General features: G+C 42.7%; 2 protein-coding genes across 3 annotated transcripts; one reads left to right on the forward strand and one right to left on the reverse strand.

The window, feature by feature from the left end:
• The first annotated feature begins 3685 nt into the window (after positions 1 to 3685).
• On the forward strand, positions 3686 to 64130 carry LOC112247258 (proteasome subunit beta type-7-like). The gene is made up of 9 exons (XM_042311708.1): positions 3686 to 3740; positions 6020 to 6024; positions 6229 to 6326; positions 6598 to 6738; positions 12164 to 12279; positions 20580 to 20596; positions 25188 to 25339; positions 63642 to 63729; positions 64073 to 64130. The coding sequence occupies exons 1-8, from the start codon at positions 3686 to 3688 to the stop codon at positions 63682 to 63684; spliced, it is 627 nt and encodes a 208-aa protein (XP_042167642.1). The 3' UTR covers positions 63685 to 63729; positions 64073 to 64130.
• A 50794-nt stretch (positions 64131 to 114924) lies between these two features.
• LOC112247253 (LIM/homeobox protein Lhx2-like) lies at positions 114925 to 127400 on the reverse strand. Of its 2 annotated transcripts, XM_042311736.1 has the most exons (6): positions 126840 to 127400; positions 126361 to 126523; positions 124971 to 125173; positions 124058 to 124443; positions 119244 to 119446; positions 114925 to 116954 (listed from the first exon to the last, which is right to left on the reverse strand). In XM_042311736.1, the coding sequence occupies exons 2-6, from the start codon at positions 126478 to 126480 to the stop codon at positions 116658 to 116660; spliced, it is 1209 nt and encodes a 402-aa protein (XP_042167670.1). In that variant the 5' UTR covers positions 126481 to 126523; positions 126840 to 127400; the 3' UTR covers positions 114925 to 116657. The 2 variants fall into 2 exon arrangements, with proteins under 2 accessions (XP_042167670.1, XP_024271731.1); XM_024415963.2 differs by lacking the exon at positions 126840 to 127400 and having other exon boundaries at positions 124058 to 124440; positions 126361 to 126543.
• Positions 127401 to 144179: the final 16779 nt, after the last annotated feature.

Genomic DNA, 144179 nt, shown 5'->3' on the forward strand with positions numbered 1-144179 from the left:
GATGATGGTAAAAGAGTATTTCAATGAATGTTGTGAAATGTACCAGATCATGTTCCCACACTCACAGATATCATCCAGGTATCGTCTATAAAACATGGGACGCAATGGGCATTTATCCAAGGCTGTCAACTCCCAGTCTGCCATATAAATATTATCATAGGTTGGGGCAAACTTTTTACCCATCGCCGTCCCAGTAGTGTTTATTATTGAATGGGAAATCATTGGTTCTTAATCCAAGTTCTAGAAGCTGTAGGAGGTGTGAGTCTGGTCTATCTGGATCTGGATATCTCCGGAGTGCAGATTTCACTGCTGCTAAACCTGACAAAATATCTATGTTGGTGTAGAGAGAATCTATATCTATCGTAAATAGGTGTGCATTTGCTAGGACTGGAATGTCGTGAAGCGTGTCTATGAAGTGGTATGTGTCCTTCAGTTAGCTGAGGTGCCTTTGTGAGGTGGGATAGAGGAAGTAGTCAAAGTATTAGGCTGCTGACGAGGACACACTCCCACAGTCTGACACAATAGGTCTTCCCTTCGAGACCTCAAACCGGACTGTCCAGGTATCTGGTGCTTGATGGATCTTACTTAGGGATAGCCCCCTTTTTTCAATTTCCGCCTAAAATGACAAATGTACCAAATTTAACTGCTTCTAGCTCAGGCCCCGAAGCAAGGATATGCATATTCCTGGTACCATTTGAAAGGAAACACTTTGAAGTTTGTGGAAATGTGAATTGAATGTAGGAGAATATAACACAATAGATCTGGTAGAAGAAAATACAAAGAAAACACCTACCATGTTTTTTCTACCACCATCTTTGAAATGCAAGAGAAAGGTCCCAGTTCTAGCCATCACTCTGGTTTCCCACGGGGCGCCGATCCCTAAGAAGCTTTTAGGGAGGAGATAGACAAGTTTGTCTGGGAACGTTTGGTCCATCTAGATATTCCCTTTGTCTATGTGTAATGTATTTCTTTCCATAGAGGTCTGATATTATCTGTCAAATTTTTATTTGTGTCTGGATCTGTGTAGAGGCAGGGATAGTAGTAGTATAGTATAGTGCTGTGTGTTAGAGAGTTGGCGGTGGGCTTCAAGGAGGTACTGTTGGTTGTCCATAATAATTTTCTTTGAGCCTTTGTCTGCTGGTTTTATGGTTATATGTTTGTGTCTCCTTAATTTAGCTATGGCTTGTCTTTCTTCTACTGTGATATTCTGTTGTGAAGTTATGGTGGCGGTATGGAATTCTCTGATGATGTGTGTGTTGGTTTAAATTAGTTTCCTAATGGATGCTGATATTGTCTGTGATTTTGGAGCTGTGAATGGTAGGGTTTGGTAGTCAGATGTATCGTCAAAGTGATCCAAAAGTTTCAGAGCTCTATGATACCTGTAGATGTCCCTCTGGAGGTCCCCATAGTCAGACTGCAGTGGGGATAAAAGTGAGTCCCCTCTCCAGCAGTCGAGTCTCAGCGAGTGATAGGTGAAATGTGGATGAAAGGTTAAGGATGTGTGTGTCTTGGTGGAGGGGCTGTGATGTATGCATACCCTCCCCCACTATTTTAGCTGTTCCATTCAATGTTTAAGTATTTTTGCCGCCGTATCTGATGTCCAATGTGTGTTGTCTTCCTCTGTGTGGAAATCTGAATGGTGGATTTCTAATAGGGGGTTGTAGTGTGTGGTGATGTGTGAATTCATATATTTCAACATGGTTTGTTGTTTTTCTGACAGTATTTTTTCTTGGTCAATTTTTTGGGGAAGCCTGGCTTCCCTTGGCATCCATGAATGAATACACGCCACTGCCGTAAAATTGCTGTCTCAGACGGGGCTTTACCCAAACCCCTGCCCTGTGCAAGGTCCATGAGAGGGGTTTGGGGGCAGCCCATGAGCCCGACAGGGACTCGGTATCCTTCTCCACGCAATCCGTAACTTACATTCACAAGATAATAAGCATAGGCCTATGAGGTTACTTCATTGGAAGTGTGCATAAAACACCATGCCATTACGCACACAATTGTAAGTTAACCTTTCGTTTTGACAAATAGGCTGCTGGCCTAGCTGTTACTCTCTAAGGCAGGATTTACCAAACTCGGTCCTGCCACTTTATTTATCAGTCCTGCCACTTTATTCTCTAAATATTCATTTGGGGAGAGGTCGAAAAGCATTAAACATGTATGGCAATTTAGCCAGCTAGCTTGCTGTTGTAGCTAATTTGTCCTCAAATATAAACAATGTTATTTGACCTGTTTCTAGTATCTCTCCTCCTTCAGGTTTCTTCTTCTTCTTTGGATTTTATATGGCAGTTGTCAACCAACTTTAAGGTGCATTACCACTACCGTCTGGACTGGAGTGTGGACCTCAGTTCATCTTTCAATCACCCACGTGGGTATATGCTCCTAAAAAACAATGAGGAGATAGGAGGGGTGGAACTTGCAGCGCGTCAAGCGTCACGTGACGCAAGCGGTGTGGTTAGCATGTTAGCCTACATTGGACGTGCCCTCGTGGAAATCTAATTAACATAATAAAAAATACCCATCATAGTCCGTCTGTTTAAACTAGAGATATCGTTTTTTTTGTTGATGCATGGGCTGAGTCTCAATCCACCACAGCATCCACCGATATCGCCCTTCCGCATCTGTGGTGAAAGGTGCCAGAGCTAGAGGTGTTTGTCAGACCATGAGATATCCCGAAAATCGGTCTTCTCACAAAATCCTATGTAGCTTCCGAACAGTTTGGCCTTCAAACTATTATGACCACTCTTTTGCTCTTGGACGCCCACAAGCCTCAGGAGACTCCTCTGAAGGTCCTGGTACCAGTTAAAAATAAAAGTGGATAAATACATGTAAAAAATGTAAAATACATGATTCCTGTTCTTTCTTGTATCTCTCAGATATAGGACAGACACTTCAGAACACACTTCCTTTAGATGTTTCTATTGTTCCATGTATTACTGTTACTCAATGTCTTTCTATTGGCTTATAGCAGTAATGTCAAATTCAATGTTTCATCTAATAATTGTTTTTAGATTATTTTTGATACCTTAAGGGGTCTTAAAATTCTAAATCAAATAGCTAAATAATCGTTGGTATGACCACTTTAAAAGAATTCCATATGTTAGTTTAGAAACACACACCCCCTCCCAGCATAGACAGGGTTTAGGGTTAAAGTACTGTCATGCCCCCCAAAATATCCATGTACCACACCCATAGCCATTAATGTATTTTTTTCCTCTTCACTTGGCCCTAATACTCTTCCATATATTGCGTTATTTATTGTGTTGGGAAGAAAAAAGTGCAATCGTTGCTCTTGAAAATGAAAGACTAGGGACTCAATTCAATCCAACCCGCATTGCCGTATTTAAGCTTTTTTTCCAATAGTCAAATTAACTCAAAGATTGGTCTTGGGTATTCACATTACTATGTTCCTGTATAAAAACCAACAACTAGCTACTACCAGGGCGACCTTCCCATAGGAAAATTCGGTGGTTGTATTCGCTAAAAGTTTTCTGACCATCATCATACAAAAACTCCTCGCTTTTGATGAGCGAAAAAAACGAAAAGCGCCACCTGCTGGAGAAGACAGGTTTTGGGCGCAGTTATGTTCTTCATACCTCAGCCAGTCATCCGTCTCGCTTCGCCTCTTCCTCTCTGGCTTTAGAGGCGCGCTTCCCGGAAGCTGGAATTCAGTACAGGAAAAATGTCTACTTTGTCAGTGTGCCAGACGCAGCCTGGAGGTTTCCGTTTCGAAAATTGTAAGCGGTAAAGACTCATCGAGAATTAATAAAAAAATATATTAAAAAACGCGGCGCATGTCCACGTGTTTGGTGACTTTTAAATATTGAAATAATTTAGAAATGTATTCTGAGTTATTTGATGGTGCCGGTCCATCCTCTTCACGTCCTGCTTGGTTGACTCAGACATTTCAAAAAAATGCTTTTCTAAACTAGAATGATGAATGAATGGAACAAACGGATTTCGTAGGCTGCGACAATTTACGTTTTGATAAACTGTGTTCAAACTCACGTAAATAACTGAACGTTATCCACCGTTTGACAATTAGTATAGCTAGTATTAGCCGGCTTGCGGAAAACAATGTCTTATGTTAGCTAGTTTAGTTAGCCAGCGAACGTTCATTTAACGGACTACCAATTGTTTAGTCACTGCAGTGTTGAATTTCCTAATGAAAATGCATATCGAGTTGCCACATTTTTGGTATCACCTAATTTCCCGTTGACTCGCCTTGTTGCGCTCAACGCGCAGCCGTAGCCTGAATACCCGACGTTCAATTTCATTGAATTCTACATCGAGCAAAACATTTGCGTTTGGATCAGGACATTTTTCACTCACTACCTCAGAATCTTGAAAAACATTTTATTTGAACTTTACCGGTTTTGAGTGTGGTTGGTCCTTTTTCAGGTAGGAATATGAGACAATCTAATTTATCCACAGGGAAGTATATTTGCATTAACTTTTCAAAGCGCTGGTAGTGCATTCACGTAAAACATGCACACAATATAAAAAGAAATGCAGAAGACTTATGCATACTTGCCGAGCTCGGCGACGTGTTTACATGGTTCTACACGTGATAGAAAGATAAATGCACCACCAGGCTTTGAAAAGTTGATTTAATTCTACTTTCCTGTGGATCTATTGTCTCGCATTACTACCTGCAAAACCACATGGACAACGGATAAAGTAAGCTAACATATAATTGTATTCAACGTTCTGGCTTGTAGAGTTTGTTAGAGGAAATGTAGTAACAAACGTATAGCATTAATCTGACTGTTAACCAGAGGTATCACAGTCTGATTGTCAGGCAACCCACACCAATAATGCAGCAGATTATCAAACTAGCTACAGTCTGCCCAGGTAAATTGATAGCTATTTAAGATTGTTGTGTGCAATGGGTGAGGAATATTTTGCATTACATTGGATATTGAATTACCACACCATTTTGTCCACATTCGTGTTCAGTGACTTTACTTGGCTCATTGCGCTCTAGCGACTCCTTGTGGTGGACTTGGGCACCTGCAGGCTGACTTCAGTTGTCAGTTGGATGTCTGTTTCCTCTGACACATTGGTGTGGCTGGCTTCTGGGTTAAGATGGCAGGTGTTAAGAAGCGTGATTTGGCAGGTCAAGCTTCTGAGGATGCATGACTCGACCTTAGCCTCTCCCGAGCCGTTGGGAGTTGCAGTGATGAGACAAGATCGCAATTGAATATCACAAAATTGGGGAGAAAAGGGGGCTAAAAAAAGTTGGGAGTAGTTCAGAAAACCAGTCAGTATCTGGTGTGACCATGGTTTGTCTCATGCAGCTCTTCATCTCCTTTGCATAGGGTTGATCAGGCTGTTGATTGTGGCCTGTGAAATGTTGTAACACTCCTTTTTAATTGCTGTGTGAAATTGTTGGATATTGGTGGGAACTGGAACATGCTTTCGTACATAACCTCACTGCCACCATGGAGAACTCGGACAATGTTGACTTAAGCAAGCCGAAGTTGTGAGGCCGGCTCGGACGTACTGACAAATTCTCTAAAACAACGGAGGTGGCTTATGGTATAAAAATGAACATCAATTCTCTGGTAACAGCTCTGGTGGACATTCTTGCAGGCAGCATGCCATTTGCAGGCTCCCTCAAAACTTGAGACATCTGTGGCATTGTGTTGTGACAAAACTGCATATTTTAGTGGCCTTTTATTGTCCCCCAGCACAAGGTTCACCTGTGTAGTGATCATGCTGTTTAATCAGTTTCTTGATATGCCACACCTGTCAGGTGGATGGATTGTCTTGGCAAAGGAGAAATGCTCACTAACAGGGATATAAACACATTTGTGCCCAACATTTTATAGAAATAAGCTTTTTGTGAGTATGGAATATTTCTGGGATCTTTTATTTCAGTACATGAAACATGGGACCAACACTTTACATGTTGCCTATATATTTTTGCTCAGTATATTTCACCTCTACCAAAGTGATAAGGATCACACTCCAAAAATGTACTGATAAGACATACTGTGTTTTCCTGAAATAGCCCAAGTTCAGACTGAGCGCTCTATAATTCCACCATTCCATTATCCTGTATCTGGTTAAATGGGATGTCATGTATGACATTTTTTTTAAATTTCAGAGCTATCAAACATTAAGCAAGAAATGCATGCAATGTGGCTACTCTTTTCCAAAAATGTTTTCCAAAAATAGCTATTTATACTATTTGATTGAACTTTGTTTTTATCCCTGAAGGATGGGCTAGTTCTTGGTGCTGACACCAGGGCCACAGAAGGCATGATTGTGGCAGATAAGAACTGCTCCAAGATCCACTACATCTCCCCCAACATCTAGTAAGTGTCCCCCTTTGTTTTTTTCTTCTGTTTTTAGATTATTTGTGTGAATGACTTGATAGTATTGTGGTGTACCACTGTGTAACAGGTATGATGATGGTTGATGTGTGAATGCCATTGTATCGCTGTGCTTCACAGAATACGTGCTGGTGTCTTAGTCTTTAGACAATAACAGACGCGTCCCATGATATCAAATCAACATTTAGTTTCATAAATGCATGTGAACTCCGTAACCCTAGGCTCCACTGTGTCGTGTGTTGTGTCCATCCTGTTGCTGTGGAGCGGGCACAGCGGCAGACACTGCGATGACCACCCAGATCATCTCTTCCAACCTGGAGCTGCACTCCCTGTCCACGGGCCGTTTGCCTCGCGTGGCCACTGCCAACCACATGCTCAAGCAGATGCTGTTCAGGTACACCATCTGCCAACCGCATGCTCAAGCAGATGCTGTTCAGGTACACCATCTGCCAACCGCATGCTCAAGCAGATGCTGTTCAGGTACACCATCTGCCAACCCCATGCTCAAGCAGATGCTGTTCAGGTACACCATCTGCCAACCGCATGCTCAAGCAGATGCTGTTCAGGTACACCATCTGCCAACCGCATGCTCAAGCAGATGCTGTTCAGGTACACCATCTGCCAACCGCATGCTCAAGCAGATGCTGTTCAGGTACACCATCTGCCAACCGCATGCTCAAGCAGATGCTGTTCAGGTACACCATCTGCCAACCCCATGCTCAAGCAGATGCTGTTCAGGTACACCACCCATCCAGTGTGAGAGTGCAATATTTGCTCATGATTATTTTCAGAATTCTTCAAGTTCTGTCAAGATGTTGGAATCTTGGCAGGACAGTAATTGTCAAGTTTTGCCATAGATTTTTGAAGCAGATTTAAGTCAAAACTGTAACTTTGCCACTCAGGAACATTCACTGACATCTTGGTAAGTATAGTGTAGATTATTTGGCCTTGTGTTGTAAGTTATTGTCCTGCTGAAAGGTTAATTCCTCTCCCATCTCTTAGTATTTAGGCCAAAAAGTCTGTTGCTTTGCTGTGAATATTTTTATTCTGTATATGAGTTTTCTTTTCACTCTGTCATTTAGGTCCTTATTGTTGATTCACTACAATGTTGTTGATCCATTCTCTGTTTTCTACCATCACGTACATTAAACCCTGTAGCTGTTTTAAATCACCAATTGCCTCATGGTAACATCTCTGAGCAGTTTCATTCCTGTCCTACAGCTCAGTTCAGAAGGATGACAATGTCTTTGATGTGTCTGGGTAGTTTAATTTATAATCCACAGCATAGTTATTAACTTGACCGTGCTTAAGGTGATATATTCAATTTCTGATTTGTTATTGTTGCCCATCTACTAACCACTGCTCTTCTTTGAGGCTATATCACAACTGGCCATGATTGGGAGTCCCATAGGGCGCCGCACAATTGGCCCAGCGTTGTCTGGGTTTGGCCGGTGTAGGTTGTCATTGTAAATAAGAATTTGTTCTTCGCTGACTTGCCTAGTTAAATAAAGGTTCAATTTAAGTTGAATCTGTGCTTGAAATTCAATACTTGACTGATGGACCTTACATATGTATGTATTGGGGGTCAAAGGAAGGGTTAGTCATTCAAAAATCATGTCAACCCCTTATTATATGTATGTCAATGTAACTTATTATGGGGTTTGTTACTCTTGAACTCATTTAGGCTTGCCTAAACAAAGGGGCTGAATACTTGTGCAACGATTATATTTTAGTTAATTTAAAAAAAACACAAGTTGAACAAATCATCCTAAAATCATGGGCATTAATGTGGAATTGCCCCCTCCTGCTGCTTAACAGCCTCTACTCTTCTGGGAAGGCTTTCCAATAGATGTTGGAATATTTTCTGCAGGGACTTGCTGAAGTGTGATTCATCACTCCAGAGAACACATTTCCACTGCTCCAGAGTCCAATGGCGGCAAGCTTTACACCAGTCCAACCGACGCTTGGCATTGTACGTGGTGATCTTAGGCTTGTGTGTGGCTGCACAGCCATGGAAACCGATTTCATGAAGCTCCCGACTAACAGTTCTTGTGCTGACGTTGCTTCCAGAGGCAGTTTGGAACTTAGTAGTGAGTGTTGCAACCGAGGGCAGGCATTTTTTTCTTTACGCGCTACAGCACTCAGCGGTCCCATTTGTGGGCCTACCACTTTGTGTGGTAGGCCCACTTGTGTGGCCTACCACTTTGTGACTAAGCCATTGTTGCTCCGAGATGTTTCCACTTCACAATAACAGCACAGTTGACCAGGGCAGAAATTTGACGAACTGACTTGTTGGAAAGATGGCATTCTATGACGGTGTCACGTTGAAAGTCACTGAGTTCTTCAGTAAGGCCATTTCACTGCAAATGTTACCCTATGGAGATTGCATGGCGATGTGCTCGATTTGATACACCTGTCAGAAACGGGTGTGGCTGAAATAGCCGAATCCACTGATTTGAAGCGGTGTTCACATAGTTTTGTGAATGTACTGTATATTCTTCCACTTTGACATTAGAGTATTTTTGAAAAAATTAGGGCTGAGCCCATTTAGTCGACTGATCGATTGTTTGGTTGATAGGCTGTTGGTCGAGCAAGATTTCTTTAGTCGAGCAGTCGCAATTATCATTTTCATTGTGTACAGGACACCTGTCTGATTGACTCCTGTCTCAGTGGACTAATCCATTGCGGAAGCCACAGGGATGGCACAGTCCATCACTCTAAGACATGATACTGAAATAATGGTGCATCACTAATCAATCTAATATTTTATAACAAATGTACTTTCTCCCGCGTTGAATGAGATCGTTGTCCTCGTTTCTGGAACATAATCTTCAGTGCGCTGTAGAATTGGTGTCTTTCCCTATGTTGCTATGTGAATAATTGCAAAAATAACCAGCATATTGGGATTGAGAACAATGTGGGTTGCCTTAAGCCCTATTCGAACACGATTTGTTTTACTGGGGGTGATCGATTATTGTAATTATCTGCTCAAGCACAAAACACCACATCTGTAATTTCATTCCCGTCCGAATCAGCCATGGCAGTAATTTGTACATGGCAGGAGAGTAACAGTTCCAGCCAGAGTAACCTACTGTTTGGTGAACTCCAAGGTCCTCTGATAATACTCGTCCCATGTGAATCGACATCCCTGTGTTTTCAGAGAAATGTCTGAGTTTGGCAGGTGTTGCTCACGGTTTGAGCAAGAGAACAATAATTGATTTGATAAATTGAACCAAGTGCTACACAGCTTATATATGAAGGGCCTACGTGTATTAACTTACACAGTGAATGCTTTTGTTCATATGTTTTGTGTGTATGAATTGAATATTGCCAAATGCACCAGTAAAAAATATTTTGGCTATTTAATGTAACCCTTGATGTTAATAGATTGCAAAGCAACATACAAGCATTCACTTTTGCATCCATAGCCTTAAAACGCATCTAAAGTGCAAGTGCACTGTTTAGCTCACATCTGAAGGGCTGGGGGGCATTTACGACGTATACTGCAGATTGCTAAATTATCCTAATGATTATGATCACACTTCTTCAATTCAAATATTATGGCGACACTATATCAAAGATGGAATGGGTTAGAAACTTGGGAACCTTGAGTGGGTCGAAAGAACAGGATGACTCTCGGTCGACATACGTTTTATTTTTTTATAGGAGACAGCCCTAGAAGAAATCTGAGGGGGTCTGAATTATTTTGCAATGCACTTTATGTATCAAAGGAATGGGAACCTGAAATCAACTGTACCTGTAACAGTAATACCGGGTGTCTATCAATTGAAAAGTAGTAGGGCCCTATGGAATCATGGAATCCAGACATTAAAATAGAATTCAACAATATAAAAAAAATGTGTAGGGAATCAACTAAATGTTTTTAACTTATTAGTTTGCCTAGTTGATTTGCCCTAGTTAATTGTAAGAAATGAACAAAATGCATCAGTGATTCAATTTTCCTGCAACTTTCTGAAACGACACAGGAATGACCCTGTTTGTGTGTGCGCGTATGTCAACAGCAGTGGTCACCAACTGGGCGATCAACTGGTTGATCTCCTAGTCAATCGCCAAACATTTCTGTAAAAACCCAAGGATAAAGCCTTGCGTTCCTATACATTTTTTATTCATCTTGCGCTGTTGGTGGTTGGTGCACCGGATTCAGCTGCACTGCGTTCCAGGTAGGCAAAGTGTTGCCATTTTTAACCATTTCATGTGTCTTTAGGTACAAACTTTGCCTTACGGATGGGCCCTGAGAGGAAATCAAGTGCACTATATGCCTACCGCTGGCAAAATGGATGGCACAGATGACCGTGTCTGCAGCAACGTAGCAGACATAAAAGGCTAAAGCAAAGCTGATACTATGAGATGTCAAAACGTTTAAAACCATGACTAGAGTGATAGTCAATGAATAAAGCAAAGAGCTGCTGTTTTTGAGTGTGTTCATGCTTAATTTCTTACTCGGCACTGTCAACACTTTTTATTCAACACTTTTATAAGCCATAAAATGCGTCTTCTTCCTACTTCCACTCGTGCTACAACCAGCATTGCAGCTGTAACGAATGAGTAGAAAAGTGTATCTATATGAGCGGTAGATCTCTGCTTGCATTTTAACTCTGTGATCTTGCCTAAGAAAAGGTTGGTGACCACTGGTCTACACTGTTGTAGGCATTGGCAAAGATGCTATTGATAACCAACTTCTGGTAGAGATGTAAAAGCTTTCCCCAAAACCTTCTCAATTAAATGTTAACTACAAAGTAGCCTATAGCTACCTGGCAGAATATGATTGTTTCCAAAGTCTGCAATCACATGAGTGCTACAGAAACAATACTAACAAAACAACGGTCTCTGGCTGGTGGCACTTAAATTTAAAGGTAACTACACCAAAAATATATATTTCTTATTTTTGCCAGACCTCAAAAGTGCTCTTCTGATGTGGTTTAAGCCTTGTTGTGGACTTAGAACGTCCAATTTGGGTGTTTTTCTTTTAAAAGTGTGATTTTTGGGAGCGGAAACCTGGAAAAACAAAAGTGAATTTGGGAAGTAGTCAACAGTGCCCAAGCTGCAATAGAATAAAAGGAGTAGTTAATTGACTTTGCATCCAGGGGCCTCATTTCAGCTAAATCAAGGGTATGGCAAAAAAAAATAACACAATTGAAGCTCATTTATTGCATTTCTACACAATTTAATGCTATTTGGGAAAAAAAATAAAACCAGCTAATCATCCTGTTGCTGTAGCTTCATTGACCCCAGTCAACAGGGGACTTAACATTCTACAAACAGGTTATACAAGAATTAGCTCCCTGCTATGCACTAGCTCAGCGCCGGAAATCAAACTCTAGTTTAGTTTCATGCCAGGTCAAACAGCAGTTACACAGCCAAAGCCATTTACGACAGCCATCTTCTGCAATATGTTGATTCAATGTCCTGCTGTTCCCTGCAGCTGCGTCGATGCACACTCCACAGAGAGGAAGAGGCGAAGCAAGTGCTTTCACTCTCACCAAAAATCTGTCCAAAATAAGCCCAATGCTTTTCTATGGGCTTATTTTGAACCTAAGCTTGTCGTCTGCCTTTGGGACAACCACTCCTGTTGTAAAGGCGGAGATATGAGCATCTTGTTGTTAATATATATAGGTCTCTGCTCTCCATAAAACCAGCCAGCCATACAAACCGCCTTCCCTCCTGCTCCTAAGTATCTAAACTGCAGTTTCCTTTTATTCAGGATTGGAAATATTTTAGTAGCCTATTTTAAATTGTTTTTGTTGTGCTAGGGTAAAGCGACTGCCATACCTAATTGACACCCCTGTTTGCGTCCTCAGATACCAAGGCCACATCGGTGCTGCCCTGGTTCTGGGTGGAATGGACTGCAATGGTCCCCACCTCTACAGCATCTACCCCCACGGCTCCACCGACAAGCTGCCCTACGTCACCATGGGTGAGTCTGCGAGCTAATACTTACTGTTACCGCTCTTGCTCTCATTTCGTTCCAACTATTTTTCTTGTAATCTGTTGCTCTCCATGTCCTACCCTCTTTCTCTCTCCTTTTCCCCACATCACTTTGTATCCCTCTTCTCGCACTCTACATCTGCACTCTTGCTCTCTCTCGGATTATCACTTTGTTTGGAGGTGCTTCAGACCTCAGATATCTGGACTATCTGCATTGAACTCTTTTGACAGTGTTTGCCACATACGCTGCTGCATATTATCTATCTATCCTGTTGCCTTGTCACCTTACCCCTAATCTCGGTTACCCAGAAGTAAAATTATTGCGTAGTATGTCACTTCGCGTGTAACTTCTGGGGGGATGTGTTGTGAAATTGTGATTTCCGTTGTGTGAAGGAAGAAGCGAAGTCTCCTCCCTTGCAAAAGGAAACACTCTGCCAATTCCCTTCTTTCTGCTATTTCACCCTTGTTTATGATATGTGTGGACACGCGCCAACTAGTAAACATGTGATTGAGGATGTTTTCAACACAGCTATTTCAAATCTTGGCAGTGTCCATTCAATCCCTGTTGTTTATGCCACTGCAACAGTTCTTAAATATTTTGACTGGCAAAGGGGACGTTTTAGCATGCTTGCCAACTGGCTATGGCAAAAGTTGAATATATTAAGTGATGAATGGAAAAAATTGTTCAAACCTCCATGTTCAGCAAGCTGTCGATAAGACTGCCAGTGGACGAAGTGCACACTGTTATTCACCGGTAAATCTAAATTAAATGAACTCCTTCCTGGCTAGACATTGGCATTACAGCGAGCTGACTATCATTCACTTTACTATCAACTGGCCAGCTCTATTAGGCAGCTTTGAGATACGAGGGAAAGCAAATATGTTTGCTAGCTATCCATCTAATTTGTGGAGTTGAGAAAATACCATTAAGATTAACTTGTTCGCTAGATTGAATCTGCTGGGGGAAAGCTAGCTAACGTTAATTCCCACCATCCGTCTTGAGTTGAGTTCACCTTAACTAGCTAAGTGGACTGTAGCTGGGTTTATAGAAAATAACTAGCTATATTTTAAAGACTTGTTACTGACTATTAAACTTTCTCAAACTACTTCGTTCCCCTGTCTTGTTGAATTGGCAATCTATCTAAATGCCCTCCTGATTTTACTGCAGATAGGCTGTGTTTTTAATATAATTTGGCTGGTTTAGGCTTGTGCACATTTACCTGAGTGTTTCATTACTTAGCTAAATTACTGACTGGCTAGGCTAATTCTTATTCATCTGGCAATTCAGGTGGAGAGGGAGAAAGCAGAGTGCCGCAGACAGACCAGGGGCCGTATTCACAAAGCATCTCAGAGTAGCAGTACTGATTGTGGATCAGTTTTGCCTTTTACGATCACAATGAATATGATTACATTGCCAAGGGGAAGCTGGTCCAAGATTGCTATTCCTATACTTAAGACACTTTGAATATGGTCCTGGAATAAAGCTGTTGCCTAATACCTTGCACAGCTGTCGTTTCACAACAGGATCCTGGAGGTATTATTCAATGCCTATGAACTGAATATAAGTGAATTTTGATTTATCGATGACACTAACAAATAGGTAGCATGTACTGTTGATGAAAAATTCAAACATGGCTTTGGTGATGAGAGGTACATGATGCATTTGTCATCTCCCTATCAGGCCACTGCATGCAGTGACGTGGGCCTCGATGGTGGAATCTTCAAGTTGCCTTACTAAATACTGCTGCCTTCGGTGCTACCAGAAGCAAGGGCCTTACCTGGGAGCACAGCAACAGTCTCTCTCACAGCCATTCTGTCAACATGTATTGTATGTAACTACTCAAATTCTTAGAAAGTACTATGGGAAAAAGCACCGACTTAGAGTACAGACCCCTTCCATTTTTCCACATTTTGTTACGTTACAGCCTAGTTCTAAAATGGATAAACGAATATATAATTCATCAATCTACACAAAATACCCCATAATGACTTTACAAAAAACTAAAGGCCTGTTTATGCTAATGCATAAACAAAACGGAAATGTTATTTACATAAGTATTCAGACCCTTTGCTATGAGACTTGAAATTGAGCTCGGGTGCATCCTGTTTTGTTGATCATCCTTGATGTTTCTACAACTTGATTTTGAGTCCACCTGTGTTTTAATGAAATTTGTTGGACATGATTTGGGAATACACACAGCTGTCTATATAAGGTCCCACAGTTGACAGTGCATGTCAGAGCAAAAACCAAGCCATGAGGTCGATGGAATTGTCCGACCATCTGCAGCACTCCACCAATCAGTCCTTTATGGTTTAGTGGCTAGACGGAAGCCCCTCAGTAAAAGGGACATGACAGCCCGACTAAGATTCTCTGGTCTGGTGAAACCAAAGTTGAATTCTTTAGCCTGAATGCCAAGTGTCACGTATGGAGGAATCCTTGCACCATCATCCTTGATGATAACCTGCTCCAGAGCGCTCAGGCTGGGGTGTCTGTTCACCTTCCAACAGGACAACGACCCTAAGCACACAGCCAAGACAATGCAGGAGTGGCTTCGGGAGAAGTCTCTGAATTTCCTTGAGTGGCCCAGCCAGAGCCCAGACTTGAACCAGATCAAACATCTCGAAAGACCTGAAAATAGCTGTGCAGCAACGCTCCCCATCCAACCTGACCGAGCTTGAGAGGATCTGCAGAGAAGAATGGGAGCAACTCCCCAAATACACGTGTGCCAAGCTTGTAGCGTCATACCCAAGACTTGAGGCTGTAATCTTTGCCAAAGGTGCTTCAACAAAGTACTGAGTAAAGGGTCTGAATGCTTATGTAAATTTTAATATTTCTGTTTTTTATTTTGTATAAATATGCTAACATTTCTAAAGCTGTTTTTGCTTTCTTATGAGGTATTGTGTAGTAGATTGAGGAAAAACAGCTTCTTAATACATTTTAGAATAAGGCTGTAACAAAATGTGAAAGTCGGGGGGTCTGAACTTTATGAATGCACTGAACAGAAATATAAACCCAACATGCAACTATTTCAAAGATTTGACTGAGTTAGAGTTCATAAGTAAATCAGTTAATTGAAAGGCGCTAATGGATTTCACATGACTGGGAATGACATACCTGGTGACCAATTTTGCCTCATGCAGTGCAACATCTCCTTCACATAGAGTAGATCAGGCTGTTGATTGTGGCCGGGGAATGTTGTTCCACTCCTAAATGGCTCTGTGAAGTTGCTGGGAACTGGAACACTGCCGTACATGTCGATCTAGAGCATCCCAAACGTGCTCAACTGGTGACACGTCTGGTTAGTATGCAGGCCATTGAAGAGCTTGGACATTTTCAGCTTCCAGGAATTGTGTACAGATCCTTGTGACATGGGGCCGTGCATTATCATACTGAAACATGAGGTGATGGTGGCGGATGAATGACACGACAATGGGACTTAGGATCTTCTCACTGTATCTCTGTGCATTCAATTTCCATTAATAAAATGCAATTGTGTTGGTTGTCAGTATCTTACGCTTGCCCATGGAGCACTCTATTCATAACGATGACATCAGCAAACTGCTCCCCCACACAATTGCTACACAGAAACCACAGTTGTCTACTCCATTGTCAACACCTCAATCATATCATTAGGGCAATATAAGTATCTTTAATAATACAATTTATGCATCATGACATTATTAGCTTTTTGGGCCAGAATGAGTCTCTACTACCTATTGTTCCTGCAGTAAGGATTCAAACTCTTCATCAATAGTTTATAATTTATTTTCAGATAATTGCTGAAAAAGCAGCAGCCTACCAAAATGAAAATTAGGGAGCCAAAGGAACGACTCTCTCGCCATTTCGGTTCCGTTTATCTAAAAGATCCGCTATTCATTCGCAAACCACTCATCACTTGACTACAATGGCGAACAAGTCACTTTAGCTGCCACTGGCAAGTCTCGACATGGGTTTCGACTCCTAGGAAAATACAAACAAGATTTGGTAGGATTTATGAATAACAAAGGGATATAGGAGATGGAATTCAGTCAATCGACACCTTTTTAGAAACTAGTCAACACAAGCTGTTCGGTCGTTAATCAAAGAACAGTAAATAGCCTATGCGTGCCAACTCTGTGGCTGACTGTAGGCCTATGAAAATAAATGAATGTGCCACAAAATAATACGTAGATTTCAACTCATCGTTACCACATACAGTTGAAGTCGGAAGTTTACAGACACATTTAAACTCAGTTTTTTGCAATTCCTGATTTTAATCTGAGTAAAAATTCCCTATTTTAGGTCAGTTAGGATCACCACTTTATTTTAAGAATGTGAAATGTCAGAATAATAGAGTGGTTTATTTCAGCTTTAATTTCTTTCATCACATTCCCAGTGGGTCAGAAGTTTACATACACTCAATTAGTATTTGGTAGCATTGCCTTTACATTGTTTAACTTGGGTCAAATGTTTCAGGTAGCCTTCCACAAGCTTCCCACAATAAGTTGGGTGAATTTTGGCCCATTCCTCCTGACAGAGCTGGTGTATCTGAGTCAGGTTTGTAGGCTTCCTTGCTCGTACACGCTTTTTCAGTTCTGACCACAAATGTTCTATATGATTGAGGTCTGGGCTTTGAGATGGCCACTCCAATACCTTGACATTGTTGTCCTTAAGCCATTTTGCCACAACCTTGGAAGTATGCTTGGGCTCATTGTCCTTTTGGAAGACCCATTTGCGAGCAAGCTTTAACTTCCTGACTGATGTCTTGAGATGTTGCTTCAATATATCCACACAATTTTCCATTCCTCATGATGCAATCTATTTTGTGAAGTGCACCGGTCTCTCCTGCAGCAAAGCACCCCCACAGCATGATGCTGCCACCCCCGTGCTTCACGGTTGGGATGGTGTTCTTCGGCTTGCAAGCATTCCCCTTTTTCCTCCAAACATAACGATGGGCATTATGGCCAAACAGTTCTATTTTTGTTTTATTAGACCAGAGGACATTTCTCCAAAAAGTATGATCTTTGTCCACATGTGCAGTTGCAAACCGTAGTCTGGCTTTTTTATGGTGGTTTTGGAGCAGTGCCTTCTTCCTTGCTGAGTGGCCTTTCAGGTTATGTTGATATAGGACTCGTTTGACTGTGGATATGGATACTTTTGTACCTGTTTCCTCCAGCATCTTCACAGGGTCCTTTGTTGCTGTTCTGGGATTGATTTGCACTTTTAGCACCAAAGTACATTCATCTCTAGGAGACAGAATGCGTCTCCTGCCTGAGTGGTTTGTACTTTCGTACTATTGTTTGTACAGATGAACGTGGTACCTTCAGGCATTTGGAAATTGCTCCCAAGGATGAAGCAGACTTGTTGAGGTCTACAATTTTTTTTCTGAGGTCTTGGCTGATTTGGCTGATTTTCCCATGATGTTAAGCAAAGAGGCACTAAGTTTGAAGGTAGGCCTTGAAAGACATCCACAGGTACACCTCCAATTGACACAAATTATGTTAATTAGCCTATCAAAAGCTTCTAAATCAATGACATTTTCTGGAATATTCCAAGCTATTTAAAGGCACAGTCAACATGGTGTATGTAAACTTCTGACCCACTGTAATCACAATTGACATCATGCTCAAAGTAGTTGTCCTAATCAACTTGTCAAAACTATACTTTGTTAAATTCTTTCGGATCATTGGCACGCTAGCGTCTCGGCTCGACATTTTCCGGTGCAATTGCAGAGCGCGAAATTCAAATGACATAAATAGTAATATTAAACATTCATGAAAATATCGTACATCATTTAAAAGCTTTACTACTTGTTAATCCAGCCACGTTGTCACATTTCAAAAAGGCTTTACGGCGAAAGCACACCATGCGATTATCTGAGGACAGCGCCCCGCACACAATAGCATTACATACATTTTCCAACCAAGCAGAGGTGTCACGAAAGTCAGAAATAGTGATAAAATAAATCACTTACCTTTGAAGATCTGGTTGCAATCACAAGGGTCCCAACTATATAACAAATGGTCCTTTTTGTTTGATAAAGTCCTTCATATCCCGAAAAATTCTGTTTCATTGGTGCGCTAGACTCAGTAATCCACCGGTTTCCCTCGTTCAAAATGCATACAAATCCCGTAAGTTACCAATAAACTTCTTCCAAACATATCAAACAACTTTCCTAATCAATCCTCAGGTACCCTAATATATGTAAATAAACGATCAAATTTAAGACTGAGCATACCGGAGACCATTACCAGAGGTAAATAACGACGTACACGTACTCACCGGTACGCGCAACAAACACTTCAGCCAAAATGGGAGCCACTTACTAAAACTACAAATTCTAGCTCATTTTTCAAAAAACAAGCCTGAAACTCTTTCTAAAGACTGTTGACATCTAGTGGAAACCCTAGGAACTGCAATCTGGGAGGTCTTCCTTTTATACTCCCATTGACAGCCATAGTTATGAAGGGTGAGCTGAAGATAAAAAATTCTGGATGGATTTTCCTCTCGTTTTCGCCATATCAGTTCTGTTATACTCACAGACATTAGAAACTTTAGCGTTTTCTTTCCAATACTACCAATTATATGCATAACCTAGCGTCTGGGCCTGAGTAACAGGCATTTTACTTTGGGTGCCTCATTCATCCAAACTTCTGAATACTGTCCCCTAGCCCGAAGAAGTTAAGATGAAATTTGTGGAGTGGTTGAAAAACAAGTTTCAATGACTCCATTGGGTCAGCAATGACTGAGCGGCATAGGAAAGATGCAATAGATGGTATTTAATAGAGTGTATACATATGGGATATGTAAACATTAATAAAGTGACGAGTGAAATCATTGGCCACTCTAACAAATGGATCAAGACTGTATGTAGGCAGCAGCCTCTGTGTTTAGTGATGGCTATTTAACAGTCTGATGGCCTTAGCTATTTCAGTCTCTTGGTCCCAGCTTTGATGCACCTGCACTGACCTCGCCTTCTGGATGGTAGCGGGGTGAACAGGCAGTGGCTTGGGTGGTTGTCATTGATGATCTTGTGACATCGGGTGCTGTAGGTGTTTTTGTTGACGTTGGGTGAGGTTGTTTTTCTGACTCCACACACCAACTGCCCTCACCTCCTGAAGGCTGTTGTTGGTAATCAAGGCTTCTACTGTTGTGTGGTCTGTAAACTTGATGATTGAGGCGTGCATGGCCACGCAGTCATGGGTGAACTGGGAGTACAGAAGAGGGGGCTGAGCATGCACCCTTTTGGGGCCCCAGTGTTGAGGATCAGCGAAGTGGATATGTTGTTTCCTACCTTCACCACCTGGGGGTGGCCAGTCGGGAAGGCCAGGACCCAATCGCACAGGGTGGGGTTGAGACCCAGGGCCTCAAGCTTAAAGATGAGCTTGGAGGATAGTATGGTTTTGAATGCTGAGCTGTAGTCAAAGAACAGCATTCTAACATAGGGATTCCACTTGTCCAGATGAAATTGGGCAGTGTGGTGGCGATTGCATCGTCTGTGGATCTATTGGGGCAGGTATGCAAATTGAAGTGGGTCTAGGGTGACTGGTAAGGTGGGGGTGATATGATCCTTGAATAGTTTCTCAAAGCACTTAATGACAGAAGTGAGTGCTTCAGGGTGATTAGTCATTTAGTTCAGTTACCTTTGCCTTCTTGGCTACAGGAACAATGATGGTCATCTTGAAGCATTTGGGGACAGCAGACTGGGATAGGGAGATGACGCGGCTCTGAGGATGCAGCTATGGATGCCGTCTTGGCCGGCAGCCTTGCGAGCGTTGACACATTTTAAATGCCTTACTCACATCAGCCAATGAGAAGGAAAGCCCGCAGTCCTTGGTAGCGGGCCGCGTCGGTGGTACTGTATCTTCAAAGCGGGCAAAGGTGTTTAGTTTGTCAGGATGCAAGATGTCGGTTTCCGTGACGTGGCTGATTTTCTTTTTGTAGTCTGTGCTTGTCTGCCACATGCGTCTCGTGTCTGAGCAGTTGAATTGCAACTCCGCTTTGTCCCTATACTGACATTTTGCATGTTAGATTGCCTTGCGGTGGGAATAACTACAGTTTGTATTGAGCCATCTTTCCATGGTTAAATGCATTGGTTCGCCCTTTCAGTTTTGCACGAATGCCGCCATCTATCCACGGTTTCTGGTTCGGGGAGGTTTTAATAGTCCTTATAAACTCACTCACCGAATCAGCCTTTAAATTTATATTACTCTGAGGCTACCTGAAACATGTCCCAGTCTGCGTGATCAAAACAATCTTGAAGTGTGGATTCCTATTGGTGTGACAACCAACGAAAATTCTCTTTGGAGATAATGTGGTCGGCAAGGTAAGGAATTCTACGTCAGGTGAACAGAAGGATTTGATTTCCTGTATGTTACAATTACATCATGAGTCAATCATGAAACATACACCCTTCTTTATCCCCGAGAGATGTTTATTCCTGTCGGCGCAACGTACGAACAATCCGTGGCTGTACCAACTCCAATAGCATGTCCCCAGAGAGACTTATAGGACACATCACTGCACTCTATACTCTTCTGTAAACTGGGCATTTCTGTATACCAGTCGCAAGACCCACTGGTTGACTTCTTCGATGCAGGGGGCGCTCTTTTAATTTTTGGATGAAAAACGTTCCCGTTTTAAACAAGATATTTTGTCACGAAAAGATGCTCGACTATGCATATAATTGACAGCTTTGGAAAGAAAACACTCTGACGTTTCCAAAACTGCAAAGATATTGTCATTGGAAGATTGACCATAAGAGACTACATCTACCAGGTGGTCGCTTGGTGTCCTCCATCGCTATTATTGAGTAATCTCCAGCTGCAGTATTTTTCCGTTTGCTTCTGATGAGAAGCCAACTGCCACCACTGATAGATTATCGAATAGATATGTGAGAAACACCTTGAGGATTGATTCTAAACAACGTTTGCCATGTTTCTGTCGATATTATGGAGCTAATTTGGAAAAAAGTTTGGCGTTGTAAGTGACTGCATTTTCCGGTCTTTTTCTTAGCCCAACGTGATGAACAAAACGGAGCTATTTCGTCTACACAAATTTGCTATCTAACTAAGAGTCTCATCATTGAAAACATTCGAAGTTCTTCAAAGGTAAATTATTTTATTTGAATGCTTTTCTTGTTTTTGTGAAAATGTTGCCTGCTGAATGCTAGGCTTAATGCTATGTTAGGCTATCAATACTCTTACACAAATGCTTGTGTAGCTTTGGTTGAAAAGCGTATTTTGAAAATCTGAGATGACAGTGTTGTTAACAAAAGGCGAAGCTTGTGTTTCAATATATTTATTTCATTTCATTTGCGATTTTCATGAATAGGAAACGAGCTTGAGGCTATGATTACGCTCCCGGATACGGGATTGCTCGTTGCTAGAGGTTAATGCTTATTTTAAAAACGGTCTTAGGCCTCACTCCCCCATCTGAGGTATTTACTACAGCCCTCATCCTCCACATACAACACCCGCTCTGCCATTCACATTCTGTTAAAGGTCCCCAAAGCACACATCCCTGGGTCGCACGTCTTTTCAGTTCGCTGGAGCTAGCGACTGGAACGAGCTGCTACAAACACTCAAACTGGACAGTTTTATCTCAATCTCTAAATTCAAAGACTGGACACTCTTACATCACGCAAAGCAGCCACAACAGTCAGTATTATCTCTACCTTCTTGCCCTTTGTGCTGTTGTCTGTGCCCATTAATGTTTGTACCATGTTGTGCTGCTGTCATGTTGGGTTGCTACCATGTCATTAGGGCTGGGCGATATGGCCAAAATATTATATCACGGTATTTTTGAAAAGAATTGGACGGTATTTTGTTTATGAATAATCAAAGTTCTACATTTGCCTTATGAGTAGTGAGTGACCATAGGGTGGCAACACATTCTAAGTGATTTCAATTAGTATTTCTGCTTTCTGCTTGTTTTCTACTGTTCAATTCAACTTCAACCAAAACAAATTCCAGCACTTTTTGATATTTTCTGCATTTCCTGCACTCAGTTGCAGTGGTGGAAAAAGTACCAAATTGTCATACTTAAGTAAAGGTAAAGATAAGTTAATAAAAATTACTCAAGTGAAAGTCACCCAGTAAAATACTACTTGAGTAAAAGTCCAAAAGTATTTGGTTTTAAATATACTTAAGTATCGAAAGTAAATGTAATTGATGAAATATACTTAAGTATCAAAAGTAAAAGTATAAATCATTTCAAATTCCATGTTAAGCAAACCAGATGGCACCATTTTATTTTTAACGGATAGAGGCGCACGCTCCAGCACTCAGACATAATTTACAAACAAATAATTTGTGTTTAGTGAGTCCTCCAGATCAGAGGCAGTGGATGACTAGGGATGTTCTCTTGACAAGTGTGTGAATTGGACCATTTTCCAATCCTGCTAAGCATTCAAAATGTAATGAGTACTTTTAAGTACCAAGGAAAATGGTACAATTCATGTAAAAAGTACAGTATTTTCTTTAGGAATGTAGTGAAGTAAAAGTTGTCAAATAGTAAAGGACAGATACCAAAAAAAATAACTTAAGTAGTACATGGAATTATTTTTTACCTTACACCACTGCTCCATTGAATTCCCACACTGCCATGTGTCAGAATGACTATTCTAATTCTATAGTTAGCTAGAATATAATAGTGGGAACTTTGAATACAGTGTTTGAGATGACGACAAATGAAAATGCCAGGAAGGAATAATTGTGACATGGTAGGAAATAAAGTGTTTCCTAAGGGAAGTCTTGTCTTCATTGCATGTTTTCTCTAAGCTACTTCATGTAGCTAACATTCTTGCTTTGCAAATTCCTTTTTGATTTAGAAGAGACTGTTGCACAAACAACATGCTGATTTTGGTCTACACTCTCACTGGTATTAATTATCAGCCTGTAATAGCTAGCTATGTTTGCTCTTACTCAGTATAATATTAAGTATCATATTAAGAAGCAACGTGAAAACAGCATTGTTGTCATCAACATTGTTACATGTGCTGCATTGACCATGCAGACTGAACTCAAGTGTCTAGTGGTTGAGGAACATCAAATTTATTTTATTTCACCTTTATTTAACCAGGTTGAGAACAAGTTCTCATTTACAATTGCGACCTGGCCAAGATAAAGCAAAGCACTTTGACACATACAACAACACAGAGTTACACATACAGTCAATAATACAGTAGAAAAATAAGTCTGAGCAAATGAGGTGAGATAAGGGAGGTAAAGGCAAAAAGAGGCCATGGAGGCAAAGTAAATACAATATAGCAAGTAAAACACTAGAATGGTATATTTGCAGTGGAAGAAAGTGCAAAGTAGAGAGAAATAATGGGGTGCAAAGGAGCAAAATAAATAAATACAGTAGGGGGGAGAGGTAGTTGTTTGGGCTAAATTATAGATGGGCTATGTACAGGTGCAGTAATCTGTGAGCTTAAAGCTAGTGAGGGAGATAAGCGTTTCCAGTTTCAGAGATTTTTGTAGTTCGTTCCAGTCATTGGCAGCAGAGAACTGGAAGGAGAGGCAGTATTGGAGGCTATTTTGTAAATGACATCGCCAAAGTCAAGGATCGGTAGGATGGTCAGTTTTACAAGGATATGTTTGGCAGCATGAGTGAAGGATGCTTTGTTGCGAAATAGGAAGCCAATTCTAGATTTAACTTTGGATTGGAGATGTTTGATGTGAGTCTGGAAGGAGAGTTTATAGTCTAACCAGACACCTAAGTATTTGTAGTTGTCCACATATACTAAGTCAGAACCGTCGCGAGTGGTGATGCTGGATGGGCTGCCAGCTATCAATTGAAGGGCATGCATTTAGTTTTACTTGTATTTAATTGCAGTTGGAGGCCACAGAGGGAGAGTTGTATGGCATTGAAGCTTGCCTGGAGGGTTGTTAACAGTGTCCAAAGAAGGGCCAGAAGTATACAGAAGTATATGAGCAGATCTGGGACATCATGTCTCGCTCCATCCACCAACGCCACGTTGCACCACAGACTGTCCAGGAGTTGGCGGATGCTTTAGTCCAGGTCTGGGAGGAGATCCCTCAGGAGACCATTCGCCACCTCATCAGGAGCATGCCCAGGCGTTGTAGGGAAGTCACACAGGCACGTGGAGGCCACACACACACTACTGAGCTTAATTTTGACTTGTTTTAAGGACATTACATCAAAGTTGGATCAGCCTGTAGTGTGGTTTTCCACTTTAATTTTGAGTGTGACTCCAAATCCAGACCTCCATGGGTTGATAAATTTGATTTCCATTGATACTTTTGTGTGATTTTGTTGTCAGCACATTATGTAAAGAAAACTATTTAATAAGAATATTTCATTCATTCAGATCTAGGATGTGTTATTTTAGTGTTCCCTTTTATTTTTTTGAGCAGTGAATAATTTTAATTGATTGTGATGCAGCATTTATTGGGGCTATATGAATCCTACCTACTTTTGAAGCACATTAAAGAGCTATGAGATGGCAATGGCATCCACCTTGGAGAGTCTGTGGAAGAGCTCACCTGGGAGCACTGCTCCTCAGCTAGCCATTGTGTTAAATGCATCCGTCAAGTTATGCTTTTTATCACAGGGCCTTGAGAGGAATTTTGGAAATCAGTATGTATCTCCAGGAAGGCTCTACTGCTGTTACCAGAGGGAGCCCTTGCTTTTCCCATGCCATTTGTAGATTGGTGGGACTCACCCCTTGCTACTTACTGCTCAACTTGTTGCTTTCTTCCCATAAGAAGCAGCAGCTCTAGCCCATTTTATCCACGCACAACGATGTGACAGACTTGTGCAAAAGGTTTATATTAAGGGCTCCTCTATCCTCTCAATCTGAAGCAGTATACGCATTGGATGAATTCACTCGATACACAATGAGATTGGTGATCATGGTTACAGTAATGATGGTGTTGATGTTCTCTCCTTAGGAGGAAGATGCCAAGCGGCTGGTTCGGGATGCCATCGCGGCCGGCATCTTCAACGACCTGGGCTCGGGCAGCAACATTGACCTGTGTGTCATCACCAACGGCAGGGTGGACTACCTGAGGCCCCACGACATGGCCAACAAGAAAGGGGTCAGGTAAAGCCAACTACCCACCCAAATGTCCTCATAATGTCCCATAACGTAACATGTTCCCATAATATTCCACATCTGTGGTCCCCACAGACTGTCCCATTGCTTGTCTCCCTGATGTTCCCTTGGTAGTCCCCAACATGTGGCTGCGATGGTCCACACTTTTCAGAGTCAATCATCTGTAGAACACAATTATGTACTGAAGAATTACCTCTAATAAAAGCACAATCGCAAGTGGCACAAACTACTGCATGTTTTGAGTTCAGTCACTTCTAAACCACTGCACGTTTTGAGAGTGCGGCCACTTCCAAACCACTGCACGTTTTGAGAGTGCGGTCACTTCCAAACCACTGCACGTTTTGAGAGTGCGGTCACTTCCAAACCTTTATTTACCCATGACGGAGAATATTTTTTCCCCATAGCAGTGCATCTTTTGAATAATCTAGTCTAGTTTCTGAATGAGTTGTAATAATTTTGTGGTCTTTAATCTGTTAAGAATGCATGACCTTTTGACATGTTGAATGACTCAACACTTTGGCCTGTTTTTGTTTGAAGACGTGGGAATGAGCCTGAAGCCTTGCCCCACCAGTGAGTAATAAAGACTCGGTGTGAGCCACTTGCCATCCATTTTCTAAATGGTTTGATAAGCACTATTCTTACTGTTCTTATCTTGCTTTTCCTACATGTAAATCATTTCACAGTATATTATCTTTAACAAAATCAAACCCTTCAATGAATGAAGTCATAAGTAGATAGTCAACTGCATTTTCATTGTCTATAAACGCAATTATGGCATTAGGGCTGTGACTGTCATATACTTTTGGATGAATGTTATTGGTCAGCTAATGTAAATTTACTGTTAATCCGTCTGCATATTTCAGGACATGGCATATGAGGGTGCATTGAGATACCCGATGGGTTGGATGATATTTTTCTTGTCAATCATCTTGAAAAAATGCATGCTTAAACTGGAAATCAACTAATCCTCTGTCGTTAGTGCAATGGAAAGGTAAAATGCTTTAAGTGTTAAGAGTGCGTGGGCGACAAACCAAAATGGTGCAGTTTGAGGGCATGTGGCAGAGAGTGATGCGGGTGCTGGATATGAGGGTGTGAGCAGGTGGGGTGATGTTTGTGTTCATCTGTATGTATAAAAAAATGACTGGTCGCTGTAATAACCGTTTGACAAGCAAAAAAAAAAAAGATACGCATTTTCTCCTCTGACCTCATGTGCTGCTGCTGAAGGGAGGGGGGTGTTGCCTAGGCAGCCATTTGCTACCACACTTTGCTTGTTTCAGCAAGGAGCAACAACGTTTAATCATGTTATAGAGTCCATGTTAGAGCAGAAACGGACTCAGCTGTTTGTGTCACATTTTTTAAAACCGGTTTCGATGGTTATTTCATTTTCATGATGGGTCTTTATCCATAACCGTCAGTTATAGGGTAATTGTGCCAGCTCTATATGACATTGCATCAAGCAACAACAAACAATAAGAAACATCCATCACCCAATCAGTTACCTGCAAATAACCATAATTGAAAAATGTAATCAAAAGTTTTACAAAGCTCAGGTCATGAGCCTTAACTTTCTATATTGTATATACACAACATGAGCAAAAGTATGTGGAAACCTGTTTGTCGAACATCTCATTCCAAAATCACAGGCAATAATATGGAGTTGGTCCCCCCCTTTACAATAACAGCCTCAGCTTTTCTGGGAAGGCTTTCCACTAGAAGTTGGAACATTGCTGCAGGGACTTGCTTCCATTCAGCTGCAAGAACATTAGTGAAGTTGGCAACTGATGTTGCCAACATCCTCATTCTCCAAGGTGGCATAGCAGTTCAGACGTCTTTTGTCCTCGTCTTGTCGTGTCCTGTATATATATATATATTTACAACTTTTTTCACATACATTTTATTTTTATTTTCCATCAACTCATCTTCAAAACACTCTCCTGCAACCCGCCTCACCAATTTATATTTATAAAAAAGTATTATTTACCTCAAATCTGTAATCCTCCAAGAAGCTAGCCAGAAACTCCAAGAAGCTAGCCTGAAACTAGCCAGAAGCTAATCCAGAAGCTAGTTAGCTTCTTTACTGGCAAATCGTTAGTATTCAGCTAACCACGGTTTGTGGTCATCAGCTATCCTTTAGCTCGAAAATCTATCGCCAGTTCTGTACGGCGCGGCTCGGAACGGAACATACCGGACCAATTTTTCTCTCCATGTCCCTGGATTTCGACTGCTCTCTGGACATTCATACCCGGATCTCACAGCTAGCTAGCTGCTATCCGTGTGACTATCGGCCATCGTCGATTCCGGAGCAAACATCAATTATTCCGGAGCTAGCCAGCTCTGTCAATCACTCCAGAGTTCCATCAATCACTCCTGGGCTGCAGTCACCTATCCGGACCCGTTTTACTGCCTACGCGGAGCCCCACCGGGCCTTCACAACTGGACTGCCGACGTTATCTACCCGAAGGAGATCCGGCTGGCTCCTCCGTCGCGACGTTACCTGAACGCCCATCTGCGGACTGCTAACCTTTAGTTGTCTTACCGGCTGCTATCTGAATAGACAATCGGACAATTTATTTATTTTTATTATTATTATTATGTTTTCTTCTTGGGCCTCTATAACTATATCTATTGTTTTTATTTTTGTTGTTGTGTGATTTAGATTAATCCCCTCTACCACACGGAACCCCACTAATCTACTGACGGAACGCAAGAGGTGGCTAACAACAGACCTCCATCCTATGCTAGCTTGCTACCGATGGCCTGGCTAGCTGTCTAAATCGCCGTGACCCCCAACCAACCTCTCCACTCACTGGACCCTTTTGATCACTCAACTAAGCATGCCTATCCTTAATGTCAATATGTCTTGTCCATTGCTGTTCTGGTTAGTGTTTATTGGCTTATTTCACTGTAGAGCCTCTAGTCCTGCTCACTATACCTTATCCAACCTATTAGTTCCACCACCCACACATGCAATGACATCTCCTGGTTTCAATGATGTTTCTAGAGACAATATCTCTCTCTTCATCACTCAATACCTAGGTTTACCTCCACTGTATTCACATACTACCATACCTTTTGTCTGTACATTATACCTTGATGCTATTTTACCGCCCCCAGAAACCTCCTTTTACTCTATGTTCCAGACGTTCTAGACGACCAATTCTCATAGCTTTTAGCCGTACCCTTATTCTACTCCTCCTATGTTCCTCTGGCGATGTAGAGGTGAATCCAGGCCCTGCAGTGCCTAGCTCCACTCCTATTCCCCAGGCGCTCTCTTTTGACGACTTCTGTAACCGTAATAGCCTTGGTTTCATGCATGTTAACATTAGAAGCCTCCTCCCTAAGTTTGTTCTATTCACTGCTTTAGCACACTCTGCCAACCCGGATGTTCTAGCTGTGTCTGAATCCTGGCTTAGGAAGACCACCAAAAATTCAGAAATTTTAATTCCAAACTACAACATTTTCAGACAAGATAGAACTGCCAAAGGGGCGGTGTTGCAATCTACTGCAAAGATAGCCTGCAGAGTTCTGTCCTACTATCCAGGTCTGTACCCAAACAATTTGAACTTCTACTTTTAAAAATCCACCTCTAAAAACAAGTCTCTCACCGTTGCCGCCTGCTACAGACCACCCTCTGCCCCCAGCCGTGCTCTGGACACCATATGTGAACTGATTGCCCCCCATCTATCTTCAGAGTTCGTGCTGCTAGGCGACCTAAACTGGAACATGCTTAACACCCCAGCCATCCTACAATCTAAACTTGATGCCCTCAATCTCACACAAATTATCAATGAACCTACCAGGTACCTCCCCAAAGCCTTAAACACAGGCACCCTCATAGATATCATCCTAACCAACTTGCCCTCTAAATACACCTCTGCTGTCTTCAACCAAGATCTCAGCGATCACTGCCTCATTGCCTGCATCTGTAATGGGTCAGCGGTCAAAAGACCTCCACTCATCACTGTAAAACGCTCCCTGAAACACTTCTGCGAGCAGGCCTTTCTAATGGACCTGGCCGGGGTATCCTGGAAGGATATTGATCTCATCCCGTCAGTAGGATGCCTGGATATTTTTTTTAAAAATGCCTTCCTAACCATCTTAAATAAACATGCCCCATTCAAGAAATTTAGAACCAGGAACAGATATAGCCCTTGGTTCTCCCCAGACCTGACTGCCCTTAACCAACACAAAAACATCCTATGGCGTTCTGCATTAGCATCGAACAGCCCCCGTGATATGCAGCTGTTCAGGGAAGCTAGAAACCATTATACACAGGCAGTTAGAAAAGCCAAGGCTAGCTTTTTCAAGCAGAAATTTGCTTCCTGCAACACTAACTCAAAAAGTTCTGGGACACTGTAAAGTCCATGGAGAATAAGAACACCTCCTCCCAGCTGCCCACTGCACTGAAGATAGGAAACACTGTCACCACTGATAAATCCACCATAATTGAGAATTTCAATAAGCATTTTTCTACGGCTGGCCATGCTTTCCACCTGGCTACTCCTACCCCGGTCAACAGCACTGCACCCCCAACAGCAACTCGCCCAAGCCTTCCCCATTTCTCCTTCTCCCAAATCCATTCAGCTGATGTTCTGAAAGAGCTGCAAAATCTGGACCCCTACAAATCAGCCGGGCTAGACAATCTGGACCCTTTCTTTCTAAAATTATCTGCCGAAATTGTTGCCACCCCTATTACTAGCCTGTTCAACCTCTCTTTCGTGTCGTCTGAGATTCCCAAAGATTGGAAAGCAGCTGCGGTCATCCCCCTCTTCAAAGGGGGACACTCTTGACCCAAACTGCTACAGACCTATCTATCCTACCGTGCCTTTCTAAGGTCTTCGAAAGCCAAGTCAACAAACAGATTACCGACCATTTCGAATCTCACCATACCTTCTCTGCTATGCAATCTGGTTTCAGAGCTGGTCATGGGTGCACCTCAGCCACACTCAAGGTCCTAAACGATATCTTAACCGCCATCGATAAGAAACATTACTGTGCAGCCGTATTCATTGATCTGGCCAAGACTTTCGACTCAATCACCACATCCTCATCGGCAGACTCGACAGCCTTGGTTTCTCAAGTTCAGTGTGTCAAATCGGAGGGTCTGCTGTCCGGACCTCTGGCAGTCTCTATGGGGGTGCCACAGGGTTCAATTCTTGGACCGACTCTCTTCTCTCTATACATCAATGAGGTCGCTCTTGCTGCTGGTGAGTCTCTGATCCACCTCTACGCAGACGACACCATTCTGTATACTTCCGGCCCTTCTTTGGACACTGTGTTAACAACCCTCCAGGCAAGCTTCAATGCCATACAACTCTCCTTCCGTGGCCTCCAATTGCTCTTAAATACAAGTAAAACTAAATGCATGCTCTTCAACCGATCGCTACCTGCACCTAACCGCCTGTCCAACATCACTACTCTGGACGGCTCTGACTTAGAATACGTGGACAACTACAAATACTTAGGTGTCTGGTTAGACTGTAAACTCTCCTTCCAGACCCATATCAAACATCTCCAATCCAAAGTTAAATCTAGAATTGGCTTCCTATTTCGCAACAAAGCATCCTTCACTCATGCTGCCAAACATACCCTTGTAAAACTGACCATCCTACCAATCCTCGACTTTGGTGATGTCATTTACAAAATAGCCTCCAATACCCTACTCAACAAATTGGATGCAGTCTATCACAGTGCAATCCGTTTTGTCACCAAAGCCCCATATACTACCCACCATTGCGACCTGTACGCTCTCGTTGGCTGGCCCTCGCTTCATACTCGTCGCCAAACCCACTGGCTCCATGTCATCTACAAGACCCTGCTAGGTAAAGTCCCCCTTATCTCAGCTCGCTGGTCCCCATAGCATCTCCCACCTGTAGCACACGCTCCAGCAGGTATATCTCTCTAGTCACCCCCAAAACCAATTCTTTCTTTGGCTGCCTCTCCTTCCAGTTCTCTGCTGCCAATGACTGGAACGAACTACAAAAATCTCTGAAACTGGAAACACTTATCTCCCTCACTAGCTTTAAGCACCAACTGTCAGAGCAGCTCACAGATTACTGCACCTGGACATAGCCCACCTATAATTTAGCCCAAACAACTACCTTTTCCCAACTGTATTTAATTTTTATTTATTTATTTATTTTGCTCCTTTGCACCCCATTATTTTTATTTCTACTTTGCACATTCTTCCATTGCAAAACTACCATTCCAGTGTTTTACTTGCTATATTGTATTTACTTTGCCACCATGGCCTTTTTTGCCTTTACCTCCCTTCTCACCTCATTTGCTCACATTGTATATAGACTTGTTTATACTGTATTATTGACTGTATGTTTGTTTTACTCCATGTGTAACTCTGTGTCGTTGTATCTGTCGAACTGCTTTGCTTTATCTTGGCCAGGTCGCAGTTGTAAATGAGAACTTGTTCTCAACTAGCCTACCTGGTTAAATAAAGGTGAAATAAAAAAAATAATAAAATGTTGGACGATTGGGCCTGGCTCGCAGTCGGCGTTCCAATTCATCCCAAAGGTGTTCGATGGGGTTAAGGTTAGGGCTCTGTTCAGGCCAGTCAAGTTCTTCCCAACTGATCTTGATAAACCATTTCTGTATGGACCTCACTTTGTGCAAGGGGGCATTGTCATGCTGCAACAGGAAAGGGCCTTCCCCAAACTGTTGCCACAAAGTTGGAAGCACAGAATCGTCTTAAATGTCATTGTATGCTGTAGTGTTAAGATTTATCTTTACTAAGGGGCCTAGCCTGAACCATGAAAAACAGCCCCAGACCATTATTCCTTATCCACCAAACTTTACAGTTGGCACTCTGCTTTTAGGCAGGTAGTGTTCTCCTGTCATCAATGGTGGCACACTTCACCACTCCAGCCGACGCTTGGCATTGTGCTCTAGCAGGGGAGAAATTTGATGAACTGACTTGTTGGAAAGGTGGCATCCTATGACAGTGCTACATTGAAAGTCACTGAGCTCTTCAGTAAGGCCATTCTAGATTTATTTTACGTTATTTTATCCAATCAAACTTACTATACAAATAGACTCAGCAATATGACACATTTATTTATCCGTTATTTTACCAGGTAAGTTGACTGAGAACACATTCTCGTTTGCAGCAACGACCTGGGGAATAGTTACAGGGGACAGGGGGATGAATGAGCCAACTGTAACCTGGGGATTATTAGGTGACCGTGATGGCCAGATTGGGAATTTAGCCAGGACACCGGGGTTAACACTCCTACTCTTACGATAAGTGCCATGGGATCTTTAATGACCGCAGAGAGTCAGGACACCCGTTTAATGTCCCATCCGAAAGACCGCACCCTACACAGGGCAGAGTCCTCAATCACTGACCTAGGGCATTGGGATATTTTTAGTCCAGAGGAAAGAGTGCCTCCTACTGGCCCTCCAACACCACTTCCAGCAGCATCTGGTCTCCCATCCAGGGACTGACCAGGACCAACCCTGCTTAACTCCAGAAGCAAGCCAGCAGTGGTATGCTGCTGGCAAATAACAACTTATTTTGTCAGACGTAAGAAGTGCCTAGAGCGTGAGTGCCTACAAGAACGTTTCAGTCTGTCTGTACCGTGTGTTGTCAGTTTCCGCAGAAAGAGGACCTCCCTAATGCCAATCAGAGGCGATGAAGAAGAAAAAAACTGTCATTAAAACCCCATTTCCTGAGCTCTGATTTGAGTGGTGACACAAGCTGTTGGATTCCTGGCCTTTAAAAACCAAGATAAGGATAGAGAGGTGCTGCACTAGAAGTGGGAGGTTAAAAGAAAACAGAACAAGATCGGGAGAGACTGACAGTCAGACAGACAAGGGCTGCACTCAGAACCCGATGGGGATAGCGGGAACAGGACAAAAAAGAGAGCGATGGAGAGACAGACAGAAATGGTATACCAGAGAGAATGAGAGAAAAAAAGAGCAAGATAAAGATGGTGGTGAAGGGCAAAAAGTGCTATGTGTAGAAGGCTAGTCGGTAGAGTGATGATGTACAAGTCTTCATCTGGCCTCATTTAAAGTGCTGTCAGCCTTTCTCCTCTTCTATCGTACAGTGCCAGTGGTGTAATACTGTAACTAGTCAGTCTCTGACACTGCTCTCTTAGTCTGCCCATCTTTTTTCAAACATTGGCAGTTTGAGGCCTTTTGTTCTCTGTGCAAACTGGTCACACTTAAGTTTAGTTTTAACTTTAAAGACCTAATGATGAGCTTGTGCTATCGGAGTTATCAGAAACTCAGGACAAAAATAAAAAAAAACTGCTGTAAGATCACCCCGATGAGTCATCATAACTTGGAGCTAACAGTGTCCAAAAATGGACTTTTAAGAGGTAAATAGAAGTGGGAGATCTCAGGTAGCATGTTGTACTCTAAGTTGGATAATTTTGATTAACACATGAACGCAGGAAAATGAAGCCATAGACATCCACATCAATGACCCCTAATGGAGTTCAAATCACCTACTTTAATATTGTCTGAATTGCATGTGAAAATCCATTTAGGCCTAGATTCAACCAGATCGGGTGTTAACCTGTGTTGGCCGGCATCCGCATAGCTGTGAGGCTGTTATGAGGGCAAAGGGGTGCAACTCAATATTAGGAAGGTGTTCCTAATGTTTGGTACACTCTGTATTTAAATCATTATTCATTTCATCATTACTTCTTTTCTCTAAATCTCTTGTTTCTTTCATCTCTTTCTAAATCTCCCCAGTTGCCTGGTAATGGTGAGAGGGGCAGAGTGGACCTGCCTAGTATAGATGGTTCTATTTTTAATAGCGAGGAATCTGATAATTATTGTCAATAATCAGTTTTTCTGCACACTTGAATGAACTCACAACATTGACATTGGCACTGTCCTCAACAACAAAACACAAAAATAGATGAATCTCAAAGCAAGCACAGTCAGGCAGAAAGAAGAGCTTTGGAGTACGGGCACTAAACACTTCTGTTTAACCAAAACAGTGGTCTCTTTTCAGTGTGTGTGTTTTGATTTATTGTATACTAGATGGTTCACAGACACACAGTAAACCTACCTTCATGGAGAAGACATCCCAGGGACCAAATGTCTGACTTAAAGTTGTAGCCACCCTCGTCTCAAGAGAGAGGATCCACATGTAGTACGGAGATCCCCACTAATACAAAAATGGTCTGGTTTTAGACAACTGGTATTTTTGCAAAAATACATCTTAATTTGAATATGACAAGTGCATGGGTTGAGCAATCATTAATACGTAGCTTTACTGATGACTACAGCTACACTGTGCAATTCACATTGATTTACCAATGGAGATCGGGATAGAGAAGTAACAATACGAAGTAGAGCACAAAAGGAACAATCATTACATACCTCAAATTATTTTGCCAGTTTGATTGAATAGGGCTCCTAAACCAGCAGCTAATGTAAAGGGAATCCACTACCAATATGTGAACACCTCAGAGCGGCAATACACTGATGCTCGATTTTGATTGGGTCAAATTAAATCCACAAAACCATAAGGCATCATACACTAACTGGCTCAACACTCATCCCAACTCCAGCCCACCCCCTAAAAGTCATCCCATCTATCCATCTCTACCTTAAGGGGAAAAGCAGACTCAGACACTGAATAGATTTGCAAATGCATAGGTCAGCGACCTTAATTAATGCCACTGTGAGCGGTTGCCAAGGAGACGAGAAAGGGCTAGTTTAAAAATGTGCTGCTCTCTGAGGCTATGCCCAAAGTTATTGATGGAGGTTGTCTTGTGTGTGTTACTTTGTGTGTACATGCAGGTCTGCATGGGTTTGTTTCTCAATGTTTGTTTGTTTTTCTATGTGAGGCAGCATGTGTGCGAGAGAACATTTTAGAATGAGTGTATGACCGTTTGAGCATGATTGTGTTTTTCTCTCTTTGTGTTTGTACGTGTGGTACCTAGGGGGTGTGTGCACGTGAATCTTCCTGTGCGTCTGTTCCCGTGTTTATATATTCCTGTGTCTTCGTTCCTGCCTGTGTGAGCTCCTGAATATGCGTGTTTGTGTTCCTGCGTGTGTACGTGTGTTACCTAAGGAGTGTGTGGCGGTGGTCTTGGAGCTGAAGAAGCGTCCCAGTCCCAGGTCTCCCAGCTTTACCTCTCCTGTAGCAGGGATGTGACCGTTGGCTGGCTTGATGTCTGTCAGAGAGAGAACAGACAGTCAGTTATTATTGGATTGTTTCTGTATCCATATGAGTCCCATTGAGAGAGAATTCACTTTTAAGGGAGCCCTGGCTGTTAACAATACTGGGATTATTATATAGAATATACATCTAATCTCTTTGCATTGATATGGTAGATTTACGTTCATTTTATGATGATAAAATACATTTTCATCTTCTAGGTGAGTGTTTCTCAACCTAAGGACCCTGCGTTGGCACTTGTCCCCGGTATAGTCGGCTATGGCAAAACTATTCCCTCGATTGTGTGAGTGGATGTGTGGGCCACTATGGTTTCAACGATCTGATCGGCCGGTGATTGTGTTGTTGACTGCCTCTGACCCAGCATCACCTCTTCCTGTGAGAGATAAACCTGTGGCAAGGCTGGAGCTGATGTCATGGCAAAAATGTTACCCCTACTCCAATCTGTTTCCTGTATCTACTCTGACCTGAATCACTCCCAGAGAATGAACTCACCTACATAGGAAACACATTTCCTCAACAAGCTCTCTGTCTGATGTCAGAATTATATGTTCATCCATGTTTCTCAAACACCACATTTCGAAGTGTTTAAGGTTTAAGTTTAGCATAAAAAAAAGAGAACTCATGTAAAGTATATTGTGTCTGTAAAATGTACAGTATATAGTATGTATAAGATGGAAGTGTTGTTTTCCATTAGTTTACTCCAATTAGGGGAGGGGTGTGTTAAGGGTTTATTTTTTTTAAATAAAAAAATACAAAATGTAAAGTGCTCTAGGATGCCTAGAGGCCTGATGGGAGTCGTCTGAAGTCGGTACACACGATTTGCTAACTTCTGTCTGTAGCGTCTGAACCGTTTGGGCTTCACGTTAATATGACCCCTCTGTGGAAAGATGAGACTCTCACGTACATGTCGGTTGTTTTGCTCTAGAACGCACACAGGCCTGATGGGAGTCGTCTGAAGGTCCCCCGGTATCAGTTGAAAAAATTAATCGAAGTATACAGTATATTTATTTTTATTTCACCTTTATTTAACCAGGTAGGCAAGTTGAGAACAAGTTCTCATTTACAATTGCGACCTGGCCAAGATAAAGCAAAGCAGTTCGACAGATACAACGACACAGAGTTACACATGGAGTAAAACAAACATACAGTCAATAATACAGTATAAACAAGTCTATATACGATGTGAGCAAATGAGGTGAGATAAGGGAGGTAAAGGCAAAAAAGGCCATGGTGGCAAAGTAAATACAATATAGCAAGTAAAACACTGGAATGGTAGATTTGCAGTGGAGAATGTGCAAAGTAGAAATAAAAATAATGGGGTGCAAAGGAGCAAAATAAATGAATACAGTAAGGAAAGAGGTAGTTGTTTGGGCTAAATTATAGGTGGGCTATGTACAGGTGCAGTAATCTGTGAGCTGCTCTGACAGTTGGTGCTTAAAGCTAGTGAGGGAGATAAGTGTTTCCAGTTTCAGAGATTTTTGTAGTTCGTTCCAGTCATTGGCAGCAGAGAACTGGAAGGAGAGGCGGCCAAAGAAATAATTTGTTTTGGGGGTGACCAGAGAGATATACCTGCTGGAGCGCGTGCTACAGGTGGGTGATGCTATGGTGACTGGCAAGCTGAGATAAGGGGGACTTTACCTAGCAGGGTCTTGTAGATGACATGGTGCCAGTGCGTTTGGCGACGAGTATGAAACGAGGGCCAGCCAACGAGAGCGTACAGGTCACAATGCTTGGTAGTATATGGGGCTTTGGTGACAAACGGATGGCACTGTGATAGACTGCATCCAATTTGCTGAGAAGGGTTTTGGAGGCCACTTTGTAAATGACATCGCCGAAGTCGAGGATCGGTAGGATGGTCAGTTTTACGAGGGTATGTTTGGCAGCATGAGTGAAGGTGAAGGATGCTTTGTTGTGAAATAGGAAGCCAATTCTAGATTTAACTTTGGATTGGAGATGTTTGATGTGAGTCTGGAAGGAGAGTTTACAGTCTAACCAGACACCTAGGTATTTGTAGTTGTCCACATATTCTAAGTCAGAACCGTCCAGAGTAGTGATGTTGGACGGGTGGGCAGGTGCAGGCAGCGATCGGTTGAAGAGCATGTATGTTGTTTTACTTGTATTTAAGAGCAATTGGAGGCCACGGAAGGAGAGTTGTATGGCATTGAAGCTCGTCTGGAGGGTTAACACAGTGTCCAAAGAAGGGCCAGAAGTATACAGAATGGTGCCGTCTGCGTAGAGGTGGATCAGAGACTCACCAGCAGCAAGAGCGACATCGTTTAAGGAAACAGAAGAGTCGGTCCAAAAATTGAACCTTGTGGCACCCCCGTAAAGACTGCCAGAGGCCCGGACAACAGGCCCTCCGATTTGACACAAACTGTATCAGAGAAGTAGTTGGTGAACCAGGCGAGGCAATCATTTGAGAAACCAAGGCTATCGAGTCTGCCGATGAGGATGTGATGATTGACAGAGTCGAAAGCCTTTGCCAGGTGAATGAATATGGCTGCACAGTATTGTCTCTTATCGATGGCGGTTAAGATATCGTTTAGGACCTTGAGCGTGGCTGAGGTGCACTCATGACCAGCTCTGACACCAGATTGCATAGAGGAGAAGGTATGACTTGGCGTTCGAAGACCTTAGAAAGGCAGGGTAGGATAAATATAGGTCTGTAGCAGTTTGGGTCAAGAGTGTCCTCCCCTTTGAAGAGGGGGATGACTGCAGCTGCTTTCCAATCTTTTGGAATCTTAGAGAGGTTGAACAGGCTAGTAATAGGGGTTGCAACAATTTCGGCAGATCATTTTAGAAAGAAATGGCTCCAGATTTTGTCTAGCCCATCTGATTTGTAGGGGTCCAGATTTTGCAGCTCTTTCAGAACATCAGCTGATTGGATTTGGGAGAAGGAGAAATGGGGAAGGCTTGGACGAGTTGCTGTGGGAGGTGCAGTGCTGTTGACCGGGGTAGGGGTAGCAAGGTGGAAAGCATGGCCACAGCCATAGAAAAATGCTTATTGAAATTCTCAATTATAGTGGATTTATCGGTGGTGACAGTGTTTCCTATCCTCAGCGCAGTGGGCAGCTGGGAGGAGGTGCTCTTATTCTCCATGGACCTTAGAGTCTCAGAACTTTTTTGAGTTTGTGTTGCAGGAAGCAAATTTCTGCTTGAAAAAGCTAGCCTTTGCTTTTCTAACTGCTTGTGTATATTGGTTTCTAGCTTCCCTGAAAAGTTGCATATCACAGGGCTGTTCGATGCTAATGCAGAACGCCATAGGATGTTTTTGTGTTGATTAAGGGCAGTCAAGTCTGGAGAGAACCAAGGGCTATATCTGTTCCTGGTTCTAAATTTCTTGAATGGGGCATGCGTATTTAAGATGGTGAGGAAGGCATTTAAAAAAAAATAATAATAATAACCAGGCATCCTCTACTGACGGGATGAGATCAATATCCTTCCAGGATACCCCGGCCAGGTTGATTAGAAAGGCCTGCTCGCTGAAGTGTTTCAGGGAGCGTTTGACCGCTGTCCCATTACGGATGCAGGCAATGAGGCAGTGATCGCTGAGATCTTGGTTGAAAACAGCAGAGGTGTATTTAGAGGGCAGGTTGGTTAGGATGATATCTATGATAGTGCCCGTGTTTACGGCTTTGGGGTTTTACCTTGTAGGTTCATTGATAATTTGTGTAAGATTGAGGGCATCAAGTTTAGATTGTAGGATAGCTGGGGTGTTAAGCATGTTCCAGTTTAGGTCGCCTAGCAGCACGAGCTCTGAAGATAGATGGGGGGGGGGCAATCAGTTCACATATGGTGTCCAGAGCACAGCTGGCGACAGAGGGTGGTCTATAGCAGGCGGCAACGGTGAGAGACTTATTTTTAGAGGTTGATTTTTAAGAGTGGAAGTTCAAATTGTTTGGGTACAGACCTGGATAGTAGGACAGAACTTTGCAGGCTATCTTTGCAGTAGATTGCAACACCGCCCCCTTTGGCCGTTCTATCTTGTCTGAAAATATTGTAGTAAGTGATGGAGATTTCAGAATTTTTGGTGGTCTTCCTTAGCCAGGATTCAAACACAGGCAGAATTTAACTGCAATCGTGACTAGGTCGTTCGGCGGAAATAAAATTAGAGGCTTTGTCGCCGGCAATGCATTTAATATACTGAAGTTGGCAAAGATAGGCGGGGTTTGCTAAAATTGGTGGAAAAACATTGGTAGTGCAAGAGATAAAAAAGAGGAAGAATTAGTGAATGTGTGGTAGTGCTTGTTTACCACAGTGCATGACTCTGCGGGAGTGCATGTGCTCCAGGGTGCTGCACAGTTGGACAAAATATTTCCATATTGTCCTCTCCGGGATGAGCCGCATCTTTTTCTTAAAGTACTGCAGGAGAGGGAGAGAGAGGAAGGGGAAGTTAGAAAACAATAGATAGAAACAGCTGCGAGGAACACCTGTATTCCCCTTACACACCCTCTCTCAAAACCCCCTGATTCAATGTCAGACAGCCCCCAAAATAGTGTGGAATATCTGAAGAATTATTAATCTGTGCATTACCATTTAGCCCCTTCCCTACCTCTGAGTGCGTAATGAGAAGCCATTTGGCATAGGAAGCCTAACGAGAGTTGACACCACCCACGCACAGAGCCAAGCACCTAATTAACACTAATCTGGCTAATTAAACTGCCAAAACCTTGTTTAATGACCCAAAACAACAAATGTTTATTTTCTTCCCGCTTTTTACTGCCACCAAACTTCTGTTTTTTTTTTTTTTTATTGAGCGCATATTTTAATAATAGCTATGAAATTTGCAGCCAGCAAGAGATGTTTTTGACTGATCTGCATATTGGTTGAGCTGAGAGCTTGGAATTAGGAATCTCTTTCTACATCATAATGATGCCTTGATAAAAGACAAGGAGAAAGTCAAACTGAAGATGGGGAACCGTTTGGATGTGAACTTTTTGGGAACTTTGCAGAGAGAGAAAGGTGCCCCGAAAGACATTTGCACGTTATGAGTACAGTTCTCTACAGCGTGTGAACTGGAGAGACTGAGTGCCTTCAAGGATAAAGTTGAGTCAATTAAGAGAGAAAATTAGGAGAGAAAAAAAATGTCAGGAACAGGGAGAAAGAAGAGACTTTACAGTGGTGGAAGAAAAGAACAAAATAGAAAAGGAGGAAAAGTAGAGCTTGAGAGGTAGAGAAGGGTTGGCCAATAATCCATGAGAAAAGCTGAGGATTGGGGTGATGGATGAGGAGAAAATAACAATGATTCGTGATTTGTGGCAATGAGAGGAGCAGGACAGACAAGGACATGAGTTGAGAGGAGAAGAGAGGACAAAGAGCGGACAACGTGCAAAGATTAGGAACAAATGAGAAGAAAATGCAGAGAGAGGCAAGAGGAGAGGAAAGCGAGATAAGAAGAGGTAGAGAAAAACAGATGCGGAGGGACAAAGAAGGAGAAGAGAATAGATGAGGAAAGTCGAGAAGAAAGGAAGGTGGACCGATGAGAGAGATTGTGTGGAGGGTGTGTGTGTGATGGGGTGTGACAGTGTCAGGCCGTAGGAGCCTTAGGTAGGCCAAGGAGAGGTCTTGTCTGTCAGACGTGTCAGAGCCTTGGGCTCTCCTTTCCTCATCCCTCTCTCTCACACACACATCCCACCAAAACAAAGGGCATCTCTCCAAACACACGCACACAATCTCTCTTTCACTCGCTCTCTCTAACCTCGGCGCTCACCTTGATCATCTGGGAGAGGTCACCAGAGTCTGCCAGCTCCAGTACGATGTTGAGCTTGTTGTCCTCAATGTTCAGATATTTAATCACGTTGGGAAAGTTCAACTGCTGTGAGATGCCAGGAGAAAGAAAAAGCGTCAGTCCAGGTTCTATGTTCTAGGGCTGGATTCAATCCGTATAGCGGATTGCGTTAAAATGTGAAGTTAATTTCCGATTGAGCTGAGAACATTGCCTTTCAATTTAAATGGAGCTACAACGTGATCTTACTTTTGTGATAATATTTAAATCCAGCCCCTAGTCTGGTCTCTGTTGGTTGACATTTAAACAGAAAAACTCTGTCATAGAATTTGAATAACAGTTTGTTTTTGGAAATATAGCTAGGTTCAAGAAGGTCTGGGGTGGGAGTTTTCTATCTGGTGTGTTGTAATTTTGAAGATTGAACAGATTGAAACAGGGAGAGACTGAGAAAGAAAAACACTTTTCCCCGTTGCAAAGTGTTTTAAAACGTTTTCTATTGGATGGCCCAATGTACATGATCTGGTCTTGTTGACTATACTTCCCCGGAAAAACCAAAGGACAAATATAGTTAATGTATACCACAACAAGTGCAGTACTCTAGCCAGCCATAATACACTCCATTGAAGAGGAGAGTATTATGGCTACATAATAGCATGCCTGTTCAAATAAAATAAAATTGTATTTGTCACATGCGCTGAATACAACAGGTGTAGACCTTATTGTGAAATGCTTACTGACAAGCCCTTAACCAACAAGAGTTAAGAAAATATTTACTAAATAAACTACAGTAAAAAATTATAAAAAGTAACACAATAAAATAACAAGGCTATATACTGGGGGCACCGGTATCGAGTCAATGTGTGGGGGTACAGGTTAGTCGAGGTAATTTGAACATGTAGGTATGGGTAAAGTGACTATGCACAGATAGACAGCCCATAGCAGCAGTGAAAAAAACAATGGGGGGGGAGTGTCAATGTAAATAGTCTGGGTGGCCATTTTGATTAATTGTTCAGCAGTCTTATGGCTTGGGGGTAGATTAAGGATCCTTTTGGTCCTAGACCTGGCGCTCTGGTACCGTTTGCTGTGCGGTAGCAGAGAGCGCAGTCTATGACTGGGTGACTGCATTCTTTGACCAATTTTGGGCATTCCTCTGACACCTTCTAATATATAGGTCCTGGATGTCAGGAAGCTTGGCCCCAGTGATGTACTGGGCCGTAAGCATTACCCTCTGTAGCACCTTACGGTCAGATGCCGAGCAGGTGATGCAACTAGTCAGGATGCTCGATGGTGCAGCTGTACAACATTTTGAGGATCTGGGGACACATGCCAAATCTTTTCAGTCTCCCGAGAGGGAAAAGGTGTTGCCATGCCCTCTTCACGATGGTCTTGGTGTGTTTGGACCATGATAGTTTGTTTGTGATGCTCCACTACATGGGGGCCTGTTCGGCCCATCTTTTCCTGTAGTCCACGATCAGCTCACATTGAGGGAGAGGTCGTTGTACTTGCACCACACGCCAAGTCTCTGACCTCCCTATAGGCTGTCTCATCATTGTCGGTGATCAGGCCTACCACTGTTGTGTCGTCAGCAAACTTAATGATTGTGTTGGAGTCGTGTTTGGCCACGCAGTCGTGGGTGAACAGGGAGTACAGGAGGGGACTAAGCACGCATCCCTGAGGGGCCCCGGTGTTGAGGATCAGTGTGGCAGATGTGTTTTTGCCTACCCGCACCACCTGGGGGAGGCCCGTCAGGAAGTCCAGGATCCAGTTGCAGAGGAAGGTGTTTAGTCACAGTCCTTAGCTTAGTGATGAGCTTCGTGGGCACTATGGTGTTGAACACTGAGCTGTAGTCAATGAACAGAATTCTCACATAGGTGATCCTTTTGTCCAGGTGTGAAAGGGCAGTGTGGAGCATGATTGAGATTGAGTCGTCTGTGGATCTGTTAGGGCGCGAATTGGAGTGGGTCTAGGGTGTCCGGGAGGATGCTGTTGATGTGAGCCATGAACAGGCTTTCAAAGCACTTTATGGCTACAGATGTGAGTGCCACGGGGCTGTAATCATTTAGGCAGGTTACCTTCGCTTCCTTTGGCACAAGGACTATGGTGGTCTGCTTGAAACATATAATAATAATAATACTTCCGGCGCCGACAGAGATGGCCGCCTCGCTTCGCGTTCCTAGGAAACTATGCAGTTTTGTTTTTTTACGTGTTATTTCTTACATTGGTACCCCAGGTCATCTTAGGTTTCATTACATACAGTCGAGAAGAACTCGAATATACTGAATATAAGAGCAGCGTCAACTCACCATCAGTACGACCAAGAATATGACTTTCCCGAAGCAGATCCTGCGTTCTGCCTTTCACCCAGGACAACGGAATGGATCCTAGCCGGCGACCCAAAACAACGACTTCGTAAAAGAGGGAAACGAAGCGGTCTTCTGGTCAGACTCCGGAGACGTGCACATTGCGCACCACTCCCTAGCATACTTCTCGCCAATGTCCAGTCTCTTGACAACAAGGTTGATGAAATCCGAGCAAGGGTAGCATTCCAGAGGGACATCAGAGACTAACATTCTTTGCTTCACGGAAACATGGCTCACTCGAGAGACGCTATCGGAGTCGGTGCAGCCAGCTGGTTTCTCCACGCATCGCGCCAACAGAAACAAACATCTTTCTGGTAAGAAGAGGGGCGGGGGCGTATACAGTGCCTTGCGACAGTATTCGGCCCCCTTGAACTTTGCGACATTTCAGGCTTCAAACATAAAGATATAAAACTGTATTTTTTTGTGAAGAATCAACAACAACAGTGCGACACAATCATGAAGTGGAACGACATTTATTGGATATTTCAAACTTTAACAAATCAAAAACTGAAAAATTGGGCGTGCAAAATTATTCAGCCCCTTTACTTTCAGTGCAGCAAACTCTCTCCAGAAGTTCAGTGAGGATTTCTGAATGACTCAATGTTGACCTAAATGACTAATGATGATAAATACAATCCACCTGTGTGTAATCAAGTCTCCGTATAATGCACCTGCACTGTGATAGTCTCAGAGGTCCGTTAAAAGCGCAGAGAGCATCATGAAGAACAAGGAAAACACCAGGCAGGTCCGAGATACTGTTGTGAAGAAGTTTAAAGCCGGATTTGGATACAAAAAGATTTCCCAAGCTTTAAACATCCCAAGGAGCACTGTGCAAGCGATAATATTGAAATGGAAGGAGTATCAGACCACTGCAAATCTACCAAGACCTGGCCGTCCCTCTAAACCTTCAGCTCATACAAGGAGAAGACTGATCAGATGCAGCCAAGAGGCCCATGATCACTCTGGATGAACTGCAGAGATCTACAGCTGAGGTGGGAGACTCTGTCCATAGGACAACAATCAGTCGTATATTGCACAAATCTGGCCTTTATGGAAGAGTGGCTAGAAGAAAGCCATTTCTTAAAGATATCCATAAAAAGTGTCGTTTAAAGTTTGCCACAAGCCACCTGGGAGACACACCAAACATGTGGAAGAAGGTGCTCTGGTCAGATGAAACCAAAATGGAACTTTTTGGCAACAATGCAAAATGTTATGTTTGGCGTAAAAGCAACACAGCTCATCACCCTGAACACACCATCCCCACTGTCAAACATGGTGGTGGCAGCATCATGGTTTGGGCCTGCTTTTCTTCAGCAGGGACAGGGAAGATGGTTAAAATTGATGGGAAGATGGATGGAGCCAAATACAGGACCATTCTGGAAGAAAACCTGATGGAGTCTGCAAAAGACCTGAGACTGGGACGAAAGGTGGCGCTACAAAGTATTAACTTAAGGGGGCTGAAAAATTTTGCACGCCCAATTTATCAGTTTTTGATTTGTTAAAAAAGTTTGAAATATCCAATAAATGTTGTTCCACTTCATGATTGTGTCCCACTTGTTGTTGATTCTTCACAAAAAAATACAGTTTTATATCTTTATGTTTGAAGCCTGAAATGTGGCAAAAGGTCGCAAAGTTCAAGGGGGCCGAATAATTTCGCAAGGCACTGTACTTTATGGTTAACGAGACGTGGTGTGGTCACAACATACAGGAACTCAAGTCCTTCTGTTCACCTGATTTTAGAATTCCTCACAATCAAATGTCGACCGCGGAGATATAGTTTTGGTAGTTTTGGTAGACTATTGTCTACCAAGGGAATTCTCTTAGATTATAATCACAGCCGTATATATTCCCACCCAAGCAGACACATCGATGGCTCTGAACAAACTTTATTTGACTCTTTGCAAACTGGAATCCACATATCCTGAGGCTGCATTCATTGTAGCTGGGGATTTTAACAAGGCTAATCTAAAAACAAGACTCCCTAAATTGAATCAGCATATTGATTGCGCAACCAGGGCTGGTAAAACCTTGGATCATTGCTATTCTAACTTCCGCGACGTGTATAAGGCCCTCCCCTGCCCTCCTTTCGGAAAAGCTGACAACGATTCCATTTTGTTGCTCCCTGCCTACAGACAGAAGCTAAAACAAGAAGCTTCCGCGCTGAGGTCTGTTCAACGCTGGTCCGACCAATCTGATTCCATGCTCCAAGACTGCTTCCATCACGTGGACTGGGATATGTTTCGTATTGCGTCAAACAACAACATTGACGAATACGCTGATTCGGTGAGCGGGTTCATTAGAACGTGTGTTGAAGATGACGTTCCCATAGCAACGATTAAAACATTCCCAAACCAGAAACCGTGGATTGATGGCAGCATTCGTGTGAAATTGAAAGCGCGAACCACTGCTTTTAATCAGGGCAAGGTGACCAGAAACATGACCGAATACAAACAGTGTAGCTATTCCCTCCACAAGACAATCAAACAAGCTAAGCGTCAGTATAGAGACAAAGTAGAATCGCAATTCAACGGCTCAGACACAAGGTATGTGGCAGGGTCTACAGTCAATCACAGATTACAAAAACAAAACCAGCCCAGTCACGGACCAGGATGTCTTGCTCCCAGGCAGACTAACTTTTTTGCCCGCTTTGGGGACAATACAGTGCCACTGATACGGCCCACAACCAAAACATGCGGACTCTCCTTCACTGCAGCCGAGGTGAGTAAAACATTTAAACGTGTTAACCCTCGCAAAGCTGCAGGCCCAGACGGCATCCCCAGCCGCGCCCTCAGAGCATGCGCAGACCAGCTGGCTGGTGTGTTTATGGACATATTCAATCAATCCTTGTCCCAGTCTGCTGTTCCCACATGCTTCAAGAGGGCCACCATTGTTCCTGTTCCCAAGAAAGCTAAGGTAACTGAGCTAAACGACTACCGCCCCGTAGCACTCACTTCCGTCATCATGAAGTGCTTTGAGAGACTAGTCAAGGCCCATATCACCTCCACCCTACCTGACACCCTAGACCCACTCCAATTTGCTTACCGCCCAAATAGGTCCACAGACGATGCAATCTCAACCACACTGCACACTGCCCTAACCCATCTGGACAAGAGGAATACCTATGTGAGAATGCTGTTCATCGACTACAGCTCGGCATTCAACACCATAGTACCCTCCAAGCTCGTCATCAAGCTCGAGACCCTGGGTCCCGACCCCGCTCTGTGCAACTGGGTACTGGACTTCCTGACGGGCCACCCCCAGGTGGTGAGGGTAGGTAACAACATCTCCACCCGCTGATCCTCAACACTGGGGCCCCACAAGGGTGCGTTTTGAGCCCTCTCCTGTACTCCCTGTTCACCCACGACTGCGTGGCCACGCACGCCTCCATCTCAATCATCAAGTTTGCGGATGACACAACAGTGGTAGGCTTAATTACCAACAGCGACGAGACGGCCTACAGGGAGGAGGTGAGGGCCCTCGGAGTGTGATGTCAGGAAAATAACCTCACACTCAACGTCAACAAAACTAAGGAGATGATTGTGGACTTCAGGAAACAGCAGAGGGAACACCCCCCTATCCACATCGATGGGACAGTAGTGGAGAGGGTAGTAAGTTAAGTTCCTCGGTGTACACATCACAGACAAACTGAATTGGTCCACCCACACAGACAAACTGAATTGGTCCACCCACACAGACAGCATCGTGAAGGCGCAACAGCGCCTCTTCAACCTCAGGAGGCTGAAGAAATTCGGCTTGTCACCAAAAGCACTCACAAACTTCTACAGATGCACAATCGAGAGCATCCTGTCGGGCTGTATCACCGCCTGGTACGGCAACTGCTCCGCCCACAACCGCAAGGCTCTCCAGAGGGTAGTGAGGTCTGCACAACGCATCACCGGGGGCAAACTACCTGCCCTGCAGGACACCTACACCACCCGATGTCACAGGGAGGCCATAAAGATCATCAAGGACAACAACCACCCGAGTCACTGCCTGTTCACCCCGCTATCATCCAGAAGGCTCTGATCTCCACGTTGTCTCCCTTTGTTACGGGCTTTGAGCCGGTTCGTGACAGCTGGCTTTCCCTTTGTAGTCCATAATAGTTTCCAAGCATTGACACAGCAGACGAGCGTCAGAGCCGGTGTAGTCGAATTAAATCTTAATCCTGTATTGACGCTTTGCCTGTTTGATGGTTCGTCTGAGGATTTCTTATAAGCGTCCGGATTAGTGTCCTGCTCCTTGTAAGCGGCAGCTCTGGCCTTTAGCTCGATGCGGATGTTGCCTGTAATCCATAGCTTCTGGTTGGGATATGTACGATGACTGAGGTGGTATACTCCTTAATGCCATTGGATGAATCCCTGTACATATTCCAGTCTGTGCAAGCAAAACAGTCCTGTAGCTTAGCATCCGCGTCATCTGACCACTTCTGTATTCAGCGAGTCGCTGGTACTTCCTACTTTCGCTTTTGCTTTTAAGCAGGAATCAAGAGGATAGAATGATGTTTAGATTTGCCAAATGGAGGGCAAAGGAGAGCTTTGTATTTGTCTTTCTTTAAAGCATTGTTTAATGTCTCAAAGTGATGGTTGAATTCCCATAAACACGGACGCTTCAATTAGCCCCTCAACGAGAGAGCCTAACCACTGCGCACAAATGTTAATTCAACATCTATTCCACATTGGTTCAACGTAATGAAATGACTGTGCCCAGATCCAATTTTGTTTTCAGACAAAACAGTGACTAATAGGAATAGGCTAGGTGTCATTGTAAATAAGAATTTTTTCTAAACTGACTTGCCTTGTTAAATGAAGGTTAAATGCCATTTGGCATTTTCACACAATTCTACTTGTAAAACGGCAGTGTATCCAAGATGGCGTAGCAGTCAAGACGTCTTTGTCTTGTCTCGTCCCATGTATATTTCTTTTTAATATTTTTCTTCGAATTCTTTTTAATATTTTTCCTAAACCTCAACTTCAAAATACTATCCTGCAACCCACCTCACCCAATGTGGTGTGGATCTGTTTTTTTCCCCAAAGTATTTCTATTTACCTCTGAACTGGAATACCTCAATTGAAGCTAGCTAGCAAACTAGCTATCAGTCAGTTAACCACTGCTAGCATTCATCAGCTAACCTTTAGCTCGGAAAGCTCTCGCCAGTTCTTACAACAAACCAGAGCATACCGGACCTATTTTTCTCTCCATATCCCCGAATTCCTACCACAAACTCTGAACCTTTTCATCTGGTTCATCGCAGCTAGCTAACCGCAACCCGGGTTGACTACTCCTGGCTAACGTTTTCGTCCCGGAGCTAGCACCAACTAGCCTGGAGCTTGCCCAACTAGGAGCTTGCCTGACTAGGGCTCCTGGGCTACTCCAGAAGCCCACTCCTCGGCTACAATCTCCGGACCCCTTCTACTGCCAGTACGGGGCACGGAACCCCGCCGATCCTTCACGAGTGGAATACCGACATAATCTGCCCGGGGATCCCAACAGGCCCCTCAGGTGCGATGTCCCCTGAAGGCCCATTCTGCAAACCCCGGCCTGCTAGCTATCTAGAGCATATTGGACTGTTAGCTGATCCATCGGCCAGTTTCTTGGACCACTATACCCATTTTGCCAATTGGACTTGGACCCCTCTGCTACTTGGAACCCTACTACTTCCACGACTGGTCTATCGACGTCACCGCACGAGAAGGCAAAAACAGACTTTCCCCCATCGCAACGTCCCTCTAAGGCCCTTATGCTAGCCCTGGCCTGCTAACTGCTAGCTTGCTAGCCCCGGCCTGCTAACTGTCTGAATCGTCGTATCCTGCTCAATATGCCTTAACCAACCATGTTGTTCCACCTCCCACATATGCGATGACATCACCTGGTTTAAACGTCTCTAGAGACTATATATCTCTCTCACCATTACTCAATGCCTAGGTTTACCTCCAATGTACTCTCTTCCTACCATACCTTTGTCTGTACATTGTGCTCTTGAATCTATGCTATCGTGCCCAGAAACCTGCTCCCTTTACTCTCTGTTCCGAACGTGCTAGACGACCAGTTCTTATAGCCTTTAGCCGTACCCTTATCCTACTTCTCCTCTGTTCCTCTGGTAATGTAGAGGTTAATCCAGGACCAGCAGTGCCTAGCTCCACTCCTATTCCCCAGGTGCTCTCATTTGATGACTTCTGTAACCGTGAAAGCCTTGGTTTCATGCATTTTAACATTAGAAGCCTCCTCCCTAAGTTTGTTTTATTCACTGCTTTAGCACATTCTCCCAACCCGGATGTCTTAGCAGTGTCTGAATCCTGGCTTAAGAAAACCACCAAAATCCCTGATATGTCCATCCCTAACTATAACATTTTCCGCCAAGATAGAACTGCCAAAGGGTGCATTGTGGAAATCTACTGCAGAGATAGCCTACAGAGTTCTGTATCAAAACAATTCGAGCTTCTACTTCTAAAAATGTATCTCTTCTGAGCTCGTGCTGCTAGGTAACCTAAACTGGGACATCCTTAACACCCCGGCCATCCTACAATCTAAGCTTGATGCCCTCAATCTCACACAAATTATCTATGAACCTACAAGGTAAAACCCCAAATCCGTATACATGGGCACCCTCATAGATATCCTCCTAACTAACTCGTCCTCCAAATACATCTCTGCTGTTTTCAACCAAGATCTCAGCGATCACTGCCTCATTGCCTGCATCCGTAATGGGTCAAACGACCAACCCTGATCACTGTCAAACGCTCCCTAAAACACATCAGCGAACAGGCCTTTCTAATAGACCTGGCCGGGGTATCCTGGAATGACATTGACCTCATCCCGTCAGTAGAGGATGTCTGGTTGTTCTTTCAAAGTGCTTTCCTCACCAACTTAAATAAGCATGTTCCATACAAAAAATGTAGAACCAGGAATAGATATAGCCCTTGGTTCACTCCTGACCTGTCTGCCCTTGACCAGCATAAAAACATCCTGTGGCGTTCTGCATTAGCATCGAATAGCCCCCGTGATATGCAACTTTTCAGGGAAGTTAGGAACCAATATACACAGGCAGTTAGGAAAGCTAAGGCTATCTTTTTCAAACAGAAATTTGCATCCTGTAGTACAAACTCAAAGTTCTGGGACACTAATGTCCATGGAGAATAAGAGCACCTCCTCCCATCTGTCCACTGCACTGAGGCTAGGAAACTCTGTCACTACTGTTAAATTCACAATAATTGAGAATTTCAATAAGCATTTTTCTACAGCTGGCCATGCTTTCCACCTGGCTACCCCTACCCCGGTTAACAGCCCTGTGCTCCCCACTGTCAGGGGCGTTTGAAGAACAGGACCAAGGTGCAGCGTGGTGAGCGTACATTTCTATTTATTTAAGATAAATGTCGCCAACAAAACTTGAAAATGACCACATCGCTAAGGTCAGGGCGTGACAGTACCCCCCCCAAAGGTGCGGACTCCGGCCGCAAAACCTGAACCTATAGGGGAGGGTCCGGGTGGGCATCTATCCGCGGTGGCGGCTCTGGCGCGTGACGTAGACCCTGCTCCACCTCTGGCTCCACCCCCCTTTGGTGGTGCCTCTGGTGTGGGCACCCTCGCTGCGGGCCCCGGGCCGGGCACCCTCGCTGCGGGCCGGAGGCCGGGCACCCTCGCTGCGGGCCGGAGGCCGTCGCTGGTGGCCCCGGGCCAGAGGCAGGGGGTGAATACTTTCGCAAAGCACTGTACACTCTCATCACTTATTCTGTGGCAGTCCCTCCCCCCACAACTTGGGATGACACACATACACACACACACACAGCACAGTTGACGCTAAACAGTCCCTCCACCCACAACTTGCGATGACACACACACACACACACACACACTTCTCAGCCATTGTGAGACACGGCAAATACACTTGGAGTGTCATAAGAGGCTCTCTTTGATCCCATACAATGACAAAAGAGTAACACACACATGATCAGACAGATGGAAAAACTATATTCCACTTACATATAAGAGTGTATACAGTATATGCCACAGTGTAAGTGTGTGTGTGTCAATGAGTATGTGTTTATACGATAATGTGCGAAATACAAACTAGACTAGAAGTAGTTAGTGAACTAAGCGAGGTAGTCATTAGAGAAACCAAGTCTGTTAAGTCTGCCAATAAGAATACGGTGATTGACAGAGTCGAAAGCCTTGGCCAGGTCGATGAAGACAGCTGCACAGTACTGTCTCTTATCGATGGCGGTTAGGATATCTTTTAGGACCTTGAGAGTGGCTGAGGTGCACCCGTGACCAGCTCGGAAACCAGATTGCATAGCGGAGAAGGTACGGTGGGATTCGAAATGGTCGGTGATCTGTTTTGTTTACTTGGCTTTCGAAGACTTTAGAAAGGCAGGGCAAGATGGATATAAGTCTGTAACAGTTTGGGTCTAGAGTGAGTCCCCCTTTGAGGAGGGGGATGATCGCGGGCGCATTCCAATCTTTAGGAATCTCAGACGATACAAAAGAGGTTGAACAGACTAGTAATAGGGGTTGCAACAATGGTGGCGGATAATTCTAGGAATAGAGGGACCAGATTGTCTCAGCCCAACTGATTTGTAGGGATCCAGATTTTGCAGCTCTATCAGAACATCAGCTGTCTGGATTTTTTTATTTTATTTTTTATTTCACCTTTATTTAACCAGGTAGGCAAGTTGAGAACAAGTTCTCATTTACAATTGCGACCTGGCCAAGATAAAGCAAAGCAGTTCGACACATACAACGACACAGAGTTACACATGGAGTAAAACAAACATACAGTCAATAATACAGTAGAAACAAGTCTATATACGATGTAAGCAAATGAGGTGAGATAAGGGAGGTAAAGGCAAAAGGCCATGGTGACAAAATTAATACAATTTTGCAAGTAAAACACTGGAATGGTAGATTTGCAGTGGAAGAATGTGCAAAGTAGAAATTGATTTGATTTATTTAATGGGGTGCAAAGGAGCATAATAAATAAATAAATAAAATAAATATAGTAGGGAAAGCGGTAGTTGTTTGGGTTAAATTATAGGTGGGCTATGTACAGGTGCAGTAATGTGTGAGCTGCTCTGAGTATGAAGCGAGGGCCAGGCAACGAGAGCGTACAGGGTAGTATATGGGGCTTTGGTGACAAAACGGATGGCACTGTGATAGACTGCATCCAATTTGTTGAGTAGGGTATTGGAGGCTATTTTGTAAATGACATCGCCGAAGTCGAGGATTGGTAGGATGGTCAGTTTTACAAGGGTATGTTTGGCAGCATGAGTAAAGGATGCTTTGTTGTGAAATAGGAAGCCAATTCTAGATTCAACTTTGGATTGGAGATGTTTGATGTGGGTCTGGAAGGAGAGTTTACAGTCTAACCAGACACCTAAGTATTTGTAGTTTGTATTTGTAGTCCACGTATTCTAAGTCAGAACCGTCCAGAGTAGTGATGTTGGACAGGCGAGCAGGTGCAGGCAGCGATCGGTTGAAGAGCATGCATTTAGTTTTACTTGTATTTAAGAGCAATTGCAGGCCATGGAAGGAAAGTTGTATGGAGGGTTGTTAACACAGTGTCCAAAGAAGGGCCAGAAGTATACATAATGGTGTCATCTGCGAGGAGGTGGATCAGAGAATCACCATCAGCAAGAGCGACATCATTGATGTATACAGAGAAAAGAGTTGGCCCGAGATTTGAACCCTGTGGCACCCTCATATAGAGACTGCCAGAGGTCCGGACAACAGGCCTTCTGATTTGACCTACTGAACACTATCTGAGAAGTAGTTGGTGAACCAGGCGAGGCAGTTAGTTGAGAAACCAAGGCTATTGAGTCTGCCGATAAGAATGTGGTGATTGACAAAGTCGAAAGCCTTGGCCAGGTTGATGAAGACGGCTGCACGGTACTGTCTTTTATCGTGGCGGTTATGATATCATTTGAGGACTCTGTCAGTGAGCAAAGATTTGATTCGATAAAAAGAAATGTCCCCTTTTCAGGACCCTGTCTTTCAAAGATAATTCGTAAAAATCGAAATAACTTCACAGATCTTCATTGTAAAGGGTTGAAACCCTGTTTGTTCAATGAACCATAAACAATTAATGAACATGCGGAACGGTCGATAAGACACTAACAGTGTACAGACGGTAGGCAATTAAGGTCACAATTATGAAAACTTATGACACTAAAGAGGCCTTTCTACTGACTCTGAAAAACACCAAAAAGAAAGATGCCCAGGGTCACTTCTCATTTGCGTGAACGTAGCCTTAGGCTGAGAGAGGCTGGACTGAGGGTTTGTTGTCCTGTTGTAAGGCAGGTCCTCACCAGACATCACCGGCAACAGCGTTGCCTACGTGCACAAACCCACCGTCGCTGGACCAGACAGGACTGGCAAAAAGTGCTCTTCACTGACGAGTCACCGTTTTGTCTCACCAGGGGTGATGGTCGGATTTGCGTTTGTCGTCGAAGGAAGGAGCATTACACCGAGGCCTGTACTCTGAAGCTGGACCGATTTGGAGGTGGAGGGTCCGTCATGGACTGGGGAGTGGGGTAACATCTCACAGCAAGAACTGGCAAATCTGGTGCAGTCCATGAGGAGGAGGAGATGCACTGCAGTACTTAATGCATCTGGTGGCCACACCTGATACTGACTGTTACTTTTGATTTTGATTTCACATCAGTTACACTCACCCCCCTTTTGACCTCCTTTTCCGCAGCAACCAGTGATCCGGGTCAACAGCATCAATGTAACAGTTGAATTTTCGTCCGTCCCCTCGCTCAAACCAGGGACCCTCTGCACACATCAACAACTGTCACCCTCGAAGCATTGTTACTCATCGCGCCAAAAAAATCCACGGCCCTTACAGAGCAAGGGGAACAACCTCTTCAGGTCTCAGAGCAAGTGACGTCACCGATTGAAATGCTATTGGGTATTAGCGCGCACCACTGCTAACTAGCTAGCCATTTCACATCGGTTACACAAGGATATACCATGTAATTTCAAATATTAATAAAACAGTTATATGGCAGTTATGGGTGTGCCCCACAAAAAAGGCAGTACAGGCCTACAATACAGTCAGAGGCTCCATGTGTAGCAAGTGAGGTGGGAGATTTCTAATCGATGCAAAATGGAATTATAATTAACTTGGCTAAATGAGAAGGAGTAGGCTACAATGATCAACCAACCGGTAGGCTGTTGTTGAATATGAATAGAGTGGTTGTTGTAGACAGGGATGGGGAGCGCAGCAACATACCCTCAATTAGCTAGCTAGCTAGCTAGCTAGCTTCTTAACATCAATTTGATGGGGTCAATACAGACACTACCACGAGATGACAGATAACCTATTGCAGCAACAAGTTTGTCTCACCTGCGAGAGTTCGCAGACTTTCTCTCTCCACCCTCTACCGCACCAGGCCCTGCTCCTCTTCTGCCCCTCCCCCACCTTCTGTGCTGAAACAGAGTGCACCCTCCCCAATTTTTTAAAAAGATATATACAGTATTTCAAACACATGTTTTATAGACTATCCAGATATTAGAAAAACAAAGTCCCTGGCCAGGGACTGGGTGAGTGTTTCTTTAGAAAACAACAGGTTAACTGGCAGTGGCCCACTGAACTATATCTCTGTGAAGGGATGATGGATGAGAGCCAGCTGTCCCCCACAGCGGGGAAGAGAGGAGAGGGAAGAAGAGGGAGAGAAGGGGGAAGAGAGAGAGAGGAGCAACGCCGTCAGCAACTACTACATTTTTAGCAGCCTCATTCCTTACACACATTTCTCTCTCTCGCTTAGGGGCTTTTCTCCTTGACGAAAGTTTAAGGAGAAACAGCGCGACTAGATTTCAATTTACATCATTTGTACATTTAATTGTGCCGAGATAGGGTTTGGGGCTTGGCAACAGACATTTACCGTAAACATTCCAGTGTCGCCAGTAAGCGGGCTTCTACTATGCAAGTGACTTTTCATCTTAACCTTGTTACACATTTGAATAATGGAACCAAACCACTTTGCACTCTTAAATAATGCAACAATTCACAAGCATGTGCAGACAATTAAAGGGTCTAATGCAATTTATTTTAGGTGAGGGAGCTTTTTTTTTACGACATTTCTTAATCAACGTTTGTACCGACTGATGTAGCCTATTTAATATAATTGTAGAATAGCCCTAAACATAAAATGCATCCTCCAATTGCAACTTCTGCCTTTGCCAACAGATATTGTCTCAAACACCAACCTCATTTCAAAATAGTCCATCACTGTCATTCGTGAAAGACATTTGTTCACATTTTACTGTTTCGTGAGCAAATTAAAGCAGACGATGTTGACAAACTATTAGCCTCTCTTGTAGGCCTATTTTTTTTCAATCAAAGCTTCAGATAAGAAATGACTGGGTAGATGTTTCTGGTGTAACATTACTGCTGCTATGCTAAAATACTAATGAACCATGTGATCTTGCAAGACATCGATTCAGCTTTGGTCTAACTTTCCTAAACGAGCACCATTGTGATAAATTATCATCTATTTGTAATAATAATGTGATGGGTAGGACTATTAGGCAACAGATCTTGATGAGGGTTATTTTAAGCGATTTGAGCGTCCTTCAAATCGTGGTGCTGAAAGGACAGCACAGTAACCAAGGACAGCACAGTAACCAAGTAACCACATATATTTCTGAGTTCCACTGTACAAGACGGGGTCCGTGGAGTTATGAACATTAAGGCAAACAGAGGGTACATTTGGATCCTGTTGGTGTGAGGAGGTTCATCCAGTGGATCAGCTTGTGTTTATACGCAATAGAGATGGTACGTTTTTTGTAAGCTAAGCACTTGGACAGTTCAAGTGCGTGGCACACTAGCAAACTGTTTTGAGGACAGACGTTTTAGCAACCCCTGGTAGAGTTCTGTCTGTGTGTGCTTTTTATGTCGGATTTGGCCCGATCAAGTAGTCAAGCCTCCGACCGACGGGCCTCTGCACACACACCTACAGTTATTCATTGACAGAGTGAGAGAAGACAGGGAAGAAATCACCATTTACCTACCTAGAGGCTGCTATAGCCTACATATTTATTTACTTTGTCATTCTATTGTTTTCATGGAATTTCAGAGGTAATTAAATAGAAATGATTTAGAATTCTTTGTTACGTTTAAGCTTCAAGACAAAAGCTCAGGTGCTAACAGCATGTAATCATCAAGTAACGTTAGCCTATCAAAAATCAATGATTATAACCCTCTCATACAAATATAAAAGTACAGTAGGCCTACCTTAGGACATTACAACAAACCAGGCTTAGTTTTGATCAATTTCATGCAAATAATTACATGTGGCAAAAGCAACATTTTTGAGTTTCCTAGTTCAACTAGCATGTGAAAGTGGCATAGTATAGTATATTGAGTTCGTGTTCACACACACACCCACTATATTATTTTGACCATCTTGTGCAGTGCTATATAATGAAGCGTGCTCCATTCCCAAACAGTTGTCTGACTAAAAGCTGCTTTTTGCTCTTTAAGACTTGTTTACCATCTAATGCTACAGACCAGATGCTTTCTGGGCTGATCAAAGGATCACAGCGGGAGCTGCTTCTCCCGCTTACTGTAAATGAGTAGTACGCGGCCGGCTTTCACCACACTCATCTCTTTCTTTTCGTGTCAGGGCCTCAACCACAAACTAAGCCCCTCACAGACACACATCCATGACAGCGCCACAACAAAGGCTTCAGATTGTAAAAGCTTCCAAGACCAGCGGCTGACAGACAGACAGATGAGCCACTCCCCTATACAGCAATACTGCACTCAAGGCTGTTTCTGACACACTCAGTCATACAAACCTGCAATACCCATGTGCAATGACACACACATTTAAACCACCAGGCCTAATTAGACACTCAACTTCACAGTAGTAGGTACACCCGCCCCTTCCCCATTTCCCCAAACAGTGACGACTGGGTGAGGGGGGAGCAAAATGATTGACATCTGCTCCATCTAAAAGATGGGGGGGGTTCTAGGATTAATGAGGATGGTCCTCGCCCCCCCACCCACTTTTACTGATTAAGGCAATTAAAAGCAATTGCCAATACTCTCTGCTTTGATCCTGCACGAGGAGGACAATGGATACCCAGTGGTAACTGAGTGACATTAATGACTTCCAGTTGGCTTGGCTTTGCCCTGGGCATGGGTCAATGGCACTGAATGGGAGGAGATCACCCGGGTGACCTGCCAGACTCAGCTTGGGATGCAGTCCGTGACCTTTGACAGTTTTGACAGCGTTAAACTAAAGTGAATTATTCGACAGATTTACCACTTTTCTTGTTCCTCGCATGACAGATGCAATTAACCAAGTTCTTTGGATCTACTTAAATTACAAACTACCTAGTTGGAAGAAAACATGAGTCACAAAATGACCCAGTATGATGAGAAATGACCTAATTCTTGAGAAACGAAAGGACCCCACATGGCTCCTTAATCTAATCTGTGTTTACTGATAGTCTTCACATCTACCTTAACAAAAGTATACACCGCACACACAATGATCTTAAAAAAAGAAGACACATGCACCAAGTCAGATATAGAGTTGAAATGTATTCAATTTTGAGTTTGTATCCCACTATTATACTTTATATACATCACAGAAGACTGAAATATAACAAAACCTTGTGACACAGAAAAATAATCATTGTGAAGAATATTAATCTAATCCTATCCATGAGGCCACTAGATAATGTCAAAATGCTGCCCCCTATCCCCAAGAGGTTTTAACCTTTCTAGCGCAGGGGTACCGCTAGCGGAACACATCGACAACATTCCGCTGGAAGTGCAGGGCGAAATTCAGAAATATTTTTTGAAATATGTAACTTTCACACATTAATAACAAGTCCAATACAGCTACCCATCGTGTCAAATTTCAAAAATTATTTACAGCTAAAGCACAACATATGATTATGTTAGATCACTGCCAAGTCGAAAAAACACAGCCATTTTTTCCAGACAAAGATAGGAGTCACAAAAAGCAGAAATATAGATTAAATTAACTTCCTTAAGCGGGATATTTGTCATCAGCAACCGCTGAATAGCATAGTGCCACAGTCAAATAATATTACTAAAAAATATTCATTCATGAAATCACAAGGTCAATATTGCAAAACACAGTTTTCACTCAAGAGACTCCCAGTTACACAACAAATGTTCCTTTTGTTTCATAAAGATTATTTTTTTTACCCAAAATACCTCCGTTTGTTCAGAAATCCACAGGAAAGAGCGGTCACGACAACGCAGACGAAAATTCAAAATAATATCCATAATGTCCACAGAAACATGTCAAATGTTTTTTATAATCAATCCTCAGGTTGTTTTTAAAATATATATTCGTTAATATATCAACCGGGTGTGTAGGTTTTTCAATAGGACCGGGAGAAACAATGGCCGCTTTACTCAGTTGCGCAAAACTCACTGAGAGCCCCCACCTATCCACTTACGCAATGTGATCTTTCTCGCTCATTCTTCCAAATAAAAGCCTGAAACTATGTCTAAAGACTGTTGACACCTTAGGGAAGACATAGAAAAAGGAATCTGGTTGATATCCCTTTTAAATGGAGGATAGGCATGCATAGGAACAGAGGTTTCAAAATAAGAGGCACTTCCTGATTAGATTTTCCTCAGGTTTTGCCTGCAATATCAGTTCTGTTATACTCACAGACAATATTTTTACAGTTTTGGAAACTTGTGTTTTCTATCCTAAACTGACAATTATATGCATATTCTAGTTTCTGGGGCTGAGAAATAGGCAGTTTCAAATGGGTACATTTTTAGCCAAAAACGAAAATACTGCCCCCTACACGCAAAAGGTTAATCACTAACCTTTGATCTTCATCAGATGACACTCATAGGACATCATGTTGCACAATACATGCATGTTTTGTTCGATAATGTGCATATTTATATCCAAAAATCTCGGTTTACATTGACGCCTTAAGTGCAGTAATGTTTTGATTCTAAAACATCTGATGATTTTGCAGAAATACTAATAATAAACGTTGATAAAATATACTAGTGTTATTCACAGTATTAAAGATAGACATCTCCTTAATGCAACCGCTGTGTCAGATTTCTAAAAAACTTTACGGAAAAAGCATAATCTGGGAACGGCGCTCAGAACCCAAAACAGCCAGACGAATAGCCGCCATTTTGGAATCAACAAAGTTAGCAACAACACCATAAATATTCACTTACCTTTGATGATCTTCATCAGAAGGCACTCCCAGGAATCTCAGTTCGACAATAAATGACTGATTTGTTCCATAAAGTTCCATCATTTATGTCCAAATCGCCACTTGTTGTTAGCGTGTTCAGCCCAGTAATCCATCTTCATGAGGCGCGAGCATTTCATCCAGACAAAAACTTGGAAAAGTTCTGTTACAATCCTTTAGAAACATGTCAAACGATGTATGGAATCAATCGTTAGGATGTTTTTAACATAAAACATCAATAATGTTCCAACCGGAGAATTCCTTTGTCTTCAGAAAAAGCACTGGAACGCGAGGTAACTCTGTCGGGAGCGCGCGTCATGATGACCAAGGCTCTCTGCCTTGGTCATCGAAGAGGTCTCATGAGCCCCTCTTATAGTAGAATCCTCATTCAAGTTTCAAAAGACGGTTGATATCTAGTGGAAGCCCTAGGAAGTGCAACCTAATCCATATCTCAATGTGTACTCGGTAGGCCAAGCTTTGAAAAACTACAAACCTCAGATGTCCCACTTCCTGGTTGGATTTTTCTCAGGTTTTCGCTTGCCATATGAGTTCTGTTGTACTCACGGACATCATTCTAACAGTTTTAGAAACTTCAGAGTGTTTTCTATCCAATACTAATAATAATAATATGCTTATATTAGCATCTGGGACAGAGTAGGAGGCAGTTCACTCTGGGCACGCTATTCATCCAAAAGTGAAAATGCTGCCCCCTATCCCAAAAAGGTTGATTAAGAACCACTCATCGCCTTGGCCTTCGAGCCACTCCAGGGGGACACTATTTTCTCTAAGTTGGACCTGCGGAATGCCTATAATCTGGTGCGGATACGGGAATGGGACGAATGGAAGGCAGCCTTCAACACGGTCAGCGGACACTGAAAATATCTGGTTATGCCCATTGGTCTGACCAACGCTCCAGCTGTGTTCCAGGCCCTGGTAAATGACGTTTTGTATACCTCGATGACATCCTTGTTTTCTCCTGCTCAGCCCAAAACCACATGCTCCACGTCAGACAGATCAGCACTTCCTGGAGAACCAGCTTTTTGTGAAACACTTCCTGCGATTTTCCCATTTTTATTGTCGCTTTGTTCCGGGGCTACAGCACCCTGGTTTCCCCCCTTTCTGCACTCACTTCTCCTAAGGTTCTGTTCACGTGGTCCCCAGCTGCTGACCGGGCGTTCCTGGACCTCAAGCACCACAGCTCCCATATTAGTCCATCCTGACCCATCCCGTCAGTTTGCGGTGGAGGCCATCTTGAAATGAGGTCATCAGCTCAGCCTGCCCCTATACATTTGTATGCCTGTATACAATGCCTTCAGAAAGTATTCAACCCCTTGACTTTTTTTCACTTTTTGTTACATTACAGCTTTTTTCTTGAATGGATTCAATACAAAAATGTCCTCAGCAATCTACACACAGTAACCCACAATGACAAAGCAAAAACAGATTTTTAGAAATGTTTGCAAATGTATAAAAAAAGGATACCTTATTTAGATACATATTCAGACCCTTTGCTATGAGACTCAAAATGGAGCTCAGGTGCATCCTGTTTCCATTGATCATCATTGAGATCTTTCTCAACTTGATTGCAGTTCACCTGTGGTAAATTTAATTGATTGGACATGATTTGAAAAAGCACACACCTGTCTATATAAGGTCCCGCAGTTGACAGTGCATGTCAGAGCAAAAACCAAGCCATGAGGTCGAAGTAAACATCCTCACCTCGATGCTGTCAACTGTGCTTATGTCTGTATAATGAAAAAGTAGGGAAAAAATAAAAACTTCTGACTATTTCTAGTTTAGCGATCGATGACAACCGAGCTCGCTGCCCAGACTTAAATAATTACCAAGAGGAGATTCTCCTGCTTACAATGGTGCCCGTGTAATAATTTTACTTCTGTCCCTCTCCTCGCCCCTACCTGGGCTCAAACCAGGGACCCTCTGCCCACAGACAACAGCCACCCTCGAAGCATCGTTACCCATCCCTGTAGCGTACGATCAATCCGGTGTGATTAGAATGCTTGATTAGAACGCTTATTTAGAACGGCCAGTTTCGAATAACGCAACAATCATTATTTGAGCTGGCCACACTTTTTTCCCAGAAACATTTAGCACAAACACGGTCCTTACAAAGTTATGTCCAGAATGTGAGCAGTTTATTTTTGGATGCAATGTTCAGACATTCACAGAAGTATCTACAGCATAACACAATCATCCATACCGAAAAAATGTAGGCTATATTTGTCCTAGCACTACCTGAGGAATGATTGACATAACACAAGTGGTCAGAATTTTATAACTCTTGTCTGACATAATCTACAATATGAATTAGCTAATAGCAATTACTATTATAATGAATCACATCACGGTTGAGCACGCCATTGGCCGGAATAATTGAGTAAATCACTTTCTAGAAATCACAAGTAATCCGATGATGGGTAGTTTGTGCTTCGCCATTAAATTTCTCTCACAGGAACCAAAGATAATAATAGAAGACGACATGAGTTTGATCTGTTTATAGTATACACGTTGAAGGGGTGTGTCGTCTACCATTGTTCACATCCCACTATTCACTTCCGGACGTTCTCAAAAAATTTGTGAACCCTTACTCACCTCATTTCGTTATAACATCTTTGGTCCGACAGACGATTACGTGACACCCAGAATGCATTGTATGTTAACATGTGTAACGGTTCTCTTTTGGTGAAGGAGAGTCGGACCAAAATGCGGCGTGTAGATTGCGATCCATGTTTAATCAACAAACGTAAAACACGAATCAATACAAAAACTACAAAAAAACAACAAACGTGGAAACGTAACGAAAACCGAAACAGCCCTATCTGGTGAAAACACAGAGACATGAACAAGGACACTAAGGACAATCACCCACGAAAAACTCAAAGAATATGGCTGCCTAAATATGGTTCCCAATCAGAGACAACGATAAACACCTGCCTCTGATTGAGAACCACTTCAGACAGCCATAGACTTAACTAGAACACCCCACTAGCTACAATCCCAATACTTACACACCACATACAAAAACCCATGCCACACCCTGGCCTGACCAAATACATGAAGATAAACACAAAATACTTCGACCAGGGCGTGACAACATGACTCCACACATAGCTGGAATTAGCTTAGCTCATCATAATAAATACAACCTTCAAAAAATAATTTTACACACATAATAAATTTGAAGTCGGAAGTTTACATACACCTTAGCCAAATACATTTAAACTGTTTTTCACAATTCCTGACATTTAAGGAAAAAATCCCTGTTTTAGGTCAGTTGGTATCACCACTTTATTTTAAGAATGTGAAATGTCAGAATAATAGGAGAGAGAGTGATTTATTTCAGCATTTATCTATTTCATCACATTCCCAGTGGGTCAGAAGTTTACATACTAATTGAGTGTATTTGGTTGCCTTTAAATTGTTTAACTTGGATCAAAAGTTTTGGGTAGCCTTCCACAAGCTTCCCACAATAAGTTGGGTGAATTTTGGCCACTCCAATACCTTGACTTTGTTGTCCTTAAGCCATTTTGCCACAACTTTGGAAGTATGCTTTGGTTCATTTTCCATTTGGAGGTTGTTATTACCTAGCCTATGACTTAAAGTTTACAACGTAGGTGCACAGGTTGAGAGAAAAAGTAAAGTAATCAAGGGGATGGACAGTGACACATTCAATAGCGCCTGCATCTAGCTGAGGGTGTAATCATTAGTCCAACAGTTGCAAATGAATACACCGCTGATCACACACAAACACAGTTCACTTACATTTTTCCTCGTTGTATAATTCCTTCTCACATCTACATGCTCTCCTTCTCTCACCAGTTCCCTTCGCTTGTGGACTTCACAACACATCAGCTGTCTGTGACCAGGCGAAAAAACCTTTCCGAGCCAAACCTTCATCTCATAACCGGTAAGCACTACAGCAGTTTACCAGTTATACTGGTGAGCCCTGGTGGCAATAAATTAATAAAACCAAAAGTTTACCTTGACTTAGAAAAGTTCCAGTGTTGGATAGCCATAGCCAGCTAGCTAACATTGCATCCCTCTCTGTTTGAGCCGGGTCTTTGAGTAGGCTAAACTAGCTGGTTAAGTGAAAAGAATACAACTAAATATATCTATCTTGCTTCTCCTTCATGTTTAAAGAAATACATTTGTTCAAAACTGCTCAACTATTGTATTTTTCTTTCTTTGAGTCAACTACTCACCACATTTTATGCACTGCAGTGCTAACTATCTGTAACTTGTGCTTTCAGTATTGGGTGGCCAACATGTCAGTTCATGCTGCAAGAGCTCTGATAGGTTGGACGACAGCCTCCGGAAGTTGTCATAATTACTTTGTAAGTCTATGGAAGCAGGTGAGAACCGAGAGCCTCCTAGGTTTTGTTTTAAAGCCAATGTACCCAGAAGAGGATGGAATCTAGCTGTCCTCTGGTGCTACACTACAGAGTGCTGTTGACTCTAATGTAGACATTCATTGCAAAAGAGTGTGTTGTAATCAAAAATTTGTTGGCATGAATATATTTGGTATAGTTTTATCTAAAAATTATGTTTCACTATTTAAACAAAAAAGAAATTTACTGAGGAGGATGGTCCTCCCCTTCCTCCTATGATGATCCTTCACTGTTACAGACCCAGCGTGCAACAGAGCTGTAGGAGTTGTGGGTTGTTTTGTTGTAGTTTTGTCCAGGGGGGCATATTGGGAAGGGAGTGCTGTCACCTCCGTGTACAGATTAGGTGTTTGTCCCCCTGTGTGCTGAGAGTGTCAGGTTCTTGTCCAGTTCTGGAATTTGCGTCACCACTAGTATATGTCCCTGGGCCTGGAAGTGTTTTATCTCTCCCTCATTAAACATGAGGAAATGTTTTGTCTTTTGAGATCATTTCCTTATTTACAGTGCCTTGCGAAAGTATTCGGCCCCCTTGAACTTTGCGACCTTTTGCCACATTTCAGGCTTCAAACATAAAGATATAAAACTGTATTTTTTTGTGAAGAATCAACAACAAGTGGGACACAATCATGAAGTGGAACGACAGTTATTGGATATTTCTAACTTTTTTAACAAATCAAAAACTGAAAAATTGGGCGTGCAAAATTATTTCACCTCAGTTTGACCCTGTCTGCAGCCTTTCTCTGAAACACCAGAAAAGCTTAAACAAAAAGAACATATTACCTCACCCTGCAGACAGAAAATCTCAGTTAAACTCATTCACAACCTTAACAGCAGAATTAGCCAACCCAAAGACAACCCAAAAATCTCCCTGTCCGTTGAAAATGGCTACAATTCTTCTCAAAAGAGAACGAGTGACAATAGAAGAGGACAGTCAGAGAAAGCGAAGAGGAGTAGGAGATGGAGGAGGAGGAGTAGAAAAGCCCCTGTGAATTAAAAGCTTCTCGTCCTTTGTGTGATGCCTTGTTGGGCAGCAGACTGAAGAGATGTCCCTTAATAGAGATGAACATCCTTGTCTATTCATTCTCTGACTGCCAGGGGTCTTTCACATTATCACAGACAGACAGGGCCAAAGGAGGGAGGGCAGGAGGCGTTTATTGGGGGGGACAATGGCCAATACAATTTGACAGCCTTTCCTCCCGGTGTGGCCCATCTGAAGGAGTCTGGAGCATAGAGGGCTTGATGGAGCTACTATAACCCTAACCCCCTTTCAGAACACCCCTGCATCCCTTCACCTGAGTGAGTGACAGGACTAAAGGGGGCAGCAGCCCCCAAGCTTTGTGGCAGGCGGGGAGGCAGCCCAGAGCTTTGAGAGAGAGGGGAAAGATAGTGAGAAGGAGGGAGAGAGAGGGCCAAAGAGGTCCCTTTGCAACCCTATGAAACCAGATACATCAAGAGCGTGTGTACGTCTCATAGACGCATCAAAGGGTGAGATTTTACAAACATGCAGTAGTATATCTATTTGATCAACGTGTCATTTTAGGCCTTGATTTTTGTGTAGTCTTGTAAGTGTGTAGTTTGACACTGAAACATAAAGTCCGGAGTTTGACACAACTTGGATGGGATAAAAGACTTAGGGTACCTTTTTATTTCCATGTAGCCTGCTATGCTGTGCCAAGGACATGCAACTTAACACACACTCTGAAGGCACAGTCGCACAGTGCATACGTGAGCTTTTTCACAAATGAGAAAGAGCGAGAGAGACTTTCTCATTTCATTTAAAAAAACTCACCCTCCCTTAAAATTAAAACAAATATATCCTGTACTGCATACATGTACCATACTCAACTTTCCATCTACCACATGATACAAACCAACATCACAATACCCAAAACAATACCCACTTCTACAACCGTATATCCAAAACATCTTCCCCAGCTATACAGACAGCCCCCCACACACCATATCTCCTGGAACATCTTCCCCAGCTATACAGACAGCCCCCCACACACCATATCTCCTGGAACATCTCCACACTTTTTATCATTCTATAGTACTCAATCCTAAGGTGTGCAGAGACCATCCCATTAAATAATATTAAAGGGTCTGTTATCCACCCACCTTTGACCCTGTTCCTCCTTTTAGCCAAATAGCCAACTTCGCCTGAGCAAACAGAATACCTGTATCCCATTATGAACATCCCGACAGTAAAAACCACCCCCAACCTCTCACACAGACATTCCAACAGAGACATTAATGGCATTAACCTGGTGCACACAGAAAACACATGAATCACAGTTTCTTTCATTACACAGAAAGGACACCGCTGCCCGATTTCCGGTTCAACCCGTGCCAACCAGCTGTTAGTGGCCAGGGCTCCATGAAGAACCCTCCACTGGAGGTCCCCTGACCTCTTTGGTACTGGGGGTTTGTAGAGCCCCCTCCATCTAAAACCCACCATACTCTCTGCCCCACACCACCCCTTGCCACTGATGTGCCTTCACTCCTGTCAGGCTCCTAATGTTCCTTACCTTAATGCAGAGGTTGGGCTTTACCTCCCACCCCTTCAAACTCCCCCAGGCTCGGTGTGTTAAAATCTAACAAGTCCTCCAGACCCCCTTGCCAGTCTCCAGTCTCTGCCGTCACCTGAAGTGGCGGAAACATTGGTGGCCCCTCCCACTTTGGCCGCTCAAACACCCCACATACCAGCTCAGACAGTACCTCCTAGACCTCCTCCAGCAGCCTAAGAGACGTTATTCTTGTTTGTTGTGCCAAGAGGTCCGGGGTTTTCCACCCCTCCTCTCCCAGCAGTCTCAGGTCACCCAGCCTTTGTAAACCCACTGCCATCAGTTGCCTCTGCAGGGTGGTCGACTGAACCGATCTCAAAGGGATGGCTGGGTTGTTGAAGATAGGCTCCTCCCACAGCCCAGGCTCCACACCCCATGCTCGTGTGCACCTTAACAGCTGCCAGGCCCTCAGCACTGCAGAGTAAACATCTGAGATGTTCTCCAGCTTCATGAGGAACAGCTGCCGGTCCAACCCTAATTGGCCAGCTCTCCTCAGCAGTGTGCATGCTGGTTCCCTCCAGCCAACATCAGAATGGTACAGCAGTCTCTGCACCGCCTTTAGCCGGAAAGCAGCCATACTGCTCTCCAGTTCCATCAGGCCCTATCCTCCTTCGTGGACTGTCACGTACAACACTGCCGCCCTCAGCCAGTGACGGCCCGACCAGAAAAAGTCCACCAGCTTGCGTTGCAGGTCTGCGAGCAGACCAGCGGAGGGGGAGGGGGGGGTTGAGGACATCCAGTTTATGCCACAGGGAAGATGCCACCAGGTTGTTGATTTTCAGCACCCTCCCTCTATATGACACTTGGGACAGGAGCCACCTCCACCTGGACAGTCTTGACACCATTGCCTGTGACAGCCCCTCCCAGTTCTTCCAGACCCACTTCTCCGAGCCCAGGTACACCCCCAACACTTTAAGCCCTTCACAACCCCACTGCAACCCCCCTGGAAGCAGAGGGTCCATATCCCCCCCCATGCCCCACATAACAGAGCTTTGTTCTTGCCCCAGTTCACCTTAGCTGAAGAAGCTCCCTTGTACACCTTCAGACTAGTCTCTAGTGCCTGCATATCCCGACCATCACAGAAACATCATCTGCATATGCTGACACTGCTATGCCAGTCACTACATCCATGCCTGTCCAGCACACTCCCTGCAGTCTCCTGAGTAGCAGTCCCAAACAAGGCTCAATGGCTAGTGTGTATAACTGCCCAGATAGAGGGCATCCTTGTCTAATGCCCTGTCTCACCCAGACTGGCCTACTGAGCACCCCTCCCACCTTGACCATACATGACGCCCCAGCATACAACAGCTTCACACAGGTCAAAAACCTTTCCCCAAACCCAAACACAGACATCACATTAAACAGATACTCATGGTCCACTCTATCAAAAGCCTTCTCTTGATCTAAAGAGACCAGTCCAAAGTTCACATTAGAACCTCTCGACAAGTCCAACATGTCCCTGATTAAGAACAAGTTGTCCGTGATTGAGCTTCCCGGTAGACAATATGTTTGGTCCTTATGTAGTATCGAGTCCAAATGGGACTTCAGTCTGTTAGAAAGGACTTTGGCAAATATTTTGTAGTCCGCACACAGTAATGCCACAGGCCTCCAGATCTTAAGTAAACACAAGTCGCTTTTTTTGGGCAGGAGAGCCAGAGCTGCCCGACGGCAGCTCATCGACAACTCTCCTACCCAGACGCATTCACACAACACACAAAAGAGGTCCTGTCCAATTATTCCCCAGAGTTTTTTATAAAACTCCACTGGAAGTCCATCAACCTCCAGTGCACGACCGGGGGACCTCTGGGTTATGGCCTCTGACAGTTCATGGGACAACAGGGGAATGTCCATTTTATCCCTCTGTGCCAGAGAGAGCTTAGGGAGTCCTGCGAACAAGACCTGAGCACACATTGGATCACACACTTCTGCCCTATACAACTCAGTATAAAACTCCACAGTCCGCTCCCGCATCTCCCCACCACAGAGGTCACCCGCCCATCAGACAGCCATAGACAATGCATACCCTTGGCTTCACCGCTCAGTCTTTCCAAAGCAAAGAAGGAGCTGGGAGCATCCATCTCCTTGATCATGGAGAACCTCTCTCTTACAAGTGCTCCCTTTGCTTTAACCTGGAAAAAACTGCCCAGGTCCCTAAGTAATTACGCTAAATTAGTCTGGAGGCCTATATTGCCTTGCCCCACCATCTCTACCTCCATCTCACTAATACAACGCTCTAGTTCCCCCAATACTCTCCTAGCCTCTGAGGATGAGAGAGCTGTGTACTGTTGACAGAAAAGCCGAATTTGGACTTTCCCCTACATCCCATCATTGACTCAGAGACTCATATTCCTCTCTACGCTGTCCCCACCTTTCCCAAAAGGTCTGGAAACCTGAGCAAAAAGTGGCATCTTGTAAGAGCTTTACATTGAACTCTAATAGGATGCCTGGTGAAATAGACAGCCGAGCCATGGTTATGTGGTGATCCGAAAACTCCACCGGGAGAATGGTAGCGCCCAACAGCCTATTGCCCCGATTCCTAGACATGTAAAACCGATCAGGTCGGGCTGCACTCACCCTAGCCCCAAAAACCTTCACCCATGTCTACTGTCTTGTGTTGGGATGTTTAGTTCTCCAACCATCCACTAGGTCAAACTGATTAATGATGTCCCTTAACACTCCCACTGACACTGAATAAGGCTCTTCCCCATTTTTGTCTTTCGTAAAATCCATTGTACAGTTCCAGTCCCCTCCGACCACCAGCGTCTCCTCAGGTGCTACCTGTGAGAGTTCCTGTCTAAGACTCCCAAATAGAACCCCACTCTCTCTCCATGTATTAGGTACATACACATTTATAAAGACAAAACCCATGTTGCTTATTTCTGTTTTTACAACAAGCAGCCTACCCCTACACACCTCCTTTGAGGAGCAAATTTTTACAGACAGACCCGGTGCAAAAAGGACTGCCACCCTGCACTAAAATTTGTCCTATGGCTCAACACACTTGCCCCTTTCCACCAGAGATCCCAATCGACTTCATTCAACACATCACTATGCGTCTCCTGCAGAAACAACACCTGTACTTTTTTTTTTTTTTACATATTCACCCAACACACTCCTCTTTCCCGCATCTCTGGCGCCATTTATATTGAGCGAGCCTACCTGAAGAGTCTCCATAAGAAGTAGGAGAAAAGCCAGCAAAGAAAGAGACCAATAGCAAAGCTCAAAAAGCCCCAGTGTCAGAAAGAAAATATACATCTAAACAGTGTCTGAAGGTAAATCTTTACTCACTGTTGTGACCCACTTCCTCAGCCTAAACCGTTTCCTGGGTGAGAGGACACCATGCCCCTCATTTTTCAGAACATTTTGTACTGATCTTACAAACTTTCTCAGATCAGAATTTTTTTTTCTCAAGATCAACTTTATCCACCTTGCTCTCATTCAGGAACCTTGTCAGTTCTCTCAATGTGTACTTTGACCCCTCTGCTTGACTGGCAGTCAGCACTGGGCCCATTGAAGAGGAGTCTGACAAAAACAACTCCTCATACTCACTTTCCTCCTTGTCTCTATCTCCCATCCTGATCACCTGCCCTTCCTCTCTGGTCAGGGCAACCCCCCCCCCCCCCCACAGCACCAGGCAAAGTTTCCATGGTGCCTTTGACCACACCCTTTTTCCTTTTCCGCTTGACACCCTCCTCCTCCCCCCTAGTCTCTTACACTTCCCCACTATACTCTCCTCATCCACTAGCATAGCATGACTAGACCCAGCATCATCTACACCACGATCCATAGCATAACTAGTCCCAGCCTCCGCTACACTACCATCCATAGCATGACTAGACCCAGCCTCCACTACCCCACCATCTCTAGCCTGACTAGACCCAGCCTCAGCTTCCCCACCATCTGTAGCCTGACTAGACCCAGCCTCAGCTTCCACACCATCTGTAGCCTGACTAGACCCAGCCTCAGCTACCCCACCATCTCTAGCCTGACTAGACCCAGCCTCCGCTACACCACCATCTCTAGCCTGACTAGACCCAGCCTCCGCTACACCACAATCCATACCCTGACTAGGCCCAGCCTCATCTACACCACCATCCCTGGCATGACTAAGCCCAGCCTCATCTACACCACCATCCCTGGCATGACGAGGCCCAGCCTCTGTTGTCTGCATCTCCTTACCCCCTGCACGTTGACTTCGATTTCCCCCACTGGAGCTTGTATCCTCACCTTGTCTACGGCCTTTATGTGAGAATGGAAAGCTCTTATGCCCCAAATTCCCACACTCAAAACGCTGTAGACTATCTGTGCTGGCAAACCCTGCATAGAGCCCCTCCCCATGCCTCACTTTAAAATGCACCTTTAGTTGTTGCTCATTGTTATTCAGAAACATAAACACTTGCCTCTGGAACGAAACAAGTTGCTTAACGGTATCTGCCTGAAAACCTGCCGACCAGTACACGGAAACCGCTAGCAAACTTATCAAAATGACTGAGCTCTTTCCTGATTTGATCATCCGTAAGAAACGGAGGCAAATTTGCAACTACCATTCTTGTCGAAGTGGTAGAGAGGTGAAATTGGCACCAACAGACCCCTTACAAATATTCCACTAGCAATTTGCCTACCAACCAAATTTGCTCTTTTCATGAACACAACAACAGCTTTGTTTATTCTAGAAGCAGAATATATTAATTCAGCTCCTACCTGTTCTCCGACCGTGAACAGAACCTCCTCCACCTTAACTCCATTCTCAGGAACACACCTGAATCCATGCCGCATTGACAGCGTCTCCTCCGCGCTAGGCTGAGAAGCCATCGCACACACCACACCTTGCAAACCCCCAGGAAACACATTCTGTCCTCTTCCACCCTAACTTTGAAAAAACTGTGGATACCGCATTAACCCTCCACCATAGAAAATGACATTGAAAGAAAAGACCAAGGACAGAATCAAGAAAGTTAGTTAGGACAGAGCCCTCCACACCAAACACTCATACTCCAAAAAACTCCCGGCATGCACTGCGAGAGAGAGACCTTCAGACCACTTGACTTTTTCCACATTTTGTTAGGTTACAGCCTTGTTCTAAAATGTATTAAATTGTTTTCTTCTTCATCACTCTACACACAATTTCCCATAATGACGAAGCAAAAACATGTTTTTAGAAATGTTTACTTATTTGTTAAAAAAAATCAAATGAAAATATAACTTACATAATTATTCAGACCCTTTACTCAGTACTTTGTTGAAGCACCTTTGGCAGCAATTACAGCCTCGAGTCTTCTTGGGTATGATGCTACAAGCTTGGCACACCTCTATTTGGGGAGTTTCTCCCATTCTTCTCTGCAGATCCTCTCAAGCTCTGTCAGGTTGGATGGGGAGCGTTACTGCACAGCTATTTTCAGTTCTCTCCAGAGATGTTCGATCGGGTTCAGGTCCGGGCTCTGGCTGGGCCACACAAGGACATTCAGAGACTTGTCCTGAAGCCACTCCTGCGTTGTCTTGGCTGTGTGATTAGGGTCGTTGTCCGGTTGGAAGGTGAACCTTTGTCCCAGTCTGTGATTCTGAGTGTTCTGGAGCAGGTTTTCATCAAGGATCTCTCTGTACTTTGCTCCGTTCATCCTTGCCTTGATCCTGACTAGTCTCCCAGTCCTTGCCACTGAAAAATACCCCCACAGCATGATGCTGCCACCACCATGCTTCACCGTATGGATGGTGCAAGGTTTCCTCCAGAAGTGATGCTTGGCATTCAGGCCAAAGAGTTGAATCTTGGTTTCCTCAGAACATAGAATCTTTTTTTTTCATGGCCTGAGAGTCATATAGGTGCCTTTTGGCAAACTCCAAGCGGGCTGTAATGTCCCTTTTACTGAGGAGTGTCTTCCGTCTGGCCACTCTACCATAAAGGCGATAAAGGATTGGTGGAGTGCTGCAGAGATGGTTGTCCTTCTGGAAGGTTCTCCCATCTCCACAGAGGAAGTCTAAAGCTCTGTCAGAGTGACCATCGGGTTCTTGGTCACCTCCCTGACCAAGGTTCTTCTCCCCCAATTGCTCAGTTTGGCCGGGTGGCCAGCTCTCGGAAGAGTCTTGGTTGTTCCACACTTCTTCAATTTAAGAATGATGGAGGCCACTGTGTTCTTGGGGACCTTCAATGCTGCAGGACATTTTTGGTACCGTTCCTCAGATCTGAGCCTCGACACAAACCTCTCTCGGAGCTCTACGGACAATTCCTTCAACCTTATGGCTTGGTTTTTGCTCTGACAAGCACTGTCAACTGTGGAACCTTACATTGACAGGTATGTGCCTTTCCAATTCATGTCCAGTCAATTGAATCTATCACAGGTGGACTCCAATCAAGCTTTAGAAACATCTCAAGGATGATAAATGGAAACAGGATGCACCTGAGCTCAATTATGAGTCTCATAGCAAAGGGTATGAATATTTATGTACATTTCTAAAAACCTGCTTTTGAATTGTCATTTTGGGGTATTGTGTGCAGATTGCTCAGGATTAGTTTTTTATTGAATCCATTTTAGAATATGGCTGTCACGTAATGAAATGTGTAAAGAAAAACCAAGGGGGCTGAATACTTTCCGAAGGCACTGTGTACCTATGGCTTTTAAATCTTAAAGTTCATGTGTCGCTAGTTCAATTGATTTATAATGGGCCAACAAGCTCCTCATAAACTACCGGTGCCATTGGATCCTCTGAAGGAACCCTGAGGCTGAGGAGATGGCTTTATGTATCATAAAGTTATGGTCTCTGGTAGGTTGATAATAATGGGATAATGTCACATCTGACATTATTATGTTGATTAAAGTCAATTTATTTACATGTCTTTCTTTAGCTTGGTGGAAATTACTTGCATGTTTAGCTTCTGATATTCAGCATTGGAATGCGTCAAAATATAATTTTAATAAGGACAAGTTAAGCGTCCTTTATATGATTCTTGTGGTGGCATTTCTTGTAGTTATCTATCGGACTGGCAACTGATTTGATGAATAGAAATGCTTTGTTTCTCCTGTTTGGCATAGAAGAAATCTATAGAAACAATTATCTATGGTGTATTCCACTATGCATGAGCAATGCTCGGTAAACAGCTAACAGCTAATGCTAACCTGTAAATACTGTGAAACAACTCAATCTGGATCATTCTAAAAACCTTTGGGTGCATTCTCTAGTGTACACTATATCAAACCGTAGAAAATGAGAGTTTCTAATTGGACAAGTTCAGGTTGGTTCCTCCATGTTTCGCCCCGTTTGGTGACGAGAGAATTAATCCGAGCTTGGAACCCCTGACTCATTAGTATCTGAGCTTTGTGCCCGTATTCATAAGTGTCTCAGACTAGGAGTGCTGATCTAGTATCAGGTCCAACCTGTCCATATAATATCATTCATTATGATCTAAAGCGCAAACAGATCCTAGGTCAGCACTCCTAATCTGAGACACTGAGTTTGGGCCCAGGCCTTGATGATGCCATTCACCCAGTAGACCAGTAGAGGTCATCTCAACACAACCCAAAGACAACCTGTAGCCTGCAGCTACAGTGGATACACCACCATGCAAGAGGAGGCTTTCCACGGCAGTTTCTCTACAAAAAACATTCTCCAGCTCAGCACTAATACACTAGACGTCACTAATGACTGAAGGCAGGGAACAGTGGGAGAATAGAAGAGTATGGACAAGCATAACTCTGTGCATAACTGGATAGACACAAACACCACGTACAGTGACGACACACCTCTCAAACAAATGCCTATGGTATAAACTATTGTGTGTAGAAAGGATTCTAATCTGTTAGCCATACATGCAATGCCAATAATTATGGTATTGCATAGACGTTATTGTTAGTGGACAAAAAAATCATAAGCAAGCAATGTCAAGATCGATGCATAGCAAGAAAAAAACTATAGCAGGCATTCTGATAGCATGCAGAGAAATGTGCAAGAATCCACTTCTCCTGTGCAAAAGTGACCAGACCCACACCCCACTGGTTAGCTAGGTATCAGCGTAGTCCAAAATAGGGTGCGTTCCCTTAGTCCCTTACAGGAATGGCCCACTCACCTAATTAGGCATAATTGTCATTAACGAAACACTGCCTCCCCTCCTAGGGGGCAGTCCCACTCGGAGGGCCTCCGCGATCACTTGTCCCGCCCAGAGATTGTCAGCGATGTGACAGGAGGGTGAATCGTAAAACTGCTTGGCTGTGTGCCAAAAACCAATTTATCATTGTCATTTTGTCAAGGCTGTATGTATGCATCACATAACCCTATCGCACGTGTTTATGTTTCTGGGTTGTAGGTTGGAACACGTCTGTGTGTGTGTGCCTATTTGGGGTCTCTAATTAACGAACCCAGGGGTCAGGAGAAACATTTGCGGCTTGGAGGATAAGAGTCCTAATCGCCCCTAAATGGTCAGTTAATGGCCTCGGCCCCCTGATCTGCATACACCCTCATTTTTTCATTACGCATTACACTCCAGGACCCACTCCACCCCTCTCTCCCCTCCTCTATGAGCACAGTCAATTGGGCGGCCAGGGTTTTTAATTGCTGTGGCCATGCTCTCTTTCCCTCTCTCTTTTCCCCCATACTTCTATACACATGATTGGGGCCCAGTGGACAGTGAAGGGTTGAAGGGACGGGGGGAAAGGGGGAGGGGGGGTAGACTCTTCAGCTACATCTGCGTGCTTGACTGACAATGCAGATTTGTGTGTCCTGTAGTGTGTGTGTGGCTGCGTGGGTGCTTCTGTGTGTGTGTGTCTATACTATGCCATGGCCCCTATCCGCTACACAAAGCTACACAAAGCTACACAATGGTAGTAGTGAGCTGAGACCTAAGGCTCAGTGCATTTCTAATGTCCAGTCTGTTCTCCTTTCTTGCCTCTGAACTAGAGAGTTTAACATGATAATAGGCTTAAGGAGATTTGCATTGATTTCATTCTGTCATCTCTTTTACCCCTGCTGTGTATTGGTTTTGAGATAGAACATAGGGAGGAATGGAAAAGCTAAGGATACCAGAAACCATCAACAAAATGTGCTAGGCTAGTTAAAATGCCGTTGAAAATGCGGTTGAAATGTGCTTGATCATCTCATTATTGCATATAAAAAATGATTGCCATACCCTGACGTTTGAATTTATGGTAATGTGCATGTAAGATAAACATATTGTATGTAGCTTAATCTTAGTTAATCTCAGTTACTAGCTAGGTATCGGCGTACTCCAAAATAGGTTGCATATTGATGGTTTAACGTGCCATAATTTTTTGCAATTAGGCCCCTTGTTATTTGATAATATTCCAATACATTCTGTAGGCTACCGTTAGCCTACCCATTGTCACATCATTAACGGTGTGAAAACCGATAATATGCTACTGTTTGTGTTTCCCTGGCTGAGTAGATGAGCTGATTTGGGCCGTCAGTTGATTGACAGATGTAGGCCTACTTTAGAACGATAAACTGTACTCCAGTGTGGATGCTCGTTCATGTTTTATAGTTAGGCTATGTATCAATTGTCAATATGGTTAAAGGATCTGTGGTGTGCATGGCCCTTACAGTAGGTGTTATTTCCATTGCTAAGCTGTTATGCACTGGCTACAGTAGCATAGGCCTACTGCACTTTCAGTTTGATGCCTGCGTTTGAAGTCATCCTTGTTGTGGATTGAAAGCCTGTATTGTGTGGCTTTAATAGGTCATTTCATAAAGCTGGTCAGATGTTTATCCATTTGAGCAATTCCAAAGATGATTTTATTGAGCTGAGGCACTTGTCAATTATTAGACTATTGGTTTTACTTCTTGAAAACATTTTGATTAATGCAATCAACTTGTGGGCCTAGCGTAGGCTATAGTCTCTCTAAACTAATTTAAGTAATTATTTTATTATTTACTCTTGCTGCAGGATAATTTTCCTCCTGCGACGAAACCGGTCAAATTAAGATCCGACATTTGTATTTGATGATACTGAGCACAAGACCAATGAATTCCTAATGAGAGGTTATATAGCATTTTTTTTCAATGTTGTTCTCTGGATGTTTCCTCAGAGTATGCTGATGGACCTATAGTCATATATTACAATAGGAGATGTCAGCCTGGTGTCGGTTTATATGCATCACATGTTGAAGCTTTTGAAAATGATATGCACAGATGTAGGCCTACAACACCTGACGAATTGCAGGTGTCTGTCTTCGCCTTACAGCTCTCTACACCTTCAACAAAGAGTGATCCACAGGAAGCTGATAAAGAATGTGTTTCAGAATAGAATCCTAATTCTTCATAATCAGTTTACATTTCAGAGCTCACTAAATGGCACCGCTGCCCAAATCATTATCTCCCCCAGGCTCCTACTCCAAAGTCCCCAAGCATTTTAAACCCCATTTGTGACCAACCGGCTCGATTCGGTCATATGTAGTTGAAATTGTGTTTTTTACATTGGATAAAAGTAGAGGCTCAGAGCTAGAAAATGGTATATCATACACTACAGTTGAGGGACAATGGGTAAGTAATTCGGCTTTGATAGTTCATAAACTTGTAACCTCACTTTTGGCCCTTGAATGTTTTGGTACCTATTGGAGAGCTCTTCTTTGTCTACACCCATTCAGCATCATTCACACCCTTTTAAGTTTTAGCCCCACCCATCTCTTTAAGGATTCACATGTGAGGTGATGCACTAAAAAAACAAAGATTTCAAGACTAAAGGCTGGCTTATACTACGGGTGTGTTCGTAAATTTAGTCTGGAGTGCCGGAGTGTACTCAGAGCATTGTCAGACTGGTCGCTCTTAAATTCAGAGTGTTTCGCTCTCGGGGCGTTCAGAGGGTTAACCCTCCCATTCTACTCTGCAGATCCTCTCAAGCTCTGTCAGGTTGGATGGGAAGTGTTACTGCACAGCTATTTTCAGTTCTCTCCAGAGATGTTCGATCGGGTTCAGGTCCGGGCTCTGGCTGGGCCACACAAGGACATTCAGAGACTTGTCCTGAAGCCACTCCTGCGTTGTCTTGGCCGTGTGATTAGGGTCATTGTCCGGTTGGAAGGTGAACCTTTGTCCCCGTCTGTGATTCTGAGTGTTCTGGAGCAGGTTTTCATCAAGGATCTCTCTGTACTTTGCTCCGTTCCATCTTTCCCTCAATCCTGACTAGTCTCCCAGTCCCTTCTACTGAAAAACATCCCCACAACATAATGCTGCAACCACCATGCTTCACTGTATGGTGCCAGGTTTCCTCCAGATGCGATGCTTGGCATTCAGGCCAAAGAGTTCAATCTTGGTTTCATCAGTCCAGAGAATCTTGTTTTTCGTGGTCTGAGAGTGTCACGAATATCACCGAAGGTGGCTCCCCTTCACGTTCGGGTGGCGCTCGGCAGTCGTCGTCGCCGGTCTACTAGCTGCTACCGATCCCTTTTTCCCCTTTTCGTTTTGTTTAGTCTAATTGGTTTCACCTGTTCCTTGTTGAGGTTTTTGGGTTGGGGTTATTTAAGTTCAATTAGCCCACCTGTGTCCGTGCGGGCTTGTTTGCTGTTTTGTCAAGAAGTGTTCCTGTTTTTTGTTGGGATTGCCGCTGTACAGCGTATGTACCAGTTACTACATTGTTGGAGTGTTTAACGCCTGTGTTTCGGCATCACCCGTTTGTGCGCTGTTACTATACGGAGAATAAAGTGTTTTCCCGAATCCTCTGCTCTCTGCGCCTGACTCCACACCCATCACTCTTCAAGCGTTACAGAGAGTCTTTAGGTGCCTTTTGGCAAACTCCAAGCAGGCTGTCATATGCCTTTTACTGAGTGGCTTCCATCAGGCCACTTTACCATAATGGCTGTAATATTTGTGTTGTGGAGAAATGACCAGGCAGGAGACGGGAGTACAGTTAGTTTTTGTTTAGTCAAAACCCCTCGTGCTCTACAGTTCGCGGCATTCCAGTGCGCATGTGCATTTCCTATTAGGTGTAGTAATGTAACACTGCCGTAATGCATTACTGCTTAGTAACAGCACAGTAACTAATATAAACAGATGTAGATCCCAGATACTACACTCCTCCCCCATAGTGTTTAACTCCCAGAGAACAAGGTAAATATGTTAGGTAACTACTAATGCAATATCTGAACAATGCATTCTTAAACATTTTTCAACTACTGGGTTGAAGCAGACTTTTCAGAGCCCAGCACAAATCCAGGGGATTATTCTGCCCCGAAGATGGAGTTTGTGTCCTAATAACTAACCCAGGTAATGTCCCTTTTCTTTCCTTTTTATCTAGGACATATTAAAGTGTTTGTTTTACTGTCCGTTACCTCCTTAAGTAGCTCAACTCACAGGTCAAGCTTTTGAGGTGCCCTTCGCTGTCGAATAGGATATCTCCGCTCCTCCTGGGCTTCCTGTGGTGGGCCAGGTTCGGGTGGAAGGTCAGGCTCTGTCTCTCCCGTACGTCCACAGTCAGGAGAATAGTCCTGGGGGTCGTTATTGTTCTTGTTCTCTCGGCATGTCTCTGCTGGGGCGTTGGACCGTAGCAGATGATCCACATGAACGTTGACCTGGCGATGACCAATTTGGATTTGGTAAGTCAAAGGTCCTCTGCGTTGCAAGATCACACCTGAGTTCCACAGGCGCTTGGGGTGTCTGAAATCACTTACCATCACCCTCTCTTCCTCTTTGAATTCTCTGACAGTCTTTGAGTGTCTGTCATGAGCTTTCTTCTGCTGTAGCTGGTGCTTTGCCACAGTGCTTGACAAGTCTGGTTTCAACAATGTCAGGCGGGTACGTGGTTGGCGTTTCAGAAACAGTTCAGCTGGTGTACATTCCGTTACTGTGTGTGGGGTGTTACGGTAAGTAAACAGGAACCGGGGAAGCCTTTGGTGGATGGGCACAGACTGAACCTCGAGTCTAGTCCAGGCCTTCTTAAAGGTTTGCACGGCTCTCTCCGCTGCTCCGTTTGATGCCGGATGGTAAGGTGGTGACAGGATGTGCCTTACTCCATGTTCTTGAGAAACATTTCAAAATCGTTTGACGTGAACGGGGGGGCATTGTCCGATACGAGCTCCTTGACTAGTCCAAAGGATGCAAACAGGTGTCTGAGAAGGTGTAGCAACCCAGGACCATGGATGAAGAGGTGCAGCAGCAGGCTTGTTGCGAACAGCTTCACAAGGTGAGTAGTGGCCTACATGCTGTTGAATGTCCTGATCCAGTCCAGGCCACCACAGATAACTGCGAGCGAGTGCTTTCATTCGAGTGATCCCTGGATGTCCCTCATGCAGGTCAGATAGCAGTCTCTTCTGGAATTTGTGAGGTACCACCACCCTTGATCCCCACAGAACACACCCTTGATCAGTGGACAACTGGTCCTTCTTGTCGATGAATGGACGAAGGTTATCGTCATTTACGAAGGTTGGCCAACCACCTAATGTTAAGTCCAAGACTTTGGAAAGCACTGGGTCTTTCCTTGTTTCCTCTGCTATGTCAGAAGCAGATATGGGCAGTTCATCAATGAGAGAGATCTGGAAGACTGCTCTATCATCTTCACTGTCGGAGTCACTATTGCATGGTAGTCTTGATAGTGCATCGGCATTTGCGTGATCACTGGATCGGCTGTACTCAATCTCGTAGTCGTAGGCTAACAATATCAGAGCCCAACGTTGCATTCGAAGTGCAGCAAGGGTTGGTATAGCTGATTTTGGTCCAAGGATGGCCAACAGAGGCTTGTGATCTGTCAGCAGTTGGAACTTCCTTCCGTAGAGGTATTTGTGAAACTTCTTCACTCCGAATATTATGCTCAGGGCTTCCATAATTTTTCTCACTTGGTGACAGAGTCCGTGATGCAAATGCAATAGGGTGTTCTTCACCTGACGGTAGAACATGTGAGATGACGGCTCCTACTCCGTATGGAGATGCATCACACGCGAGTCTCAGCTTCATCTCTGTGTTATAGTGGGCAAGCCACTTGCTCTTTAGCAGACGCTGTTTGCAAGTCTTGAATGCTTCTTCGCATTGTGGGGACCAATTCCACTTTGTATCGGCCTGCAGCAGTTGGTGAAGCGGATGCAACAATGTGGACAAGTTTGCCACAAACTTTCCGTAATAGTTCAGGAGCCCCAAAAATGACCTCAGCTCTGAGATATTTGTGGGTGCTGGAGTGTTTACGATTGCTTCCACCTTGCTGTTGGTTGGGTGCAGGCCTTGTGCATCAATCTTGTATCCGAGATACTCCACTGAGTCCTGGAGGAACTCACACTTGCTGCGTTTCATTCTCACTCCGTATTTCTCCAGTCTTGACATCACTTTGTCCAGCACTACAAGGTGCTCTCCAATGGTTGGTGCTGACACGAGGATGTCGTCCATGAAGCACACAACATGGTCTATACCGTCCAAGATCTGATCCATTGTTTGTTGGAATATCGCTGGAGCTGTCGAGATTCCATAGGCCAAGCGATTGAATCTGAATAGCCCCTTGTGTGTATTGATGGTCAGATACTGTTCTGACTCCGGATCCAGCTTCAGTTGCTGATAAGCAAATGCCAGGTCCAGCTTACTGAAAACCTTCCCACCAGCTAGAGTGGCAAACAGATCTTCAGCGTTTGGTAGTGTATATTCCTCTGGTAGTATGCAGCTATTTACTGTGACCTTGTAGTCACCGCACATTCTGACGGTCTTGTCTTTCTTTGGGACTACAACAATCGGAGCGGCCCAGTCGCTCCTCGCTACTTTCGTGATTGTTATTCTTCTGTAGGCGGTCCAGTTCCTTCTCTACTGCTTCCTTAAGAGCATAGGGAACTGGACGTGGTTTGTGAAAGATAGGCTTGGTTCCTTCTTGCACTCTGACTTTTGCTGTGAAGTCTTGTATTTCACCGTAGCCATCTTTGAAAAGTTCTTTGTGCTTCTCCAGCATGTTAGTGAGTGTAGCCTGACTCACTGGTTTGTCATTTCTCAGACTGAAGATTTCTCCCCAGTTCAACTTGATCTTTTGTAGCCAGTTTCTGCCTAGCAAGGCTGATTTTTCTCCTTTAACAATGACAAGCGGTAGCGTCCACTCCTTCCCCTCTTACCGGACTGGTACCTGGATCTGCCCTAACACAGGAATAGTGTCACCAGTGTATGAAAAAAGGCGGATGGACGCGGGCTGAAGAGGGCACTCTTTCAGTTTTTCTTTGTAGAGTCTCTCTGGAACCAGGGATACAGACGCTCCGGTGTCCAGCTGCATTTTTACTGGTTTTCCCACTAACTCCATGTTGAGATAGATTCCATCTTTTAGTTGTTGAGCCGTGTACACTGTGAACCACTACTGGTTCAGTTGTACCTTCCTCGTCTTGTGCTGCGTCTGACACTTTGTGCGCTCTTGCTGTGCGTTTCCAGGCTTTACACACTCTCTGTAAATGTCCAACCTTTCCACAATTGTGGCACTTTTCCTTTAGGAATCGACATTCACTGTGCTGATGATTATCTCCCCCACATCTGTAGCAACTTGGCTTAGACCTTAGAGATGTGGGCTGCTTTGTTCTTGTGTAACCTTGAGGACGGGACTGAAAAAAGTGTGACATTTGTGAGCTTTTTTCACCACGTGCATCACTGACCTTGTGAACACCTTTCTGACGTTCTGCATGTCCCGATAGCTCAATAGTATCCCTGTGGGCAAGCTCGAGTCCAAGTGCTATATCACAGGCTTTCTTAAAGGTCAGGTCCTTCTCTGACAGGAGCCTTCTGTGATATGCTTCACCTGTGAGACCACATACAAACTTGTCTCGGAGAGCATCATCAAGAAATCGTGCAAACTCACATGTACTTGCCAGCCTTTTCAAAGCAAGGATGTAGTCAGCCACGGTTTCCCCTTGACTCTGGTGACGTTGGTAAAATCTGAAACGTTCTGCAATGAGAATTGGCTTAGGCTTGAAATACCTTGAAAGAGTTTGTCAGTTCTGCATAGTTCAACTCCACTGCTTTCATTGGTTCAATGAGACCTTTCAGCGATCCATACTCAGTTGGACCCAAAACACGGAGAAATACGTCTGCTTTCTTTCCATCTTTGATTTCATTTGCAGCCAGCCAACGCTCAAAACGCTCCAAATAGGAATCAAAATCCTCTTTTGTAGCCTCAAACTCTGGTACTTGACCAATGGTTGCCATTTTCACAGTTAATTGTTCAGTTTCCTTATATCCCTTAATTTTCTGAATATTCATCTACTTCTTCACTTCAGAAGTTTCTGCAATTACTTCATTCACTGCACTCATTTGTAATAATGTACACACCGTGTTACGTTCCTTCTCCACTGAGATCGACTAATTCCAATGGGTTCAATGACAGTTTCTTTTATTTAACCACCAGAGGGCAGTGTCGCTATTCTGGACTCCAATAGTCTTGCTACTTGGCAGCTCCTGAATACTGTACTAGCAGTGCTAGCAGTGCTTAGCCTTCTCTACTAGCGAAAGAAAATAAATATAACTGACGAATTACATGATTATTTTGAGTTTCATTACTCACGCAACATTCTTCCCTTCAAGCAATGTCCGTTTATGCAGTTTAATCACCTCGTCGCCAATGTAATATTTGTGTTGTGGAGAAATGACCAGGCAGGAGACGGGAGTACAGTTAGTTTTTGTTTAGTCAAAACCCCTCGTGCTCTACAGTTTGCGGCATTCCAGTGCGCATGTGCATTTCCAATTAGGTGTAGTAACGTAACACTGCCGTAATGCATTACTGCTTAGTAACAGCACAGTAACTAATATAAACAGATGTAGATCCCAGATACTACAATGGCCTGATTGGTGGATTGCTCCAGAGATGGTTGTCCTTCTGGAAGTTTCTCCCATCTCCATAGAGGAACTCTAGAGCGCCGTCAGAGTGACCATCGGGTTCTTGGTCACCTCCCTGACCAAGGCCCTTCTCCCCCGATTGCTCAGTTTGGCCGGGCGGCCAGCTACTGGAAGAGTCCTGGTGGTTCCAACCTTTTTCCATTTAAGAATGATAAATGCTACTGTGTTCTTGGGGACCTTCAATGCTGCAGAAATGTTTTGGTACCCTTTCCCAGATCTGTGCCTCGACACAATTCTGTCTCATAGCTCTATGGATAAATCCTTTTACCTCACGGCTTGTTTTTTATTTTATTTTATTTGTATTTATTTTTAATTTTTTTAAATATCTGAAACATACAATATACTTGCAGTGAAGCCACTCAACAACTACAACATACCAGTCATCCAACAGATTCCCATCCAGAGCGACACACAGAAGCATCCAGGGTCAATGGCCTGCTCAAGGGCACTTTGACAGATCTCCCACCAGGCCAAAAAACGTGAACCTGAACCCTCCACGATCCCCACACAGTTCCCCAATAGCTGTCCCTCAACCATTCGAGACCCCTCCCACAGTCCCGCCACAACATGAAAAAATAAAATTAAAATTAAAAATTCAATGAATCCCATTCCCCACCCCCAAGAACCTCCCAATGCACCAACAACCAAGAAAATTAACTAAAGAGAAGAAAGACAGAAAACAACACAAAAAAAGGACAACTAAAATTATAACAGCAATGCCAACTGTATATGATTGTGTGCACTATTACATGTATGTATGTGCTCTTGTATGCTTTCATTTGAATGAGAGTGTGTGTATATGCATGTGTACAAACACCTGCAAGGCATCAGCCTCAGGCAAACCGGCATTAGCTGTCAAACATACTCTTTATTATGTTTTATTTTGACTTTATCTTTGACCATCATTCTATCTCCCGCACAGCAACTCCACTCCCACTTGTCTCCAATTCCACATCCCAACCCTCAGCTTCCCTCAGCCCATCCCACTTATATCTGCTGGCCACCCTCTTCAGATTTCTATGCAACATATATCTTTCAACTATGCAGTTATGTTTAACGTACAATTTCAATCTATCTAATCGAATAGATTCCACATATTGCGAGTTGACAATAAATACTTTTACTAAGAATATTAGTAATTGACTGACCCGGTCTCTCCAGATCTCCTAACAGTACTATTTCTAGGTTCAATTTTAAATCAATGCTATGCATTTTCAGCCATTCCTGAACCAGAGAGCAGAAACAGGCTTCCTGAGGGCAATACCAAAATAAATGGTCAATTGATTCTGTTTCCTAACAACAAAATCTGCAGAGCTTCGATGATTTTATGCCCCAAATATTCAACATTTTGTTGGTGGCAAGAATTCTATATAATAATTTTAGCTGAAAAGCACGAAGTCTTGAATCTTGCGTTGTTTTCTATATCAACTCGTACCATGGAATCGGTACATCAAAAATCTCTTCCCAACTGTTTTGCAATCTGTATGGCACAGTTGTCAACATCCTGGTCTTCAAATGAAACTGGTATACTTTCCTATTTATGCTATTTTTATTCCTCCGCCAGTTTTGATTCTTTATATTGGGCAGACAGACCGGCTTGGTTTTTGACCTGACATGCTGTCACGAGAATTTTCAATCCCAATGATATAACTAACAATCAATAAGCTTTGACCAATCCTGAGGTTTGTAAGACCCTGGGTTTAATAATAATTAGGCAAAGACTCAGCTTATGCAAAATGTTCCTACAGTTTATTCACGAGAGTGCCCTGAAGTCCGTAATACAAAGACATCAAAGACAGTTGGTGAGTTGTATCCACTGTTTATCACTACCAAGCCGGCAGTTCCTTTCCCCCGAGATTAGAGGAACCTTGAAAGGACTCCCTGTCATACCATAAGTTTCTCAGAGTTCTAGCCAGGTCAGGTCATGCATAGTTCAATGGTTCTCGGTCTCTCCTTAGTCACACTGAAGTTTACCATTCTAATTCATTATACATGTTACAGAATCGAATTTACTAATATGATTACTAATAGTTACATTTGTCTAATTATTCATTACATCTGTTACATCATGTCATAATTACGTTTCAGGGTGGAATTTCTTTAGTCATTACCTTTAAGCATATAATTCCCTTATCACGTGCACTGTCAACTGTTGGACCTTATAAAGACAGGTGTGTGCCTTTCCAAATCATGTCCAATCAATTTAATTTACAATAGGTGGAGTCCGTTCAAGTTGTAGAAACATTTCAAGGATGATCAATGCGAACAGGATGCACCTGAGTGTAACGGCTGTCTTCCTCCTCCGACGACGAGGAGGAGGAGTAGTAAGGATCGGAGGACCAATGCGCAGCGTGGTACGTGTTCATGCTCATTATTAAAACCAGCGAACACTGAAACAAAACAATAAACGACACGCGAAATAACCAACCGAAACAGTTCCGCGTGGAACACACAGACACAGAAAATAAACACCCACGAAACACAAGTGGGAAAAGGCTACCTAAGTATGATTCTCAATCAGACACAACTAACGACACCTGCCTCTGATTGAGAACCATACCAGGCCAAACTCAAAACACAACATAGAAAACAGAACATAGACAAACCCACCCAACTCACGCCCTGACCATACTAAAACAAAGACATAACAAAGGAACTAAGGTCAGAACGTGACACTGAGCTCAATTTCGAGTCTCATCACAAAGGGTCTGAATACTCATGTAACTGAAGTGTCTGTTTTTATTTTTTATACATTTGCACAAAAAAATCTATGTTCTGAGCACAACTTTAAATAGAACCATGAAGAAACCTGCAGAAAACATTATGCTGAAGTACTGAAATTCCCACCTAAGAAACATATGGTTCTCAGAATGTTATGTGGTAACTGGGTACTTGGCACCATTCCCAGAATGTTGTATGCAAACCAACCATTGGACAACCACTTTCTTACCACGTTCTAAGAAACATATGGTTCTCAGAACATTATGTGCTAGCTGGAGACTTATCAAACAATTACCACTTTGATGCCTTTTACAGTTGGTAAGCATATTTATTTTTATTTTGTTGTTGACTGAGAACACATTCTCATTTGCAGCAACAACCTTGGGAATAGTTACAGGGGAGAGGAGGGGGATGAATGAGCCAATTGAAAGCTGGGGATGATTAGGTGACCATGATGGTATGAAGGACAGCTTTGGAATTTAGCCAGGACACTGGCGTTAACACCAATACTCTTATGATAAGTGCCATGGGATCTTTAATGACCTCAGACACCCGTTTAACGTCCCCCTACACAGGGCAGTGTCCCCAATCACTGCCCTGGGGCATTGGGATATTTTGTAGACCAGAGGAAAGAGTGCCTCCAACACCACTTCCAGCTACATCTGGTCTCCCATCCAGGGACTGACCAGGACCAACGCTGCTTGGCTTCAGAAGCAAGCCAGCAGTGGGATGCAGGGTGGTATGCTGCTGGTAATGGGGATGCCTGTCAGTGGGAGTGTGGTGCAAAGGGTTTGTTGGCATGTATCTTTCAGAAATGAGGGACAGGTGGCAACAGAGTGTAAGGCCAGCATTCAACACTGTGCTAGTCCCAATGGTGCCAGAGGAGATGGCTGCCGTTTTACGGTCCCCTAACCAATTGTGTTTTTGTGTGTTTTTTTTGTGTTATTTGTAATTTCTTTTGTACATAATGTTTCTGCAACCGGCTTGTATGACCAAAATGAGCTTCTGGACATCAGAACAGTGATTACTCACCTCGCAGTGGATGAAGATGCTCACTTTAACGACCCGTCATCCACAGGAGAAAGAGACAGAGATATTGGGGATGTAGGTCTTGGTGCCTTGTAAGGATCTGACCACGAGTGGGTAATCTGCCGTTACCATCGGTCCTATTAGACATCCAATCATTGGATAAAGAAATGTACAAACAACGAGCATGTATCTCCTACCAACGGGACATTAAAAACTGTAATATCTTATGTTTCACTGACTCGTGGACATGAACGACATGAATAACATACAGCTTTCAGGTTTCTAGTTTTTTCGGCCTCTGGCAAGACTAGGTGTGGCAGTCTATGTATATTTGTAAACAACAGGTGGTGTATGAAATCTAAGGGAGTCTCAAGGTTTTGCTCGCCTGAGGTAGAAAATCTCATGATAATCTGTAGACCGCACTATTTACCGAGCGAGATTTCATCTATATTCTTCGTAGCTGTCTTTACCACCAACAAACTGATGCTGACACTAAGACCGCACTCAATGAGCTGTATACGGCCATAAGCAAACAGAAAGAAATAAGAAAACGCTCATCCAGAGGCGGCGCTCCTAGTGGCTGGGGACTTTAATCCAGGGAAATTTAAATCTGTATTACCTCATTTCTACCAGCATGTTAAATGTGCAACCAGAGGGAAAACAACTGCAGAACACCTCTACTCCACACACAGAAACGCATACAAAGCTCTCCCTCGCCCTCCATTTGGCAAATTGGACCAAAGTTCTATCCTCCTGATTCCTGCTTACAAGCAAAACTAAAGCAGGAAGCACAAGTGACTTGGTCAATAAAGATGTGGTCAAATGACGCAGATGCTAAGCTCCAGGACTTTTTTGCTAGCACAGACTGGAATATGTTCCGGGATTCTTCCGATGGCATTGAGGAGTAAACCACATTAGTCACTGGCTTCATCAATAAGTGCATTGATGACATCGTACCCCAAGAAGCCATGGTTTACAGGCAACATCCGCACTGAGTTAAAGGGAAGAGTTGCCGCATTCAAGGAGCGGGACTCTAACCCGGAAGCATATAAGAAATCCCACTATGTCCTCCAACAAACCATCAAACAGGCAAAGCGTCAATACAGGACTAAGATCGATTCATACAACACTGGCTCCTATGCGCGTCGGATATGGCAGGGCTTGCAAACTATTACAGACTACAAAGGGAAGCACAGCTGTGAGCTGCCCAGTGACATGAGCCTACCAGACAAGCTAAGTTCCTTATATGCTCGCTTTGAGGCAAGTAACACTGAAACATGCATGAGAGCATCAGCTGTTCCGGACGACTGTGTGATCATGCTCTCCGTAGCCCATGTGAGTAAGCCCTTTAAACAGGACAATATTCACAAGGCCGCAGGGCCAGACAGGTTACCAAGACGTACTGCGATCATGCGCTGACCAACTGCATGTGTCAAGCTGTCCCTGACTGACTCTATAATACCAACATGTTTCAAACAGATACCACCATTGTCCCTGTGCCCAAAAACACTAATGTAATCTGCCTAAAAGACTACCGACCCGTTGCACTCACGTCTATAGCCATGAAGTGCTTTGAAAGTCTGGTCATGGCTCCCATCCACACCATTATCCCAGAAACCCTAGACCCTCTCCAATTTGCCTACCGCCTCAACAGATCCACAGATGATGCAGTCTCTATTGCACTCCACACTGCCTTTTCCCACCTGGACAAAAGGATCACCTATGTGAGAATGCTATTCATTGACTACAGCTCTGCGTTCAACACCATAGTGCCCTCAAAGCTCATCACTAATCTAAAGTCCCTGGTACTAAACACCTCCCTCTGCAACTGGATCCTGGACTTCCTGACGGGCCGCCCCCAGGTGGTAAGCTGATCCTCAACACAGGGGTGCGTGCTCAGTCCCTTCGTGAACTCCCTGTTCACTTATAACTGCATGGCCAGGCATGACTCCAACACCATCATTAAGTTTGCAGATGACACAACAGTGGTAGGCCTGATCACCGACACGATGAGACAGCCTATAGGAAGGAGGTCAGAGCCTCTCCCTCGACGTGATCAAGACAAAGGAGATGATTTTGGACTACAGGAAAAGGAGGACCGAGCTTGTCCCAAAAAAAGGCCCTAAAAATTGTCAAAGACTCCAGCCACCCTATTCATGGAATGTTCTCTCTGCTACCGCAAGGCAAGCGCTACCGGAGCGCCAAATCTAGGTCCAAAAGACTTCTTAACAGCTTCTACCTCCTTGCCATAAGACTCCTGAACAGCTAATCAAATGTCTACCTAGACTATTTGCATTACCCACCGCCCTTTCACACCGCTGCTACTCTCTGTTATTATCTATGCATAGTCACTTTAACTCTACCTACATTTACATATTACTTCAATTGACTAACCGGTGCCCCCGCACATTGATTACGTACCCGTACCCCATGTATGTGGCCTCTATTGTTATTTTACTGCTTCTCTTTAATTATTTGTAACTTTATTTTTTAATTACTTATCTTATTTTTCTTTAACTGCATTGTTGGTTAAGGGCTTGTAAGTAAGCATTTCACTGTAAGGTGATACCTGCTGTATTCGGCGCATCTAACAAATAAAAATGGATTTGATTCTGTCACGTTCTGACCTTAGTTCTGTTATTATATCTTTGTTTTAGTATGGTCAGGGCGTGAGTTGGGTGGGTTGTCTATGTTCGTTTTTTCTATAATTTGGGATTTATGTGTTCGGCCTAGTATGGTTCTCAATCAGAGGCAGCTGTCAATCGTTGTCCCTGATTGAGAATCATACCTAGGTAGCCTGGTTTCACTTTTGAGTTGTGGGTGTTTGTCTTCCGTGTCAGTGTTTGTTACCACACGGAACTGTTTCATTTATTCACGTTTATTGTTTTGTTCCAGTGTTCTGTTTTGTTTGATTAAACATTATGGACACTTACGACGCTGTAAATTGGTCCAACCTCTCTTACTCTTCATCAGAGGAGGACGAATGCCGTTACAGATTTGAATGTTACCAAGTTACAAGTCCAAAGTATAACAAGAGTGTAGTAATACTGTGTGGCTTGCTGTTTAGGGTTTTAGGCTGGGTTCTATATAAGCAATTTATGACATCTTATAAATGCATATGATTGACTGATATGGTAGGATGGGTGTTGAAGAAGGCCCTCTCCAAGGATTTGGGTCTACCTCATATTATGGATACCAAGGAAGTAGTCTATGGACCCCGATTGTTTATTAGACACCAAATGGAAGACTGACGACCTGGACCCTCAATTTGAGTTTTCAGTTACCTAATGAACACAGCTCTGGTGAGTCAGCTATTTGTTAACAGAGTGCAAAACAATGGTAGTGGTACTAACACCTGTCTACATTTTTCAGGAGCAGGAAGCTGTTTTAACCCTGCTGAAACAACTAGATTACACAAATTAGACCTTGAGATATATCATTGCTGTTCAACTGTTTGATAGCTGCAGGATCAGCCATTTCATATAAAAAATGTGTTGTTTTGTTCAACATCTCGCTTGACATGGACCTTCGTAATTACTACCATTGGTACACTAGCCAATTAAAATGTTGCAATCACGTAGCCTGAAATATATGCATTAAGGCCAGAACAATTGTTGAGTTAATGGGCTCAAATGGGCTACCCTCACCGCCCAGGCCCGGCATATTATGAAAATATCTGTCACACGGGAAATGAGGTGCTCCTCCTCCACCCCAACACCCTTTCACTAGGAATCAGGGGCCAAGGCAACTGACGTAAAACTTGGATGGGGCTCAAAGTCTCTCCAACCGCCAGTCACCCTGGGTAATTAGAGAGGGGGGGTTGGGTGATAGTGTGTGTATGTGTGAAAGGGTAGGAGGACCGGGTGGTGGGGTGCTTCCCTCTCTCCTGTTCTTCATCTGCTCCTCATCCTCCTGTCCAGTAAGATCGCAGCTAGCACATAACGTTCTGAGACCCATATGTTTCTTCGAGCGTGGTGAGAGGGTGGTTGTCCTATGGTTATTTATTTAGCATACAACATTCCCACAAATTTCTGGGTGGATGACAGTTGCTTGGTTTTGGAACGTTCTCAGAACATTTAAGGAACTTAGCAAAAAATATATATTTATTTTTTTGGTATTTCATTACTTTAAAATATCGTTCCCTAAAATTTCAAACATGGTTACATTTCAAAAACATTTTGGCAATGTTCTAGGAACGTTCTCCAACAGGTTTAACAATGCGAGAGCTTGGGACTTAAAGGTGCTATCTGCATTTTGTCAAAATTGTGTTATTGACATAGCCTTGTTCTTTTCAATGTTCTCTACCTACAGTATATAGTACTCTAAACGATAAGAAACCATGTTCTTCTGTGGGAATTTCAGCACTTCAGCATAATGTTTCCTACAGGTTTCCTCATGGTAATATTTAAAGGAATGTTCTCAAATTGCTCCAAGAATGTTAAGGAACAGTGTTCTTCTGTGGGAATTTAGGTCCTTTAGCATAACGTTTTCAAGAACGCTAAGAAATTACGTCAAAGACCACCCGAGCCACGTCCTGTTCACCCTGCTACTATCACAAATATTTTTGGCTCACAACCCTATTTCAATATCTGAAACTTCTCGAGACCACACCGATGTAAAAAAAAAAATTGAGGGGGGTCATTAATAGTCAATGTTTAGGGTTATGGCAGTCAATTGAAAAAAATTCTAACAGTATTGATGATTGTCTTCTCAACTCAACATCACATACTGTTAATGTGGGGCAGTCAATTACAAATGAGTCTCACATAATGTATTTTATCTCACCACCACTAATGAGATGGGTGTGCTTGATGCATGTTGTCAGGCCTTCTCAAAGTCAGGGGATTGGTCAACAGTGCGCACCTCATCTCTGCTGTCACATCCAACCGGGATCGATATTCTGTTTTAATGCATACGAGAGCATTGAATCCAGCTTCACACAGATATGAGCTGGTGAAGGGTATCCTACCATGAGTTTAATGGTGCTTTCAAGACAACTGGGTACTCTGAAAAATATGAGGTAAAATCATGACGTCAGTGATCTGTAGGTTGGAACGTCAGAGCTCTAGAAAGAAGCCTGAGTTCCTGACTTCTGAATTCTGAGTTGGATGACCGTTGAAAAATATTTTTCCCAGTCGGAGCTCGTTTCTTTCCGAGTTCCCAGTTGTCTTGAACTGAAGTTCGATGTTAGAGATTTCCTAGTTCCCAGTTTCCAGTTGTTTTGTACTCAGCAATAATGCTTAGATGGAGATGGCAGAGTATTCCCTTTGAGTCAGGAACCAAAACTCCTCCGATGTGACCCGTGAATGTATTGTCCGAAGCATTCAGCCATATGAAAGCTCGATCAGCTGTTTGTTTCCCCTAACCAGCATGTCAACTGAGCTAGGATCTCAGTTAAATGGTTTGGGAAGTAGGTCCATCCCAAACTGCTCTTCCAAGCATTGGAGGTGAGCAGTCATCACTCTGTGGCACACTTACTGATGCTGTTTTCTGTTATTTTATTTTCATTACACGGAAAGTCAACAAGTCAGTTTTTTATACATCCATTGTGAATGACAAGAGTTTCTCTCTCAATGCGAAAAATCTTTCCAACACTCCCCCTCGACAACCACCAAGTCTCGGTGTGAAATAGAACATTGTCATGCTCTGATCCTACACCTCCATGTAGTTTTGCGAACAGGAGTGCGCGCAGTGGATGTTGTATGATGTAGTTTATAATCAACGTTACCTGCTGCAGTATATCGCCGAGTTCTGTGCTTTGCTCTTTTGTCACCAGTTGCTCTTGGTGTATAATACAATGGCAGAGGGAGACACATTCATAACTAGAGTTCAGAGACCCGCCCGCTGTCCCGTGATAGGGAACCCCATCTGTGCAAAAGCCCACCATTCAATCCCATATGGAATCTGTTTTTGGTCAATATAGCCACGAAGCACACTGAACATCCCCAATGCTGTTTCATGCTCGGGAATTGTGAGACAAAACAATATGTCCTCTTAAAAAGCATCACCCTACATGTATAGGGAACAAAAGTCAATGCATGGGTATCTTGGACAGTGCTTCACGGTTGGGATGGTGTCCTTTGGCTCGCAAGCCTCCCCCTTTTTCCTCCAAACATAACAATGGTCTTTATGGCCAAAAAGTTCAATTTTGGTTTAATCAGACAGGAGGACATTTCTCCAAAAATTACGATCTTTGTCCCCATGTGCAGTTGCAAACCGTAGTTTGGATTTTTTGGGCAGTTTTGGAGCAGTGGCTTCTCCTTGCTGAGCCGCCTTTCAGGTTATATCAATATAGGAATGGTTTTACTGTGGATATAGAATCCTTTGTACCTGTTTCCTCCAGCATCTTGACAAGGTCCTTTGCTGTTGTTCTGCGATTGATTTGCACTTATCGCACCAAAGTATGTTCATCTCCAGGAAACAGAACACTTCTCCTCCTGAGCAGTATGACGGCTGGGTGGTCCCATGGTGTTTATACTTGCGTACTATTGTTTGTACAGATGAACGTGGTACCTTCAGTCGGTTGGAAATTGCTCCCAAGGATGAACCAGACTTGTGGAGGTCTACCATTTATTTTCTGAGGTCTTGGCTGATTTCTTTAGATTTTCCCATGATGTCAAGCAAAGAGGCACTGAGTTTGAATGTAGGCCTTGAAATACATCCACAGGTACACCTCCAATTGACTCAAATTATGTCAATTAGCCTATCAGAAGCTTCTAAAGCCATGACATAATTTTCTGGAAGTTTCCAAGCTGTTTAATGGCACAGTCAACTTAGTGTATGTAAACTTCTGATCCACTGGAATTGTGATACAGTGAATGATAAGTCAAATAATCTGTCTGTAAACAAATGTTGGAAAAATGACTTGTCATGCACAAAGTAGATGTCCTAACCGACTTGCCAAAGCTATAGTTTGTTAACAAGAAATTTGTGGAGTGATTGAAAAACTCGTTTTAATGACTCCAACCTAAGTGTATGTAAACTTCCGACTTCAACTGTATATATTTTTTTATATACAGTGGGGCAAAAAAGTATTTAGTCAGCCACCAATTGTGCAAGGTCTCCCACTTAAAAAGATGAGAGAGGCCTGTAATTGTCATCATAGGTACACTTCAACTATGACAGACAAAATGAGAAAAAAAATCCAGAATATCACATTGTATGATTTTAATGAATATATTTGCAAATTATGGTGGAAAATAAGTATTTGGTCAATAGCAAAAGTTTATCTCAATACTTTGTTATATACCCTTTGTTGGCAATGACAGAGGTCAAACGTTTTCTGTAAGTCTTCACAAGGTTTTCACACACTGTTGCTGGTATTTTGGCCCATTCCTCCATGCAGATCTCCTCTAGAGCAGTGATGTTTTGGGGCTGTTGCTGGGCAACACGGACTTTCAACTCCCTCCAAAGATGTTCTATGAGGTTGAGATCTGGAGACTGGCTAGGCCACTCCAGGACCTTGAAATGCTTCTTACGAAGCCACTCCTTCCATCTTCAATGCAACTAACGACACCTGCCTCTGATTGAGACCCATACTAGGCTGAACACAAAAACCAACATAGAAAAACAGACTGCCCACCCCAACTCACTCCCTGACCATACTAAATAAAGACAAAACAAAGGAAATAAAGGTCAGAACGTGACAGTTTCTCTCAAATTTTGTGCACAACTTTGTTTAAATCACTTTTAATGAGCATTTCTCCTTTACCAAGGTATTCCATCTACCTGACCAGTGTGGCACATCAAGAAGCTGATTAAACAGAATGATCATTACAAAGGTGCACCTTGTGCTGGGGATAAAAGGCCACTAAAATGTGCAGTTTTGTCACACAATGCTTTTGACGATGGATTTTAAGAAGATGTGTTCTGTGTTAGTCTTGGTTTCTGGTCATTTCTTGGGTTTATCCAATGTAAACAATTACATGGGAAAATGTGTGGCTGATAAGTCTCTATGAGATCTGGCAGTGAGCGACTTTCTGAATTTACAAAACATCTCAGTAATCATATTATTTTATGATATGGTAGGTTTAAAAAAAATGCATTAATGGCTGAAAGGTGTGGTCTTTATGGGAGAAATCCTCTATATTGATCTTGAAAATGGAACACAAACATGTCTCTGGACCCACTCACTGTCACAGTCATACGCTGGACCTAGTTTTGTCCCATGGAATAAATGTTGTGGATCTTAATGTTTTTCCTCATAATCCTGGAATATCGGACCACTATTTTATTACGTTTGCAATTGCAACAAATAATCTGCTCAGACCCCAACCAAGGAACATCAAAAGTCGTGCTATAAATTCACAGACAACACAAAGATTCCTTGATGTCCTTCCAGATTCCCTCTGTCTACCCAAGGACGCCAGAGGACAAAAATCAGTTAACCACCTAACTGAGGAACTCAATTTAACCTTGCGCAATACCCTAGATCCAGTTGCACCCCTAAAAACTAAAAACATTTCTCATAAGAAACTAGCTACTAGGTACACAGAAAATACCCGAGCTCTGAAGCAAGCTTCCAGAAAATTGGAACGGAAATGGCGCCACACCAAACTGGAAGTCTTCCGACTAGCTTGGAAAGACAGTACCGTGCAGTACCGTAGAGCCCTTACTGCTGCTCGATCATCCTATTTTTCTAACTTAATTGAGGAAAATAAGAACAATCCGAAATTCCTTTTTGATACTGGTTCAAAGCTAACTAAAAAGCAGCATTCCCCAAGAGAGGATGACTTTCACTTTAGCAGTGATAAATTCATAACTTCTTTGAGGAAAAGATTATGATTATTAGAAAGCAAATTACGGACTCCTCTTTAAATCTGCGTATTCCTTCAATGCTCAGTTGTCCTGAGTCTGCACAACTCTCCCAGGACCTAGGATCAAGAGAGACGCTCAAGTGTTTTAGTACTATATCTCTTGACACAATGATGAAAATAATCATGGCCTCTAAACCTTCAAGCTGCATACTGGACCCTATTCCAACTAAACTACTGAAAGAGCTGCTTCCTGTGCTTGGCCCTCCTGTTGAACATAATAAACGGCTCTCTATCCACCGGATGTGTACCAAACTCACTAAAAGTGGCAGTAATAAAGCCTCTCTTGAAAAAGCCAAACCTTGACCCAGAAAATATAAAAAACTATAGGCCTATATCGAATCTTCCATTCCTCTCAAAAATTTTAGAAAAGGCTGTTGCGCAGCAACTTATTGCCTTCCTGAAGACAAACAATGTATACGAAATGCTTCAGTCGGGTTTTAGACCCCATCATAGCACTGAGACGGCACTTGTGAAGGTGGTAAATGACATTTTAATGGCATCGGACCGAGGCTCTGCTTCTGTCCTCGTGCTCCTAGACCTTAGTGCTGCTTTTGATACCATCGATCACCACATTCTTTTGGAGAGATTGGAAACCCAAATTGGTCTACACGGACAAGTTCTGGCCTGGTTTAGATCTTATCTGTCGGAAAGATATCAGTTTGTCTCTGTGAATGGTTTGTCCTCTGACAAATCAACTGTAAATTTCGGTGTCCCTCAAGGTTCCGTTTTGGGACCACTATTGTTTTCACTATATATTTTACCTCTTGGGGATGTCATTCGAAAACATAATGTTAACTTTCACTGTTATGCGGATGACACACAGCTGTACATTTCAATGAAACATGGTGAAGCCCCAAAATTGCCCTTGCTAGAAGCATGTGTTTCAGACATAAGGAAGTGGATGGCTGCAAACTTTCTACTTTTAACCTCGGACAAAACAGAGATGCTTGTTCTAGGTCCCAAGAAACAAAGAGATCTTCTGTTGAATCTGACAATTAATCTTAATGGTTGTACAGTCGTCTCAAATAAAACTGTGAAGGACCTCGACGTTACTCTGGACCCTGATCTCTCTTTTGAAGAACATATCAAGACCATTTCAAGGACAGCTTTTTTCCATCTACGTAACATTGCAAAAATCAGAAACGTTCTGTCCAAAAATGATGCAGAAAAATTAATCCATGCTTTTGTCACTTCTAGGTTAGACTACTGCAATGCTCTACTTTCCGGCTATCCGGATAAAGCACTAAATAAACTTCAGTTGGTGCTAAATACGGCTGCTAGAATCCTGACTAGAACCAAAAAATTTGATCATATTACTCCAGGTCTAGCCTCTCTACACTGGCTTCCTGTTGAAGCAAGGGCTGATTTCAAGGTTTTACTGCTAACCTACAAAGCATTACATGGGCTTGCTCCTACCTATCTCTCTGATTTGGTCCTGCCGTACATACCTACACGTACGCTACGGTCAGAAGACGCAGGCCTCCTAATTGTCCCTAGAATTTCTAAGCAAACAGCTGGAGGCAGGGCTTTCTCCTATAGAGCTCCATTTTTATGGAACGGTCTGCCTACCCATGTCAGAGACGCAAACTCGGTCTCAACTTTTAAGTCCTTACTGAAGACTTATCTCTTCAGTGGGTCATATGATTGAGTGTAGTCTGGCCCAGGAGTGGGAAGGTGAACGGAAAGGCTCTGGAGCAACGAACCACCCTTGCTGTCTCTGCCTGGCCGGTTCCCCTCTTCCCACTGGGATTCTCTGCCTCTAACCCTATTACAGGGGCTGAGTCACTGGCTTACTGGGGCTCTCTCATGCCGTCCCTGGAAGGGGTGCGTCACCTGAGTGGGTTGATTCACTGATGTGGTCATCCTGTCTGGGTTGGCGCCCCCCTTGGGTTGTGCCATGGCGGAGATCTTTGTGGGCTATACTCAGCCTTGTCTCAGGATGGTAAGTTGGTGGTTGAAGATATCCCTCTAGTGGTGTGGGGGCTGTGCTTTGGCAAAGTGGGTGGGGTTATATCCTTCCTGTTTGGCCCTGTCTGGGGTGTCCTCGGGTGGGGCCACAGTGTCTCCTGACCCCTCCTGTCTCAGCCTCCAGTATTTATGCTGCAGTAGTTTGTGTTGGGGGCTAGGGTCAGTTTGTTATATCTGGAGTACCTCTCCTGTCCTATTCGGTGTCCTGTATGAATCTAAGTGTGCGTTCTCTAATTCTCTCTTTCTCTCTCTCTCTCTCTCGGAGGACCTGAGCCCTAGGACCATGCCCCAGGACTACCTGACATGATGACTCCTTGCTGTCCCCAGTCCACCTGGCTGTGCTGCTGCTCCAGTTTCAACTGTTCTGCCTTATTATTATTGGACCATGCTGGTCATTTATGCACATTTGAACATCTTGGCCATGTTCTGTTATAATCTCCACCCGGCACAGCCAGAAGAGGACTGGCCACCCCACATATGCTCTCTCTAATTCTCTCTTTCTTTCTCTCTCTCGGAGGACCTGAGCCCTAGGACCATGCCCCAGGACTACCTGACATGATGACTCCTTGCTGTCCCCAGTCCACCTGACCGTGCTGCTGCTCCAGTTTCAATTGTTCTGCCTTATTATTATACGACCATGCTGCTCATTTATGAACATTTGAACATCTTGGCCATGTTCTGTTATAATCTCCACCCGGCACAGCCAGAAGAGGACTGGCCACCCCACATAGCCTGGTTCCTCTCTAGGTTTCTTCCTAGGTTTTGGCCTTTCTAGGGAGTTTTTCCCAGCCACCGTGCTTCTACACCTGTATTGCTTGCTGTTTGGGGTTTTAGGCTGGGTTTCTGTACAGCACTTTGAGATATCAGCTGATGTACGAAGGGCTATATAAATAAATTTGATTTGATGTATCACCCAGTGGAATCATGTGAGATTAGTAAAGCTACACATATTCCCAATAGGAAGTAGGTCAGAAATATTATATTTGAATATTCTAATCCACCATTTGAACTACCTCTAAACATTCCCAGGTATTTCTGTCCTGTTCAGATGCCGTTGTTACTGACAGTGTCTAAAGTATAACACTTAAATTTGAAACCGAGTCCAGGAATTGAGGAGTTGATGTTTAAAGTGTATTGACTGTAAACTGTATGAGATTTGAATATAGGTTCATTAATAACATCCTACACCACCTCCTATATAACCCTTATCTTTCGGCAAAAGCAGACAGACCCTGAAGAAATTAAAACATCATGTCAAATAAAATAAAATTGTATTCATCACATGCTTCATAAACAATAGTGAAATGCTTACTTAATTAAGGATCCACCCCTTTTTTAAATGTTCGCCTAAAATGACATACCCAAATCTAACTGCCTGTAGCTCAGGCCCTGAAGCAAGAATATGCATATTCTTGGTACAATTTGAAAGGAAACACTTTGGAGTTTGTGGAAATGTGAAAGGAATGTAGGAGACTATAACACAATAGATCTAGTAAAAGATAATTATTTTGTATTTATTTTTGTACCATCAAATTTGAAATGCAAGGGAAAGGCCATAATGTACTATTCCAGCCCAGCTGCAATTTAGATTTTGGCCACTAGATGCCAGCAGGGTATGGCCAAAGTTTTAGACTGATCCAATAAACCATTGCATTTATGTTCAAAATGTTGTATCAAGAATGCCCAAATGTGTCTAATATGTTTGTCACGTTCTGACCATCGTTCTTGTGTGTTTTCCTTGTTTTAGTGTTGGTCAGGACGTGAGCTGGGTGGGCATTCTATGTTGTGTGTCTAGTTTGTCTGTTTCTGTGTGTGGTCTGATATGGTTCTCAATCAGAGGCAGGTGTTAGTCATTGTCTCTGATTGGGAACCATATTTAGGTAGCTTGTTTTGTGTTGGGGTTTGTGGGTGATTGTTTCCTGTCTTTGTGTCTATGCACCAGATAGGACTGTTTTTGGTTATAACATTTGTTGTTTTGTAATTTGAAGTGTTCAGTTGGGATTTATTATTAAAGAAGATGAACACTCACCACACTGCGCTTTGGTCCTCTCTTTCCCAGGAAGAAAGCCGTTACAATGTTAATTAATACATTTTCATGTTCAAAATTGTACACTCTCCTCAAGCAATAGAATGGTATTCTTTCACTGTAATAGCTACTGTAAACTGGACAGTGTAGTTAGATTAACAAGAATTTAAGCTTTCTGCCAATATCAGATATGTCTATGTCCTGGGAAATGTTCTTGTTACTTACAACCTCATGCTAATTGCATTAGCCTACGTTAGCTCAACCGTCCTGTGGAAGGGACACCGACCTCGAAGAAGTTTTAAAGGCCCTTCCCAACAATGCAGAGAGAAAGAAAATACAGAAACAATAGAAAAAAAACATTTAATTATAAAAGTAATAATAAATACTCAATGAGTACAATAACTTGGCTATATACATGAGGTACCAGTACTGAGTCAATCTGCAGGGGTAGATATGCACACAGGGATGCCGCCAGGGACCCCATGAAAAGATATCACATTGGGCCCCACCACGACAGGCCACACCAACCCTGCGCAATTGCTGCAACCACACACCTACAGAACCCAATCGACCCATTCAAAGCTTTAAATAACTCTACCTTTGCAGGCTTGCAACTCTCTTGTAGTCCAATATTTACTGTACGATATTTACTGACAGTGAGTTGTGAAAATATAAAACTGTGCAGACATGCATGCAACATTCTGCATACATTGGAATTCACTATTTGATGCAAGACTGATACCATCTATAAAAAATGTGCTAAAGGCCATCAACAGTCTGATTGTAATTTTAATGGTAAAATTATTGAATGGAATATTATCTTAACATAAATGAATAACTTAAAATAAATATAACTCAAATATACATTAACCTCTTCAATTAAAATAAATTAACATTATCATCTATGGAATGATATATCGAACAAAATAATAAAATCAGCTGCAGATTTTTGAACTAAATATACATGCAAACTAGAAAATAAGCAGCTGTAAACGTGGAAATGGAAAATGGAAAACAAAATGGAACTGAAATGAAAAGGCCTGAATGTGGCGCTAGAGAAATGGTCAAGTGGTCACCAAATCAATAGGTTTCTTCCACTTGGGGTCTTGGTTGTGCACAACAAATTTTATGGCAATCCAGCCATTACTTTGAGATATAGCTTGTTCTCAGTCTGTTCTCAGTCTTGTTCTCAGCCTGTGGGCATCATGTGTGTAGTGATCCAATATCCATAGCCATGCCATTTAACAGTTATCACCTTGCTTAGCCTTACTCACCAAGAGCCCAGCGCCGAGCCTTCTTGCTAGCAAAGTCACTGATCAAGTCTTTGAAGTCCAGCTTTCTAGCTAACTGACTTTCAATGGACAGCATGGCAAGACTGCAAAGCCTGTCCTGGGACATAGTGGACCTCAAATAGTTTTTTAATCAGGTTTAGTTCACTGAAAGCTCTCTCGCCACCAGCAACAGTCACAGGCAGTGTGCAAAATATACGTAAAGCAATGCACACTTCTCCAAAAATGCTTTGCAGCTGCATCTTACAAATTGCACTCAGGAAACCAAGAGGGGACAAGTTCGGGGGGAAAGTGGCAGCATTTACAGTGTTCAGGTGTCTTACTTCATTATGAAACTCAGGTGTAAGATCTCTGGAATACTTCATGATCAGTGGTTGGCACACAGAAGGGACTTTATCCTCACTAATCTGACCAACTTTCAGAACAGCAGAAAATTCTGATACAATTTTTGCAGTGGTGTGAAACCTAGTGTCCAAGTCACTTATGATGTTGTCCATAGCAGTAAAAACACTGTTCTGAAACACCGTTGCTGCACTGTCCTGAACTGTCTCCTCATCAGAGGCTCTCTGGATGTTTAGTTTTTGCCAAAAAAAGAAAAAGAAACCATGTATTTATTAGTACAGTGCCTTGCGAAAGTATTCGGCCCCCTTGGACTTTGCGACCTTCTGCCACATTTCAGGCTTCAAACATAAAGATATAAAACTGTATTTTTTTGTGAAGAATCAACAACAAGTGGGACACAATCATGAAGTGGAATGACATTTATTGGATATTTCAAACTTTTTTAACAAATCAAAAACTGAAAAATTGGGCGTGCAAAATTATTCAGCCCCTTTACTTTCAGTGCAGCAAGCTCCTTTGTCTTGCTGACTTTAAGGGAGAGGTTGTTGTCCAGGCACCGCACTGCTAGGTCTCTGACCTCCTCCCTATAGGCTGTCGTTGGTGATCAGGCCTACCACCGTTGTTTTGTCAGCAAACTTAATGATGGTGTTGGAGTCGTGAGCAGCCACGCAGTCGTGGGTGAACAGGGAGTACATGAGGGGACTAAGCACGCATGGCGGATGTGTTATTGCCTACCCTTACCACCTGGGGGCAGCCAAACATGCCAAACTAAGTATGGAATCAATCTTTAGGATGTTTTTAACATAAAACTCTCAAAATTCACCCATGAATGTGCCTGTGTTTCATAGACGTTTTACCGCCGAAACTCTAACACATTCTAAAGCGAACACTGGAACAATATTTCGAACATAGAACAGGGGGAATAGTCAGAGGTGATCTAAAGCATAATAATGAAATTTTGATTGTTATTTTGTGATGTCATTAAAAATGTTATGAAGGAAATACTGTAATTTAAAAAGCATATACACTACATGTACGAAGTCTCCATCCTCTAGGTTGTGTAAGAAATATGAAACACTATGAAAGTGTTTTTGTTAGGAGAGGGATGTGATCTTAGAAACTATAAACAATTGTTTCTATAAATTTGTACAAGAGAGAGCGTCAGCTTCACGAACCGCCCCATTTCAATGAACTGAGTGAAATCATGAGTTAAGAATTAACATATCAGACCAGAGAGATGTGTAGCTGCAGCTCACGTACAAAGTGGTTAGAACTCTGAAATTTCCTAAGATACCAACTTTCTATACAGTCGCTAAATTACACAAACAAGTGTCTCCTCCTCCAGGTAGACCCATTGTAGCAGCAATCGCCTCTGTGACGTCCAACATTTCTAAATTTGTGGATCACCACATTAAACCAATGGTCTCCCATCGTATGTCAAAAACACTCGTCACATGATCTCATTGATAGAGGAAGGATACCAGAGGGCACCCTGCTGGCCACTTTTGATGTGGAGAGCTGCACTAACACGCCACACACTGGAGGCTTGCAGGCGCTGCAACACTTCCTTCAGCAAAGAGACTCCCTTGCTCCATCCAATGATTGATTCTCTCAACTTACTGAACTGGTATTATCCAATAACTACTTTGTCTTTTTGTCAGACTTTTTCCTTTAAATTGGAGGTTTAGCCATGGGCTCGCCGTTTCCCCCAACTATGCAGACCTGTATGTGGGACAATTTGAGGAAGCACTCAAAACAGAGACACACTTTCTAAAATCCTCATATGGACGAGATACATAGATGATGTCTTTGTGCTCTAGGAAGGAAGTGAGCAGGAACTAAATTAATTCCAATCTCTACTAAACGAGAGCTCTGTATACCTCTAATTAACCATGCAGACTGATGAGAAAAAAAATAAACTACCTGTACTTATGGATCATCAAAGAGAATGATGCATTACACACAGACGTATACACAAAGCCCACAGACCGCAATACCCTGCTATGTGTGGAGAGTATTCATCCCCTTCCCCCAGGAATGGTCTCCCATATAGCCAGTTATGCAAGGTTAAACAAATTTGTGGCCACCAGACAGATTTTGACACCAATGCTAAAAAAATGATAGATAAATTCAAAATGAGAGGCTACAAGGACAAAACTCCTGATGCTGTAATGATGAAAATATCTCCAAAACCAAGAGAGTAATTGCTAAAAACTCAACCAAAGAAGAAAACAACGCAACTGTCTTCAGCATCAAGTACACCAAGTTTTTGGAGAAAATTAAAGCAGTCCTGAAAAAGCACTGTCATATTCTGCAATCAGACAAAAAAATTGCACACCTCTTCAAGGAACCCCAACTGGTGGTCTATAAGCGTGGTCACAATATTGGTGATACCTTGGTGAGATCTGACATGCCCCCTGAGCCCACTCAGACACTCTTGACATCCATTCCAAATGGGAACTACAAATGTGGCTCATATGCACAGTGCAATAGCACTATAAAAACATCCTTCTTCAGAAAACCACATACAGGTTGAAAAATCCCTGTTAGAGGTATCCCATTTTTACTTATTTTTTTATTTATTTATTTCACCTTTATTTAACCAGGTAGGCCAGTTGAGAACAAGTTCTCATTTACAACTGTGACATGGCCAAGACAAAGAAAAGCAGTGCAACAAAAACAACAGGATGGAGTTACACATAAACAAACGTACAGTCAATAAAACAATATAACAATCTATGTACAGTGTGTGCAAATGTAGAAGAGTAGGGAGGTAAGGCAATAAATAGGCCATAGAGGTGAAATAATTACAATTTAGCAAAAACATTGGAGAGACAGATGTGCAGATTATGATGTGCAAGTAGAGATACTGGGGTGCAAAGAGCAAGAAGATAAAAAACAATATGGGGATGAGGTAGTTGGGTGTGCTATTTACAGATGGCTATATACAGGTACAGTGATCGGTAAGCTGCTCTGACAGCTGATGCTTAAATTTAAAGAGGGAGATATAAGTCTCCAGCTTCAGTGATTTTTGTAATTCGTTCCAGTCATTGGTAGCAGAGAACTGGAAGGAAAAGCGGCCAAAGGAAGTGTTGGCTTTGGGGGTGACCAGTGCAATATACCTGCTGGAGCGTTTGCTACGGGTGGGTGCTGCTATGGTGACCATTGAGCTGAGATAAGGCAGGGCTTTACCTAGCAAAGACTTATAGATGACCTGGAGCCAGTGGGTTTGGCGACGAATATGTAGCGAGGATCAGCCAACGAGAGCATACAGGTCGCAGTGGTGGGTAGTATATGGGGCTTTGGTGACAAAATGCATGGCACTGTGATAGACTACATCCAGTTTGCTGAGTAGAGTGTTTGAGTTTATTTTGTAAATTACATCACCGAAGTCAAGGATTGGTAGGATAGTCAGTTTTACGGGGGTATGTTTGGCAGCATGAGTGAAGGATAGTTTGTTGCGAAATAGGAAGCCATTTCTAGATTTAATTTTGCATTGGAGATGCTTAATGTGAGTCTGGAAGGAGAGTTTACATTCTAACCAGACACCTAGTTATTTGTAGTTGTCCACATTCTAAGTCAGAACCATCCAGAGTAGTGATGCTAGTCGGGCGAGCAGGTGCGGGCAGTAATCGGTTGAAGAGCATGCATTTAGTTTTACTAACATTTAAAAGCAGTTGGAGGCCATGGAAGAAGTGTTGTATGGCATTGAAGCTCATTTGGAGGTTTGTTAACAGTGTCCAAAGAAGTGCCAGATGTATACAGAATGGTGTCGTCTGCATAGAGGTGGATCAGAGATTCACCAGCAGCCAGAGCAATATCATAGATATTTACAGAGAAAAGAGTCGGCCTGAGAATTGAACCATATGGCACCCCCACAGAGACTGCCAGAGGTTCGGACAACAGGCCCTCAGATTTGACACACTGAACTCTATCTGAGAAGTAGTTGGTGAACCAGGCGAAGCAGTCATTTGAGAAACCAAGGCTGTTGAGTCTGTCGATAAGGATGCGGTGATTGATAGAGTCGAAAGCCTTGGCCAAGTCGATGAAGATGGCTGCACATGATATTGTTTAGGACCTTGAGCGAGGCTGAGGTGCACCCATGACCAGCTCGGAAACCAGATTACATAGTGGAGAAGGAACGGTGGGATTCGAAATGGTTGGTAATCTGTTTGTTAAATTGGCTTTCGAAGATTTTAGAAAGGCAGGGCGAGATGGATGTAGATCTATAACAGTTTTTGGGGGATGGGGGATGACCTCGGCAGCTTTCCAGTCTTCGGGGATCTCAGACGATACAAAAGAGAGGTTGAACAGGCTAGTAATAGGGATTGCAATGATTTTGGCGGATAATTTTAGAAAGAGATGGTCCAGATTGTCTAGCCCAGCTGATTTGTAGGGATCCAGATTTTGCAGCTCTTTCAGATTTATTGGTGGTGACAGTGTTTCCTAGCCTCAGTCCAGTGGGCAGCTGGGAGGAGGTGCTCTTATTCTCCTTGGACTTTAGTGTCCCAAAATTTTAGGAATTAGTGCTACAGGATGCGAATTTCTGTTTGAAAAAGCTATCCTTAGCTTTCCTAACTGACTGTGTATATTGGTTCCTGACTTCCCTGGAAAGTTGCATATCGCGAGGGCTATTCGATGCTAATGCAGAACGCCACAGGATGTTTTTGTACTGGTTAAGGGCAGTCAAGTCTAGGGTGAACCAATGATTATATCTGTTCATAGTTCTATATTTTTTGAATGGGTATGTTTATTTAAGATGGTGAGGAATGCACTTTTAAAGAGCAACCAGTCATCCTCTACTGATGGGATGAATTCAATATCCTTCCAGGATACCCGGGCCAGGTCGATTAGAAAGGCCTGCTCGCTGACTTTTTTAGGGAGCATTTGACAGTGATGAGGGGTGTTTGTTTAACTGTGGACCCATTACAGACGCAGTCAATGAGGCAGTGATCACTGAGATCCTAGTTGAAGATGGCAGAGGTGTATTTAGAGGGCAAGTTGGTCAGGATGATATCTATGAGGGTGCCCATGGTTACGGATTTAGGGTTGTACCTGGTAGGTTCTTTGATAATTTGTGTGAGATTGACGGCAATCTAGATTGTAGGACGGCCGGGGTGTTAAGAATATCCTAGTTCAGATCACCTAACAGTACGAAGATAGATGGGGGCTATGAATTCACATATGGTGTCCAAGGCACAGCTAGGGGCTGAGGGGGGTCTATAACAAGCGGCAACGGTGAGAGACTTGTTTCTGGAAAGGTAGATTTTTAAAGTAGACACTCGAACTGTATGGGCACAGACCTGGATAGTATGACAGAATTCTCCAGGCTATCGCTGCAGTAGATTGCAACTCCGCCCCCTTTGGCAGTTCTATCTTGTCAGAAAATGTTGTAGTTTGGGATGGAAATTTCAGGATTTTTGGTGCCCTTCCTAAACCAGGATTCAGACAGAGCTAGGACATCAGGGTTGGCGGAGGGTGCTAACACAGTGAATAAAACAAACTTAGGGAGGAGGCTTCTGATGTTAACATGCATGAAACCAAGGCTTTTACAGTTACAGAAGTCAACAAATGAGACTGCCTGGGGAATGGGCGTGGTGCTGGGGGCTACAGGGCCTGAGTTAACCTCTACATTACCAGAGGAACAGAGGAGAAGTAGGATAAGGTTATGGCTATAAGAACTGGTCGTTTAGTGCGTTCGGAACAGAGTAAAAGGGCGGGGGTTTTCTGGGCGTTGAAGAATAGATTCAAGGCATAATGTACAAACAAGGGTATGGTAGAATGTGGGTACAGTGGAGATAAACCTAGGCATTGAGTGACAATGAGGTTTTGTCTCTAGAGGCACCAGTTAATCCAGGTGAGGTCAACGCATGTGTGGGGGGTGGAACAAAAGGGCTATCAAAGGCATGTTGGGCTGGCCTGGGGGCTCTACAGTGAAATAAGACAATAATCACTAACCAAAACAGCAATAGACAAGGCATGCAAGACCAAGGGAGTAATCTATCTCATCACCTGTTCATGTGGGAAAGCCTACATATGACAAACAAAAAGACAATTAAAACAACGCATAGTTGAGCACTGCAGCTCAATCAGGTGTAAGAACATTGAATATCAAGTAGAAGCTCACTTTGTTGAAGCTACCCATCCCATCTCTTCCCTCAAATACACAGGCATTGAGCATGTTACTGTACCAAGGGGAGGAGGTAACATTGAGATCCTACTACTACAAAGGGAGGTTTACTGGCTATCCTATCTAAAAACATTGACCCCTAGTGGTCTGAATAATGACTTTGATCTCAGGACTTTCTTATGAACAATTCTTTTTTATGAACAAGCCTTATGAATTGATATATTCCTTCTATCAGCTTATCAGCGTACACCCAATATGTTCCCCCTGTTTTGATGATGCTTATTATCCATTATGTTTGAACCAAAAGATTACTTGTAACAATTTTTTTAATGAAATAGGAAACAATTAAATATGTGAAATTGAAATAAAAAATAATGTATGTTGATGCTAATATTTACAATATTCAATTATGTTTCCATATGATAACAATAGCCTAGTATATTCAATATGCCATAAACTATTGTTTTTTAACAGTTTCACTCAATTCATTCCAATTAACCTAATAATTATGACACATCCCTCACTATTATCATTGGTTGCACTAATTGCACTGTTTGTCTACATAACCCGGTTCAAGCATTCATGACATTACCATGAAGAAGGCACAGTGATGCCGAAACATTGGTGATTTACCCAATAAATTACTGTGAGTTTATATAAGTAGTGTGACTCTCCTTACTTTTATAGCTTATAGCTAATTCACCGTTAGTCAGAACCTCTACATAAAATCATTTCCTCTGTTTTTATTTTTACGTGGTCTGCCACTGCGAGGACAATCAGCTGTCCATCCTGTCTCCCTGTAGCGCTGTCTTAGGCGTCTCACAGTACTGACATTGCAATATATTGCCCTGGCCACATCTGCAGTCCTCATGCCTCCTTGCAGCATGCCTAAGGCATGTTCACGCAGATGAGCAGGGACCCTGGGCATCTTTCTTTTGGTGTTTTTCAGAGTCATTAGAAAGGCCTCTTTAGTGTCCTAAGTTTTCATAACTGTGACCTTAATTGCTTGCCCACGAAGGACCGCCATGCCACCTTTGTCACGCCCTAACCTAAGAGAGCTTTTTATGTCTCTATTTTGGTTTGGTCAGGGTGTGATTTGGGTGGGCATTCTATGTTCATTTTCTATGTTTTGTATTTCTTTGTGTTTGGCCGGGTCTGGTTCTCAATCAGAAGCAGCTGTCTATCGTTGTCTCTGATTGAGAATCATACTTAGGCAGCTTTTCCCACCTGTGTTTTGTGGGTAGTTGTTTTCTGTTTTGTGAACTGTTTCGTATTGTTCCATTTTGTTATTTTGTCTCAGTGTTCAGTTTAAATAAATTATCATGAACAGGTACCACACTGTGCTTTGGTCCACTCCTTCTTCATACAACGACGAGCGTTACAGAACTACCCACCACCAAAGGACCAAGCAGCGTGGTAAGGAGGAGCAGCGTGGTCAGAGGTATGAGACAACCTGGGAGGAGGTAGAGAGGTGGTCGGTCGACCCAGGGAGAGTGCCAGAGCCCGCCTGGGAGTCAATGAAGCAGTGCATAGAAAGATACCGGAGGATGGAGTTGGCGAGACGAACACGGCTGGCAAGGAAGCATGAGAGGCAGCCCCAAAAATGTTTTGGGGGGTGGCACACGGGGAGTGTGGCAGAGTCAGGTTGGAGACCTGAGCCAACTCCCCGTGCTTACCGTGGCGGGCGTCGTACTGATCAGGCACCGTGTTATGCGGTGGAGCGCACGGTGTCTCCAGTACGCGTTCTTAGCCAGCTCCCCGCATCATCCCAGCTCCCCGCATCTGCCGGGCTAGGGTGATTATCCAGCCAGGACGGATTGTGCCAGCCCTGCTCTCCAGACCTCCAGTACGTCTCTACGGCCCAGGATACCCTGCGCCGGCTCTGCGCACTGTGTCTCCAGTGCATCTGCACAGCCCAGTGCGTCCTGTACCTGCACCCCGCATGTGCTGGGCCAAAGTAACCATCCAGCCAGGACGGGTTGTGCAGGCTCCTAACTCAAGACCCCCAGTGCGCCTCCACGGCCCAGTGTATCCGGTGCCTCTGCCTAGTACAGGGCCTCCTGTATGTCTCTCCAGTCTGGTGAGCCCTGTGCCTGAGCCTAGAACTAACTCTCCTGTATGCCTCCCCAGCCTGGTGAGCACTGTGGCAGCTCCACGTACCAGACTGCCCATACATCTCCTTCCTCCAGTGATGATCCATGGCAAGAAGCCTCCAGTGATGATCCATGGCATGAAGCCTCCAGTGATGATCCATGGCATGAAGCCTCCAGTGATGATCCATGTTACGGAGCCTCCAGTGATGATCCATGGCATGAAGCCTCCAGTGATGATCCATGGCATGAAGCCTCCAGTGATGATACATGGCACGAAGCCTCCAGTGATGATCCATGGCATGAAGCCTCCAGTGATGATCCATGGCATGAAGCCTCCAGTGATGATCCATGGCATGAAGCCTCCAGTGATGATCCATGGCATGATACCTCCAGTGATGATCCATGGCATGAAGCCTCCAGTGATGATCCATGGCATGAAGCCTCCAGTGATGATCCATGTTACGGAGCCTCCAGTGATGATCCATGGCATGAAGCCTCCAGTGATGATCCATGGCATGAAGCCTCCAGTGGTGAGACATGGCACGAAGCCTCCAGCGACGTTCTCCAGTCCGAAGCCTCCAGCAACGAAGGCCTCCAGTCCGGAGCCTCCAGCAACAACGGTCTCCAGTCCAGAGCCTCCAGAGACGGCTTCCAGTCCGGGGCCCGCAACAAGGGTGCCCAGTCCGGGGCCCGCTACAAGTGTGCCCAGTCCGGGGCCCAATATGAGGGTCCCCAGTCCAGGGTCGGGGGCGAGGGTCCCTGCACCAGATGCGCCACCAAAGTGGGCCAAGCCAGAGGTGGAGCGGGGTCTACGTCCCGCACCAGAGCCGCCACCGTGGATAGATGCCCACTAAGACCCTCCCCTATAGGTTCAGGTTTTGCGGACCTTTGGGGGGGGGGGGCGGTACTGTCACGCCCTGACCTTAGAGAGCTTTTTATGTCTCTATTTTGGTTTGGTCAGGGTGTGATTTGGGTGGGCATTCTATGTTCATTTTCTATGTTTTGTATTTCTTTGTGTTTGGCCGGGTCTGGTTCTCAATCAGAAGCAGCTGTCTATTGTTGTCTCTGATTGAGAATTATACTTAGGCAGCTTTTTCCCACCTGTGTTTTTCCCACAGAATTGTTTAGTTTTTTTCCATTTTGTTATTTTGTCTCAGTGTTAAGTTTAAATAAATTACCACGTACACGCTGCGCTTTGGTCCACTTCTTCTTCAAACAACGACGAGCGTTACAGCCTTCCTGTTCAAGTGAGCACAGGACAACAAGGTGAGTCCAAAAAGGCCTCGTATGCTGCTGCATAAATGATGTAGTATGCCAGGGAGATATGTATACTGTAGCTAAGAGAGTAATACTAAGTGTATGTTGTATAGTAAGCTGTTAGTATGCCATGTGCTTAACCCTAATAATTTGGTCTATTTTCCCCTATTCATTTAGCCTAATGTTTTGACTTGGTGGTGCAAATGTAGCCTATAACCTGTTTTAGAGAAATGTCTTTATCAAAAATTGTAAGAACTTTCATTATCTGATTATATGCTCCTTTATTTATCCTATGGTTCTGACTTGGTGTAAAGGGAGAACACTGTAATAATGGCCCAGGTTCTGAATTCTGTCGCTGTACATTTCAAATGTGCTGAACAAATAATTATACTGACTACGTTTGTCCTAGCTCGCTCATTAATGTCTTAATCGAAATTACAGATTGCCTATTATCCGCTTGTCTTCCCCTTATGCCATAGTTTGTACATGTCAATTGTCAGTAGAAACCACATTTGTTTAAGCAAGTCAGCCATATCAGCTATGTTTTTTTTAAAGCCAGTAAATGAGGCTGAATGAATTGTTTCACTGCCAGACAACGCTCCGCTGATAGCGAGGTGTAGCAGTACTTTTGGGACTCTGCTGTTGGGACAGCTTTATGTAGGTTTGTGGGCACTGTTTGTCACCGTCATAGTGCAATTAACGTATTGTGTAGTGGCTTTGCTGGCTTGCATCCCACCAAGATATATATGCTAAAATCGCACCTGGTCAGGATATAGATTATAATAGTAAATTAAAGAAGAAGAAAAAATAAAGATGCTCTCGGTGGTGCAGCTGTAAAACTTTGGAGGATCCAAGAGCCCATACCAAATCTTTTCAGCCTCATGAGAGGGAAGAGGAGCTGTCGTGCCCTATTCATGACACAGGTGAACCATGTTGCGTCCTAAGCGTCTACGCCTACAGCGTTTTAGTAGCCTAAGAAACAAAGGAATGGGGTCTGGTATGAACAAGGGAACACCGGAGTTGAAGTCGGATTTGAAGTAGAAATCGAGGTTAGTAACTGTAAATCTGCCAGAAGAGCTTGGTGGCCGTATGTGAAAATATTATGATCTCTCTGTACAAAATTAAAGATAAACATGAAGAAAGTCACTAAATAGTAAAGACAGGTTGGAACTGTTAAAATGTCGCCCTTCTCCATCAACGCCATCTTACATTTTAGCTTGCCAGGTATAGTAGAACCAATAGTCTCAAAAACAGGACTATTAGGAATGTCCTCCCATAATATTAGAACTTCTTAATAGACCCCAGGTAAGTAAAATTGTATGTATTCTTATTATTATGATTATTATTATGATTAATATATTGTGGTACATTAGCAATTACCTGTACTTTTGACCTTTTGCTGTTTACCATACCTCAAAACTGTAAGTCAGGCGCAGGAGAGCAGAACTGGGTAATAACCGGAGCAATTTAATATGCAAAACCAACGGCACCCAGAACAACAAAATATGAGTACAAAATAACCTGTCGCGAACCAGTCAGAGTGCACAGACACTTTACAACAAACAATTTCACACACAGACAAGAGGAAAAACAGAGGGTTAAATACACGACAAGTCATGAGGGAATGTAAATCAGGTGTGTGGGAAAACAAGACAAAACAAATGGAAAATGAAAGGTTGATCGGCGATGGCTGGAAGACTGGTGATGTCGACCGCCGAAAGCCGCCCGAACAAGGAGAGGAACTGACTTCGGCTGAAGTCGTGACAAAAACTGATAACTTCCTTTCTTTTTAATTTTTTTTTTAAAGCTTGACTGTTAAAGTTTCAGTTTATATTTATTTTACAAAAGTCATTTGAATACGTTTTTAAGAGAACATTTTTCAGACAACAGTCATTCGACTCAGCCGGTTTGGATGGCGCTGGTGCCATGTGAAAATGTAACACATATTGCTCGTGCACATGCATCGTGTGTGTGCACGCACAGGTGCGTGTGGTCGCGTGTGTGCATACGTACAGTTGAAGTCGGAAGTTTACATACACCTTAGCCAAATACATTTAAACTCAGTTTTTCACAATTCCTGACATTTAATCCTAGTAAAAATTCCCTGTCTTAGGTCAGTTAGGGATCACCACTTTATTTTAAGAATGTGAAATGTCAGAATGATTTATTTCAGCTTTTATTTCTTTCATCACATTCCCAGTGGGTCAGAAGTTTACATACACTCAATTAGTATTTGGTAGAATTGCCTTTAAATTGTTTAACTTTGGTTAAACATTTCAGGTAGCCTTCCACAAGCTTCCCACAATAAGTTGGGTGAATTTTGGCCCATTCCTCCTGACAGAGCTAGTGTAATGGAGTCAGGTTTGTAGGCCTCCTTGCTCGCACACGCTTTTTCAGTTCTGCCCACAAATTTTGTATGGGATTGAGGTCAGGGCTTTGTGATGGCCACTCCAATACCTTGGCATTGTTGTCCTTAAGCCATTTTGCCACAACTTTGGAAGTATGTTTCGGTTCATTTTCCATTTGGAGGTTGCTATGACCTAGCCTATGAATTAAAGTTTACAACGTAGCTGCACAGGTTGAGAGAAAAAGTCATGATGGCCACTCCAATACCTTGACTTTGTTATCCTTAAGCCATTTTGCCACAAGTTTTGAAGTAAGCTTGGGGTCATTGTCCATTTGGATGACTTATTTTCGACCAAGCTTTAACTGATGTCTTGAGCTGTTGCTTCAATATATGTATATCCACATCATTTTCCTACCTCATGATGCCATCTATTTTGTGAAGTGCACCAGTCCCTCCTGCAGCAAAGCACCCCCACAACATGATGCTGCCACCACCGTGCTTCACGGTTGGGATGGTGTTCTTCGGCTTGCTAGTCTCCCCCTTTTTCCTCCAATCATAACGATGGTCATTAAGGCCAAACAGTTCCATTTTTGTTTCATCAGACCAGTGGACTTTTCTCCCAAAAGTACGATCTCTGTCCCCATGTGCAGTTGCAAACCGTAGTTTGGCTTTTTTATGGCAGTTTGGAGCAGTGGCTTCTTCCTTGCTGAACAGCCTTTCAGGTTATGTCGATATAGGACTCGTTTTTCTGTGGATATAGATACTTTTGTACCTGTTTCCTCCAGCATCTTCACAAGGGCCTTGGCTGTTGTTCTGGGATTGATCAGCACTTTTCGCCCAAAGTACATTCATCTCTAGGAGACAGAAAGCGTCAACTTCCTGAGTGGTATGACAGCTGCATGGTCCCATGGTGTTTATACTTTATGTGTGTTTATGTGCTATTGTTTGTACAGATGAACGTGGTATCTTCAGGCATTTGGAAATTGCTCCAAAGGATGAACCTTGGGAGCAAGGTCTACAATTTGTTTTCTGAGGTCTTGGTTGATTTCTTTTGATTTTCCCATGATGTCAAGCAAAGAGGCACTGAGTTTGAAGGTAGGCCTTGAAATACATCCATGGGTACACCTCCAATTGACTCAAATTATGTCAGAAGCTTCTAAAGTCATGACATCATTTTCTGGAATTTTCCAAGCAGTCAACTTAGTATATGTAAACTTCTGACCCACTGGAATTGTGATACAGTGAATTATAAGTGAAATAATCTGTCTGTAAACAATTGTTGGAAAAACGACTAGTGTCATGCACCAAGTAGATGTACTAACCGACTTGCCAGAACTATAGTTTGTTAACAAGAAATTTGTGGAGTGGTTGAAAAACAAGTTTTAATGACTCCAACCTAAGTGTATGTAAACTTCCGACTTCAACTGTACATGTGTGCGTTTGGCATATGATCATATCCTATAGGTAGTAACTTTTTAAAAAACAACAGAGACCAGGTCAAGTCTTGCTCACCATTTTACATTTTGAAATAAATTAATGCTTAATTACATCAAAAGGGGGCAACTGCACAAGAATAGGAGGACAAACAAAGAAAAGACTGGTTAAAGGGATGATGAATCCCAAACAGCATGTACACAAGTGTAAAGATAAAGTAAGAGCACCCTCCTCATTCATGAGTTAAGGTAATCACAGTCAAAAGGAAGGCATCTTGATTCTCCATGTCAGAAACCCTTACAGTCCTACCAGCTTCCAGGGTAATGTTCAGTAGGCACCAAGTGGAAGAAAACAGTTTGAAACAAGGAGGTACTGTCTGAATTTGTCCAATAAGAAACACTCGTTTATGTTTTCCATTACAAAACATGTTGCTACTGTACGGTCCTAATGAGCAGGACCCAGGTAAAGTTGGTTTATTTGCCAACTTCACAAATCCCTGATTAGTTTCTCTGTACCTACACCAATATTCAGGCAGGTTCCCACAAGGAACCGTTTTATAGGGCAATTCCAAATAAGTATTTAGAAGTGGTGTCTTGGATTTATTTTTGATTGCTGGTACCATTGTTGGATGCTCCCAAACAGCATCTAAGTTTTAAATCGATTTATTTTGTGTTAAATTCCTACATTGTATGGACTTTTAGAATTTCAAAATGTGATACCACGCAAACAGAGCCATAACCTTGGTATCTACCCAAAATCAGAGTGCTGGTTTTCAGAAACAAGAACATAGAAAGACATTTAGACTGAGGTAAGTATGGTGTGTGGAAGTGCATCTGGTACACAAGTGCTGAAACAAACTACAAATGTAGTGATGAATGTGACAATATTCAAATAGCCAGACATTATTCCACAATCTAAATCCATGTTTCTCCTATCAATTCATAATCCAAAGAGTGTGATGCTCAAAAAGCACTAGATATGTTGTAGCTATTTTTGCTTAAAATGTAGATGTGTTACTGAGATATTAAATGGTGACTGCAAATAGAATCAATGCAATTCCTTCAGCAATGAGTCAGATATCAATATATATTATATCTAATTTCTGTGTATGACAGTTTATTGTCACAAAATATTAAAGCAAAGTCTGAGTAAAGGATAGTGACCATGATATCTTTATATCAACTGTATCAGTTTAATTCTAATTCTCATCTATGCCCTATCTATCAATATACATTTTCTTGTTGACATCAGACCCTTACTCTGTACAGACTGAATTGTAAAGTAGATCCGCTTTGATGGCCATGTCTTAAGCAAATGCAGTTGTCAGTGGGGCAACCGTCCTTTAACAAAATATTGTAAGAAATATGCCACCTAGATGAGACATTTATCAGATCAGGGATTCCTCGTGTGATTAAAATGTATAAGGCACGCTAGAGTCTTCCGGATAACCTTGCTACAGTACTTTGCATCTGCATTTTACACTCCCCAATGCTTTTACCTTTTTTTATTTAGTTTTTTACAAATCCCTACCTAGAAACAGAATGGTCAGGATGGAGTGACAGGGTGGAAGCCTAAGGTCCAGGGTCCAGGCGGAATATCATTTATATAAGTGACTCCCTCTTGAGTGAGCTGGTTTATGGGCGGATCGGGTGGGGTGGGTGACATCAGAAAAGGCTGGTAAGGGTGGTCTGGGAAGGGCTCACACTCATGGAGTCATGTAGGTCCATGCCCCCCGGCACGGCGGTCAGTACAGGGTTAGCCGATGTCATAGAGGGGCTGGTCATGTCCGTGAGGGTGGTATGGGTACTGGAAGGGCTCATTGAGGAGTTGGACAGCTCGGAGGGAGGGCCTGAAGGCGACCCCCCTGATAGAGTGGACCCATCCAACAGCTTGTCCAGTCCTGTGCTCTCCTGACGTAGAATGTTCCGGCGAAACTTGGCCCGGGCGTTTTGGAACCAAACCTTCACAGAAAGAAAGAGAAAGGGGAAAAAATGCTCAATAGATAGTGTAAGTGTGGTGAACCGAAGCCTGGACTGTGGGGGTAAAGGTTTAGAAACAGAGAGATGCCTAAGGAGAGGAGGGTGCAAATCAAAATGACAAACATGAAAATGGAATTCATCAAAGCAAAGAGTCAGCTTTGTTTTTCTTCAGTTTGTTCATTAAATCCGTGTTTTACGCCTGTTTTAAAAAAACATATAATTTGCAGTTGTTTATACTTTTGCAAATGGTCCGTTGCGTGTTTTTGAATTCCCATGTCGAATGCTAAACAGTCGGTATGGTAACTCGGTGACACTTTCTTTAAAAAAACAAACAAATAGGTCATGACTTAGATCAAGGGATATCTATACTGACTGTGTGAGGACTAAATGTTTTTACTCTTGTGAAAATTATGTTCAACGGGATGGAAATAGGTGGGTCATTTCAATTTACAATTTGTTTGGGATAATCATAACACTTGAACAATTATACTAATCAAAAACTTCCCTGATAGATTTCTCTGGCTTTTTGCACTATTATTAAGTTCATTATTACCACAGATACAAAGAATGCAATTTCAAATATTGTCATTATTTACTACTACTACATGTAAAACAACTATGAGGGAATTGTTGAAATAATGAGTACATAGCCACACAAATACATTTTTCTACAAGGGCTGCAGGTACCATCATCAATGTACAACACTTGACAATAACCTCACAAGCATAAACCACTGTTTCCATTTGCCACACAGTCGAGTACTATTGTACAAGGCCTAGTATCCCAAGAGCTTTCATAGTTTGTGTAACATTAAAGATGCACTATACAGAAATCGCTTCGCCATTTCCTGGTTGATAAAATTCTAATTGTTCATCTAATTTCAGTTTATGTGAAAAAACAAAAGTATAGTGTGGAGAATCATTGTCCATCTAAACCACTGTGAAATATATTTTCTATAACCAAAAATATTGTATTTTCAGCTGTTCTAGGCTGGTGTTCAAAGCCGAAAGTCAAAGACGCAAAAACTAAACTTAAGAACGGGAAGCATAGAAATAGCCCACATAGAACAGATCTACTGCTTCTTAGACTTGCTTTCAATGAGAATGAGTATGACAGATCTATAACTCACATTTTTATGTAAATTTGGTCGGGTCTCCCAAAAATGTACATGTTGCAGCTTTAGGTTAATTATTTTTGTAGTTCCTACAGTCAGTTGCATCGTTAGCATCCAAGCTGTTTCCCAAAAGGAACATTGTTACTCTAAACTAATTCCTTTATTGTTACACCGATTAATCACTTTCCCTCTGTGTGAATGCTGAGTGTTAGTAGTTAAAGGGATAGTTCACCCAAACTACAAAATCACTTTGTTTCCTTACCCTGTAAGCAGTCTATGGACAAGTTATAACAGCACTCCATGCTTTGGTTTTGTTTAACTGGACATTGTTTCCAAATACTAACTTTGCTGAGATACACAATCCATTTTAGACACTTAAGGATCCATTGGACATGAAGTGCAAAAAATGCTAATATAGTGACTTGCATTGGATTGTAATGATGTAATAAAAAAGTAAAATGGTATATTTAATTAGGTGGAATTTTGCACTAAACCGAAACATACAGATAACCAGAGCAAAAAAATGATGATTTACAGTATTTGTAACTGGTGAAATGCGATGCAGATTTCACTTACCAAATGAGCATCAGTGCCAGTATTCGTCTCAGAGTAGGACTGCTGGTCTAGGATCAGGTCCCCCCTATCCATATAATCTTATTCATTATTATCTAAAAGGACAAACTGATCCTACTCTGAGACACTTGTTCAATATGAGCCCAGAAGTGGACTATATACAATAACATACAGGTAACTGCCAAAATAAAGAAACCCCAACATAAAGTGTTTTAACAGGGCGTTACCAGCCAGACCAGCTTCGATGCACCTTGGCATAGATTCTACAAGTGTCTGGAACTCTATTGGAGGGATGCAACATCATTCTTCCATGAGAAATTCCATCATTTGGTGTTTTGTCGATGGTGGTGGAAAACGCTGTCTGAGGCACCGCTCCAGAATCTCACATAAGTGTTCAATTGGGTTGAGATCTGATGACTGAGTTGCCAATGCCATATGGATTACATAGTTTTCATGCTCATCAAACCATTCAGTGACACTCGTGCCCTGTGGATGGGGGCATAGGCATGGTAGCCACTATTTTGGCAGTTACCTTTACCTGTGTGTAAGTAATTGGCCTTATGAAGGGAATCTTCTTTCTCACCTGCAGCACGCGTTTGGAGAGACCCGTCTTCTGGGCCAGCTGTTTCAGGTCTTTGGCGTCTGGATTGTGGTTGATGGCAAAGTAGGACTTCATGGTCCTCAGTTGGTGGTGTTTGAAGGAGGTGCGCATGCGCTTGGACTTGGAGCTGGAGGAGTAGTGGGAGTCACGGTCCAGGTGGTCCCCATCCTCACTGCAACTTAATGCTGGAGGGGAGGGACAACACACACAGGTTCGTTTCTGGTTAAGATACGATACAATACAGTATGACACAATACTTTGGTATTTAGTTTATGGTTACGATCATGTCATCATTGGGATTACGTATTCAGACTATTCCAATGTGTTGTTGCCGTTGTGAACGCTATGGCAGACAGACCGCGTGTCTTATTTGTTGACAGGAAAGCTCATGACGGACTGGACTTTACAAGGTTGTGGTTAGTGGAGGCTAAACGGATACACAAAGTGAAATATTTTTGAGTCTAGTGAGATTAAAATATCAACTGAAAATGTAAGTCAATAATTATGCATTAAAGGGGTACTTTTACAGAGCAATCATTGCACTAGAATATTTTCTTTCTAGCTAATCAGATTATATTATTAGCATTATTACTATTATTGGTAACAGTACAGTTATCTATAGCTATAAACTATTGTGCTAATTTCAATGAATTCATAATGACAACTTTTGTATCAAATTGAATCAAGCAAGAGCACGACCTATATGTGTACATTCTGTAGTTTACAGCATGGGAAAAACTGTCTGCAAAACACCTACAACACATCTGACAGTCTACAAGTACTCTGGAAGCTCTAAATTAGAAAGCATGTTAGTGGCAAAACTGTCTGCAAAACACCTACAACACATCTGGCAATCTACAAGTACTCTGGAAGCTCTAAATTAGAAAGCATGTTAGTGGCAAAACTGTCTGCAAAACACCTACAACACATCTGGCAATCTACAAGTACTCTGGAAGCTCTAAATTAGAAAGCATGTTAGTGGCAAAACTGTCTGTAAAACACCTACAACACATCTGACAGTCTACAAGTGCTCTGGAAGCTCTAAATTAGAAAGCATGTTGGTGGCAAAACTGAATACAAAAAGAATCAATGTGATTACTCCTAAATACCCACAACACTGAGTGAAAATGCCTAAATAAATCAATAAAATGTCAACCCGAAAGATTGACTGGACACAACAAATACCTTACCTTAAGTGTTCTTATTACTTTGTAAGTAGTGCAGTGTTAAAAGTATTGCATTTGCTCATTATTGGAACTCACTTTTTCCCTTTTTTCTTCTGTAATTACAGTAAGTATTGTATTTACTAGAATAATGACTCTAAAGTGTTACTAATAATTCCTTAAAAAACGGGGACAACAAATTCATATGTCAAAATATTCAAGTGAGTAAAAAAAAATTGTAATGTCAATTGCATGTCAAAAACTTTTGCCAATGGTTATGGAATTCACCACACTGGGAACGGAAAGGCACTGGAGCGACGAATAACCCTTGCTGTCTCTGCCTGGCTGGTTCCGCTCTCTCCACTGGGATTCTCTGCCTCTAACCCTATTACGGGGGCTGAGTCACGGGCTTACTGGTGCTCTTCCATGCTGTCCCCAGGAGGGGTGCGTCACTGGAGTGGGTTGAGTCACTGACGTGATCATCCTGTCTGGGTTGGCCGCCCCCCCTTGGGTTGTGCCGTGGCGGAGATCTTTGTGGGCTATACTCAGCCATGTCTCAGGGTAGTAAGTTGGTGGTTTGAAGATATCCCTCTAGTGGTATTGGGGCTGTGCTTTGGCAAAGTGGGTGGGGTTATATCCTGCCTGGTTGGCCCTGTCCGGGGGTATCGTCGGCCGGGGCCACGGTGTCTCCCGACCCCTCCTGTCTCAGCCTCCAGTATTTATGCTGCAGTAGTTTATGTGTCGGGGGGCTAGGGTCAGTCTGTTATATCTGGAGTATTTCTCCTGTCTTATCCGGTGTCCTGTGTGAATTTAAGTATGCTCCCTCTAATTCTCCCTCTCCCTCCTCTCCCAGAGGACCTGAGCCCTGGGACCTTGCCTCAGGACTACCATGCCTGATGGCTCCTTGCCGTCCCCAGTCCACCTGGTCGTGCTGCTGCTCCAGTTTCAACTGTTCTGCCTGCGGCTATGGAACCCTGACTTGTTCACCGGACGTGCTACCTTGTCCTGGACCTGCTGTTTTAGAATCTCTTTCTCTGCCGCACTTGCTGTCTCTAACTCTGATTGCTCAGCTATGAAAGGCCAAATGACATTTACTCCTGAGGTGCTGACCTGTTGCACCCTCGACAACCACTGTGATTATTATCTGACCCTGCTGGTCATCTATGAATGTTTGAACGTCTTGGCCATGTACTGTTATAATCTCAACCCGGCACAGCCAGAAGAGAACTGGCCACCCCTCAGAGCCTGGTTCCTCTCTAGGTTTCTTCCTAGGTTCTGGCCTTTCTAGGGAGTTTTTCCTAGCCGCCATGCTTCTACACCTGCATTGCTTGCTGTTTGGGGTTTTAGGCTGGGTTTCTGTATAGCACTTTGTGACATTGGCTTATGTATATAGGGTTTTATAAATACATTTGATTAATTGATTGCAGAATATATTATATTGGATAAAATTGGCATGTATTTTCACAGTGTTATGCAGTGCAGTCAGGGTTTGATAGAAAATCCAGATGATAGTGAAAGCAATGTCAACAAATGCCCTCAGGTGGAAGCAAAGCTTCAAAACAGAAAGATAGAAAGGTAGAAAGAAAGAAAAGGCAACATGTTCCTCTCCATGGTGCCTTATTCAATATTGTATAACACTGCAGGCTATAATTTAATTCGATTTTCATTAGATATGGGATTTTGGAAAAGTGGGTCAAAGTTATCTTGGACAATGCAAAATATTATACAAAGAAAGTTAGGTATAAGCCTATATACAGTATTAGTTGGTTTAAGATTGAAGTCCTTGTTTTATTTTATGTAATTAGGCTTTCTTCTTTTATATGTCGTCTATTTATGTTGGCTATTTTAGATTTGGAGGGAAATTGTGCAATTAATCCTGCCCATTTGTATAACCATTTACCAGACAACCCTGTCAAAAAAAGTAAGTTGTTTATGAAATAGTCCTTGACAATAATGTATACATATTGTAAATACATGTGCATGCTCATAGTTATTGAAGCACACTCAGAACGGTACATTTCAAAATGTTTATGAAACGAAAATCCAAATTCTCGTTCCCCAAAGCAGAATGCAGAGAACAGACCTAATCTTTTAACTATTATCCCTACCATTCATGTTTAACTCACGTGCTTACTAAAGCGTTCTGCCATTCGCCTTTCTTATTCAAATCACCATATGCCACCACAATATGGAGCTTTAGCGACCTGGAATTGTATCATTAAATCCTTTATTCTCGAAAAACCGACAGGCTTATACAATCTGGCTCTATCCTTATTGGGCCTATCCTTGCCTACTCCTACTCATATTATTATCGGAATGATAATACCCCTATAACAAGTAGAAACATTGCTTATTAATGCCTAATCATAATACCAAGACGTCAAAGTAATCTAGTGGTTTTTTTTCGCACAAAGGTAACACACACCAAGAGCTTCTCGCTCAAGTCGGTCCTTTATTTATGACGGAATAACATATTCCTGGCGGCGGGAGACTTTCTCTCGAAATCTCACAGGGGAGAGTTTTATTCAGGATTCTACACGGGTTCTCCCATGTTTTACAAGCAATCCAACATTGATTTCCCGACCCAAAAATTTTGCTTTTTTTTTATACCCGAAAACCAAACAAACTGCGAGACTCAACAAGTGAAGTGGGACTGGGGGAAAAATTCGATCATCTCTCTCGCTCATCTTCTTTGAAGTCCTAGCCCCCATCTGAACTATTTTCCACTTGTCTGCTTCTGTCGTCTTCTAAAAAATATTTTATTACTCTAAGTTTTGAGATAGGTTTTACAAGACTAAATTGACTGTGTATGAGCTTGCAAATGAAATGTTCAGTGGGCAAAGTGAAACACTTAAAAAAAGAATGAAATTGAGTGTTTCAAGAGATGTTATTACGCAAGCCGTCTCTCTGTAGCCTATAATGGGACATGCAGAAGGACATGGAGAATTGGGTAGACCTTCAGAAGCAGGTTCTCCTTGAATGCGTTAGTTAGTGGTCTGTGCATGTTCATCTTGCATATTTCTCTGAGGATATGTTATCTAAATATATTAGATTGGAAGTGGATCAAGCGCTCCCATTCCACAAATCATCAGAGGCCTCCATTGAACTTCCCACTTTTCCCTCACATCTTTGAGCAAACATTAAATATTGTTAAAATTGCGCTGTCTCAGAAAGGTGAATTATTCAATAAATCAACATATACATATCGATCCGTTTTAAAACATGTCAGGCCTAGTCTGCGCATAAACACGTCCAAAGCAGAAAATATTTTTGATTATAAAAAATAAGAAGTAACCATTTAGTTTATCAAACTGATTAACTTCATTTAAAAATGACAAAAATGCCATTATATGTTTCCCAAAACGGTGCAGACAAAATAGGCCTGTAATTTTTTTAATCGAAAGTAAGTAAACCAGTCCTATCGAAATAAGGGTAGAGTTCCATCAAACCAAAATATTTCAAATTAGTCCAACAATCCACTATTTTGCGCGTTATCTTTCATTCCAACAGAGATATCACACACACTGTGAAATAAAATAGGTCCTACAATTGTGAGATGTTCTTTTCGTGGCACTTTCTGTAGATTTAAATGACCATAATCATTCATGGCTAACCGGTACATACTCGTCCTACCTGCGTTGTAAGCCACCACATCTGCTCCAGGCCCGGGACTTTTCCTTTTCCTCGGCCTTCCTTTCTGCACGGTTCGGGCGCCGTTGTAGTAGGTCTGCCCCAGCGAGTTCCCCGCGCTGCCCGCGCAAAGTCCTTTGCCCGAGTCTACATCCCCCGAGTGATTGAAATGCGCTTGATATTCCCCTTGTATGAGTGTCTCAAAGTGGAGCCGGCAGTACACAAGACTGTCCCGCATACCGAAGTGGTCTCCGGTCGTGAGCATTTTGTTGCAGCTTGTACAGGTGAAACAGTTCAAGTGATAGACCAAGTCCCTCGCCCGCATGACCATCTCCGACGCCGAGATCCCGAGATGGCAACGGGCGCACCTCTGGACGGAAAACCTCCTGCTTGGGAGAAGAGAGCGGATGACACAAACACGTACAGAATATAGATTCAATCCAGGGTCAACAAACTTTAGTTTGTGCACATTCTGACGAAGAACGTTGATGTAAAGTTGTTATTAGTCAATACAGGCATATTCATTATCACGCGTAAAAGGCTAAATGCTTTCAGATCTTCATGTTTTTTTTTTTCATTCTTGTCTTTTTGCCACTTAAAAATATGATGTTTTGGTTTAGACTAAGTATAGCATCAAAAACAAGAATAGGTCTACAAGAGATATGGAATAGTAGCATATTGGCTAATGTGTTGTAATTTGTAAATAATGTATGGCCTGCGTGGATAACAAGCTACCGTGTTTTGGGGAGAGATTAGCCTACCAATGGAGTAGCAGTAGCTGGGGAGTTGAAGTGTTTGTAATAAGTAGCCTAGAAAGAATACTAGCTGTAGGCCTAGGCCTAATTGGATATCTCTCGTTTATATGCTTGCTTGGCCAGTTGTTGTTGTTATAGCTGTAGCCTTGTATCATGGTTACCTGTAGTAATCTTCTTTGCAATAGATGCTGCCGTCTTTACTGAAACAGGTAAGCTCGGACTCGAGGTTGAGTTTGCACTCGCAGCACTTGAGACAGCGCATGTGCCACTGTTTGTCAACCGCAAGCAAGTAGTAGCGGTCAGATATCTTCCCCCCGCAGCCCGCGCATAAGGCCACACGGTCGCTGTTGATGGACCTCATACCCTGAAGAGGGAAAGGGAAATAAGTTTTATGTTTACAATAAGAACACGTTCGATAGTATGCCACCAAGAAATGTCAAGGCCAATACTGTATAACAGTGAATATTTTGCGTGCACATATTCCATACCTGTTCATACCTCTGTCTACTTTGCAGTCATGAAAGCGATAGATAAAATGGTAACACTAGATAGAACCTAAATGTGGCATGACGTAACAGGTAGGCCTAACATGTAAATGCACCAGAAGCATAATTTTTTTATTGAGGCATGCGCTACATTTATTATAACAACTAAATCAAAGGAAAATGTCAAATTCAAATATTTTTCCTAAGCGCATTAATTCACGTGAAACACTCAATATTATCATCAATTAACGAATCTTGTTGACAACCAACATATTGCAAAACGTATTTGATTAGGTCTAATAAACGAATCAAAAAATCATCACAGATTAAGCATTATAATTCTAACGTTTCTGTGAAATAAACGTATTTTCCTTTGGATGTGTTATATTTCAATTGGAGAGTTGAATGGACATGAGCATGTCCAACTTCAAGACGTGTTTTAGTGGACAATCGACGTGAGCTAGGCCTATTGAACAACGCCTTGTTTGTTTTTACAACAAACGAGAAGCCTGTTTCTGTTTCACAAGCCTATATGTTTCGTGACTTGCTGGGTTCCCCTTATCAATGACAGTGATTGCCTATATCCTGCTATAGCAATAGGCCTAGATAACATACCTAAATAGGCTATCAAAGTGATCAAGATGATCTGTTAGAAATAATTATTGGGTTGTTTGCCTTAAAACGGGCAAACAGACATACCATGCAGTGTAAAATCAAATGTTTTGAGTTTTTACTGTATGTATCTGTTTTGTTATCTAAGTGGGCCTATGTAGTCTACATGCATCTGAAAGGAAACTTCGTGAATAAAATTCTAAAGTTATTGTAACATGTTGTTTCGTAGGAATACGAAATAGTAGCCAGTGCCCATGAATAATTACAATTTATGCACACATGGTTAGCAAATGTGAACGCTAACATGCAAGCAATGTACTGCTGTCTAGCTTATAAATAAATATATTTTAATCGCAGTTTACTTTCTGACCGTAGTCCCTCAAAATGAACGCTTTATTTGTGCTTCCACATGTCTGAACAGCACAGGTCATTCTTTAATAGAGCATTTACCCACCGTCTCTGTTTCTCCCATGTCTATAGCCGAACTGATGGCGGTAGAATCGCCCTTCGCCCTCCGGCCCATCTCGTAGATAACCCCCTGCATCTCGCCTCCGAGCAGCCCGTGGAAGAGCATCGTGGAGGCTGGAGAGCTACACTTGCAAGCGTCTCCCTTAGATCTGCAAGCCAAAACTTCCATGAGACGCAAATCTCGCCCATGCATTTAAAGTGAATGGCTCCCATCTATTGGTTTAGGAAGTCAACAAATCCAAGCCAATAAAGATGGTAGGCTACGAAAAACATATTTTCCTTTCCAACACTGTGATTTTGATTCGTATTCAAATATAGGCCTTTAATTTCAGACATGATTATAGTAAATATTACGTTTTCTATATGGCGTATAGGCTATAGTTTACACCATATTTGAACACGTGATCAAATACAAAATAGCCTACCATTTACAACCAATAGATGAGAAGAATTAAATAAACATACCAGCAAGCCACAAAGTAAATTCTGAATCAAATAATCTCTCTCAATATGCAGATTTCAGGATGCACAAAAATGCACCATTGCTCTCTGTCTTCAGGCAAAAGTGGTCGAGAGCTACTGCAAACGTTCAACTTGCATTAGGACTAAATGAATGAGTAAATACGTATTCCAGAAACAACAGAGAAAGGAGGGGAAAAACTAAAAACACGGCTGAATTGTAGATGACTTGTGGTTGGTATCCAGGCCTCCACTCTTGAGTTGCTCCAAGCCTCGAATCATAACAGCGACGTTCAATGCTACACGTGGATGCTGACGCAAAACACCCAAAACGAATATCAATCGAAAATAAAATAATAGCAAAGACGACGAACGAATGCATAAAAACACACAATTGTTCGAGTCCAAGGGCTATTGCAAAAAAGACATTGTCTTCCTACGGGTATCAAGCTCTTCGGCAAGGCGAGCACTGAGCCCTATGTGTGTGCAATTTATGGGGAGGAGATGACTATTGATTCGATGTGTACAAATCCCTTGTCTAGACTCTCGGAAGCGGTCTCAGCTTCGTTTTGCTTCGCACCTCCGTACCTATAGCTACACTCCGCGCCTTTCTACGGGGACTCGTAGACTACGTCACGTAGCCCTTTCAGTCGTTCATTGGTTTACAAATGTCACCAAAATGATCCGTATTACAATGTACCGAAGCTCGAGCGGTTGAATCAAAAGCGACTGAATCGATAAAGCAAATTCTTCTTTTGAAAACAGCCTAGGTGGTGGCATCGATGAGTCAGAAACCTTTATTATGATTTCTATAATAGGATAAGGATTGTTGCTATGTTTTGACCATTTTCAAAAACTTGTCGTTTCATGAAATTTAATCTCAAGACGTTTAGACAAATGGTTACATTACAATGAATACAAGTTAGCGAACATGAATAACCTATTCAAAACAGGTATTTTGCGCGTAAAATATTATGGTGATGTCTCGTTCACTTATTGGAAATTGGGTGATGCCAGAACACATATTTGCAGCATGGTATCCACACTTACAGAAGAAACATTTTGTTTATTTAATTATTTGTTTAGATATGGACTGTACACTGCAATTCAGCTCGTATAGCTGCCAATGTGTATACCACCATAACGATACACTAAACCAAAGGCTATACATATTAGTCATTTATAGATGCTAGAATTCAATTACACTCCCATTTGTGTCTTTGTCTAACTACACTAGAGGCACATGAGGGGTCTAACTAGTCTAGAAATAGTCTTACGAACAATTGTATTTGACTGAAACGAATAGAATACTGTTTACAGTGAGTTCATATCAATCATACTAACCAGAAGACTGATTCAAATTGGATGTTATCACGCTTTCTGGGCTTATCATCTTGGACGGTGAGTGCACTATAGCATGGCTGGCACAGTGCCGTGGACAGTGTGTGTGTGTGTGTGTGTGTGCTTGTCTTGTTATGTCATTGTAATTGATATTACCGCTACATTATTAATAGCACCATTGTTGTTTTAATTACTTTAAATAATTATACCAATTTGTACCTTTGATTGCGTGATAGAAGACTGATTCGAAAATCGAAATGAAACTATAGGGCAGACTACACCCCAAACAAACGGCCAGTGTCTGACTCCACCGTGGAGCGCCATTCATCTCAACAAAGGGAAAGTGACAGGTGAACAAATCACAGGTCTCCCATTACCTCACTGCACCTCTTAACAACGTCATCCTCTCGCTGCAGCCGCTGACTCCTGTACCATCTGTTAGCAACCCCGACCAGCACATTGGACAACACAATGCCTGGACCAGCGCCTTCGCTACAGCTGTGACTAAACTCCAACAAAGAACAACGCCTTCGGCCGCGGGGGACAGGGCTCTCTGTCACCCCAGACATTTTACCACCAGCGCGGGGGCTACAGCAGAATACTTTGTTTAATCCATGTAATAACAGCCATTGAGCGTTGCCTTACACTGGTTTTACCTCCATATTTCTTCATCTGTCAGAGTGGCTACACTGGTGATCTTTTTGGGACTCATGGCCAAATGAGGCATCGAAATTAAAAACGTGTTTTAGTTTTTCAAATTATAATTTACATTGGTAAATCAGTATGCAAATGAACATTGCCTATAAGCCTATTGCATGTTAATGTCACTGCAATAATCCTCAATAGAAACAACATGACAGAGGAAGGCCCGAAAAATGTCCAAAGACGTCAGCCACCCAAGCCATCACTCTGCTAACATCCGGTAAACGGCACTGGAGCATCCGCTCTCGGACCAACAGGCTCCGAGACAAATTCTACCCCCAAGCCATAAGACTGCTAAAATAGTTAACCCTCCTGCTGTGTTCCGGTCTAATTGGACCTATTTACAAGTTTTCTCTCTGAAAAATGTAGTTCATTTAATCTGATAGTCATAAGGTTCCATGGCTTTGTACATACAGAGCATCTGAACACACAACATACATTTGGATGATTTTCATAATATTTTGGGTGTTTTATTGAACTTTTGTACACCTATGGAGTTCCCGTCAAAAATGACCGGTCATTAGAAATTGATGGGTGAGACTACAATTAGTGTATAAAATTGATTTCAGGCACATGCCCATTCATCAGATGGACACACTTCCTCTCCCAGACCCCTACATGCATGTGTGTTTGAGCACACACTCACACACCTCACTCCCCTTCTTGGCTTCCATGTCTACCCCCACGGAAACCTTTCCCAAATATAATCTTTCCTCCACGGAAACCACACCTGTTGGCATTCTCACAAACAATTACAACGTTGTTTCAATAATATATAGAACTTTTCTCGCAGCTCTGGTATATAAAGCTTTTTTGAGGCCTTGCTCACAATTCATTCTGTGGCAGTACAATGACCAAACAATATACTTACTGTATGTGAGGCTCTTGATCATATCTTTGATCATGACACTGGTGAGGAGGAGAGAGTGCTTGTTAACTTTGACACAAAGTAGTCTGTGATAAATAGCACGATATGTTTCATCTGAGTATTTGTTATATTCAAAATAATCCGTACCTTATGCTTTTTTTACTCAAAAATTAGTTGTATGAGCTCAGGTCAAAAAATAAAATAAAAGGTCAATGAGGCCTATAAGCAAATAGAAGTTGAAAACTTGTAATGTTCACAGGAACTGAAGTTGATAAAAGATCTAACACAACATTAGGTGATAATATATGTATTATTATGGATTCATAATCAGCTATAATGGGGCGGTCATTTTGGACAGGAACACAGAATTAATTAACATGAAAGGAACACAACAGGAAGTAATGAAATGGTTACCCGGACTATCTGCATTGACCCTATCTTGCACTGACTGTGCACACTCACAATACTATATATTCACACTCACTCACACACACTTCACTGACACGCTCACACACACACATTCACATACACTATGTACACACGCATACCGAAACACACACTCACGCACGCACACACACACACACACACACACACACACAATACTGCTGCTACTCTGTTCTTTATTTTACTGTTATTATTGTCCATCCTGGTGCCTAGTCACTTTACCCTGCCATTATGTACATATCTACCTCCAATACCTTGTACCCCTGCACATTGATCTGGTACTGGTATACTCTATATACTCCCTGGATATAGATAGCTGCATTCTTGTGTATTTTATTCCTCTTTTGTACAATTTTTTAATTAGATTAAAATCTGCATCATTGGTAAGGGCAGGTAGCAAGCATTTCATGACAAGTTTACACCCGTTGTCTTTGGTGCATGTGACAAATAACATTTGATTTGTAGAGTCCTATCACTCAACCAAAAAGTGCTACTTTGCTTGATATGTGAGGATTAGTTTTGTTTAGTCACGTGAGGCTGGGAGCCTACAGTTGACACAAACGCGCACGTGTGCCAATTGAGAAAAGTGTAGTGAACAAAAATATAAACGCAACATTGAAAGTGTTGGTCCCACTTTCAATAAGTTAAATTTAAAAAATCTCAGACATTTTTCACACACAAAAAGCTTATTTCTAAAAATATTGTGCACAAATTTCTTTACATCCCTGTTAGTGAGCATTTCTCCTTTACCAAGATAATCCAGCCTCCTGACAGGTGTGGCATATCAAGAAGCAGATGTTCATTGCACAGGTGCACCTTGTGCTGGGGACAATAAAAGGCCACTCTAAACTGTGCAGTTTTGTTCCACAATACAATGCCACACATGTCTCAAGTTTTGAAGGTGTGCAATTGGCATGTTAACTGCTGGAATGTCCACCAGAGCTGTTGCCAGAGAATTTAATGTTAATTTCTCTACCATAAGACGCCTTCAACGTTGTTTTAGAGAATTTGGCAGTCCATCCAACCGGCTTCACAACTGCAGTCTAAGGACCTCCACATCCACTTTCTACACCTGCAAGCTCTGCCCCAAATATAATTTAAATTGTACTACATATATTAAAAACTGATGAAATGTTTTATATATACAGTGGGGCAAAAAAGTATGTAGTCAGCCACCAATTGTGCAAGTTCTCCCACTTAAAAAGATGAGAGAGGCCTGCAATTTTCATCATAGGTACACTTCAACTATGACAGACAAAATGAGAAAAAAAATCCAGAAAATCACATTGTAAGATTTTTAATGAATTTATTTGCAAAATTATGGTGGAAAATAAGTATTTGGTCACCTACAAACAAGCAAGATTTCTGGCACTTCTTCTTTAAGAGGCTCCTCTGTCCTCCACTCGTTACCTGTATTAATGGCACCTGTTTGAACTTGTTATCAGTATAAAAGACACCTGTCCACAACCTCAAACAGTCACACTCCAAACTTCACTATGGCCAAGACCAAAGAGCTGTCAAAGGACACCAGAAACAAAATTGTAGACCTGCACCAGGCTGGGAAGACTGAATCTGCAATAGGTAAACAGCTTGGTTTGAAGAAATCAACTGTGGGAGCAATTATTAGGAAATGGAAGACATACAAGACCACTGATAATCTCCCACGATCTGAGGCTCCACGCAAGATCTCACCCCGTGGGGTCAAAATTATCACAAGAACGGTGAGCAAAAATCCCAGAACCACACGGGGGGACCTAGTGAATGACCTGCAGAGAGCTGGGACCAAAGTAACAAAGCCTACCATCAGTAACACACTACGCCGCCAGGGACTCAAATCCTGCAGTGCCAGACATGTCCCCCTGCTTAAACCAGCCCGTCTGAAGTTTGCTAGAGAGCATTTGGATGATCCAGAAGAAGATTGGGAGAATGTCATATGGTCAGATGAAACCAAAATATAACTTTTTGGTAAAAACTCAACTCGTCGTGTTTGGAGGACAAAGAATGCTGAGTTGCATCCAAAGAACACCATACCTACTGTGAAGCATGGGGGTGGAAACATCATGCTTTGGGGCTGTTTTTCTGCAAAGAGACCAGAACGACTGATCCGTGTAAAGGAGAGAATGAATGGGGCCATGTATCGTGAGATTTTGAGTGAAAACCTCCTTCCATCAGCAAGGGCATTGAAGATGAAACGTGGATGGGTCTTTCAGCATGACAATGATCCCAAACACACTGCCTGGGCAACGAAGGAGTGGCTTCGTAAGAAGCATTTCAAGGTCCTGGAGTGGCCTAGCCAGTCTCCAGATCTCAACCCCATAAAAAATCTTTGGAGGGAGTTGAAAGTCCATGTTGCCCAGGAACAGCCCCAAAACATCACTGCTCTAGTAGAGATCTGCATGGAGGAATGGGCCAAAATACCAGCAACAGTGTGTGAAAATCTTGTGAAGACTTACAGAAAACGTTTGACCTCTGTCATTGCCAACAAAGGGTATATAACAAAGTATTGAGATACATTTTTGTTATTGACCAAATACTTATTTTCCACCATAATTTGCAAATAAATTCATTAAAAATCATACAATGTGATTTTCTGGAATTTTTTTCCTCATTTTGTCATAGTTGAAGTGTACCTATGATGACCTATGATACCTATGATGAAAATTACAGGCCTCTAATCTTTTTAAGTGGGAGAACTAGCCAAATTGGTGGCTGACTAAATACTTTTTTGCCCCACTGTATATATATATATATATATATATATATATATATATCACAACTTTTTCCAAATGACAAAATATAACATCAATGTACCTCAAAATCGTTTTGTTGGAGTGACTTAAAATGTTGGGATGAGACAGATTCCATTTTTAGACTAGTGGCATCCAAGGAAAGTATTGATAAAAGTGTTGGTGATATAATGGTGTTTCTGTGAGAGTTACACCCTAAGCCATTCTAGCCTATAGCTATACAACTGTAATGTTATACCCCTGGAAGTGGGACACCTAGCATCAGCTACAAACCAAAATGTACAACTTTTTTTTATTTTTTATTGTACTGTTTGCATTTTGATTGCCTTGTAAGGTAGGCCTATAGGGAAGATATGCTTCAATATCAACATCTCCACATGGCCTATCTTCTTTTTAAGTTCATAACTTGTTTGTTAATATTAGTACAGATTCTCAGGGAACGACCCCGAGTTTGTGAACCACTGTACTAACCTCTCTCTGCAGGCTTCCTCTCTCTCTCTGTCTCTAGCTCTCTCTCTCTCGGTCTCCTCTGCACCCTCCTGCATGCATTGTAGCATGTGTCCGCACATGTAGTTACGCCATAATGGCACAATAGTATTCTGCCTATAGCAAACAGAGTAAGATGCAGTGTACCATAAAACAAATAAATAACATGTTCAATTTCAGTAGATAATAGAGAATAGGTATTTCTTTAGTGTCTGATTTTCACAGATATGCTATTTGTTTTAGTACAAGAAAATGCACTGCGATAGGAAACGAATTCATGACATAAAACATTCACATTCATGAACAAACAAAAACAAAATTGACATCTCAAGGACTTTTACCCCTCCCCTCCCTATACCATAACTTATTTGTACAACCACCATTATTTCATATGCTCAATGTTGCAGTCCCTGAACATTGCACATACTGCTACTTCACGACCCTACGATCTCAATATCCACGATGTACCTTTAAATTGCAATTAGTTACATTTCACAGTAGGGACCACAGTCAACACAATGACTTATAAAGATAATAGTTTTAGCATACTAATCGCTGATAATATCCATCATATCATATATAATATCCAAACATCGTCTTTCAATAGCCTATAGTGTTCCATTATCGTATGGGTTACATTATCAAGTAGTAGATTATGTTTATATATTTCCATGTTATAGCCTATTTATTTGCATGGTTATGCTATAACCAAATGTATCGACTAATTTGCATTATTTTCTTACAGTTTCGTGGTAAATAAATTAACAGCAAGGCATAGTTCGTATTTTTCTACTTCATGATCATCAAATTAATCGGATATTTTGAGGATACCCGATCATCTGCCTTATACAGAATCTAGGTCAATTTAATGTCACATTAAATATCATGTCCTATCATACACCTAGCGAAAAAAACACACACGAGACATTTTCCCTATATCACCGCTGTAATGACTTGCTTCAGTAGGCTATCAACATTCAAGTATTTAATGATGTTGTAACCCATCAGAACCCAAAATATATGCTCATTTTACTCCAATGTTTCTAAACAAAGTAAATGTAAACATGGTGAATACTATCATTTTAATTTCATGGATTCTTTGTCCTTGTACCCTCTATGAATTTGAGAGTGGTTACATTTCTCCAGGTCCATCACTCAGCTTTTTACCGAAACAGTGGCAGTGGCAGTGGCAGTTTAAAAATGCAGATTGCCACTTTAAATGCACAATGATGTCAGTTATGTCCACCACATTGTTTACGTTTTTTCTACTCTCTTCAAACTCAGAAACGTCACCTCTCAGGCAATATATGCTAGAGCATCTTTAGTGGCCTGTGTGCCGCCCCGGTCCTTATTTATTAGGTCTCGCGCTTCAAACAGGATCTGTGATCTTGCCGGGAAGTGGCGTATTAACTTCCTGAATATTTACTGTCAGCTAGGGAAGATTTCCCGTCTGTGAAGAGAAAGAAAGGGCGGGGAAACGCTATTTGACGTTTTGCTAAATCACCGAGTAAAATGTTGCTGAACTAGCCTATTTGTTTGGTTAGGCCTATTCAAGTAGGCGTGCTCGATGTCAAACGAGAGAATTGGTCTGTGATGTGAATGCATTGATAGGTTACATGTGTTTTTGATTCTGTGTTGCTCCGCAGGCATAACATTTAAGCATGTCCAACACATTCAATTTGGCAGGCTTGGAGTCTTTCCGCTTGCCAAAGGCGCTAGTGCATGCTGCCAGTGCCAAGACTAGCGAAGCATATGCCACATTTTAGGCCGTATATTCAAAGGATATGTTATTGTGTATCACTTAACCTCCCCCGAAGAGTCTGAGAAAATAACGGGGTTGGAGAAGGATTAAACAAACAAAAATAATGACCCGTGAAGCTTTTATCCAACCATTCAACACAAGAGTTAGGCCTACCACATTTTATTTGGGTTTTTGATGTAACAATGATGTAGTTTTGATGTAGCAATACATTTTTGGAACTAATCCTTAAACAAACACAAAAATAGTTTGATGCAAATTACACTTACTTTTGCCCTTAATATGGCCTGTGTCTTTTGGTTTCCAAATCGACGTGAACTGAGGTCTTTTTGTAGCTTATAATTTCCCTCTTCATTGAATACTTCAACCACTCGCTTCTGATTTGAATAATTACTGCTTGTGTGCGTGTGTGTGTGCGCGTGTGTGTGTGCGTGCGTGTGTGAAGCTACAGCGTCACCCGCTGAACACAGAGGTGAGCCCTGGCATAGGAGGCTGGCATCGGAGACCAGATCTGCGGGGGCCAGCGGCTGTATTTGTTCGCTCACAAGGAGTGATATTGCAGAAATAGCTGGCTGCTGCAGGATGCCAAATGACACAGCATGGATTATTTAATTTGTTGGATTTGTTTCAGAACATAACGCATGTTTGTTTGCATGATCGAAAATTAATTTCATCCTACTCTGTATGTTCATTCCAATACATGAAACTTGTGGGACTATATCTTGTTTGTGGTTATTTCATTGATTGGCTGAGCCTTTGAATGTGAGAGATGTTAAAAGTCATGTGCGTATTTTCAGCTATCAACTAGTCTACTCCGTAGTTTAAAAGAGGGGACAATAAACTAACATATGGAATAATGTCAAATTTGACTTATTAGGATAGAAGTTAGCCTTGGAAAGACGTTGCAACGCAACAAACGAAAACCACTTGATGCACGACGGAATTTTTTTTAAAGCAAAACTCTGATTAAACTGAATGAGCATTTTGAGTCCTTTCCACTTGTTTCAGGTATAAGTGACCCGGATATCACTTACTAATGATTTGACTCTATGTTCAGTCAACAATATGTAGTATAGCCTAATACAACAGTTTATGCAGGCAGGCTTAACAAAGAACCCAATGAAGAACAGTGAAATACATTAACCTGTAACAATGAAACGACAACAGTTTAAAAGAAACCGTCACAACATTTCTAAAGGACTTTACATTGAATACCTCGTGATTTCGACGTGTATGAAGGTGCACCGTGGTAGGATGTAGTTACACATAGAGCCTATAATCTATTCCATTAAAACAACGTGGTGCAGAAAAGGCCCCATCGCAGCACAATCACGAAAGAGCCTTGGTACGTCCTAAATCCGTATGCAAATAAAAACTCATGTAATACCCTTAATTGAATAAATGCATATTTATCATCTAGGTCGTCTGTCTGGAATAAGCTCATGCATTAAACAAAGCGTTGCCCAGCACGTCTGTGCTCATGGATGAAATATGATATTGTGAGGTTCAGTCGAACAGAGTTTAGTGGTATCTTGTATCCTCGCTCTCCAATATTTGCTCTTGTCTTCTTTAAATAAATAATCACCCGTGGATAAACGAGAGATTACCTCGGTCGACCTTTACACACGTCACCCCACCACCACTACCACCACCAAAGTAATAGCTTCGTCTCCTGTTTGTCAGTTCATGTGTTATTGGTAAAAGTATAAAGTTCTTTCAAACCCGTTATTCATGTATTCTATGTATTCATGTTGCTGTTTATCTCTAGTGATATTGCTTTGTTTAATATCTCAGTGCGTGTGTTCAAAAGGCTTGCTCTGACCTCCTTTGCGCTAGAAGTCAAAGTCAATTTGGATTCCCTTCGCGCGTAATTCGCGATGCACCTTAGCACCAAGGCTTTAGCAATTTTGGGGGTCTCTGGATTCATGATGACCGCGTGCGCGTTTCCACTCCAGTTAAGGCACAGTGGCAAACTCTGGGTCGAGTGCATTCATATGTCAGTTGTACTATTCCGATGCTAATATATACTTTATATTTCTTCATATGGAGATTCTAATTAATAATAACATACTCAAAACATATGGAATATTCAACGATTTCAAATGGAATAAAAAAATACATCAATTAAATGTATTATCAACGCCGGGAGCCACTTGTTTTTGCTATAAACTAGCCTAATTTGCTTAGGTTACAATCAGGAATCAACTCAACTGTTTTGTTTGTAGGCCTAAATGGCATCGACTAGGTTACATCCAGATATCGTTATTCGATATGCATGTTTTCTTTAATTGATTAACTCGCTTGTGAGTGAATCTAAAACTGAAATGAAGGAACCGGATGTATGTATCTGTGTGTGTGTGTGTGTGTGTGTGTGTGTGTGTGTATGTGTGTGTGTTTGAGAGAGAGAGAAAGAGAGAGACATCGTAAAAAACAAAACAATGCATGCAGAGCACAGTTAGGCCAATACCCGCAAATGATCAAAATCCAGAAAAGAGACGTTAAATTCTACAACCACCTTAAAGGAAGCATTCCCAAACCTTCCATAACAAAGCCATCACCTACAGAGAAATGAACCCGGAGAAGAGCTCCTTAATTAAGCAAGCTAGTCGTGGGGCTCTGTTCACAAACACAAACACACCCCACAGAGCCCCAGGACAGCAACACAATTACACCCAACCAAATCATGAGAAAACAAAAAGATAATTACATGTGACACATTGGAAAGAATTGACAAAATAACAGAGCAAACTATAATACTAATTGGTCCTGAACAGAGAGTACACAGTGGCAGAATACCTGACCAATGTGACTGACCCAAAATTAAGGACATCTTTGACTATGTACAGATTCAGTGAGCATAGCCTTGCTATTGAGAAAAGCTCCAAAGGCAGACCTGGCTCTCAAGAGAACAAAGGCTATGTGCACACTGCCCACAAAATGAGGTGGAAACTGAGCTGCACTTCCTAACCTCCAGACAAATGTATAACTATATTAGAGACACATATTTCCCTCAGATTACACAGACCCACAAATAATTAGAAAACAAATCCTTTTGATGAACTACCATATCTATTTGGTGAAATACCACAACGTGCGATCACAGCAGCAAGATGTGTGACCTGTTGCCACAAGAAAAGGGAAATCAGTGAAGAACAAACACCATTGTAAATACAACCTATATTTATGTTTTTTTTTTTTTTTCCCTTTTGTACTTTAACTATTTGCACATCATTACAACACTGTATATAGACATATGACATTTGAAATGTCTTTACTATTTTGTAATATTTACAGTGCATTTTTTATTGTTTATTTCACTTTAGTTTATTATCTATTTAATTTGCTTTGGTAATGTAAACATATGTTTCCCATGCCAATAAAGCCCCTTATATTGAATTGAATTGAGAGAGACAGAGAGACAGAGAGAGAGAGAGAGAGATTGCGAGAGACAGGGAGAGAATGGAAAAAAGAGCGATGAGAGAGAGGGATGGATGGAGAGAGGGACTAATGGAGCGAGAGGGGGCATCTTGGGGGTGGTGGGTGGTTATAAGCGCACAAACAATGCATTTATTAAGGGTTAAATGTATATGCATATGTTTAATTGTTTAACGTGACGCTCCAGAACATTTGTATCATTTCAGCCAGTAGTTTTTCAAATGGAACTCATTAGCCAAAACGGGTCATCTAACTCATATGAATTTGTTGTGCTTAAGATCCCGGACTGTATCTTTAATATAAGATAAAAGCCAATTAAGTATGATCACATCTGTACCATTTGTCCCTGATTTGCACTGTAAAAGGATCTAATTTATGTGCAGCACTAAAAAGTATACATTTTCATCAATAACTGGCATTAGAAATAAGGTCCTATATCCCTTCATATGAAATATGCATCTTCAAAGCCTATAACCAATTTATATTTGAATTCATTGTCAGACAGAATAACAGACGGTACATCAATGTTGATTAAGGCAGCCCTCCGCACCTCTCTGATTCAGAGGGGTTGGGTTAAATATGGAAGACACATTTCAGTTGAATGCATTCAGTTGTACAACTGAATAGGTATCCCCTTTCCCTTACCATTTGCATGCCACGAGAGTAGGCTACCAAGCCACAATTGCAGAATATGGACTAATGTGCATTTGAATTAGATGTTGGCAGGGTAAACAATTCAGCCCTGGCATTTTAACCACACCAGCCCACATCACATCACCCCCGGTATGGAGACTAGTGAAAGTAAACAAAGACAGTAAAATAGAATCAGTCAATGTCAAATTTTATTAGTGTTAACAGTATGTGAATGGTAATATTAGTGGCTTTCAGATAACACTCTAATAATCCAATGCTTTAGTAATTTGAAGAAGTAAATGTTTCAATACAAGGTCACATGACGAACAAAGGGATTGAGCCTTGGGACTGATATCATTTTAGAGGCTATTTTAGAGGCCACCTGGTGTTTCGGTTAAACCTCTTTAAAAAAAAAAGTCCACATTTTTGAGGACCCTAATATATATATTTTTTTATTAAATTCAGTCTGGTATGAGAACGGTAGCCCCTATCTGCAAAAGCAGGGTGTCTGCGGATAGCTGAATATCCTGGCTATTGATTGGGTCTTTCAAATCTTTTGTGTGACGTACTATCATATACAGTGGGGAGAACAAGTATTTGATACACTGCTGATTTTGCAGGTTTTCCTACTTACAAAGCATGTAGAGGTCTGTAATTTTTTATCATAGGTACACTTCAACTGTGAGAGACGGAATCTAAACCAAAAATCCAGAAAATCACATTGTATGATTTTTAAGTAATTCATTTTCATTTTATTGCATCAGACTTTCACAGACTTTCAGCTCCCTCCAAAGATTTTCTATTGGGTTCAGGTAACTACCAAAATCCAATGATTGCGAAGTTTAACAAACCATACAATGCATAAGGACTACTTGTAATCATTTCCACTGAACATTTTACAAAAACACATGTACTTTAAGAACAGTTCGGATGCAAAGTTCGGTAACAGAATGACCGTTTGTGCTTTTGTGATGTCATTCTGTTTAACAATTTGACAAAAACGTCTGTAGTCAGCATGGTTTGAGCAACAAGCCATCTATGAAAATTCTCTCACGAACACGCACGTGTAACATGTTTTGCTTTATGATGCTCACAAGGTACACAACAGTCGTTAGAAGGTAAGGGGTTCTTCTACATAGAAGATCATAGGAAATCCCAGGACATAGTGTTTATAGTATTGTAAAAAGTTGACATAGTTGTTTTTACAAACTCCAAACAGTTGTCACTGACTAGTTGGATATTAATTTCCCACTGAACAAACCATTTCTGTACTTACAGTTTTATATCAATTCATTTTGATCAGGTTTGTGCTTTGGCGGACATTGTTTTTTAAATTCACATTTGTCAATAAAACTCAAATGCAACTGTTTATGTCAAATTGGTATAGTTTTTATTTATCACTCTTAACCTATTTTGGTCTTTAATGCAGGACCGACAAACCGTTCCTTACTTTCTCTCTCTTCCACTTGACTCTTCCATTTTTGCGGTAATGCTGCAATTAGTTGGTTGTTTTTTTGGGTAGAGCAGACATTTCCATGCATTTTTGTTTGCTGCATGTTGTGACACAACTCCACCAGTCCTATTTATGATATCATTTACAAAGATTATACCGTTTTTTAAATCAATTAGTATATTTGAGTTCAACCATAATATAATTTGTAATATTTAAAAAAATATATTTTCTGGTGGATTAAACTGAAATTGCAACCTACTTTCTATGGCTTGTTTTAAAAATAGCAATATTTTTGAGATTATTTAATTTTCAAACTCCAGTCTTTGAATGATACTGTGTCTGCACATAGGCCTATATATTATAATGATACACTTCTACAGTGTTTACCAACCCTGGCCCTGGGACATCATTGATTATATATTGTAACTCTGCAGTAGACTAGAACACAGTAGACTAGAACACAGTAGACTAGAGACTAGAACTAGTTAAAGGCTGATTTGAGATGGGGAGAGTGTGAGAAAGAGTGTCAAACACAGACAAAGGGAAAGAGGTAAGAACAGAGGATCAGGGAAGACAGCATATGATGAATGAATTACAGTGCTACTAAACTTCATATTCTCTCAGTTCATCACAATTACATAATAGAGGTGTCTCCTAACCCGCCTTGGGCCCCCAGTTGGCCCGAGGGTTATCTTAGGTGGCGATGACAGGACTGGGGGTTTGCATCATCCACATTAAAACATACCTGCAGATGAGAGACAGATGGAGAGAGCTGGCATGATTAAGCCTTCATTAAGTTGTTTTATTTGAACACTGTCAGTCATCATAATCATCACAAGGTGCACAAATGCAAAACTGACCTTGGATCATTAACTCTGGGACTATTACATCTCTATTTGTATTTCAATGTAAAGCATCTCTTTTTAATCATACTTCCCATCGACCAAACCAAGTGACCTCTGACCTCTGATCATGCTGTGCCCTCTATGTGTCAGGCAGTTCAGAAGCAATAGGGGTTCACCGACACAGCTGATATAACCTAGAGGATGTAGGGAGAAAGGGGGAGAGGGATGAAGGGAGGGGTGGGTGTTTATTGAAGAAGGTAGTTAAAGTGTGTGTGTGTGTGTTTGTGTCCTCACCTGGTGTCCACACTGATTGGCTGAGTACTTTATACTGAAAAACACACACACACACACACACACACACACACACACACACACACACACACACACACACACACACACATACACATATATATATATGAACACAAACAATATAGTTATATAAATAATGGAGTGTCTTACTATTCTCCATGTTTGGTTCTCTTGCCTATTCTTGGAAGGTGGAAGAAGCCACAGCCCACACATCTGAGCCTCTTAAAAGAGCCTGTTTTGTTTTTGTGCCGCATCACCCTTAACTGAACAGCACCCTCAACTGAGAAGTAAAAATTAAAGGGAGGGAAACTGGGAATTTAATAACTGCAATTGACATAGCTAAGTAATTGGAAGAATGCTATTTTATTGCAATGTGGGTGGCTCTTAAAAGAGCCTTTGGTTGTGCATAGTGTCTATGGCACAAGCTGTTGCCAGGGAACAGCACCCTCCTTGAGGAAGTAAGAGGTGAAGGTCACCTGCACACAGATTGCCTCCCGTGCTGCGTTGTTGGCCCCCATCTGTGCAGCATCCTGCAAAGCAGCAGACCTCTCCTCTGGCACACGGTGGCGAGCTGCAGGATCCCTCCTGGTCCTCGTGTCCATCCTCATGAAGTTATGCAGGACACAGGTAGCCTTCACACACGCCACTGGGATGAAAGAAGGGCAAAGGCGCACTCGACAGTCAGCCTGGCTCAGGAGAGACTCTGTTCCTCCTTCAGATGTTGGTTCCATGGAAGGGCCGCATGTGGTTTCTCCGGAGAGGAAATGCCTCATCTCCCAAAAAGACATGGGGCTGGGGTCCCATGCTCTACTCCAGGAATCAGGCTGTCTTCGGGGGGGTGGGTCCGTCACTCGTCCTTCCGTAGCTGCCGAGATCCACTTCCTGGAAGAGGTCATTGGAATTCACAACCGCCCAGAGGACAATAGAAAATGTCCCCTTGTAGTTGTGGAACAGGGAGCAGGAGTTTGGGGGCCTTGCAGGAACACATTCTTGCCATCCACTGATCCCAGACAATGAGGAAAGTTCCACCTTTCTTCAAATCCAGCAGCGATAGCCCTCGAGTCGTCCTTGGTTGGTAAAGGTTTGAATTCCAACATGAGGCAGTCCCAGATGTTCATGGTCACACTCGCAATGAAGCACCCAACCGTGCAGTGCCATACATGGTAACTGTAGGCAATCGTTTTGAAGGAATCTCCAGTTACAAGGTACAGTGCCCTTAGAAAGTATTCATACCAGTGGAGGTTCCTCAGAGGAGGACTATCTTCCCCAGTGAATTTCATACAAATAAAAATGTTAGAACATTGAAAATGTTATCCTTTTTATAAACTATACAAAATATATTCACATCACCAAATGATAGATTAAACACCCTGTTTTGTAATGAAGTTATACAGTAGCCTCAACAGCACTCTGTAGGGTAGCACCATGGTGTAGCCGGAGGACAGCTAGCTTCCATCCTCCTCTTGATACATTGACTTTAATACAAAACCTAAGAGGCTCTTGGTTCCCACCCCCTTCCATGGACTTACACAGTAATTATGACAACTTCCGGAGAACGTCCTCCAACCTATCAGTGTTACGGTTTTCTTGCGGTGAAGGAGAGTCGGACCAAAATGCAGAGTGGTATTCTTGATACATGTTTAATGACGATGAAAAAACTAACAATACAAAAACAACAAACGTAACGTGAAAACCTATACAGCCTATTTTTTTTAAATAAAAAATAATTTATTACCTTCAATACCATTCATTCTTTATAACTCATAATTTTCATACATACTCCAATAATGATATTTTAATTTAACTAAACAAAAACCCCAAACAAAACCTCAGGGGAGCATCTTCCCTCCCCGTCACCCTACAAACTACCTATCCCTATCTCCCCGTCCCTAATCTATCCCCTTACAAATCTAAATGACACCCAGCCCTAAACCCCCCTTCCACCTCTCCCGAGCAGCATGCTGCCCCCACTTCCACTCCTCCCTCTTCATCCTCCCCCTCAAATCTCCTTCCACCCTCCTCACTATCCCTTCCACCCCCAATCTCTCCCTGTCTTCACCATGTTCTGCCTGGCTTCCCACAGCCCCCGTTTAAAGAGACTCATGAGAAGCCAGAGCAGAAACCTGTCCCTATCCGTCCCTCTCGCTCTCCCTACACCTCTCTCTAACCTGGACCACGTCAATACAAAATCCCCCCTTACCAAACCTAATAACACCCGTGCCCTAGCCCATACTACTCCGGCAAAGGCACAGTCCCAAAAGACATGGCGCACAGTCTCCTCCCTGTCACAAGAGGATCTTGGACAGGTGTGGGATTGCACCAAA

This window comes from Oncorhynchus tshawytscha, linkage group LG33 (assembly GCF_018296145.1).
Source record: "Oncorhynchus tshawytscha isolate Ot180627B linkage group LG33, Otsh_v2.0, whole genome shotgun sequence".
Lineage (NCBI taxonomy): Eukaryota > Metazoa > Chordata > Actinopteri > Salmoniformes > Salmonidae > Oncorhynchus > Oncorhynchus tshawytscha.

Excerpts from the sequence above, each read along its gene's own strand:
- LOC112247258 (XM_042311708.1), top strand. The coding sequence starts at position 3,686 with ATGTCTACTTTGTCAGTGTGCCAGACGCAGCCTGGAGGTTTCCGTTTC. Across the intron at positions 6,739-12,163 it reads CTCAAGCAGATGCTGTTCAG|ATACCAAGGCCACATCGGTG; the intron begins GTACACCATCTG and ends TTGCGTCCTCAG. Across the intron at positions 25,340-63,641 it reads GCCAACAAGAAAGGGGTCAG|TTCCCTTCGCTTGTGGACTT; the intron begins GTAAAGCCAACT and ends TTCTCTCACCAG.
- LOC112247253 (XM_024415963.2), bottom strand. The coding sequence starts at position 126,543 with ATGGAAGTTTTGGCTTGCAGATCTAAGGGAGACGCTTGCAAGTGTAGC. Across the intron at positions 125,174-126,360 it reads ACATGGGAGAAACAGAGACG|GGTATGAGGTCCATCAACAG; the intron begins GTGGGTAAATGC and ends TTCCCTCTTCAG. Across the intron at positions 119,447-124,057 it reads TGTGGTGGCTTACAACGCAG|CATTAAGTTGCAGTGAGGAT; the intron begins GTAGGACGAGTA and ends CCTCCCCTCCAG.